Below are 144,179 nucleotides of genomic sequence, written 5' to 3'. Positions count from 1 at the left end.
GAAATGATAGACAAAACAAAGCACACAAATATAACAATTCTTGGTGTCCCAGAAGAAGAAGAGAGGCATAAAGGGCTCAGAAGAGTACTTGAGGATATGATGAAGGAAAACTTCAAAACCCTTATAAAGGACATAAATACACAAGTCAAAGAAACCCAATGAAGTCCAAACAGAATAAATCAGAATAGGCCTTCCCCAAACACATACTAATCAGTCTGTCAAACATTGAAAAGAAACAGAAAATCCTGAAAGCAGCACGAGATAAACTATCTACTACATAAAAGGGAAACCAAATAAGACTGAGGTCACACTACTCGACTAGCGCCATGAAGGAGGAAAGGCTGTGGCCTGGTTTACTCAAGATCCTGAAAGAGAAAGACTTCACTCCAAGAATTCTGTATACACCCAAATTGTCCTTCAAAATTGAAGGGGAGATTAAAGTTTTCACAGACAAAGAAGTTCTGAAAGAATTTGTCATCAAGAAACCAGCCCTACAAGAAATACTGAAGGGAGTTCTGCCAGCTGAAATGAAAAAACAGGAGAGTCAGGTCTGGAGGATGTTCAGAATTAAAAAGTACAACTAAGGGTAATTTAAAGAATACAGAGAGAAAGAGGGAAAAGAATATATAGAGCTGACAAATAAAATTAAAAAGATAAGATGGTGGATTCAAGAAATGCCTTTTCAGTGATCACGCTGAATTTAAAGGAATAAACATACCAATTAAAAGATACAGTATGGCAGAGTTGATTAAGAAATACAATCCAGCTATATATCGCTTACAAGAGATTCATCTTAGATACAAGGATACAAATAGATTGAAAGCAAAAGAATGGGAAAAGATTTTCCAGGTAAGTTGAAATCAAAAGAAAGAAGTAGCTATACAAGTATCAGGCAAAATAGACTTTAAATATAGAGACACCATAAGAGACAAAGAAGGACACTATACACTAATTAAACTGTCAATTCATCAAAAAGAAGCAACAGTCATAAATGATTATGCTCCCAGTCAAGGAGCCCCAAAGTACATGAGACAGACATTGGCAAAACTGAAGGGAACAATAGATGTTTTAACAATAATATTAGGAGAATTCAATACACGACTCTCCTCTAGAGATAGAACAAACAGAAGATCAACATGGAAATAGAGAATTTAAATAACTTGATAAGTGAATTAGATATAAAAGATATATATAGGCCATTTAACACCAAAATACAAGGATATACATTCTTTTCTAGTGCTCATGGAATTTTCTCCATGATAGATTATATGCTGGGGCATAAAACATGTCTTTATAAATTTAAAAACTTTGAAATTATTCAAAACACCTTCTCTGATAACAGTGTAATGAAACTGAATCTCAATAACCTCCAAAGAATGAGAACATTCACAAATATATGGAGATTAAATAACACACCTTAAACAACCAGTGGGTCAAAGAAGAAATTGCTAGAGAAATCAGTAGCTATCTGGAGATGAATGAAAATGAGAAAAAACTTAGAACTTATAGGATGCAGCAAAGGCTGTGCTGAGAGGGAAATTTATTGACCAAAATGTTATATTAAAGAAACAGAAGGAGCAAAACTTGAGGACTTAACACAAAACCTGGAGGAACTTGGGAGAAAACAGCACACAAAACCCAAAGCAAATAGAAGAAGAGAAATAACAAAGATTAAAGCAGAGAGAAATAAATGGAAGAACAAAAGAACAATAAAAAGAACCAATGTTCTAGTTTGCTAGCTGCCAGAATGCAATATACCAGAAATGGAATGGCTTTTAAAAGGGGGAATTTAATAAGTTGCTAATGTACAGTTCTAAGGCCAAGAAAATGTCCCAATTACAATAAGTCTATAGAAATGTCCAATTTAAGGCTCCAGGGAAAGATACTTTGGTTCAAGAGGGCTGATGAAGTTCAGGGTGTCTTTCTCAAGTGAGAAGGCACATGGTGAACATGGTCAGGGTTCCTCTCTCAGCTAGATGGGCACATGGTGAATACAGCATCATCCGCTAGCTTTCTCTCCTGGCTTCCGGTTTCATGAAGCTCCCCGGGAGGCATCTTTCTTCTTCATCTCCAAAGGTCATTGACTGGTGGACTCTCTGCTTCATAGTGTTGCAGCATTCTCTGCCCTTTCCAAATCTCTCTCTCCAAAACGTTTCCTCTTTTATAGGACTCCAGTAAACCAATCAAGACCCACTCAAATGGGTGGAGACATGTCATCCCTTAATCCAGTTTAACAACTATTCTTGACTAAACCACATCAACCAGGGAGATGATCTCATTACAGTTTCAAATATACCATATTGAATAGAGATTATTCTACCTTTATGAAATGGGATTTATACTAAAACATGGCTTTTCTTAGGGGGCACAATTCCTTTCAAACAAGCACAACCAATAAAACCAAAAGTTGGTTGTTTGAGAATATCAGTAAAATTGATGGGCCACTAGCAAGATGGACAAAGAAAAAATAGAGAGGATGCAAATAAGAAAAATAAGAAATGAGAGGGGGTGTGCTACCACAGACCCTGGAGAAATAAAATAAATCATAAGAGGATACTATGAACAACTATATATCAACAAACTAGACAACTTAGACAAAATGGACAAATTCCTGGAAAAATATAAACAAGCTTCACTGACTCAGGATGAAATAGAAGATCTTAACAAACCAAACACAGGAAACAGATTCAATCAGTCATCAAAAATCTTCCTAGAAAGAAAAGCCCATGGCCTGATGGTGTCACAGGGGTATTTTATCAAACAGTCCAAAAAGAACTAGCACTAATCCTGCTAAAACTTTTCCAAAAAATTGAGGACAAAGGTACTTTACCTAACTCATTTTATTAAGCTAATATCATTTTAATATCAAAATCAGGAAAAAAGGCTATAAGAAAGGAAGACTACAGTCCAATCTCCCTAATGAATATAAATGGAAAAATTCTCAACAAAATATTAGCAAACCAAATCCAACCACACAGTAAAGCAATTATACACCATGACCAAGTGGGATTTATACCAGGAATGCAAGGATGGTTCAACACAAGATAATCAATTAATGTACTACAGCACATTAACAAAAGAAAGGGAAAAAAACATGTTCATCTCAATCGGTGCTGAAAAGGCATTTGTGCTGGTTCAAAAGGATGCATGTACCCTACAAAAGCCATGTTTTAATCAAAATTCCATTTCATAAAGGTAGAATAATCCCTACTCAATATCGTATGCTTGAAACTGTAATCAGATCATCTCCCTGGAGATGTGATTTAATCAAGAGTGGTTGTTAAGCTGTATTAGGTGATGAAATATCTCCACCCATTTGGGTGGGACTTGATAAGTTTCTGGAGTCCTATAAAAGAGGAAACATTTTGGAGAATGAAAGAGTTTCAAAGATAGCAGAGAAGAATGACATAGCCATGAGAAGCAGAGAGTCCATCAGCCAGCACACTGGAGATGAAGAAGGAAAATGCCTCCTGGGGAGCTTCATGAAACAGAAAGCCAGGAGAAGAAGCTAGTAGATGATGGCATGTTTGCCATATGCCCTTCCAGATGAGAGAGGAACCCTGACCATGTTCTCCATGTGCCTTTCCACTTGAGAGAGAAATCTTGGACTTAATCGGCCTTCTTGATCCAAGGTATCTTTTCCTGGATGCGTTATATTGGACATTTCTATAGATTTGTTTTAATTGGGATATTTTCTTGTTTTTTAAATTGTAAACTAGCAACTTATTAAATTCCCCTTTTTAAAAGCCATTCTGTTTCTGGTATATTGCATTCTGGCAGCGAGCAAACTAGAACAGCATTCAACAAAATTCAGCTTCCATTTCTGAAAAAACACTCCAAAAGATAGGAATCAAGGGTAACTACCTCAATCTGATAGAGGGAACATAAGGAAAACTGATATCCAGCATCGCAGTCAATGAACAGAGATGGAAAGCTATCCCACTAAAATCAAGAATAAGACAAAGATTCCCATTGTCACCACTATCATTCAACATTGTGCTAGAAGTTCTAACTAGAGATCAGGCAGAACAAAGAACTAAAAGGTATCCAAACTGGAATGGAAGAAGTAAAATTTTCATTATTTTCAGGTGATATGATACTATACTTGGAAGATCCTGAGAAACCTACAACGAAGTTACTTGAGCTAATTAACAGATTCAGCAAAGTGGTGAGATATAAAATTAATGTGCAAAAATCAGTAACATTTGTATACGCAAACAATGACCTCTCTGAGGAGTCAGTTAAGGGGGAAAAATCTATTCAAAATAACAACTAAAATAATCAAGTAACTAAGAATGAACTTAACTAGGGATGTAAAGAACTTGTAAACTGAAAACTATGTAACATTGCTAAAAGAAACAAAAGAGACCTAAATAGGTGGAAAAACAGTTCCTGTGCATGGACAGAAAGGCTAAACATAGTTGAGATGTCAAATCTCCCCAAATTGATCTACAAATTCAACACAAAACCAATAAAAAAAAAACCTACTTTGAAGATTTGGAAAAGCTAACTACCAAATTCATCTGCAATGGAAAGAAACCCCGAATAGCTAAAAGCATCCTAAAAAAGGAGAATGTAGTGCCAGGATTAACTGTTCTTGCCTTTAAAATCTATTATAAAGCCACAGTGGTCAAAACAGCATGGTACTGGCACAAAGACAAGTCATTGACCAAGGAAATTGAATCAAAACTGCAGAAGTACACCATCAAATCTATGCTCAACTGATTTTTCACAGGGCTCCCAAATCCTCTAAACTGGGACAAAATATTCCTCTCCATAATTGGGATGGAAGAACTGGATATCAATAGCCAAAAGAATGAAAAAGGACCCCTATCTTACACCCTACACAAAAATTAACTCACTGTGGATTAAACACCTAAATATAAGAACTAGCACTATACAGCTTGTAGAAGAAAATGTAGAGAAACATATTTAAGGCCTGGTAATAGGAGGTAGCTTCCTAAACTTTTCACCCAAAGCATAAACAACAAAAGAAAACATAGATAAATGGGAACCCTTCAGCTCAAATACTTCTGCACCTCAAAAGACTTTGTCAAAAATGGTAAAGAGGCAGCCAACTCAATGGCAGGAAATATTTGGAAATCACATATTAGACAAAGGTTTGATTTCCTGTATATACAGAGAAATCATACAACTCAACAACAAGAGCAAACAACCCAACTATATAATGGGCTAAAGATATGAATAGGCATTTTTCTAAAGAGCAAATACAGATGGCTCAAAAGCATATGAGGTGATGCTCATTTTCATTGGCTATAAGGGAAATGCATCAAGACCACAATGAGATAAGAACAGCTGCTATTAAGCAAACATAAACTACAAGCGTTGGAGAGGACGTGGAGAAACTGGAACACTTATGAATGCTGGTGGGAATGTATCATTGCATAGCCATTATGGAAGACTGTTTGGCAGTTCCTTGGGAAACTAAATATTGAGCTTCCCTATGACCCAGCAGTAGCACTACTTGGTATATAACCAGAAAGAGATGACGCAAATGGACATTTGCACACCACTGTTCATAGCAGCATTATTCACAATCACCAGAAGATGGAAACAAACCAAATGCCCATCAACAGAGGGGAGGATCAACAAAATGTGGTATGTGTATATATATACATACATATATATATATATATATGTATATATATATATATATATGCATTGGAATATTATGCAGCAATAAGACAAAATGACATAATGAAGTACATGATGAGATGGATGGATCTTGAGGACATGATACTGAGTGAAAATAACCAGACACGAAAGAATAGATACTGCATGATTCTACTTTTATGACCAGCATAAAGGTATAATCAGAGCCTTGTAATATGGAATATAGGGGACTTAGAGATACATAGAAGCTAAAGTTGTGTGAACCATTAGCTAATGAGGTTGAACTCCAATGTAAGGGAATAGACAGGAGTGAAGGTGGTACTCTAGTGGGGCTATACATAATATTACCATATTCAAGATTAACAAGATTAAAAGGGTTTGCATAGACCTATATATCCCACTGATTCACACTAGAAATATGAATTTGTTCTTGCAAGAATTACTTCAAAGTTATGATTCTTGAACAAAGACTGATTAAGTCCAGGGTACAGAGGGAAAACTGCTATTGCATGCTATGACCTATGTTCAAATGAGAATCATCAGCATTACCATAGCAACAGTGGAAGTAAATAATGGGGAGAGGGACAAGAGTAAAGAGGAGGTTTAGATTTCCTATTCTGTGAGGGTGTGTTTACTGGTTTTCTCCCTCTTGAGAACAATGAAATTATCTAAAGTTGAGAATGTTGTTTGGATATGGACTTTGGACCCTATGCATGATACCTGATAAATGCAGGGGGCTGAAGGATGCACTGACTGAGAAGTACATTTGCAAATGATGGTGTATACTTATGAACAAAGGTTGTGCTGCTACAAAAAGGAACAATGTCATGTGGCATGTAATCATTTGAATGATATCTGGGACATGTGATGCTCTAGTTTACCAGCTGCTGGAATGCCACACACAAGAGATGGATTGGCTTTTAATGAAAGGGGATTTATTTCATTAGTTCTTCATAGGAAAGGCAGCTCGCTTTCAACTGAGGTTCTTTCTTATGTGTGAAGGCACAGGGTGATCTCTGCTGGCTTTCTCTCCAGGCTTCTGGGTTCCAACAACTTTCCCCAGGGTGATTCCTTTCTGCATCTCCAGAGACCTAGGTTGAGCTGCAAATCCTGAGATGAGTATGCTGAGTTGCTTGGGCTGTGCTATGTTGATTCAGGTTCCCAATATAGGTCCCTTGTATGTGGATACAGAGTGAACAGAGTGCAATGACTGCAGAGAGGTAGTTTGTTTGTATGTCTATTTCATCTAACCTGGCACTCATGCAGGTCAGAGAAGCAGTTCAGAGAAGTGGCACAGAACTGTGAAAACTGCAACCACATGAGGCAAATGATTATGGTTGAGATATATAATATGGGAGCCAGTACCCAGGAGGAGAAGCTGGATACGTGGGTTTTTTGGAAGGGTAAGGAGAAGAATTAAGTCAACGAAGGGCATTCGTACATGTAGGAGTTAAAAGGTAGTTGTTTAACCTAAAGCTTGCAGACACAAGTCTGTGAGGAAATGCAGACTTGAGCTTTCAGGATCTGGAGCTTCAAGAGAAGTTGAGATATGCAAATAAAGCACAATGAGGTATGGAAGAGACTTGCTTAAGGGAAATTAACATCCTAGCCTTAGAAGTATTTACTTCTTGGAACTTGTTTTTGAATTGTTTTGCTTTTGCATGCAAACGACCTTTATCACCTTTCTTGCTAGTATATAATTTTGTACTTGGCTGGAAATAAACTTGTTTGAAGACTGATGTCTCCAGATACCCTGATCCCTTTCTTTCTCTCGTTTTAATTTAACATTCCTTAGGGTCATAGCTGCAGCCAGCACACACCTATGTGGGAATTGAAAGAAACTGCTAAATACCTGCGCAGAATATGGATACCCAAAGAAGACCTTAAGCAAAAGGATGTAGGATGAGTACTGTATTCGTTTGTTAAATGCACTTGAAATAAAATACACCAGAAACAAGAACGAGTTTACAGCCCTAAGCCTATGAAAATGCACAGAATAAGGCAGCCAGGGAAAGACACCTTAATTCAAGAAAGGTTGATGGGTCTGGAACACCACTATCAGCTGGGAAGGCACATGGCTGGCATCAGCTGATCCCTTGCTCCTGAGCGCCATTGCTTTCAGCCTTCCTTTTTGTGGGGGATCCTCACTTTGCTTCTCCAATGCTGGCTTTGATCTTTTGGATTCCTTTGGCTCTCTTCAGATCATGGCTTGCTTTGATGTTTAATGGGAAGCCACACACCAAAATCTACTGGGCTCCAAGCATCTCCAAGCATTTGTGTCTCTGTTCTTCAAGTGTTTGGCACCTGTGTCAGCTCTGAACTGAGCTTTCCAAAATGTTTTCTCTTTAAAAGGACTCCAGTAAATTAAACAAGACCCACCTGAAGTGGGTGAAGTCACATCTCCATCTAATAAAAAAGTCACAGTTTTGATGGTGGATCCAATGTTATCTAAGTTAGTATTTAATACTCAGAATTTAAGAGCTTTGCTATCTGAACATGTAGATTTTTCCTTGTTCCTTAATTTTAAATTGGCTTATGAAACTTTTGCACAAGCACAGGCTTTCAAAGATTATATGCATACTTTATTTAAATATGCCTATGGTTAAGCTAAATAAGATAACAATTGTTGGTTGTTATTGAAAATAAATAAATAAAATAAAAGCCATTCCCCAAAAAGTCACACCAACAATTGGGCATGTCACATCTCCAAGGAGATAATTTAATCAAAAGTGATTAATTATAATATTGAATCTGGATTAAAAGAAATGGCTGCCCCCACAAGATAGAATCAGGACTAAAACATGGCTTTTCTGGGGTACATAATAGCTTCAAGTACTATCTAGCACAAGTACTATCTAGGTTAAAAATTGTAGGAGAAGCTAAAGAAACAGCCAATTTACATCACAGCCTTCAGCAATCAAAAGATAAAATAAAATACATGAAACTCTGGATTAGAAAGAAAAACTGATTTACATAGATAATGCATCAAAATCTTCAAATATCCAGGCTGCCAAAAATTTGCAATACATGTATAGAAGCAGGGAGTGATGGCCTAACTATAGGGATAAAATAAAGTCAGAGAAACTTCACTGAGGAAGAACCAACATGGAAATTCCTAATCAAAGTCACTAAATCAACTCTCCTAATTTCATTGAGCTAAAAGGAAAACATGCACAATTAAAGGAACAAGGAAAAACAACAAATAAAAAACAGGATAATTTCAGTAAAGAGATGGACATTTTTAAGAAAGTGAACTGAAATTCTAGAGATACAATACCTGAAAACAAAATGTCACCAGAGGAGTTCAACAAGCTATTGAAAGGCAGTACAAACAGATCAGTGAATCAAGAAAGGAAAATTGTACTTGTTCCAGCCTTGTAGCAACAAAAAACAAGAATGAAAAAGTGAACAAAGCCTATGAGACCTGCGGGACATCATGAAGCATACCAACATATGCCATATGAGAGAGGAGAAAGGGTCAGAAAGAATATTTAAAGAGATAAAGACTGAAAAAAATCACAGATTTTCACCTTACTCAGTATTTTATTGGGCTATCCATATATATTTTAGAAATAGAATTTCAATATTTGCAGAATAACATGGAGATCTTGCATGGTATTGCATTGAATGTAAGTATCAAGTTGGGATAAATTGAGATCTTAATAATATTGTTTTCCAATAGATGTTAATGGAATATCTCTACATTCTATTTAGATCTTCTTTGATTTATTTCATTTGTGGCTTTTAGTTTTCCACAAGTAGATCTTGTACATGTTTTAAGTAGTAATGTAATAGTGTCATGTTTTCAATTTCAAGCTTCATTTATTTCACTTCTGTATATAGAAAAGTACTTGATGTCTATATACCCCTTATATCTGACAACATGGCTAGAGTTGCTAATCATTTCCATGAGGTTTATTTCTGTGACTTCTGTGCAATTTTCCACATAGACAATCATATCATCAGCAAGAAAAGGCAGTTTTATTTTCTCTTACCAATCCATTTATCTTTTATTGTATGCAGATTTTTAAACTTTATTGTCTTATTGTACTATACAGAAATTCAAGTCTTTAAGCATGATGATTATTAAAAATGGTAAGGGGGTTATTGTGGTCTTTTTCCTGAACTTAAGGCAAATCCATTTCATTCATCAACATTAAGATGTTAGTTGTGATTTTTTTATGAGTGGATGCTCTTTCCCAGCTGAGTGGTCCTTCTCCATTATAAATTTGCATGTCAGATTTTGAAAACATCTTTTTGTGAATCTATTGATATGATAATATGATTTTTCTTCTTAACCTGTTCATGTGACTTATAACATTAACTGATTTTCAAATAATGGACCAGTTATACATATCTAGAATTATTCCCATTTGTTCATGGTATATTTTTCATTTGCCAAAATTTGGTCAATTATTTTTGCAGCTATGTTCATAAGAGATATTGCTTTGTTTCCTTCCTTCTTTGTTAGTTTTGGTATTAGTGTAATCCTGTTCTCATAGAACTCTTTGGAATTGTATTTTTGTTGTTCCTCTTGTTTTTGTTGTTGCTTGTTTTTGCTTTTGCTTTTATTTTTAGGAAGAGATTAACAGAATATTGGTATAATTTCTTCTTTAAATTTTGGTAGCTTTCACCAGTGAAACCATCTGTGCCTAATGCTTTCTGCATAGGAAAATTACAAAATGTAGATTCAATTTTTTAAATAGATGCAGATTTATTCCAGTTATGAATTTCTCTTTGTGTAATTTTCTCAGTGTTCTGGTTTGCTAGATGCTGGAATGCAACACACGAGAGATGGACTGGCATTCAATAAAAGGGGATTTATTTAGTTAAAAATGTGCAGTTCTTCAGAGGATGGGCAGCTTTCAACTGAGTTTCTTTCTTACATGGGAAGGTACATGACCATCTCTGCTGGTCTTCTCACCAGGCCTTCTCTCCAGGCCTCTGGGTTCCAACAACTTTCCCCAGGGTGATTCCTTTCTGCATCTCCAAAGGCCTGGGCTGAGTTTAGTGAGTGGTGAGATGTGCTGAGCTGCTTGGGCTATGCCATGTTGAGCTTCTCATTTAAGTTTCCAGCCAATTAAATCAAACATCATTCATTGCAGCAGGTATGCCACCTAGCTGACTGCATATGTAATCAGCAACAGATGAGGTTCACATGCAATTGGCTCATGTCCACAGCAATAGAACTAGGCATCTTCACCTGGTCAAGTTGACACCTGAACCTAACTGCTATACTCAGATTATGTCTTGCTATGATTTTTTCATTTCATCTATATTATCAAATTTTGGAGTATTAAGTTGGTCATACCATTCCTTTATTATTATTCTAATGTCCATGGGATAGGGCCCCCTTTTCATTTCTGATATTAGTAATTTCTGACATCTCAGTTTTTTCTTAGCATGGATGAGTTTTGTCAATTTGATCAAACTTTGTAAATAGTCAGGCTTTGGTTTGATTATATTTCTTTGTTAAATTCCATTCTTCAAATTCATTGATTTCTGCTGTGATTATTATAAGTTATTGTTTCTACTTACTAAATTTGGATTAAATTTTTTTCTATTTTTAGTTCCTAAACTTAGATTATTGATTTTGAAACTTTCTTCTTTTCTGATATACATATTCATTGGTATACATTTCCCTCAAAATACTGTTTTTGTTGTACCGTACAAATTTTGGAATATATTTTCATTTAGTTCAAAACACTTTGTTGCTTTGCTTGAAACATTCTCTTTAACTCATGTGTTCTTTGGAAATTTACTGTTTAATCTACAGACATCTGGGATTTTCCAGCTGCCTTTCTCTTGTTGATTTCCAGTTTAATTCTATTGTGATCTAAGAGCATATTCTGTGTGATTTCTATTCTCTCAAATGGGTAAGATCTGTATTATGACCCAGGATGTGATCTATCTTTGTGAATGTTTCATCGGAGCTTGAGAATAATGTGAATATCAATCAGATCATTTCAGATTTTCTGCCATCTACCAATTACTGATACAAGTGGATAAAGTCCACAATGAAAATTGTGAATATTCCTATTTTACCTTGCAGTTCTATAAATCTTGTCCACTTATTTTGATGCTCAGTTATTAGGCACACTAGGCACCAAAACCCAACCCTCAAGTCCAGAGTGTTTGACTCTCATCCAGCTGACTTCAGTGGGCTGGGAGAGAGGAAAGGCCTCCCTTTGGGAAAATGGTGGAGGAAGAAACAGCCTTGTTCAAGTGTTAACCAGTCATAATAACCCTCTGCGTTCCACACCCTAGAATTTTCCATACAGGAGACCAGGCTGTTTGCATCTCAACTGCCTTCAAAAATGGAGAAACTGCAGTGAGTAGCTGAGCTCCACCAGGTACCCATATACCACCCCAGTTGCCAGGAACATAGGTTGTGCTTGGTTTAGTCCTGGTGGGGTGTAGTGGTCTGGGAGATATATAGAGGCCTTCTCCTCTGGAAGAAAGAGAGGCAGGGAACACTCCTCCACGGGGCTGTGGGGAATAAGTCACTGAAGAACACCATCTGTTGGGAAAGTGCAGTCTGAGAAACTGCTTTCCTGACCCTTTCTCTAGGGCCTTTTAAAAGAGGTCTGCACTTCCTGCACAGGACCATGGTCCTGGTTTGGTTATGAAATACAGCCAGAGAAAATGTTCATCATGAAATCAATGAACAACAAAATGTTAGGCAAGAGAAGAAACCAACTGTCAAGATAATCTTATCAAGATAATCAGATGCCCAGAAACCAATAAAGATACAAGGCAAATTAGGAAACAAAAAGATATGTCCAAGTCAAATGATCAAATGAAAAATCAGAAGAAATAATTTGGAACAACTAATCAAATATGTCCACCAAAATCTCTTAAATAATTTCTATAATATATTAAAGAGATAAAGCATATTATGAAGGCATGAGGAGAGCATAAAGAAAAATTTGAAAGAATACATTAAAAATGGCAGATCTTATGGAAATGAAAGATACTTTAGAGAAAAGTAACATTATACCAGAAACACACATCACTAGATTTGAAAAGGCAGAAGAAAGGGTCAGTGAAATAGAGGACAAAGCAACTGAATTCAAATATTCAAAAGAAAACATGGAGGAAAAAATGAGTTGGGTCGCAGGGAAAAGACTGACAAAACAGAGCATACAAATATATGCATCATAGGTGTCCCAGAGGGGGAAAAGATAGGTAAAGGGGCTAGAAAGATTATTGAGAACTTAATGGCTAAATATTCCCCATTCTTACAAAAGACAAAAATAGGGAAATCAAAGAAGCCCAACTATTTCACTATGCTAAAGTTGCTAGAATGCAATATACCAGAAATGGATTGACTCTTACCAAGGCGATGTATTATGTTACAATTCCAAATTAAGTGTCCTGGCCAGGTTCATATGTCAACTTGGCCAGGTGGTGCTACCAGCTTGTCTGGTTGGGCAAGTGCTGGCCTGTCTGTAGCTATGAGGACATTTCATACAAGTAAATCATGATCATGCTGGCTGCATTCACAGGTGAATCCTTTTGTAATCAGCCATGGAGAGTGTCTTCTGCAAAGAGTGATGTTTAATCTAATCAATGAAGGCTTTTAAGGAGGATTCAGAAGAGCCAGTTTCGGGTTTCTGTCTTCCTGCTTTGGCCAGTGAACTTCTCCTGTGGAGTTCATCTAGACCCTCCATCGGAATCATCAGCTTCACAGACTCTCCCATCAATTTTGGACTTTATGTTCCCTTGGTTATGTGAGACACTTTCATGAATTTTATATTTACAGATATTTCCTGTTAATTCTGTTTCTCTAAAGAACCCTAACTAGTACAGCTTGGTACCAGGGGTGGTTCTTAAGAAACAGAATCTTAAAAATGGGTTTTTATGATTGGTTTTCTACTCTGACTGGACTCAAAGGCACTAAGAACTCTGATTCCCATAATCATAATGATATTGCCAATCCATGGAGTGAGTTGGGAAAAGAGATAGTCAAAATATCACCATTCAATTCTTCTAATGCTTCTCTTGTATGAAGCCCAGCTCTGGGGATAGTGTTTTTGACACCTTTAGGGAGCTTTGTGGAAATAGGAGGTGTAGAGATGTTGGCTGGTTGTTTTTAGATACACTGTATACATTAATGAGTGAAAGGGATGGGCTTAAGGCTTCAGATGATAAGCTTACATGCCGTCTGACAGAAGTAAACATTTCTATGAGCCTATTGGGACTTTACTCTAGTTATTGGTCTTTTTTTTAAGATCTTATTTCCTGTAGCTGTAGACCTGAGTCTCCAAAAATCAGACTCAGAGTCTTATTGTTAGGGTAGCAACTTTACAACATAAACTGAAATCTCAATCTTGCATGGTGTCTGCTGTTAAAATGAGGGCATTGACTGGAAAGGAATGGGACCCTGAGAAATGGGCTAGTGACATATGGATTGATAATGATGCAGGTGGAAAGTTTGGAAATCTAGGTCATGCTTAGTGTTCTCTAGATAACCCTGTAATAGTCTGCCCTGAGGACATAGCTACCCCATCTCCAGCCTGCTCTGAGAAGTAGGCCACCCAACCTCCACCTGAAGGGACTAGCCCTAGAGTGGTTGATCTTGTTTCACAAGATGAAACTGCAAATGAATGCCCTGAAGCAAATAGCTGGGAAGAAACTTCTAATTCCTCTCAACACACCCCCACTACTCCTCATTTCTTCCAGACCTATAACTAGACTAAAGTCCCAACAGGCCCCTAAATGTGACTCCCAACAGGCCCCATGAGGAGTTACATTATACTCCAAAAGAACCATGTGAATCTTCTAATTTATACAGACAGAAATCAGGGGAATATGTGTGCCAATGGATTTTAAAGGTGTGGGATAATGGTGGGTGGAATGTAAAGCTGAATTTATTGATATGGGCCTTTTAAACAGAGATTCGCATTCAATGTAATAGCTCATAGATAATACAAACCTATGTTATAGCTCTATAGGTATCAATTTTGATACCTATAAAAAAGTTATGAACAGCTTGTTTGGATGGTTGGCTGAAACATGGATCAAATGGTGGCCAACATTATCTGAGGTTGAAATACCGGAACTGCCCTGGAATGATGCAGATGAGGGGATCCAGAGGCTTAGAGATATTGGAATGTTAGAGTGGATGTATCATGCAAAGCCTACTCTTACACCTCAGGAATGTCCAGAGGATGTATGTTTTACCATAACTGTGAGAAATTTTTTAGACTAGCACCATCATCCTTGAAGAGCTCTATACTTGCACTTCCCTGTAGGTCAAATATTACTTTGGGAACTGCTGTCACTGAGCTGAAATCCTTAAACACAATGGGAATGATGGGATCCTAAGTTGACAGAGGCCAGGTGGCAGCACTTAATTGCCAAAGACAAGGTGAATGTGCTATCATAACAGACACCAGACTCAAAGCAGGAGTCAAAATAATCTGACACACAGGGACTTGTAACATTGGCTAGTAAATCATGGCATGCCTAGAAATACAATAGATGGGCAGTCTACTAGGTTCTTGCATCAGCTATATAAACAAAAGAGTTTTAGGTCAAGTAAACAGAAGTCTAACTGGAATTACAAAAACGAAGAGTCACAGTCCCTTAATCAATTTCCAGATGAGACATTTTACAGATCCAGGGTCCATTGAATGAGATGGAGGCCAAGTTCCTTTGGGGAAGGATCCTGTTATGCTGCCACAAATTTATACTGTTAATGCTCCTTCAAGCCTTCTCCAAGGTGACTGATGGCTTCTTACCATGGTAACTGCATTGGGGAAAAGAAAATGATCAGATATTTGGGGGATTGTTAGACACTGATTCAGAAGTGACATTAATTCTAGGGGACCCAAAACAGCACTCTGGTTCCCCAGTCAGAGTGAGTGCTTATGAAGGTCAGGTGGCCAATGGAGTTTTAGCTCAGCTTCATCTCAGAGTGGGTCCATTGGGCCTCTGGACTCATTCTGTAGTTTTTTCCCAGTTCCAGAATGAATAATAGGAATAGACATACTGAGCAACTGGCAGAATACCCACATTGGCTCTCTAACTCATGATGTGAGGGCTATTATGGTGGGAAAGGCCAAGTGGAAGCCACTAGAACTGCCCCACCTAACAAAATAGTAAATCAGAAGCAATGCCAGATTGCCAGAGGGATTGCAGAGATTGCTGCCACTCTTAAGAACTTGAAGGATGCAGGGGTGGTGATTCCCACCATATACCCACTCAACTCTCCTATTGGGCTTGTGCAGAAAGCAGATGAGTCTTGGAGGATGACAGTGGATTATCATAAACTCAACCAGTAACTCCAATTGCAGTTGCTATTCCAGATATGGCATCATTGCTTAAGCAAATCAATACCCCTGGTATCTGGTATGCAGCTATTGATCTGGCAAATGATTTTTTCTCAATAGCTGTTAGTAAGGACCACCAGAAACAGTTTGCTTTCAGCTGGCAAGGTCAACAATATACTTTCAGTATCCTACCTGAGGGGTATATAAATTCTCCAGCCCTATGTCATAATCTCGTCCACAGGAAACTTGATCATTTCTCCCTCCCACAAGACATCACACTGATCCATTATATTGATGATATCATGTTGATTGGACCTAATGAGCAAGAAGTAGCAATTACTCTAGACTTACTGGTAAGAGGATGTCAGAGGATGGGAGAAAATCCAACAAAAATATAGGAACCCTCTACCTCAGTGAAATTTTTAGGTGTCCAGTACTTGTGGGGCATGTCAAGGTATCCCTTCCAAGGTGAAGAATAATTTGCTCCTATGACCAAAAAGAAGCACAATGCCTAGGTGGTCTCTTTGGATTCTGGCAACAACATATTCCTCATTTGGGTGTGCTAATGTGGACCATTTATCAGGTGACCAAAAAGCTGATAATTTTGAGTGGGGTCTTGAACAAGAGGAGTCTCTGAGACAGGTCCAAGCTGCTATCCAAGCTGATCTGCCACTTGGGCCATATGATCCAGCAGATCCAATGGTTCTGGAAGTGTCAGTGGCAAACAGAGATGCTGTCTGGAGCCTTTGGCAGGCTCCTATAGGAGAATCACAATGCATATCCTTAAGATTTTGGAGTAAAGCCATATCTTCTGCTACAGATAACTACTTTCCTTTAGAGAAACAGCTTTTGGCCTTGTACTGGGCCTTAGTAGAGACTGAATGCTTAACCACGGATGTTCTAGTTTGCTAGCTGCTGGAATGCAACACACCACAGATGGATTGGCTTTTAATAAAAGGGGATTTATTTTGTTAGTTCCTCAGAGTAAAGTCAGCTAACTTTCCACTGAGGTTCTTTCTTACATGGAAAGCACAGGATGGTCTGCTGGTCTTCTCTCCAGGCCCCTGGGCTCCAACAACTTTTCCCGGGGTGACTTCTTTCTGCATCTCCAAAGACCTGGGCTGAGCTGTGAGTGCTGAGGTGAGGAATGCCGAGCTGCTTAGACTGTGCTATGTTGAGCTCTCTCATTTAAGCACCAGCCAATTAAGTCAAATGTCACTCATTGCAGCAGACACTCCTCTTAGCCAACTGCAGATGTAATTAGCAACAGATGAGGTTCACGAACCATTGGCTTATGTCCACAGCAACAAAACTAGGTATGCTCACCTGGCCAAGTTGACAACTGAATCTAACTAACACAATGGGTAACCATTACCATGAGACCTGAATTGCCTATCATGAGCTGGGTATTGTCTGACCCACCAAGGCATACAATGGGGTGTGCACAGCAGCACTCTATCATAAAATGGAAATGGTATATATGAGATAGGACCAGAGCAGGTCCTGAAGGCACAAGTAAGTTATATGAAAAAATGGCTGAAGTGCCCATGGTCTCCACTCCTGCCACATTATCTTCTCTTTCCCAGACCAGAGCTATGTTCTTTGGGGGAGTTCCTTACAGTGAATTGACTGAGGAAGAGAAAACTCGGGCCTGGTTTACAGATAATTCAGCATGATGTGCAGATACCAACTGAAAGTGGACAGCTACAACATGACATCCCGTTTCTGGGATGTCCTTGAAGGACAGTGGTGAAAAGAAATCCTTCCAGTGGGCAGAACCTTGAGCAGCGCATCTGGTTGTTTATTTTGTTTGGAAGGAGAACTGGCCAGAGGTGCATCTCTATCCTGACTACTAGCTGTTACTAATGGTTTGGCTGGATTGTCACGGATTTGAAGAAACCATAATTGGAAAATTGGTGACAAAGAGATCTGAGAAAGAGGTATATGGATAGACCTTCCTGAGTGGGCTAAAAACATGAAGATATTTGTGTCCCATGTGAATGCACAGCAGAGGAAGTTTATAATAATCAAGTGGATAAGAGGACCTGCTGTGGATACAGTTCAGCCTCTTTCCCCAGCAACTCCTGTCATTGCCCAAGCTCATGCCCAAGGTCATGGTGGTAGGGATGGAGGTTATGCCTGGGCTCAACAACATGAACATCCACTCACCAATGCTAACCTGGCTATAGCCACAGTTGAGTGCCCAATATGCCAGCAGCAGAGACCCACACTCAGCCTCGATATGGCACCATTCCCTGAGGTGACCAGCCAGCTACATGATGGCATGTTGATTATATTGATTACATTGGACCACTCTCTTCATGGAAGAGGCAGTGATTTGTTCTATCTAGGATAGATACATACTCTGGATATGGGTTTGCTTTCCCTGCACGCAGTGCTTTTGCCAAAATACCATCATGGACTTACAGAATGCCTTCTCCATTGTCATAGTATTTCACATAGCATTGCTTCTGATCAAGGAACACACCTCATGGCAAATGAAGTGTTGGAATGGGCATATGCTCATGGAATTCTCTGGTCTTATCATGATCCCCATCATCCAGAAGCAGCTAGATTGAGAGAATGGTGGAATGGCCTTTGGAAAATGCAATTACAGTGCCAAATAAGTGGCAATATCTTGAAGGGCTGGTATAATTTTCTCCAGTAAGCTGTATGTGCTCTGAATCAGCATTCACTGTATGGTGCTGTTTCTCCCATAACCAGGATCCATGGGTCCAGGAACCAAAGGAAAGAAATGGAGTGGCACCAGTCACTAGTGATCCATTAGGAAAATTTTTGTTTCCTGTCCCTGAGACCTTGAACTCTGTGATCTACAGCTTCTAGTTCCAAAAGGGGGAGTGTTTCCACCAAGAGAAATAAGAATAATTCCATTGAACTGGAAGTTAAGACTGCCACCAGGTCACTTTGGGCTACTCATGCCCCTGGATCAACATGCCAAGAAGGGGATTTCATTACTGGCTGGAGTGATTGATCCTCACTATCAGGGGGAAATAGGACTGCAAATACACAATGGAGGTAAAGAAGAGTTTTCTTGGAATATAAGAGATCCTCTAGGGCATCTTTTAGTACTACCATGTCCTGTAATTAAAATCAATGGAAAACTGCAACAACCCAATCCAGGCAGGACTACCACTGGCTCTGAAACTTCAGGAATGAAGGTTTGGGTCATTCCACCAAGCAAAGAAACATGCCAGCTGAAGGTAAAGGGAACATGGAATGGGTAGTAGAAGAAGGTAGTGAGAACTATGAACTATGACCATGTGATCAGTTACAGAAACAGGGACCGTAAGGCTGTTCTGTTCATGTTATAGTATTTAAGTTGTAAGGTATCAAGTTTAAGAATGAATATTACCCAAGGACTTGCACCCTATTCTGGGGAGATTTAATGTGTTTCCAGTTGTATGCAGGACAGTTAAGTATTGTTAGATGAGGAAAAAATATGTCTTTTATTGTTTTCTATTTAGAATTAATCATGATTTAAAGTGATGCATATAGCTGCCAAGTTGACAAGGGGTGGACATGTGGTCATTAGATACAGGTGTCAACTTGGCAGGTGAAGGTACCCAGCTCTATTGCTGTGGGCATGAGCCAATGGCATGTGAAGCTCATCTTTTCCTGATTACATCAGCGGTTGGCTAGGAGGTGTGCCTGCTGCAATGAATGATGTTTGATTTAATTGGCTGGAAGCTTAAATGAGAGAGCTTAATACAGCACAGCCTAAGCAGCTCAGCGTACCTCATCTCAGCACTCACAACTCAGCCCAGGCCTTTGGAGATGCAGAAAGGAATCATCCCAGGGAAAGTTTTGGAACCCAGAGGCCAGGAGAGAAGGCCAGCAGAGTCATTGCAAGGAAGTTCGTGAGTCTAGAGACTGGACAAAAGTCCTATAATTTATAGGACTATAATGCTAATTCAACAAAGCTGTAGGAAGACCTTAGCTTTAACCATTGACTTATGTCCATGCTGAATACACAGAAGAATCCTAACACAGAGACTATCTGCAAAGACTGAGAGAGGAGATTTCTGTTAATTTTTTGTTGTTTGTAGTTTCTGTCATGCAGCTCCTGACAGAAAACTTCTGTCATAATATTACCTGATTGAAGCTAAGGGTACAGAAAAGCCTGTGACCAAGCACATCAAGAAAAAATCAGCATATGTAAAAATATTTTGGGAAAATCTCTAAACAAAGAGATGATCAAAATTTTCTACAATTAGAAAAATATAGAAAGAGTAGAACTTGAGGAAGAGAAAGAAACTCACTCCAGTAGATAATGCAGTAAAATGTTCAAATGTCCAGATTTCAACAAAGAAATTAGAAGACATATAATTAAACAGGGAAAATGTCTAGTCAGAGGAACCAAATAAAGTGTCAGAATAAACCCATGAGGAAGCACTGACATTGGAATTGCAACTCAAAGATATTATTAGTTGTACTAATCATGTGCAATGCAAAGTGGTAACATATTTGAAGTTGTTAAGGGAAAATCCCTGCCAATGGAGAATTCTATATACTGCAAAACTGCCTCTCAAAAATGAGGAAGAAATCAAGGCATCCCCAGATAAATAAAACCTGTGGCAGTTCACTAACCCTGGATCTGCTTCACAAGAAATACAAAAGAGAGTCCTGCAACAGGAAAGGGAAGGGCACTAGACAGTAATTTGAAGCATGAAAAATAAATGTCCACAAAAAAGTGACTACATGAATAAATATAAATGCCAGTACTATTCTACAATTGGTTTGTAATGACAGTTTGAAATTTTCTTACATGATTTCAAATACAAATGCACATATATATGTAGTTATAGTTCTATGTTTGGGGCATTCAATGTATGAAGATGCAATCTGTGATATGTACAACATCTAAGGAAAATTCGGGGAGGGTGGGCATTGAAGCATCATCTGTATATGCTATTGAAGTTACATTAATCCAATTGATCCTTATAGATTTATAATGTTAAATGTCCATGGACCATATTGGGGATTTAAAGCTCCTTGGACCACAATAAAATTTTTTTTAAAAGATTTACATACAAGGAAATGAGGAAGAATTCAAAATGGTTCACTATAAAAAATAACATATAGGGAAAAATTACCGGTAATGGAAAAAAAAATGGGGTACAGAAAAGATAAGACATACAAAAAGAGAAAAAACAAACAGCAAAATAGTAAAAGAAAACCCTATCTCATCAGCAATGTAAAGAAATAAATTCTCAATCAAGTGGCAATTGTGGGCTGAATTCTGGAAATGAATCAAAGCTATACAAGTAACAGTGAATGCGAAATAAAGAAAAAGGTCAATCTAAAATCAATAGGGAAGTTTCAAGGCACTTTTACTTTCCACATTCTTACCCTGGCCCCTAGACCAGACATGGCTCTTGGATGGGGATTCAGGTTCCCAATGCAGGTCCCTTCCATGTGGATATGGAGTGAACAGAGTGCAATGACTGCAGAGATGTAGTTTGTTTGTATGCCTATTTCAATCCATCCCTGAAAGACTTTCATCTATTTCATCTAACCTGGCACTCATGCAGGTCAGAGAAATAGTGCAGAGAAGTGGCACAGAACTGTGAAAACTGAAACCACACGGGGCAAATGATTATGGTTGAGATATACAATATGGCAGCTGGCACCCAGGAGGAGAAGCTGGATACATAGATTTTCTGGATGGGGAAGGGGAAGAATTAAGTCAACCAAAGGCATTCACACATATGCAGGAATTGGAAAAAACTGCTAAAGACCTGCACAGAATATGGATACCCAAAGAAGACCTTAAGCAAGAGTATGTAGGATGAGTACTGTATTAGTTTGTTAAATGCTGTTGGAATGCAATATACCAGAAACACGAACAAGTTTACAGCTCTAAGAATATGAAAATGCACAGACTAAGGTAGCCAGGGAAAGATACACTAATTCAAGAAAGGTTGATGGGTCTGGAACACTACTGTCAGCTGGGAAGCACATGGCTGGCATCAGCTGGTCCCTTGCTCCTGAGCACAATTGCATTCAGGCTACTTTTTCTTGGAGGATCCTTACTTTGCTTCTCAAAGGCTGGATTTCATCTTTTGGATTCCTTTGGCTCTCTTCAGGTCCTGGCTTGCTTTGACATCTCATGGGAAGACACACACCAAAGTCTACTAGGCTCCAAGCATCTCCAAGCATCTGTGCCTCTGTTGTTCAAGTGTTTGGCACCTGTGTCAGCTCTGAACTTAGCTCACTCCAAAATGTTTCCTCTTTTAAAGGACTCCAGTAAATTAATTAAGACCCACCTGGAGTGGGTCAAGTCACATCTCCATCTAATAAAAAAGCCACACTTTTGACAGCTGACCCAATGTTATCTAAGTTAGTGTTTAATACACAGAATTTAAGAGCTTTGCTATCTGAATATGCAGATTTTCCCTTGTTCCTTAATTTTAAATTGGTTTATGAAACTTACTACATAAACACAGGCTTTCAAACATTATATGCATACTTGATTTAAATATGCCTACGGTTAAGCTAAATAAGATAACCATTGTTGGTGGTTATTGAAAATAAATAAATAAAAATAAAAGCCATTGCCAAAAGAAGTCACAGCCACAATTGGGCATGTCACATCTCCATGGAGATAATTTAATCAACAGTGATTAATTACAATATTGAATCTGGATTAAAAAAAATGGCTGCCCCCACAAGATAGAATCAGGACAAAATTATGGCTTTTCTGGGATACATAATAGCTTCAAGTGCTATCTAGTGCAAGTACTATCTAGGTTAAAAATTGTAGGAGAAGCTAAGCAAAGATCCAATTTACATCACAGCCTTCAGCAATCAAAAGATACAATAAAATACACAAATCCTGGATTAGAGAGAAAAACTGATTTACATAGATAATGCATCAAAATCTTCAAATATCCAGGCTGCCAAAAATTTGCCATGCATGCATAGAAGCAGGGAGTGATGGCCTAACTATAGGGATAAAATAAGTCAGACAAATTATCACTGAGGAAGAACCAACATTGAATTTCCTAATCAAAGTCACTGAATCAACTCTCCTAATTTCATTTAACTAAAAAGAAAACATGCACAATTAAAGGAACAAGGAAAAGCAACAAATAAAAAACAGGATAATTTCAGTAAAGAGATGGACATTTTTAAGAAAGTGAACTGAAGTTCTAGAGATACAACACCTAAAAACAAAACGTCACTAAAGGAGTTCAACAGGCTATTTAAAAGGCAGTAAAAACATATCAGTGAATCAAGAAAGGAAAATTGTACTAACTCCAGTTTTGTAGCAAGAAAAAACATGAAGGAAAAAGGGAACAAAGCCTATGACACCCGTGCGACATCATGAAACATACGAACATATGCCGTATGAGAGAGGAGAAAGAGAAAGGGTCAGAAAGGATATTTAAAGAAATAAAGACTGAAAAAAATTACAGATTTTCATGTTACTCAGTATTTTATTGGGCTCTCCACATATATTTTAGAAATAGATTTTCAATATTTGCAGAATAACGTGGAGATCTTGCATGGTATTGCATAGAACCTAGGTATCAAGTTGGGATAAATTGAGATCTTAATAATATTGTTTTCCAAGAGATGTTAATGGAATACCTCTACATTCTATTTACATCTTTGATTTATTTCATTTGTGGCTTTTAGTTTTCCACATGTAGATCTTGTACATGTTTTGAGTAGCAATGTAATAGTGTCATATTTTCAATTTCAAACTCCATTGATTTCACTTCTGTATATAGAAAAGTACTTGATGTCTATATACCGCTTGTAGCTGACAACATGGCTATGGTTGTTAATTATTTCCATGAGGTATTTTCTGTGAGTTCTGTGCAATTTTCCACATAGACAATCATATCATCAGCAAGCAAAGGCAGTTTTATTTTTTCTTCCCAGTCCATTTATCTTTTATTGTATGCAGATTTTTAAATTTTATTGTCTTACTGCATTATACAGAATTTCAAGTCTTTAAGTATGATGATTATTAAAAATGGTAAGGGGGTTATTGTGGTCTTCTTTCTGAACTAAGGCAAATCCATTATAAATTTGCATGTCAGATTTTGAAAGTTGCTTTTTGTATATCTATTGATATGATAATATAATTTTTCTTCTTAACCTGTTAATGTGACTGACAACATTAACTGATTTTCAAATAATCAACCAGTTATACATATCTAGAATTATTCACATTTCTTCATGGGATATTTTTCATTTGCCAAAATTTGGGTGATAATTTTTGCAACTATGTTCATAAGAGATATTGCTTTGCTTCCTTCCTTCTTTGTTAGTTTTGGTATCGGTGTAATGCAGTTCTCATAGAACAGTTTGGAATTGTTTTTTATTGTTGTTCTTCTTCTTGTTTTTGTTTTTGTGGGGTTTTTTTGTTTTTTGCTTTTATTTTCAGGAAGAGATTACCAGAAAATTGGTATAATTTCTTCTTAAATTTTGGTAGCTTTCACCAGTGAAACCATCTGTGCCTAATGCTTTCTGCTTAAGAAAATTACAAAGTGTAAATTCAATCTTTTTAATAGAAACAGGTTTGTTACAGCTATGAATTTCTCCTTGTGTAATTTTCTCAGTGTTCTAGTTTGCTAGCCGCTGGAATGCAACACACCAGAGATGGATTGGCATTCAATAAAAGGGGATTTATTTAGTTAAAAACATGCAGTTCTTCAGAGGAAATGCAGCTAACTTTCAACTGAGTTACTTTCTTACATGGAAAGGTACAGGGCCATCTCTGCTGGTCTTCTCTCCAGGTCTCTGAGTTCCAACAAGTTGTCCTGGGGTGATTACTTTCTGCATCTCCAAAGGCCTGGGCTGAGCTGTGAGTGCTGAGATGAAGTATGCTGAGCTGCTTGGCCTATACCACATTGAGCTCTCTCATTTAAGCTTCCAGCCAATTAAATCAAACATCATTCATTGCAGCAGGCATGCCTCCTAGCTTACTGCAGATATAATCAACAACAGATGAGGTTCATATGCCATTGGCTCATGTCCACAGCAATGGAACTAGGCATCTTCACCTGGCCACTTGACACCCTGAACCTAACTACTTTACTCAGATTATGCCTTTCTATGAATTTTTTTATTTCACCTACATTATCAATTTTGGGGTGTCAAGTTGATCATACCATTCCTTTATCATCATTCTAATGTCCCTGGGATCAATGGATAGGGTCCCTTTTCCATTTCTGATATTAGTAACTTCTGACATCTCAGTTTTTTCTTAGCTTGGATAGAATTTTGTCAATTTGATCAAACTTTGTAAATAGTCAGGCTTTGATTTGATTATATTTCTCTATTAAATTCCATTTTTCAAATTCATTGATTTCTGCTGTGATTCTTATAATTTATTGTTTCTACTTACTTAATTTGGATAATTGGTTTTCTAGTTTTAGTTCCCAAGCTTAGATTACTGATTTTGAAATTTTCTTCTTTTCTGATATCCACATTCATTGGTATACATTTCCTTCAAAATACTGTTTTTGCTGTACTGTACAAATTTGGGAATTTATTTTCATTTAGTTCAAAATAGTTTGTTACTTTGCTTGAAACATTCTCTTTAACTCATGTGTTCCTTGGAAATTTGTTGTTTAATCTATAAACGTCTGGGATTTTCCAGCTGCCTTTCTCTTGTTGATTTCCAGTTCAATTCTATTGTGATCAAAGAGCATATTCTTTGTGATTTCTATTCCCTCAAATGGGTAAGATCTGTATTATGACCCAGGATGTGATCTATCTTGGTGAATGTTCCATCAGAGCTTGAGAATAATGTGAATGTCAATCAGATCATTACAAATTTTCTGCCATCTACCAATTACTGATATAAGTTAATAAAGTCTCCAGTGAAAACTGTGGGTATTCCTATTTTTCCTTGCAGTACTATAAGATTTTCCCCACTAATTGTGATGCTTTGTTATTAGCGAGACTTGGCACCAAAAACCAAACCCCAAGTGCAGAGTGTTTGGCTCACATCCAGCTGGCTGCAGTGGGCTGGAAGAGAGGAAGTTCCTCCCTTTGGGAAAATGGTGGAGGCAGAAACAGCCTTATTCAACTGTTAACTGGCCAGAGTGAACCTCTGGGTCCCACAGCCTAGAATTTTTCCATACATGAGCCCAGGCTGTTTCCAGCTCAACTATTTTCAAAAATGGAGGAACTGCAGTGAGTTACTGGGCTCCACCGTAGCCCCAGTTACTCATAAACCACCCCAGATGCCAAGAGCCTAGGCTGAGCCTGGTTTTTGCCTGGTAGGGTGTAGTGGTCTGGGAAATATATAGAGGCCTTCTCCTCAGGAAAAGAGGGAGGCAGGGAACACTCCTCCACAGGGCTGTGGAGAATAGATCACCATAGAACACCATCTGTGGGGAAAGCTGGGAAAGTGCTGCCTGAGAAAGTGCTTTCCTGACCCTTTCTCTAAGGCCTTCTGGAAGAGGTCTAAACTGCCTGCACAGACCATGGTCCTTGTTTGGCGTGAAATACAGCCAGAGGAAATGCTCATGATGAAGCCAATGAACAGCAAAATGTTGGACAAGGGAAGGAAACCAACCATCCAGATAATCTTATCAAGGCAATCATATACCCAAAAACCAACAAAAGATACAAGGCACATTAAGAAACAAGACGATATGGCCAAGTCAAATGATCAAATTAAAAAGCCAGAAGAAATAGAGAATTTGGAACAACTAATCAAACATGTCCACACAAATCTCTTAAATAATTTCTATAATATATTGAAGAGATAAAGGATAATAAGAAGGCGTGAGGAGAGCATAAAGAAAAATTTGAAAGAATATATTAAAATGGCCGATCTTATGGAAGTGAAAGATACTTTAGAGAAAATTAACATTATACTAGAAACACACATCATTAGATTTCAAAAGGCAGAAGAAAGGATCAGTGAAATAGAGGACAAAGCAACTGAATTCAAATAGTCAAAAAGACAAGTGGAGAAAAAAAGAAAAAAATGAGCTGGGTCACAGGGAAAAGATTGACAAAACACAGCATGCAAATATATACATCATTGGTGTCCCAGAGGGAGAAGAGATAGGTAAAGGGGCTAGGAAGATTATTGAGAATTTAATGGCTAAATATTTCCCACTCTTACAAAAGATGAAAATAGGTAAACCAAAGAAACCCAACTATTTCAATATGCTAAAGTTGTTGCTAGAATGCAATATACCAGAAATGGATTGGTTCTTACCAAGGCAATTTATTATGCTACAAGTTGAAATTAAATGTCATGGTCAGGTTCGTATGTCGACTTAGCCAGGTGGTGGTACCTGTTTGTTTGGTTGTGCAAGTGCTGGCCTGTCTGTTGCTATGAGGACATTTCATAGAATTAAATCATGATCATGTTGGCTGCATCCACAACTGATTCATTTGTAATCAGCCAAGCAGAGTGTCTTCTGAAATGAGTGATGTTTAATCTAATCATTGGAAGGCTTCTAAGGACGATTAAGAAGAGGCAATTTCTGTCTTCTTGCTTTGGTCAGCAAACCTTTCCTTTGGAGTTCATCCAGACCCTCCATCAGTGTCATCAGCTTCACAGACTGCCCTATGGATTTTGGACTCTATGTTCCCATGGTTATATGAGATACTTTCATAAATTTTATATCTACAGATATTTCCTATTAATTCTTTTTCTCTAGAGAACCCTAACTAATACAGCTTGGTACCAGGAGTGGTTCTTAAGAAACAGAATCTTAAAAATGGGTTTTTATGATTAGTTTTCTACTCTGACTGGACTCAAAAGCACTAAGGACTCTGATTTCCATAATTAGAATGATATTGCCAATCCATGGAGTGAGTTGGGAAAGGGGATAGTCAAAATATCAACATTCACCTCTTCTAATGCTTCTCTTGTATGAAGCCTGGTTCTGGGGGATAATGTTTTTGACACCTTTAGGGAGTTTTGTGGAAATAGGAGGTGTAGAGATGTTGGTGGGTTGTCGTTAGATACACTGTATACATTAATGAGTGAAAGAGATGGGCTTAAGTCTTCAGGTGAGAAGCTTACATGCTGTCTGACAGAACTAAACATTTCCATCAGCCTGTTGGGACTTTAGTCTAGTTATTGGTCTTATTTTAAGATCTTATTTCCTGTAGCTGTAGACTTGAGTCTCCAAAAATCAGACTCAGAATCTTATTGTTAGAGTAGCAACTTTACAACATAAACTGAAATCTCAATCTTGCATGGTGTCTTCTGTTAAGGTGAGGGCATTGATTGGAAAGGAATGGGAACCTGAAAAATGGGCTGGTGACACATGGACTAATAATGACATAGGTGGAAATGTGGGAACTCTAGGTCATGCTTAGCTTTCTCTAGATAACCCTGTAATCGTCTGCCCTGAAGACGTAGCTGCCCCACCTCCAGCCTGCCCTGAGGAGTTGGCCATCCAACATCCATCTAAAGGGATTAGCCCTAGAGTGGTTGATCTTGTTTCACCAGATGAAACTGCAAATGAATGCCCTGAAGAAAATGGCTTGGAAGAAACTTCTAATTCCTTTCATGACCCACCCCCACCACCCCTCATTTCTTCCAGACCTATAACTAGACTAAAGTCCCAACAGGTCCCAAAAGGTGAATCCCAAGAGACCCCATGAGGAGGTACATTATACCAAAAAAGAGCTATGTGAGTTTTCCAATTTACATAGACAGAAATCAGGGGAATATGTGTGGCAATGGATTTTAAAGGTGTGGGATAATGGTGGGAGGACTACAAAGCTGATCAGGCTGAATTTATTGATATGGGCCCATTAAGCAGAGATTCTTCATTCAATGTTATAGCTCATAGGTAGTATATACCTATGTTATAGCTCTATAGGTATCAATGCTGATACCTAGAAAACATATCAACGTTTTTTTTTTTTTGGATGGTTGGCTGAAACATGGATCAAAATGTGACTGACATTACCTGAAGTTGAAATGCCAGAACTGCCCTGACATAATGTAGATGAGGGGATCCAGAGGCTTAGAGATATTGGAATGTTAGAGTGGATTGATCATATAAAGCCTCCTCTTACACCTCAAGAATGTCCAAAGGATGCACCTTTTACCAGAACTGTGAGAAATTTGTGAGACTAATGCCATCATCCCTGAAGAGCACTATAGTTGCATTTCCCTGTAGGTCAAATATTACTGTTGGAATTGATGTCACTGAGCTGGAATCCTTAAACACAATGAGGGCAATGGGATATAAGTTCGCAGAAGCCAGGTAGCAGCACTTAATCACCTACAGACCCATTCTGTAGTTATTTTCCCAGTTCTAAAATGCATAATTGGAATAGACATACTGAACAATTGGCAGAATCCCCACATTGGTTCTCTAACTCATGGTGTGAGGGCTATCATGGTGGGAAAGGCCAAGTGGAAGCCACTAGGACTGCCCCAAAGTAGCAAAATAGTAAATCAGAAGCAATACCAGATTCTGGGAGGGATTGCAGAGATTACTGCCACTCTTAGGACTTGAAGGATGCAGGTGTGGTGATTCCCACCACACACCCAATCAACTCTCCTATTTGGCCTGAGCAGAAAACAGATGGATCTTGGAGGATGACAGTGGATTATCATAAGCTGTGAAGACAGATGATGGAAACAAGGGGACAAAAATAACATTATAATAGGAAATGTGAGCGTAGTCCTGTAAGATTCCCAAAAATCATCTGAAAACTATCCTTTCCACAAACTTCAGCAAAATTATGAAATTTAAAATGTTTTCTTATTTAACTTATGCTTCAAACTACTTGCAATAATCTTGTATTACTTAAATTAATTTGTAATAGAATATATGTGTCAGTCAGTGTAAAATATCTGAACTTGATTGAACTATTAAAATATGGTGCCATAAACCATGTGGAATATATTCTTATCATAGGATAGAATGAAGATGTAGTGCAGAAATTATGCATCTCTCTCAGCTTATACTATAATTATGTATTCAAAGTTCCTCTTTGATATCTCAAAGTCACCTCAATATATCCCAAACCAGACCTCTGATACTGCTCTCAACCCAAATAATGTCTCTGAAAATGAGTCACCAAAAACTTACAAGTTACCCTTGGCACTGCCCATTAGACCACGAGTTTCTCAAATCATAAGAGATTCACAGGCACGTGACCATCCAGCTGACAGAGCTGTTCCTGACACATCAGCATTCCTTGAATTAAGGTATCTTCCCTTGGCAACCTTCATTTGGACATTTTTATAGGTTTAGAACTGTAAAATTGTAACTTATTAAAGTCCCTTATTTAAAAGCTATTCAATACTGGTAGATCACCTTCTGGCAGCTTGTAAGCTAACACATGCTGGTACCACGCTAAGTAGTTCTTCTGATCGAGACTGGATAAAATACTAGGACTGGAATTGCAGCTGAAGGCAACCCTCAGACCTGGTGCCCCAGCCAGGGAGACTGGAGACTCAGTCTTCACAAGATCCCCTCAGGCATCTGCAATCAGAATGACCAATTAACACAGATGCATGGATTATGCCAACAAACTCAAAAACAGCTGATTCACACATTGTTTCCTTGTGATTATATATGCCTCAGAGACCCATTACATTCAATATTGTCTGGAAGTTACAGCCACTTCTGTGTGTATCTAAAATAGTTTTTCCTAATTCTCAAAGATTTAAACCTTTCTTGATTGAGGTTCTTTTACACCTTCCACCAGAGTTCCAGGGCAGCAACATCAGAAAGAGGTAAGGATGTGCCATTATCCATCTTCTTTGCCCTGCCAGTCACTTCTTTTCCAGTCACCAAGGCACAGGGCCCAGCTGGAAATCTACGCGCAGCTGGACAGTGCCAGAGGGGGCTGTGCAAAGTAATAAGTGATTATAGAAGCAAATTCCATAGTGGATTCTGGAAGGATAGAATGCTAAACTCCAAAAATATTATTACAGAAAATGTGGGTTTTTGACTATGAAGCATGCAATAATTTACTTCAAAATTGTAATTTGTAATAATTTATTTTAAAATAAATATGTATTCAAAATGTATAGTATTTTTCTTGTTACACAAGTCACAATCAACAATACAGGACAATCTAAATAAGAACCTCATATCAAATGTGCCTTGGGCTTCAGATCTATGCAAGGGCCATGGCAGTAAGAGCCCATAGCCCACACAGGTGGAAAATTCTGAACACACATCCATTTCTTCTGATACTTCAGATTTTGAAACTATCAGAGCTTATTTAGAGTCTAAATATTTAGACTTAATGATTTAGAGTTAAGACAATTTCCACACGTAGTCTTTCTACAAATGCTTCATCATGAACATATTTCTGTTACTAGCAACTGTACTAGCAGCACTAAAACATTAATACACCCTCTTGGTATATTAAGTAATTAAGCCTCTTTGGCTTTCTTAGAAAATCCAAAGCAAAAGGTACCATCTTCTCTCATTGTGAAAACCTAAGAAAGGAATGAGAACATATAACATTTTTAACCAACCCTTTGTTTTTTTTCCTCCTTCCCTTTTCTGTACAAGAACATCCCCCAGCCAGCACCTTGCATCAGTCTTGATGATCTGAGCCTCATGAATGGAGCCTTTTCTGGGTTTTGGAGAACATCAATCAGAAGAAAAGCTGTGAGATGGTTTCACCAGCCCAGAGCCTCTGGGTTCTGCTCTACTGTGTTCCAGATACAAACATATTTACCAGCTTAGAAATATGGCTTTTCCTCCAAAGTCAACTTTCTGTTCAGATAGATCCATGGTTTTAAAATGAAATATGAAATTAATTCTAAAGCTGCATATGCCTATCCACCTATCACAGTTAAAAATTATTACAGCATTGTTTTTCTTTCTGTCCCTGAGTGGCACAGCATTTCTGCCTGTCCCTTCTCATTTCCTCAACAACACTGATGTTGGACAAATCATACCTTCTCAGTGCATGTTCTGTGGCCATCTGTGATTGATCAGTTGCAATAATGTCCCAAATATTTCATGCCTCCATGGATCCATGTTCTTTTCTTTTTTTTTTTTTTTGTATGCTGTATGGCCATGTGAATATCCCATTATTAAAGTATCATTTGTTGGATTTTTTTGGTTTTCTGTTTTTTGTTCATTTGCTTGCTTGCTTGCTTGTTTGATTTTTGGGGAAGTTCATGGACCTGGAATCAAAACTGGCCTCCCACATGGCAGGCAAGTATTCTACCACTGAACCAACATTGCACCTCCTAGATCCATGTTTTTTGAAATGTAACTCTGCAGCCTCTCCCATAAATAAGTTGTGCAATTTCCATTCTCTTTTAATACATTCTGGTCCTGTGAATTACATTGGTCAAGAGTATAGAATTTAGGTATCAATTAACCTTCACCTTTTAAGTTTCTACATTTTCTCTTGTAAACCTGCCAAGAGGCATCAGAATCAGCTAGAATTATTCTGACAGATAGTGAGAGACATGTGGCCAAGCCTACCCAAAGTCAAGATGATGGCCAAAAACAGCATTATGAAACACAAGAAATATGTTTGTGCTTTTCTAGACCCAGGTCCAACAGTGCCTGGTAGCGAACTGGACATACAGGGCAAACCCAACCAAGATGAGTCAACCTTGTCTTATATTGACAGAACTAACCAATCAGTAAGACAATTTTTGAAAATGCTTCTCATTTTAAGCACTGAGATTTGGGGTGGTTTCTGACATGGAAATAGCTGATACATCATCCTCATTGAAATAACTGCCCATTCTTACTACAGCAAAACATTACTTTCCACCTTCATTTTTATTCACAGCAAAATGTTATAGGAAACATTGTACTTACATGTGAATTTATTTTATTTTTCAACAACTAGAATAAAAGCAGTGGCCTTTGCATCTGACACAGATTAACAATTAATAAATATGTTTAAAGCCTTGGATTCTTTAATATCAATTTTAACAAGGAATGGTTGTGTAGGTGTCTTTGGATTACACTGCTCTGGCTTTCTCAGATAGTTACTGAAACTGAATGTCCTAAGCCTGTGTGTGTCAGAAAAGTGTGCAGAAATAATACTATCTCGCTTGAACTTTTTCTGATTATACAGCTGAAATAAGTGTTTTAATTAAATATTTTCCAAGATATTCCACTTATATCAGATGTAAAAGCCATGATTTTAGTCAATCATAAATCATGGGAAAAGAGTGACAGAGTTAAAGAAGAACAGAATTGCCATTGAAGGAATGAGTACAACTCAAAGAGAAGCAAAGAAGGAAATGGGCAATGAAAGGAGGTTCAGTATAATTTCTTCATTAACAAGGACAAAGAAGTCTTGAGGGAAAGACAAAGCCCAGTGAAGGAAAACATAAGGCAGGAGCAATAACTGCTAGGCAGAAAGTTTCAATATGAAGAGGCGGGAAAAGGGGGAGCAGTTGCTGCTGCAGGACTCAGTGCCCCACAGCTGGGAGAGGAGGTTTGTGTTCGAGGCTGAAGCACTGTGGGAGGATTGTTGTCATGTTGCAGACAGTAATAAGTGGCCACATATTCAGCCTGGGCTCCACTGATTCTGAGAGAGTAATCTGTCCCAGACCCACTGCCACTGAATCGCTCAGGGACCCCAGATGCCCGGTTGGATGCATAGTAGATGAGCAGTTTGGGAGCCTGTCCTGGTTTCTGCTGGTACCAGTTTAAGTAGTTGCTAACGCTCTGGCTGGCCTTGCAGCTCATGGTGATGGTCTCCCCTGGAGTCACAGCCACAGAGGCTGGAGACTGGGTCATCATGATGTCCCCACTGGCACCTGCAGGCAGAAAAGAACAATATCAAACAATAAATCACAAGTGTATAAAATATATATACAAATGTAGGTTTCCTAATATATCATACATAATCAGATCTGTTTGAGATGGAATAGTCTGTACACTCTGCATATGAAAACCATGTCTCCAGCTTTATAAAGACATTGCTCTTCTGAATTTCTCACCTGAAACCCAGAGCCCCAAGAGAATGAGGAGTTTGGACTGTGACAGCATCTTGCTCACCATCTGGTGCACTCAGGCCCCATCTCCAGGGAATCCCCATTAATAGAGTCTGAGCAGCAGCCCAGTCCCCAGGAGTCTATGCAAATCAGCACAGGGTATAAACAGAAATGTGCTGTGCAGTGAGTTGTGATGACAGATAATGGAAGGAAGGAGACATAATACCATTACCACAGGAAATGTGATTGTAGTCCTGCAAAAGTCCCCAATATCAACTGAACAGTATAATTTTCTTAAACCTTTTACTTATCTTGGAGAGACAAATATTAACAAAGGACATTTCTGCAGCCTCTCTGACATTTCCCCCCTGTAGCAAAGCTGTTAACACAGGACACGTGGGGCAAGGTGCATCCATGTCCATTTTGTAGGTTATCCCTCACCATGAACAGAGTCAGAGGAAGAGAGTAAAAATTGAGATAGTTTAACAATTTTATACATAACATAATCCCCCTGCGTCTTGATTTCCAGTTTTCCTGCAAAGCAACAATGCTTCCACCCTCAACAAATTTCCCTTAATGTGGATCATCCTAACTCATGTGTTGTTCCAATTCTAACAAATAATACATTTATTTTTCCATAGTTTGTCTCCTCATGAGTCCATTACCTTAGGTGAGGTTGTCATTTCCAGGCATTCAGGAATGGGGTGGCACAGAAACAACCACCATGAAGATATTCCTACTCAGTCAAAGGTCCACCATGTTCTTGGTCCACCACATATATGGATTTTGAAGATGCCAGAACTTGCTTCATGTTTCCCCTCATCCCCCAGGTTTTTTTTCCCACTTTTACATGAAGTTAATATACATATATTCTTAATTTAAATTTCTACTTTGGAATCAACAGTTCTCTGTGTCAGTACAATAGAATCTCCTTCCTATGCCTCTATATGTTAAAAAACTTGAGATAGTCATGGATGACTTGATAAAGAAACTGGTTGTGTCATGCAAATGACTAAGTCAGAAGGATCCACATAAAATGTGGTGTATGGAAATATTCTCTTTGACAAGTGGGTAGTAGACCTCATGCATGAGTGAAGTAGGGAGTTGCCTTGCAAAACTCAGAGAAGAACACTTGCAAAAATACACAGGATGAGGTCTTGGATTTTTAAGAAGAACAAATAAAATTGCTGAAAGCAGACAAGGGCCTGATCCTAGGGGAACATTAAAGTCTGGATGAGAGCTGAGGGTTTAGATTAAGTGCAGTGAGAACCATTTTATTTTTGCAGATACTTTCTAGGTTATTTTATGTGCATTAACACTGTGAGGAAGTGGGAAGTCTGCAATCTTTATCCTTTCTGTGCCAGCTGGGAAGCTACTGCTTCTATGTTCTCTCTAAAATCATATAATGATATTTTAAATTTGAATTTTCCCAAACTCCCCACTCCCAAAAATATAATTGGATCAAAACAATATTTGATAAAAGATAAAAAGAGCATTGCAGTAAGTAGAATTCTAAAACGGCCATCAGGTTTCCAAGGTGCTGGCTTGTACAAACCAAATCAGTTGATCAAACACTAATTTAGATTCTGTTATGAAGTGATTTTGCATATTTAATGAAATCTGTTGATTTTTATTGCATATGAAATGAAATCTGTTGACATTAGAAGGGGAGATTATTTAAATGGTTCTGACCATTTCAAAGGAGAACTTTAAATTTTGCTGTGCTGGTCAGAGGCTAAGAACTCAGTAAGTTTCTTAGATAATTAGGAGAATTAGCATTTGACATGGCAGAAAATATTTGATGTTGGCTATGGATGTTGAATGACCATGTCGCAAGGAATGAGGGCAGCTTCTAGGAGATGAGAGGGACAGCACTGGGAGCTAATAAACTGCTAACTGGTTATTAATTGATAAAAACTAGTATTTGTTTATCAATAAATCTCATATTAAAAGAAGATTCCTGAACCCAGAAATGAGAAACTATCATACCATCTACATCATTACTTCATTGCTGAGTGATGTTGACTCCTCTCTCCTGCAGGACAATGAGTGTGTTTTATGCCTCTTTTACCCACAAATGATTTCCTATCATTAGACCACATCCACAGGACCAGGGATGAATACTCTGCTATGAAAACACAAGGAAGAACAGAATTAGCTTTAAAGATGGTCAAAATCTATCGCTTCTTTGAGCATATGGTCATGTTCTCAGACAACAGAGAGAAATCTTGGAAGAAATCTGTAGTAGAGGGGAGTGATCTGGGGACATTATTAGAAGACCTGAACCACTCTGATGCCTGTACATTTGCTTACACTACCCATACACTTATCTCACATGTGTTCCTTTTGAAGATATAATATCAGGTTATGTGTGTTATAAGAGTTGATTCACACACAGCCAGCTATGCTATGCTATGCTAGGCTAGGCTATGCTATTCATTTCAAATAAGAGCATTGCATTAACAGTGACCATGATATTCTTCTGCAAAAGTCACCCAACATTCTTGTAACAAATTCATGGAAAACTTATACAACAAGTGGTGCTAGAACAAGAAAACATATTAGAAAAAAAAATGGTTAAACCTGAATAAAGACTGAACTCCAGTTAATATTATCTTGCAAATATAAATAGCTCAATTTTGCAAATGAACACTGATTATGTAAGATGTTAGCATCAAGAAGAAGTTGGTGGCCTCCCAGAAGATGGCAGTCTGGATTGAAGTGAGTTTATTCCTGCTGCATGAAACAAGATAGAAGATAGGGAGAAAATGGCAGAGACTGCCGATACCAGGGTGCTAGGAGTTCACATTGGACCTTGAGTGTGGTAGTCAGACATTCTGCCAATGGTGTGCCCATTCACCCCAACCTACTTAATAAGAGACCCTTATGCTAAATTGTATCCTCTACATGAGATCTGGACCTTGGTTTGGTGGAGAATAACCAACAAATAAAATGCAAAAGACACACTCAGAAAAAAACTAAGAAAATATAAAACTTTAGAAGAGTAAAGAAAACCAATTTACATAATAGCCATAAGAAGATAATCAAATGCCCTGAACACAACAGAAAATCACAAAACACATAAAGATCCAAGAAGAGATGGCTCAAACAAAAGACCAAATCAAAATTCCAGAGGGGAAACAGGATATGGAACAAGAAATGAAAGATATTTATAAAGAAATCAAGAAGACACTACAAGACCTTAAAGAGGAATTTAGGAAGTTAAATAGAAAAATGGCAGATCTCACAGAAATGAAAGATACAGTAGACCAAATAAAAAATATACTGGAGACGGATGATAGCAGAATCTAAACACTAAAAGGACTCCTGAAAGCTCATTTTAAAAAAAGGAAGGGAGTTCTAGAGGAGAGCACACAATTGAGGAATATGAGGAAAGGTAATTTAAAGGAAAAGAGTGAGAGAAGGGAAATAATATATGGATCTAACAAATGAAAGCTAAAGGACAGGATGATTGAATCAAGAACTGTTTTTTCAGTACTTAATTTGAATGTTATGGGCCAAACTCACCAATTGATAGATACAGACTGGAGTAGTCAGTTCCAAGATGGTAACTTAGAAAGGTGTGGAATGTAGGTCATCCTCCAGAGCAGCTAGTAAACAGCCAGAAACAGTAAAGAACAACTGTTGGGGCCAGGTTAGTGACAGGACACACCAATTTGGAAAAGCTGGAACAGCTGTGATACCGCACAGAGCTATAAGTCCTCCAAGACATGGAGGCCAGCCCATCACCCCCACAGGCTCGTCCACAGAGGGGAAAAGAAAGAGACTTTACTAGCAGCAGGGGCTTAGCTCAACCAAGCTCCAACTGTGGAATTAATTAACAAATTCTGACTACTGAAAATAGACCCCCAGCTCATATAAGCCTCGAATAAGAGCTAAAGTTATTAGGAGTTTTTGTCCCAATATGGGCGGGGGGGGGTGTCAGAAATAAAAGCCTTTTTGTATCAGGCAGCACAAAATATGTGAAAAGAGTTAGACACTAAAAAAAGAGGAGGGAAGACATAGAACCTGGAGTCACAGAACAATGCACCAACTTAAGCTCTCCATTAACAAACCCAAGGAATGGGGGTCCTTCTCTGAAAAGGATTTTTTGCTTTGTTTCTACTACTTACAACTCATTCAATAGAACAGCAAGACTTCTCAGGCTCCAACTGCAAGGGCAGAATTAAGCTTGTCTGAGAGACAAAGAGTCTGGTCAGGTGCAAAGAGTTAATTCCCTGGAGTCTGTGCCTTCCCCAGGAGAGGGGTGGAGACCAACTCAGGTGGAATTCCTCCCTCAAGGAATTCAGACCCCAGGGATTGGAAAACAGAAGCAATCAAAGCCAGCCTAAAACCACTCCTCTCTCTCAACCATGCCCCAGAAGGAAGAGTTTTCTGAAATTAAAGGCACTGTATCACTTTATACTGGTGGGAAACTGCAGGCAGACAAACACCATACAGTGGGCAGGGTAGGAAAAACACAGAATCTTGAGGCTTCATAGGAAAATCTGTCAAACTACTGGGTCTTGCCCTCAGGGAAAATGGTGCAAGTGACTCTTTTCTCATAGAGGAGGCCAGTATGGTCTGGGAAAATCTGAACGGGCTCTATCATATCTAAATGGACCCTACTAAAAAAGGTGCCATATAGGCAGGACAAGAAACAGAAAAACAAGAATTGAAAAATTCTGATCCATTAAACAAAACTTATGCTAGAGGTCTAGTATAAGCTGAATTGAATCCAAAGACATATAGAGAACAAAGTCATTCAGCAAGAAAATCCTAGGTAAAAAAAAATTGAATAAAATCTCCTAATTAAGGAAATCAAATGCTTAGATAGAAACAAAAAATAGCGAGTTATACTAGGAAAATTGAAGATATGTCACAGTCGAAGGCACAAACCAACAATTCAAATGAGATACAGGAGTTAAAACAACTATTTTAGGATGTTTGAACAGACATGGAAAATTTCATAAAAAATCAAATCAACGAAGTGAGGAATGATATAAAGAATGCAATGGAGAAAGAAAAAAAGGAAATCAAAAATCTGTAAAACAAATCACAGAACTTATGAGAATGAAAGACACAGTAGAAGAGATGAAAATATAAAAGAAGAGAAACCTTCAACATTAGATTTGAAGAGGCAGAAGAAAAGATTACTGACCTGGAGGACTGGGATTCTGGAATTCAACATACAAAAGAAAATATGGGGAAAAGAATGGGAATTGAATGAAGACATGAAGCACACAAATATATGTGTTGTGTATGTCCCAGAAGGAGAAGAGAAGGAAAAAAGGTTAATGGAGGAAATTATCACTGAAAATTTCCCATCTCTTATGAAAGACTTAAAATATAGATCTAAGAAATGCAGTGTACCCCAAACAGAATATATCCAAATAGACATACTCCAAGACACTTACTAATCAAACCATCAGATATCAAAGAGAAAGAGAGAATTTTGAAAGCAGGAAGAGGAAAGCAATCCATCACATACAAGGGAAGCCCAATAAGACTATGTATAGATTTCTCAGTAGAAACCATGGGGATAAGAAGACAATGGTATGATATATTTAAGACCCTAAAAGAGAAAAACTGCCAACCAAAAATTCTATACCCAACAAAATTGTCCTTCTAAAATGAGGGGGAAATTAAAACATTTTCAGACCAAAAAAAAAAAAAATCACCAAGAGAATATGTGACCAAGAGACTGGCTCTCCAAGCAATAAAAAAGGGAGCACTAGAGGCAGACTGTAAAAGACAGGGGAGAGAGGTGTGAAGAGAGTGTGGAAATGAAGAATATCAGTGAAGGTAAAGAGAGAAAAGAATTAGATATCGCATACAAAATCCAAAAGGGAAAATAGTAGAAGAAAGTAGTGCCTTTACAGTAATAACACTAAATATTAATGGATTATACTCCACCATCAAAAGATATAGCCTGGCAGAATGGATTAAAAAATAGGACCCATCTATATGTTGTCTACAGGAGACTCATATCAAAATGTATGGGATGCAGCAAAGGCAGTGCTAAGAAGAAAATTTATTGTCTTAAATGCCTATATCAAAAAAAGAAGAGGGCAGGCAATGGTGGCACAGTGGCAGAGTTCTAGTCTGCCATGCTGGAGACCAGGGATCAATTCCTGGTGCCTGCCAATGCCAAAAAAAGAAAAAGGAGGAGGAGGAGGAGAGGAGAAGGAGAAAAGAAGAAAGAATACAAATAAAGGAATTAACTGCTTACTTGGAAGAACTAGAAAAAGAACAGCAAACTAACTCCAAAGCAAACAAAAGAAATAATGACGATTAGAGCAGAAATAAATAAAATTGAAAACAGTTGAGAAAATCAACAAAACCAGAAGTTGCTTCTTTGTGAAAATCAATAAAATTGATGGGCCCTTACCAAGACTGGCAAAAATAAAAAGAGAGAAGATATGAATAAAATCAGAAATGGAAGAGGGGATATAATCACTGACACTGCAGAAATAAGGAGGCAATGAAAGAATACTTTAAGCAACTTTATGCTAATAAAATAGACAACATAGATGAAATGGACAAATTCTTGAAAGGCATGAACAACCAGCATTCACTTGTGAAGAAATAGACGACTTCAACAAACAAAGACAAGTAAAGAAATTGAATCAGTCATCATGAAGCTCCCAGAAAAGAAGAGTCTATGACCAGATGCTGTCACATGTGAATTCTACCAAACAATCAAAAAGCATTAGAGCCAATCCTGCTCAAACTCTTCAAAAAAATTTGAAGAGGAGGAAGGCTACCTAACTCATTCTATGAATCCAACATCACATCCATACCAAAGCCAGAGGAAGATAACACAAGAAAAGAAAATTACAGACCAAGGTCTTTAATGAATATAAATACAAAATCCTCAACAAAATTCTTGCAACTCCAATCCAGCAGCACATTAAAAGAATTACACACCATGACCAAATGGAGTTTATTCCAGGTATGCAAACATGGGTCAACATAAGAAAAACAATTACTGTAATACACCATATCAACAAATCAAAGCAGAGAAACCACATGATCATCTCAATTGATGCAGAAAAGACATTTGACAAAATTCAACAGCCTTTCTTGATGAAAACACTTCAAAGGATAGGAATAAAAGGGAACACCTTCAACGTGATAAAGGGAATATATGAAAAACCTACAGCTAACATCATCTTTAATGGGGAAAGACTGAAAGCTTTCCCTGTAAGATCAGGAAGAAAACAAGGATGTCCATGACACCATTGCTATTCAACATTGTGTAGGAAGTTCTAACCAGAGCAATTAGACAAGAAAAAGAAATAAAAGGCATCAAAATTGGAAGGGAAGAAGTAAAACTCGCACTGTTTGCAGATGATATGATAATATACATCAAAAAGCCCCCAAAAATCCACAATGTAACTACTAGGGCTAATAAATGAGTACAGCAAAGTGGCAGGGTAGAAGATCAGAGCACAAAAATCTGTACTTTTTTTCTATGCTAGTAATGAGCAATCTGAGGAGGAAATCAAGAAAAAACTTCCACTTATAATTACAATCAAAGGAGTAAAATATTTAAGTATACCTCTAACTAAGGGATACAAAAGACCTACACAAAGAAAATTACCAAAAAATTGCAAAAATAAATCACAGAATTTCCAGGAAGATGGCCAAATACAGTAGCTTGGGATCAGCCCTGCTCCATGGAAAAGTTAGAGAAGGGCAGGAGGGCAACTGAGGTGGTGATTCAGGAGTATGGCTGATTTGGGACAGCCTATGCACCAATAGAGTGACCCTAGTGGCAGATGCTGAAGAATTGAGAGGCAGAAAGCTGGAACATGGCAAGGAGGTGTGGAGCCCATGGGAGTGCATGGAAGAGAGCTGGGGACTAGGAAGTAAGCCAGGCCATGTTCCTTGGGAGCACTACCCTCACCAGTGCAGCCCTGTGATGAATGACCCACCCAACACCCCACACATGTGTACCCCATTACCCACTGTCATTCCTCATGCTCCAGGCCCCTCGACCCCACCACTCCCAGTGCACACAACTGCCCCCCAACCCACCAAGTGCAGACCAATCTACTGCTCCTATACCCCTCCCAAGCATTACCACGCCTTCTGTGCTCCCTGCAAGCTGTTCTCAGCGAATAAAGTCTGCAGGCACTGTGCTGGTTTGAAGGGATGTACGTCCCCTAGAAAAGCCACGTTTTAATCTAAATCCCATTTCATAAAGGCAGAATAATCCCTATTCAATACTGTGTGTTTGAAAGTGTAATCAGATCATCTCCCTGGATGATGTGATTTAGTCAAGAGTGGTTGTTAAACTGGATTAGGTGATGACATGTCTCCACCCATTTGGGTGGGTCTTGATTGGTTTATTGGAGTCCTATAAAAGCGGAAACATTTTGGAGAATGGGAGATTTGGAGAGAGCAGAGAAAACTGCACCACCATGAAGCAGAGTTCACCAGCCACTTACCCTTGGAGATGAAGAAGAAAAATGATTCCTGGGGAGTCATGAAACAGGAAGCCAGAGAAGAAGCTAGCAGATGAGGAACTATGACTGTGTTCACCATGTGCCCTTCCACTTGAGAGAGAAACCCTGAACTTCATCCACCTTCTTGAACCAAGGTATCTTTCCGTGGATGGATGACTTTGTTGGATGTTTCTATAGATTTGTTTTAATTGGGACATTTTCTTTGCCTTAGAACTGTACACTAGCAACTTATTAATTTCCACTTTTTAAAAGCCATTCCATTTCTGGTTTATTGCACTCAGCAGCAAGTAAACTAGAACAGGCACTAACCTAAATAACCAGGCTACCTCCGTCTCCCTGCCCATACTGTCACACAGCCTCACCCAGCCACCCTTGAGTTCCACTAATCAGTTTACAGCACCCCTAGACACATGCATGTGCATGAGCAATCATGTTATTCAGCTCTGGGACCTCAATTTACAGCAGTTCTAGAACTGCACTTGCACACAGCCCTCAACCACCATTCCCAGCTATCAGAAAGTGCTGACATATGTGGCAGGGTCACATATGCCCCCAATCCATAAAGGCATAACACCAACCTGCTGCCACAGCTCTATATATGTACACAAAGGGCCCCATGCTTCCACAGTGCACACCAGGGTTATGCCCCGCAAATAAGTGCACCTGTACAGCTACATACTCCCCAGCCACTGGGCGCCCATGTTCCTGATCGCCAACATAACATCCCCAACCTGTGTCCATACCTGTTATCAAACAAATCTCCACACTGAATGACCTGCCCTGTACCCTACTCCCTGCTGTACATCCATCCTGCAAACACATGGTCTTGGACTATTGAGAGAAATAAACTCACAAAATTAATCAATCAAGATATTTACATGCCACGAAAACAGTAGAAGATCACTAAACATATCACAATGCAGACAAATATAGTCTGTCTGGTGATGAAATTAAAACACCAAGGAGGCACAGATATTAGAACAATTAATCAAAGATGTTCATACAACTCTATTTAATGAAATAAGTGGGATGGCAAATGACATAAAGGAAATCTAGAAGACTGTAGAAGAGCATAAAGAAGAATTTAAAAGAATAAATTAAAAAATAGCAGATATCACAGAGATTAAAAACTCTGTTGACCAAATAAAGAACATACTAGAGGTAAACAACACCAGATTTGAAGAGACAGAAGAAAGAATAACTGATATAGAGGACAGGATAACTGGATTCAAAGACTCAAAACAGCAAATGGCCAAAGAGATGGAAAAATTTTAATGGAATCTCAGGGAAATGATAGACAGAACAAAACACACAAATATAATAATTCTTGGTGTACCAGAAGAAGAAGAGAGGAGTAAAGGGCTAAGAAGAGTATTTGAGGATATAATGAGGGAAAACTTCCAAACCCTTATAAAGGACATAAATATACAAGTCAAAGAAGCCCAGTGAAGTCCAAACAGAATAAATCCAAATAGGCCTTCCTCAAGACACATACTAATCAGTCTGTCAAATGTTGAAAAGAAACAGAAAATCCTGAAAGCAGCAAGTGAAAAACAATCTGCTACATACAAGGGAAACCATTTTAGACTGAGGTCACACTACTCGACTAGCACCATGAAGGAGAAAAGGCTGTGGTATGGTTTATTTAAGATCTTGAAAGAGAAAGACATCCCTCCAAGAATTCTGTACAAAGCCAAATTGTCCTTCAAAATTGAAGGGGAGATTAAGGTTTTCACAGACAAAGAAGTTCTGAAAGAATTTGTCAACACGAAACCAGCCCCACAAGAAATACTAAAGGGAGTTCTGCCAGCTGAAATAAAGAGACAGGAAAGTCATGTCTGGAGGAGGGCTCAGCATTAAAAAGTACAACTAAGGGTAATTTACAGAATACAGAGAGAAAGAAGGAAAAGAATATATAGAGCTGACAAATAAAATTGAAAAGATAAGATCGTGGATTCAAAAATGCCTTTTCAGTGATCACGTTGAATTTAAGGGAATAAATTCACCAATTAAAGGATACAGAATGGCAGAGTTGGTTAAGAAATATAATCCAGCTATATATTGCTTACAAGAGACTCATCTTAGACACAAAGAAACAAATAGATTGAAAGTGAAAGAATGGAAAAAGATTTTCCATGTAAGTTGTAATCAAAAGAAAGCATGAGTAGCCATACTAATATCAGGCAAAATAGACTTAAATATAAAGACATCATAAGAGACAAAGAAGGATACTATACACTAATCAAAGTGTCAATTCACCAAGAGGATACAACCATCATAAATGATTATGCTCCCAATCAAGGAGCCCCAAAGTGCATGAGACAGACATTGGCAAAACTGAAGCGAACAATAGATATTCCTACAATAATACTAGGAAACTTCAATACACCATTCTCTTATATAGATAGAACAACCAGATAGAATATAAAAAAGGAAATAGAGAAGTTAAATAACTTGATAAGTGAATTAGACATAACAGATATATATAGGTCATTGAACACCAAAACACAGGGATATACGTTCTTTTCTGGTGCTCATTGATTTTCTCCATGATAGATCATATGCTGGGGCATAAAACACGTCATTATAAATTTAAAAACATTGAAATTTATTCGAAGCACTTCCTCTGATCACAATGCGATGAAGCTGAATCTCAGTAACTTCCAAAGAATGAGAACATTTACAAATATATGGAGATTAAATTGCACACCTTAAACAACCAGTGGGTCAAAGAACAAATTGCTAGAGAAATCAGTAGCTATCTGAAGATGAATGAAAATGAGAATAAACTTATCAGAACTTATAGGATGCAGCAAAGGCTGTGCTGAGAGGGAAATTTATTGCCCAAAATGCTATATTAAAGAACAAGAAGGAGCAAAAATTGAAGACTTAACACAAAACCTGGAGGAACTTGAGAAAAAAACAGCAAACTAAACCAAAAGCAAATAGAAAAAGAGAAATAAGAAAGAATAAGCAGAGATAAATGAATGGAAGAAGAAAAGAACAATAGAAAGAATCAATAACACCGAAAGTTGGTTCTTTGAGAATATCAATAAAATTGATGGGTCACTAACAAGATGGACAAAGAAAAAATAGAGAGGGTGCAAATAAACAAAATCAGAAATGAGAGGGGGTGCATTATCACAGACTCTGGAAAAATAAAAGAAATCATAAGAGGATACATGAACAACTATATGGCAAAAACCTAGACAACTTAGATGAAATGGAAAAATTCCTGGAAAACTACAAATAAGCTTCACTGACTCAGGATGAAATAGAAGATCTCAATAAACCAATCACAAGGAAACAGATTCAATCAGTCATCAAAAATCTTCCTAGAAAGAAAAGCCCATGGCCTGATGTTGTCACAGGGGTATTTTATCAAACATTCCAAAAAGAACTAGCACCAGTCCTGCTAAAACTTTTCCAAAGCATTGAGGATAATGGAACTTTACCTAGTTCCTTTTTTTAAGATAATATCATTTTAATATCAAAATCAGGTAAAGAGGCTATACAAAAGGAAAACTATAGTCCAATCTCTCTAATGAGCATAAATGCAAAAATTCTCAATAAAATATTAGCAAATCAAATCCAACCACACAATAAAGGAATTATACACCACGACCAGGTGGGATTTATACCAGGAATGCAAGGATGGTTCAATACAAGATAATCATTCAATATAATACAGCACTTTAACAAATAGAAAGGGAAAAATCACATGATCATCTTGATTAGTGCTGAAAAGGCATTTGTGCTGGTTTGAAAGGATGCATGTACCCTAGAAAAGCCATGTTTTAATCAAAATCCCATTTCATAAAGGTAGAATAATCCCTAGTCAATACTGTATGTTTGTAATTGTAGTCAGATCATTGCCCTGGAGACGTAATTTAATCAGGAGTGGTTGTTAAGGTGGATTAGGTTACGACATATCTCCACCCATTTGGGTGGGTCTTGGTAAGTTTCCAGAGTCCTATAAAAGAGGAAAGATTTTGGAGAATGAAGGAGATTCGGAGAGAGCAGAAAAAAATGACATAGTCACGAGAAGCAGAGAGTCCATAAGCCAGTGCATTGGAGATGAAGAAGAAAAATCCCTCCTGGGGAGCTTCATGAAACAGGAAGCCTGGAAAAGAAGCTAGCAGATGACACCATATTTGTCATGTGCTTTTCCAGATGAGAGAGGAACCCTGACCGTGTTCTCCATGTGCCTTTACACTTGAGAGAGAAATCCTGAACTTCATCAGACTTCTTAAACCAAGGTATCTTTTCCTGGATGCCTTAGATTAGACATTTCTATACACCTGCTTTAATTGGGAAACTTTCTTGACCTTAGAACTGTAAACTAGTAATTTATTAAATTCCCCTTTATGAAAGCCATTCTGTTTCCAGTATATTGCATTCTGGCAGCTAGAAAACTAGAACAGCATTCAACAAAATTCAGTTTCCTTTTCTGATAAAAGCACTCCAAAAGATAGGAATCAAAGGTAACTACCTCAATCTGATAAAGGGAACATATGGAAAACTGATATCCAGCATCATCCTTAATGAACAGAGAGGGAAAACTTTCCCACTAAGATCAGGAATAAGTCAAAGATTCCTACTGTCACCACTCTTATTCAACACTGTGTTAGAATTTCTAGCTAGAGAAGTCAGGCAGAACAAATAACTAAAAGGCATCCAAATTGGAAAGGAAAAAGTAAAATTTTCATTATTTGCAGGTGATATGATACCATACTTGGGAGATCCTGAGAAATCTACAGCAAAGTTACTTGAGCTAATCAACAAATCCAGCAAAGTGGTGAGATATAGAATTAATGTGCAAAAATCAGTAACATTTCCATACACAACAACGATCTAGCTGAGGAGTCAGTTAAGGGAAAAATTCCATTCAAAATAGCAACTGAAATAATCAAGAAGTCAGGAATGAATTTAACTAGGGATGTAAAGGACTTGTACACATAAAACTACATAACATTGCAAAAAGAAATCAAAGGCAACCTAAATAAGTGGAAAAACATTCTCTGCTCATAGATAAGAAGGCTAAACATAGTTAAGATGTCAATTCTCCCAAAATTGATCTACAGATTAAACACAGTACCAATCAAAAAAACAACCTACTGTGAAGATTTGGAAAAGCTAACTACCAAATTCATCTGGAAGGGAAAGAAACCCCAAATAGTTAAAAGCATCATAAAAAATGAGAATTTAGTGGGAGGATTAACCGTTCTTGCCTTTAAAACCTGTTATAAAGCCACAGTGGTCAAAATAGCATGGTACTGGCACAAAGACAAAGCATTGACCATGGAAATTGAATCAAAACTGCAGAAGTAGACCATCAAACCAATGGTAAACTTATTTTTCACAAGGCTCCATAACCTCTAAACTTGGACAAAATATTCTTTTCAATAATTGGGAATGGAAGAACTGGATATCAATAGCCAAAAGACTGAAAGAAGACCCCTATCTTACATACTGCACAAAAATTAATTCACTGTGGATTAAACACCTAAATATAAGAACTAGCACCATACACTTTGTAGAAAAAAATGTAGAGAAACATCTTTAAGGCCTGGTAATAGGAAGTAGCTTCCTAAACTTTACACCCAAAGTATAAGCAACAAAAGAAAACATAGATAAATGGGAACTTCTCAAGTTCAAATACTTCTGCACCTCAAAAGACTTTGCCAAAAAAGGTGAAGAGGCAGCCAACTCAATGGCAAGAAATATTTGGAAATCATATATTAGACAAAGGTTTGATTTCCTGTATATACAGAGAAATCATACAACTCAACAACAAAAGAGAAAACAACCCAACTATATAATAGGCTAAAGATATGAATAGGCATTTTTCTAAAGAGCAAATACAGATGGCTCAAAAGCGTATGAGGAGATGCTCATTTTCACTGGCTACAAGGGAAATGCAGATCAAGACTACAATGAGACATCACCTCACACCTATAAGTATGGTTGCTATTAAACAAACAGGAAACTACAAATGTTGGAGAGGATGTGGAAAGAGGAGGTTTCGATTTACTATTCTGTGAGGGTGTGTTTATTAGTTTTCTCCCTCTTGGGAACAATAAAATTATCTACAGTTGAGAATATTGTTTGGCTACGGACTTTGGACCCTATGCATGATACCTGATAAATGATACCTGATACCTGATAAATGCAGGTGGTGGAAGGATGCACTGACTGAGAAGTACCTTTGCAAATGATGGTGTATACTTACGAATGAAGGGTGTGCTGCTACAAAAAAGGAACAAAATCATGTGGCATGCAATGATTTGAATGATATGTGGGACATTTGGTATTCTAGTTTGCTAGCTGCTGGAATGCCACATGCAAGAGATGGATTGGCTTTTAATCAAAGAGATTTATTTCATTAGTTCTTCACAGGAAAGGCAGCTAACTTTCAACTGAGGTTCTTTCTTATGTGGGAAGGCACAGGGTGATCTCTGTTGGCCTTCTCTCAGGCCTCTGGGTTCCAACAACTTTCCCCAGGGCAATTCCTTTCTGCATCTCCAGAGGCCTGGGCTGACCTGCGAATGCTGAGATGAGGTATGCCGAGCTGCTTGGGCAGTGCTATGTTGACCTCTCTCATTTAAACACCAGCCAATTAAATCAAACATTATTCATTGCAGCAGGCATGCCTCTTAGCTGACTGCAGATGTAATCAGCAACAGATGAGGGTCACATGCCATCAGCTCATGTTGACAGCAATAGAACTAGGCACCTTCACCTGGCCAAGTTGACACCTGAGTCTAACTACCACACCCTCTTTTTGCACCTCCAAGTTCACAAATACTCCTTTTATAGAATAAAGTCATTTCTCTCATCCAGCATTTGTCTTAGCATGACCATTTCCTTGGGAGTCAAAATCTCTTCACCACCAAGTAAAGGGACTGTTCACATTCATGTCATTTCAAGGAAGTTCATGAGTCTAGAGACTGGACAAAAGTCCTATAACGTTAGTTCAACAAAGCTGTAGGAAGACCTTAGCTTTAACTATTGGTTTATGTCCATGCTGAATGCAAAGTGGACTATACACAAGAGAACCCTAACACAGGGACAATCTGTAAGACTGAGAGAGGAGTTTTCTGTTCATTTTTTGTTGTTTGTAGTTTCTGTCATACAGCTCCTGAGAGAAAACTTCTGTCATAGCATTACCTGGTTGAAGTTAAAGGTACAGAGGAACCTGTGATCAAGCATGTCAAAAAAATCAGCATTTGTAAAAATATTTTAGTTAAATCTCTAAACAAAGATTTGATCAAAATTTTCTCCAATTAAAAAATATAGAAAGAATAGAACTTGAGGAAGGGAAAGAAACTCACTCCAAAAAATAATTCAGTAAAATGTTCAAATGTCCAATACCACTCAAAGATATTAATTGTACTAATTCTGTGCAATGGCAGTGTGATAACATATTTGATGTTGTTAAGGGAAAATACCTGCCAATGGAGAATTCTATATACTGCAAAACTGCCTCTCAAAAATGAGGAAGAAATCAAGGCATCCCCAGATGAATAAAACCTGTGGTAGTTCACTAACCCTGGATCTACTTTATAAGAAATACAAAAGAGAGTCCTGCAACAGGAAAGGGAAGGACACCAGACAGGAATTTGAAGCCACATGAAAAATAAATGTCCACAATAAAAGTGACTACATGAATAAATATAAATGCCAGTACTATTTTATAATTGGTTTGTAATGACAGTTTGGAATTTTCTTACATGATTTCAAATACAAATACATATATATATATAGTCATAATTCTATGTTTGGGGTATTCAATGTATGAAGATGTAATCTGCAATATGTCCAACCTCTAAGGGTACTTTGGGGGGACATTGAAGCATCATCTGTATATGTTATAGAAGTTACATTAATCCAATTGATCCTTATAGATTTATAATGTTAAATGTCCATGGACCATATTGGACATTTAAAGCTCCATGGACCACAAACAAATTTTTTAAAAAAAGATTTACATACAAGGAAATGAGCAAGGATTCAAAATGGTTCACTATAAAAAATAACATATAAGCAAAAATAACCAGTAATGGAAAAAATGAGGTACAGAAAGGGTATGAGGTACAAAAAAAAACACAAAGAGCAAAATAGTAAAAGAAAACCCTATCTCATCAGCAATGTAAAGGAATAAACTCTCCATCAAGTGGCAGATGTTGGCTGAATATGTGAAAAAGCATGATCCAACTAAATTCGAAGGTGAGATTAGGCTAAAATGAAATCATTAAAAGAAAAACATTATGTGCAAAAAGTAGCAAAAGGAGTTTCTGGGCCAAGATGACAGCTTAACCATGTGCACATTTTAGTTCGTCCTCCAGAACTACTAAATAACCAGAAAAATTACAGAACAGCACCTGGGACCACATCAGTGACCGGACACACAGCGTACCCCATTCTGGACCACCTAGACCAGCTGTGAGCCCCCCCAGAACCGTGAGTTCCCCAAGCCATAGTGGCTGGCACCCCTCCCCCACAAGCCACTTCCCAGAGGGGCAAGGAAAGAGATGTTACCAGCAGCAGGGGCTGAGCCCAACCAAACACCAATTGTGGAATTAATTAACAAATTCTGACCACTAAAAATAGGCCCCCAGCTCAGGTGAACCTGGTCACAGCAGCGGTTTCTCATTTTTGCCCTGGTGCCTTCCCCAGGGGAGGGGTGAAGCTCAACTCAGGTGGAATCCCTCTCACAAGGAATTCAGACACCAGGGCTTGGTAATTTGAAACCATTAAAACCAGCCTACAACCTCTCCTCAGTTTCCACCACACCCCAAGCCAAAGTTAAAAGTACCACATCATCTTATGCTGGTGGGACCTGCAGGCAGACAAGCAACACATACTGGGCAGGATAAGAAAAACAGGGTCCTGAGACTTCACAGGAAAGTCGTTCAACCTGCTGAGTCTCACCCTAGGGGAAAACCGATGCAGGTGACTCTTTCTTCCTGATAGGAGGCCAGTTTGGTCTGAGAAAATCCGGCTGTGGTCTACAATACCTAAGTACACCTTCCTAACTGTGGGGGGGAGGGAAAGGAACCATACAAGCAGGGCAAGAAACAGGAAAAAAAGAACTGAAAAATTCTCATCTGTTAAACAAACCTTAAGTTAGAGGTCCAGATAAAGCTGAATTGAATGTCAATGAACATTGAGTCAAAGAACAGATAGACAAATTCATCCAACAAGAAAACCCTAGGTAAAAGAAGTGCAAGCAATCTCCAGAATAAACTAATTAAGGTAATTAAATGCCTAGATACAGCAAAAAATAATGAATCACACTAGGAAAATTGAAGATATGGCCCAGTCAAAGAAACAAACCAAAAATTCAAATGTGATACAGGAGCTGAAACATTTAATTCAGAATATACGAACAGAATGGAAAACCTTATCAAAAACCAAATCAACTAATTGAGGGAGGATATAAAGAAGGCATGGAATGAACAAAAAGAAGAAATTGAAAATCTGAAAAAACAAATCACAGAACTTATGGGAATGAAAGGAATGGTAGAAGAGATGAAAAAAACAATGGAAACTTACAATGGTAGATTTTGAGAGGCAGAACATAGGATTTCTGGACTGGAAGATGAAACATCTGAAATCCAGCAAGAAAAAGAAAATATAGGGAAAAAATGGAAAAATATTAGCAAGGACTAAGGGAACTGAAAGACAATATGAGGTGCATGAATATACGTGTTGTGGGTGTCCCAGAAGGAAAAGAGAAGGGAAAAGGAGGAGAAAAACTAATGGAGGAAATTATCACTGAAAATTTCTTAACTCTTATGAAAGACTTAAAATTACAGATCCAAGAAGTGCAGCATACCCCAAAGAGAATTGATCTAAATAGACGTACTCCAAGACACTTACTAATCACAATGTCAGAGGTCAAAGAGAAAGAGAGAATCTTGAAAGCAGCAAGAGAAAAGCAATCCATCACGTACAAGGGGAGCCTGATAAGACTACGCATAGATTTCTCAGCAGAAACCATGGAGGTAAGAAGACAGTGGGATGATATATTTAAATTATTCAAAGAGAAAAACTGCCAACCAAGAATTCTATATCCAGCAAAATTGTCCTTCAAAAATGAGGGAGAAATTAAAACATCCTCAGACAAAAAATCACTGAGAGAATTTGTGACCATGAGACCAGCTCTGGATGAAATACTAAAGGGAGCACTAGACACAGAAGCAAAGACAGAAGAGAGAGGTGTGGAGAAGAGTGTAGAAAGGAAGACTATGAGTAAAGGTAAAAAGAAGGAAAACTAGATATGACAGATAAAATCCAAGAGGCAAAATGGTAGAAGAAAGTACCACCCATGCAGTATTAACACTAAATGTTAATGGATTAAACTCCTCAATCAAAAGACATAGACTGGCAAAATGGATTAAAAAACAAGACCCATCTATATGCTGTCTCTTCTCAAAGGACATGAGAGCAAGGACACAAATGGACATTTGCACACCAAAGTTTATAGCAGCATTATTTACAATTACCAAGAGATGGAAACAGCCAAAATATCCATCAAAGGACAGGTGGCTAAACAAACTGTGGCATATACATATGATGGAATATTATGTAGCCATAAGACAGAATAAAGTTATGAAATCTGTAAGAACATGGATGGACCTTAAGGACATTATGCTGAGTAAGATTTGCCAAAACAAAAGGACAAATACTGTATGGTATCACTGATATGAACTGACATTAGTGAATAAACTGGGAATATTTCATTGGTAACAGAGACCATCAGGACATAGAATTAGGGTAAGATATTGGGCAACTAGATCTGAAGGGATACAGATTGTGCAACAGGACTGAATATAAAAATTCAGAAATGGACAGCACAACATTACCTAACTGTAATACAATTATGTTAAAACACTGAATGAAGCTGAATGTGAGAATGATAGAGGGAGGAGGGCTGGGGGCATAAATGAAATCATAAAGAAAGATAGATGATAAAGATTAAGATGGCATAATCTAGGAATGCCTACAGTGTATAATGATGATGACTAAATGTACAAATTTTAAAATGTTTTTGCATGAGGAAGAACAAAGGAATGTCATTATTGCAGGGTGCTGAAAATAGATGGTAATTAATATTTTAAAATTTCAACTTATGTGTGAGACTAAATCAAAAAATGTCTATTTGGTACAAAATTTATATTTTGACTAGTGCATCTCCTAATATAATTTATATAGACAGTTGGTTGAACAACATAAGTACATGGAAACTTAAGTAGGACATTAGATTTTATTGGTTTGCCCAGAGTGATGTCCCAATGAATCCCAGAGTGATTTGATCAGTGAGTGGAAAAGCATTTGCAAAGTCCCCTTTGGGGAATGGTGAGAATGGCAGAAAATTCAACCTCCCCAAGTTGAATTATTGATATTCTCACAAGCAGTGTGGACAACCAAAGCTATAAGATGAGCCCCCAGTCTTGGGATTTGTTCACATGAAATTTAACCCCACAAAGGATCGGTCAAGCCTACTTAAAATTAGGCCTAAGAGTCACCCCCAAGAGAACCTCTTTTGTTGCTCAGATGTGGCCTCTGTCTCCAGTCAATAGAAGCAAACTCACCACTCTCCACCGTCTATGTGGAACATGACTCCCAAGGGTGTGGACCTTCCTGGCAACATGGGACAGAAAACCTAGAATGAGCTGAGACTCAGCATCAAGGGATTGAGAAAAACTCCTGAATGAGCTGAGACCCAGCATCAAGGAATTAAGAAAAACTTCTCGACCAAAAGGGGGAAGAGTGAAATGAGACCAAGTGTCAATGGCTGTGAGACTCCAAACAGAGTCGAGAGGTTATCCTGGAGGTTATTCTTATGCACTAAGTAGATATCTCCTTGTTATCCAAGATGTAATGGAGAGGCTGGAGGGAACTGCCTGAAAATGTAAAGCTGTGTTCCAGTAGCCATGTTTCTTGATGATCATTGTATAATGATATACCTTTCACAATGTGATTGTGTGATTATGAAAACCTTGTGTCTGAAGCTCCTTTTATCTACCTTGCCAACAGATGAGTAAAACATATGGAATAAAAATAAATAATAGGGGGAACAAATGTTAAAATAAATTCAGTTTGAAATGCTAGTGACCAATGAAAGGGAGGGGTAAGGGGTATGGTATGTAAAATTCTTTTTTTCTTTTTCTGTTTTTGTTTTATTTTTCTGTTGTCTATTTTATTTATTTTTCTGAATTGATGCAAATGTTCTAAGAAATGACCATAATGATGAATATGCAACTATGTGAGGATATTGTGAATGACTGATTATATATGTAGAATGAGCATATATGAAGGATGTTTGCATTTCTTGTAATTTTTTTATAAATAAAAAATTATTTTTAAAAAAGTAGCAAAAAGAGATGAAGGTGTCTATACTCCAGACTGTTGTAAGAGACAAAAAAGTGAAGTGAAATGAGCAAGTTGGTGGACTAAGAAGCTACCAATCTACAACCCATCACACACACACACACACACATGATAAAGCAAGCAGAAACAGTAACACCTAACATTTTCAGAATTCTGGAAATGAGTCAAAGCTATACAAGTACTAGTGAATGCCAAATAAAGAAAATGGTCTATCTAAAATCAATACAAAAGTTGCAAGGCACTTTTACTTTCCACGGTCTTACCCCCTCCCCTGGACCAGACATGGCTCTTGTGGGGGGTTCAGGTTCCCAATGTAGGTCCCTTGTGTGTGGATATGGAATGAACAGAGTGCAATGACTGCAGAGATGTAGTTTGTTTGTATGCCTATTTCAATCCATTAGGTGTATCCCTGAAAGACCTTCATCTATTTTATCTAACCTGGCACTCATGCAGGTCAGAGAAACAGTGCAGAGAAGTGGCACAGAACTGTGAAAACTGCAACCACATGGGACAAATGATTATGGTTGAGATATACAATATGGCAGCTGGCACTCAGGAGGAGAAGCTGGATACATAGATTTTTTTGGATGGGTAAGGGGAAGAATTAAGTCAATCAAGGGCATTCGTACATATGCACGAATTGAAAGAAACTGCTAAAGACCTGCACCCAATGTGGATACCTAAAGAAGACCTTAAGCAAGAATATGTAGGATGAGTACTGTATTAGTTTGTTAAATGCTGTTGGAATACAATATACCAGAAACAGGAACAAGTTTACAGCTCTAAGCTTATGAAAATGCACAGACTAAGGCAGCCAGGGAAAGACACCTTAATTCATGAAAGGTTGATGGGTCTGGCAAACCAGTGTCAGCTGGGAAGACACATGGCTGGTATCAGCTGGTCCCTTCTTTCTGAGTGCCATTGCTTTCAGCCTCCATTTTTTTGTGGGGGATCCTTGCTTTGCTTCTCCAAGGCTGGCTTTCATCTTTTGGATTCCTTTGGCTTCTTCAGATCCTGGCTTGCTTTGATGTCTCATGGGAAGCCACACACCAAAGTCTACTGGGCTCCAAGCATCTCCAAGCATTTGTGTCTCTGTTCTTCAAGTGTTTGGCACCTGTGTCAGCTCTGAACTGAGCTCTCTCCAAAATGTTTCCTCTTTTAAAGGACTCCAGTAAATTAATCAAGACCCACCTGGAGTGGGTGAAGTCACATCTCCAATAATAAAAAAGCCACAATTTTGATGTTGGAGCCAATGTTATCTAAGTTAGTATTTAATACTCGGAATTTAAGAGCCTTGCTATCTGAATGTGTAGATTTTTCCTTGTTCCTTAATTTTAAATTGGCTTATGAAACTTACTGCACAAACACTAGCTTTCAAAGACTATATGCATACTTTATTTAAATATGCCTATGATTAAGCTAAATAAGATAACCATTGTTGGAGGTTATTGAAAATAAATAAATAAAAGTAAAAGCTATTCCCAAATAAAAAGTCACATCTACAATTGGGCATGTCACATCTCCATGGAAATAATTTAATCAAAAGTGATTAATTACAATATTGAATCTGGATTAAAAGAAATGGCTGCCCCCACAAGATAGAATCAGGACTAAAACATGGCTTTTCTGGGGTTCATGATAGCTTCAAGTACTATCTAACACAAGTACTATCTAGGTTAAAAATTGTAGGAGAAGCTAAACAAAGAGCCAATTTACATCATAGCCTTCAGCAATCAAAAGATAAAATAAAATGCACAAAAACCTGGATTAGAGAGAAAAACTGATTTACATACATAATGCATCAAAATCTTCAAATATCCAGGCTGCCAAAAATTTGCAATGCATGCATAGCAACAGGGAGTGATGGCCTGACTATTAGGGATAAAATAAAGTCAGAGAAACTATCACTGAGGAAGTGCCAACATTGAAATTCCTAATCAAAGTCACTAAACCAATTCTCCTAATTTCATTGATCTAAAAGGAAAACATGCACAATTAAAGGAACAAGGAAAAACAACAAATAAAAAAAAGGATAATTTCAGTAAAGAGATGGGCATTTTTAGGAAAGTGAACTGAAATTCTAGAGATATAATACCTGAAAACAAAATGTCACTAGAGGAGTTCAATAAGCTATTGAAAAGGCAGTAAAAACAGATCAGTGAATTAAGAAAGGAAAATTGTACTTATTCCAGCCTTGTAGCAAGAAAAAACAGGAATGAAAAAGTGAACAAAGCCTATGAGACCTGTGGGACATCCTGAAACATACCAACATATGCCATATGAGAGAGGAGAAAGAGAAAGGGTCAGAAAGAATATTTAAAGAAATAAAGACTGAAAAAAAAATCACAGATTTCACCTTACTCAGTATTTTATTGGGCTATCCAAGTATAGTTGAGAAATGGATCTTCAATATTTGCTGAATGGAATTGCATTGAACCTAGGTATCAAGCTGAGATAAATTGATATCTCAATAATATTGTTTTCCAATAGATGGTAATGGAATATCTCTACATTCTATTTAGATTTTCATTGATTTATTTCATTTGTGCCTTTTAGTTTTCCACATGTAGATCTTGTACATGTTTTAAGTAGCAATGTAATAGTATCATGTTTTCAATTTCATGCTCCATTTATTTCACTTCTGTATATAGAAAAATACTTGATGTCTATATACCCCTTGTATCTGACTATGTAGCTAGAGTTGCTAATTATTTCCATGAGTTTTTTTCTGTGAATTCTGTGCAATTTTTCACATAGACAATCATATCATCAGCAAGAAAATGCAGTTTTATTTCTTGCTTCCCAAACCATTTATCTTTTTCTGCATGAAGATTTTTTAAGTTTATTGTCTTATTGCATTATACAGAATTTCAAGTCTTCAAGTATGATGATTAGTAAAAATGGTAGTAGGTTATTGTGGTCTTCTTCCTGAACTTAAGGCAAATTAATTTCATTCATCAACATTAATACGTTAGTTGTGATTTTTTATGAGTGGATGCTCTTTTCCAGCTGAGTAGTCCTTCTCCATTATAAATTTGAATATCAGATTTTAAAAACTGTTTTTGGTGTATCTATTGATATGATAATATGATTTTTCTTCTTAATCTGTTGATGTAACTGATAACATTAACTGATTTTCAAATAATTTACCAGTTAGACATATCTAGAATTATGCACATTTCTTCATGGTATATTTTTCATTTGCCAAAATTTGGTTGAAAACTTTGCAGCTATGTTCATAACAGATATTACTTTGTTTCCTTCCTACTTTGTGAGTTTTGGTATTAGTGTAATGCTGTTCTCATAGACATCTTAGGAATTGGTTTTTTGTGGTTCTTCTTTTCATTGTTTTTGTGCTTGTTTTTTTTTTTTTTGCTTTTATTTTCAGGAAGAAATTAACAGAATATTGGTATAATTTCCTCCTTAAATTTTAGTGGCTTTCACCAGTGAAACCATCTGTGCCTAATGCTTTCTGCTTAGGAAAATTACAAAGTGTAGATTCAATCTTTTTAATAGAAACAGGTTTGTTACAGCTATGAATTTCTCCTTGTGCAATTTTCTGTGTTCTAGTTTGCTAGATGCTGGAATGCAACACACCAGAGATGGACTGGCATTCAATAAAAGGGGATTTATTCAGTTAAAAATGGTCAGTTTTTCAGAGGAAAGGCAGTTAACTTTCAACTGAGTTTCTTTCTCACACAGGGAGGTACATGGCCATCTCTGCTGGCCTTCTCTCCAGGCCTCTGGGTTCCCACAAGTTGTCCTGGGGTGATTCCTTTCTGCATCTCCAAAGGCCTGGGCTGAGCTGTGAGTGCTGAGATGAGGTATGCTGAGCTGCTTGGGCTATGCCACATTGAGCTCTCTCAGTTAAGCTTCCAGCCAATTAAATCAAACATCATTCATTGCAGCAGGCATGCCTCCTAGCTGACTGCGGATGTAATCAGCAACAGATGAGGTTCACATGCCATTGGATCATGTCCACAGCAATAGAACTAGGCATCTTCACCTGGCAACTTGACACCCTGAACCTAACTACTATACTCAGATTATGCCTTTCTATGAATTTTTTTATTTCACCTACATTACCAAATTTTGGAGTACTAAGTTGGTCACACCATTCCTTTATTATCATTCTAATGTCCCTGGGATCAATGGACAGGGTCCTTTTTCCATTTCTGATATTAGTAATTTCTGACATCTCACTTTTTCTTAGCATGGATAGACTTTTGTCAATTTGATCAAAGTTTGTAAATAGTCAGGCTTTGATTTGATTATATGTCTCTATTAAATTCCATTCTTCAAATTCATTGATTTCTGCTGTGATCCTTATAATTTATTGTTTCTACTTACTTAATTTGGGTTAAATTGTTTTTCTGTTTTTAGTTCTTAAACTTAGATTACTGATTTTGAAATTTTCTTCTTTTCTGACATACATACTCATTGGTATACATTTCCCTCAAAATACTGTTTTTGCTGTACTGTACAAATTTTGGAATTTATTTTCATTTAGTTCAAAATAGTTTGTTACTTTGCTTGAAACATCCTCTTTAACGCATGTGTTCTTTGGAAATTTGTGGTTGAATCTACAGATATCTGGGATTTTCTAGCTGTCTTTCTCTTGTTGATTTCCAGCTTAATTCTACTGTTATCAAAGAGCATATTCTGTGTGATTCCTGCTCTCTCAAATGGATAAGACCTGCATTATGGCCCAGGATGTGATATATCTTGGTGAATGTTCCATTGGAGCTTAAGAATAATGTGAATATCAGTCAGATCATTATAGATTTCCTGCCATCTACCAATTACTGATACAAGTTGATAAAATCTCCAGTGAAAATTGTGGATATTCCTATTTTTCCTTGCAGTTCTATTAGATTTGGACCACTATACTGATGCTTTGTTGTTACGCACTCTAGGCACCAAATACCAGGCGCCAAGTCCAGTGTGTTTGGCTGTCATCCAGCTGGCTGCAGTGGGCTGGGAGAGAGGAAAGCCCTCCCTTTGGGAAAATGGTGGAGGCAGAAGCAACCTTATTCAAGTGTTAACCAGCCAGAGTGACCCTCTGGGTCCCACAGCCTAGAATTTTCTATACAGGAGCCCAGGCTGTTTGCAGCTCAACAATTTTCAAAAATGGAGAAACTGCAGTGAGTAACTGGACTCCACTGTAGCCCCAGGTACCCATATAACATCCCAGATGCCAGGAGCCTAGACTGTGCCTGGTTTAGGCCTGGTGGGGTACAGTGCTCTGGGAAATATGTAGAGGCCTGCTCCTCATGAAGGGAGGGAGGCAGGGAACACCGCTACACAGGGCTATGAGGAATAGGTCACCATAGAACACCATCTGTTGGGAAAGCTGGAAAAATGCAGCCTGAGAAGCTGCTTTCCTGACCCTTTCTCTAGGGCCTTTTGGAAGAGACCTACCCTTTTTGCACAAGACCATTGTCCTGATTTGGTTGGGAAACACAGCCAGAGGAAATGTTCATCATGAAACCAATGAACAACAAAATGTTAGACAAGAGAAAGAAACCAACTGTCAAGATAATATTATCAAGATAATCAGATGCCCAGAAACCAATAAAAGATACAAGGCACATTAGGAAATAAGAAGATATGGCCAAGCCAAATGATCAAATTAAAAAGTCAGAAGAAATAATGAATTGGAACAACTAATCAAATATGTCCACACAGATCTCTTAAATAATTTCTATAATATATACAAGAGATAAAGGATATTAAGAAGGCATGAGGAGAGCATAAAGAAGAATTTGAAAGAATACATTAAAAATGGCAGATCTTATGGAAATGAAAGATACTTTAGAGAGAATTAGCATTATACTAGAAGACACACATAACTAGATTTGAAAAGGCAGAAGAAAAGATGAGTGAAATAGAAGAAAAACAACTGAATCCAAATATTCAAAAGAACAAGTGGAGAAAAAAAGAAAAAAAATGAGCTGGGTCTCAGGGAAAAGATTGACAAAACAGATCATGCAAATATTTGCATCATAGGTGTCCCAGAGGGAGAAGAAATAGGTAAAGGGACTAGGAAAATTATTGAGAACATAATGGCTAAGTATTTCCCACTCTTACAAAAGATGAAAATAAGTAAACCAAAGAAACCCAACTATTTCAGTATGCTAAAGTTGTTGCTAGAATGTGATATAGCAGAAATGGATTGGCTCTTACCAAGGCAATTTATTATGTTACAAGTCCAAATTAAGTGTCATGGTCAGGTTCATATGTCAACTTGGCCAGGTGGTGGTACCTCTTTGTTGGGTTGGGCAAGTGGTGGCCTGTCTGTTGCTATGAGGACATTCCATAGAATTAAATCATGATCATGCTGGCTGCATCCACACCTGATTCATTTGTAATCAGCCAAGGGAAGTGTCCTCTGCAATGAGTGATGTTTAATGTAATCAATGGAAGGCTTTTAAGGAGAATTCAGAAGAGGCAGTTTCTGTCATCCTGCTTTGGCCAGCAAACCTTTCCTTTGGAGTGCATCCAGAACCTCCATCAGTGTCATCAGCTTCACAGACTGCCCTATGGATTTTGGACTCTATGTTCCCATGGTTATGTGAAATACTTTTATAAATTTTATATTTACAGATATTTCCTATTAATTCTGTTTCTCTAGAGAACCCTAACTAATACAGCTTGGTACCAGGAGTGGTTCTTAAGAGACAGAATCATAAAATGGGTTTTTATGGTTGGTTTTCTACTCTGACTGGACTCAAAGGCACTAAGGACTCTGATTCCCATAATTAGAATGATATTGCCAATCCATGGCATGAGTTGGGAAAAGAGATAATCAAAATATCACCATTCAACTAATCTAATGTTTCTCTTGTATGAAACCTGGCTCTGGGGGATAATGTTTTTGACACCTTTAAGGAGTTTTTTGGAAATAGGAGGGGTAAAGATGTTGGCTGGTTGTTGATAGATACACTGTATACATTAATGAGTGAAAGGGATGGGCTTAAGGCTTCAAATGAGAAGCTTGCATGCTGTCTGACGGTAGTAAACATTTCTATGAGACTGTTGGAACTTTAATCTAGTTATTGGTCTTATTTTAAGATCTTATTTTCTGTAGCTGTAGACTTGAGTCTGCAAAAATCAAACTCAGAATCTTATTGTTAGAGTAGCAACTTTACAACATAAACTGAAATCTCAGTCTTGCATGGTGCCTGCTGTTAAAGTGAGGGCATTGATTGGAAAGGAATGGGAACGTGAAAAATGGGCTGGTGACATATGGACTGATAATGACATAAGTGGAAAGGTTGGAAAGCTAGGTCATGCTTAGTGTTCTCTAGTTAACCCTGTAATAGTCTGCCCTGAGGACATAGCTGCCCCATCTCCAGCCTGCCCTGAGGTGTTGGCCATCCAACCTCCACCAAAAGGGATCAACCCTAGAGTAGTTGATCTTGTTTCACCAGATGAAACTGCAAATGAATTCCCTGAAGCAAATGGCTTGGAAGAAACTTCTAATTCCTTTCTGACCCACCCCCACCACCCCTCATTTCTTCCAGACCTATAACTAGACTAAAATCCCAACAGGCCCCTAAAGGTGACTCCCAACAGGCCCCATGAGGAGGAACATTGTCCCAAAAAAGAACTATGTGAGTTTTCCAATTTACATAGACAGAAATCAGGGGAATATGTGTGGCAACGAATTTTAAAGGTGTGGGATAACGGTGCAAGGAGTATAAAGCTGATCAGGCTGAATTTATTGATATGGGCCCATTAAGCAGAGATTCTGCATTCAATGTTATAGCTCATAGGTAGTATATACCCATGTTATAGCTCTATACATATCAATGCTGATACCTAGAAAAGATATCAAAAGTTTGTTTGTATGGTTGGCTGAAACATGGATCAAAATGTGGCTGACATTACCTGAAGTTGAAAGGCCAGAACTGTCCTGATATAATGTAGATGAGGGGATCCAAAGGCTTAGAGATATTGGAATGTAAGAGTGGGCTGATCATACAAAGTCTGCTCTTACACCTCAAGAATGACCAAAGGATGCACCTTTTACCAGAACTGTGAGAAGTTTGTGAGACTAATGCCATCATCCCTGAAGAGCACTATAGTTGCATTTCCCTGTAGGTCAAATATTACAGTTGGAACTGCTGTCACTGAGCTGAAATCCTTAAACACAATGGGGATTATGGGATCCTAAGTTAGCAAAAGCTGGTAGCAGCACTTAATCACCTATAGACCCATTCTGTAGTTATTTCTCCAGTTCCAAAATACATATGTGGAATAGACGTACTGAGCAACTAGCAGAATCCCTACATTGGCTCTCTAACTCATGGTGTGAGAGCTATTGGTAGGAAAGGCCAAGTGGAAGCCACTAGAACTGCCCCAAACTAGCAAAATAGTAAAACAGAAGCAATACCAGATTCCTGAAGGGATTGCAGAGATTACTGCCACTCTTAAGGACTTGAAGGATGCAGGGGTGGTGATTATTCCCACTGCACATCCACTCAACTCTCCTGTTTTGCCTGTGCAGAAAACAGATGGGTCTTGGAGAATGACAGTGGATTATCATAAGCTGTGAAGACAGATAATAGAAAGAAGGAGACAAAAATAACATTACCATAGGAAATGTGAGTGTAGTCCTGCAAAACTACCAGAAAGCATCTGAAAACTATACTTTTCCACAAACTTTAGCAAAATTATGAAATTTAAAATATTTTCTTATTTAACTGATGCTTCAAAATACTTGCAATCATCTTGTATTACTTAAATTAAAATTGTAATACAATATATGTGTCAGTCAGTGTAAAGTATCTGAACTTAATTGAACTATTAAAATATGGTGCCGTGAACTATGTAGAATATATTCATATCATAGGATAGAATGAAGATGTAGGGCACAAATTATGCATCTATCTCAGTTCATACTGAATTCAAAATATGTATTCAAAGTTCCTCTTTGACATCTCAAAGTCACCTCAATATGCCCACAATCAGACCTCTGATACTCCTCTCAACCCAAATAATGTCTCTGAAAATGAGTCACCAGATACTTACAAGTTACCCTTGGCACTGCCCATTAGGTCCATGAGTTCCTCAAATCATAAGAGATTCACAGCCTAAGGGGCAACCACCCCACCTAGTGGTAATAGGTAAAATAGCTCCAGCTCCCAAAGTCTCAGAACAGGATCTTTATTTATTCATACCAAAAATAAAAAAATAATTACAGAATTAATCAATAATGATATGAACCTTTGTAGGACCAGGACATTAGGTTATTAATAAAGGAAACAAAACCCCTGACCTCTTAACCTTTCATTTATCTGGGAGAGACAGGCAACAAACAAAGGACATTTCACAGCCTCTCCTACCATGCATCTCTGAGATTTCCTGCCTGCAGCAAAGCTGTTTATACAGGACAAGTGGACAAGGTGCATCCAGGTCCATTCCATGGGACATCCCTCGTCATGAACAGAATTAGAGGAAGAGATAAAAAATTGAGAGAGTTTAACAATTTTAACAATTTCCACTTTTACTGCAAAGCAATCACCCTTTTGCCCCCAAGAAGTTTCCCTTAATGTGGAGCATCCTTCAGCATGCATTGTTCCAGCTCTAATTAACAATACAGTTATTTTTCCATAGATTGTCTCCTTCTAGGCCCATTATGTTGGTAGGGGTGCCATTCCCAGCCATTCTGGGATAGGGTGGCACAGACCGAAACCACCAGGAAGACATTCCTACTCAGTCAAAGGTCTCCCGTGTTCTTAGTCCACCACATGCATTGGTTTTGAAGATGCCAGTACTTTCTGTATGTTTGTCCTCAGCCCCCATGGTTTATTTTTCTTGCTTTTCCATGAAGTTAAAATACATATATTCTTTTTTAATTAACTTTTTATGGTATTGTAAAACTTATACAAATAAATTGAAAAGCAATAATTTTCAAAGCACTCTTCAACAAGTACTTACAAGACAGATCCCAGAGCTTATCATGAGCTTTAATACAATCCTCTCAGATTACTCCTACTAGCTGCTCAGGAATATAGGAAGCTAGATGGCTTAAATATTTTTTTATCATCACATCCAACTTTTTTCCCTTCTGTTTTGTGAAGAAAGAAACATTCATACAAAAAACAATAAATTTCAAAGCAGAGCACCACAAGTAGTTGTAGAGCATATATCAGAGGTTGATATGAGTTACAATTTCACAATTTTAGGTTTTCACTTCTAGCTGCTCTAAGACACTGGAGACTAAAAGAGATATCAATTCAATGATTCAGCTATTATATATGTTTGTTCAATCCAATCTTCACTGTAAAACTCCACCATCACCTTTGATATCTTCATACCTTTCTTTAGGGGTATTTGGGCTATGGTCATTCTAAATTTTTCATGCTGGAAAGATCATCACTAATATGGGGTTGGGAGATGGAACTATCTGATGTTCTGGAGAGGCTGGGCCCTCCAAGTCTCAGGACTTATCTGGACCAGGGACCCATCTGGAGGTTGTCTAAAATATAGACACTGTCCTTCTTACTCCTGTGTTTTCTGGAAAGTTATTCTAGTGCATGGAAAAATTGCGAATTTTATCTATTAGGTGTTCTTTAAGATTGGCTGGAGTGGTCCTGGGTGGTGTTTGGCAGCTTATGATAGGTATCAAGGTCTATATATATTATATATATATAATCTCAAAATCCAGAAGTAATATCAGCACTATGGACACAATATGGATGCTTTAAAAGCTTACAGTCTTGGCCCATGTTTTTCTCATAAGCATTTTCTAAAGGTGACCATACCATTGTTCTTTAGTTTCTGGTTTATTTTGCCTCACCAAATGCCCACGTGTTCATTCACATCGTTGAATGTCTCATGACTTTGTTCCTTTTTGAGCAGCACAGCCTTCATTGATAAGTATACACCATCGTTCACCAATCTACTTCTCAGTCAGTGCATCCTTAAACTGCATTCATCAGGCATCATGCATAGGGCCCAAAGTCCACAGTCCATCAACATTCTCAATTATAGATAATTTCATTGTTCCCACAAGAAACAAAACTAATAAACACACCCTCGTCAAATAAGAAATCCAAACCTCCTCTTAACTCTTGGCCCTCCCTCCATTATTTACCTCTGCTGTTGCTGTGGTAGTGCTGATGGTTTCCTTTTGAACTTCACAGCATGCAATAGCTTATTCCCCTGCACCCTGGATTTAAACACTTTTATACTAGAATCAAATCTTTGAAGTAATTCTTGCAAGAACTAATTCATATTTCTAGTGTGAATCAGTGGGACATGTAGGTTGATACAACCTGTTTCAACCTTGTTCATCTTCAATATGTTAATATTAATTATAGACCCACTAGAGAATAACCAGCACTCCTATCTATTCCCTTACATTGTAGTTCAACCTCATTAGCTAACAGTTCACCCTTCTCTATCTTCTACATACTTCTAAGTCCCCTGTGTTCTGTATTGTAAACTTCTTGTTATACCTTTTTGCTGGTCATAAATGTGGAATCATGCATATCTATTTTATTGTGTCAGGCTAATTTCACTTAGCATTATGTACTCAAAATTCATGCATCTTTTCATGTGCTTCAACACGTCACTTTGTCTTACTGCTGCATGATGCTTGCTGACAATGAAATTTTCCAAACGCATCCAAAGACCAAAGATGTAATTTGAGTTTATTGTTATTTAGTAAATAATAGAGTAAGATAATATACTATACAGAATTCTACAATGGTATTAAAACTGCTGTGCTGATGATACATACATACAAACCTCTTTCAGCTCTTCAATCCAGCAGTTTTTTGTATTCTGTGTGAGTGGGTTGTTCAGATAAAAGGAATTCAGTTATCTAGGGAGATTATCAGAGAGAGCCTGAGCTTATCAATATGTGCTTTTTCTGAGTGGAGAAGTCAGAGAGTGTGATGCCTGAAAGATTCAAAATATGAGAGGCATCCAACGTGTGGGAAATTCTCTGAAGCTGAATCTAGAATGAAGGGGGCAATGACAAGGACTAAGTGCAGCTTCTTAGAACTGAGCTAGCAAAGAAAGAGGGACCTCAAATTTACAATTGCAGTGAACAGATTATGCAGTGACAACTATGTGGGATTGGAAGTTGGCACCAAATTCTGGAAAGAACATAGACCAACAGACACCTTAATTTTTGCCTTGCAAATCCCAAGAGAAGAACTGAGCACCTGCGGTAGGACTTAGGATCTACAGAACTCTGAGCTAACATGTTGCTAGCAGGTAATTTATTATGAAGCAATAGAAAGTAGATACAGATAAAAATGAACCACACATTAAAAGATGGCTCCTAAATCCAGATAGAAGAAATGATCTTTGCACTAAATTTATGGTGAAGATGAGATGCTTAACATTTGACTCCTGATGCGAGATGATGTGATTTCTGAGCTCTTTCTCCCACAACAATTTCCTAAATGTGTCCATGGTCACGTGGTCATGGGGATAAAATTATTTTCCCCAAAAAGTTTTGCTTTATCAAATTTGTTTTGTCAACATCACAAAAACATTGAGGACTTTAACTTAATTAACAATAGTCAAATGTAATATCAGCTATTTCACTACAAGCAGAATGAATCTCCAAATGTTTTTAAGATGTTAAGATTGCATGAGGAAAAAGTAAATAATAATAGAAATAAATTGATTTTCTTTTTGAAACACGAGGTTACTGATGTAAAAAGGCATAATTTAATTATATTCAAAATTATTCTTCTACTAATAGAGGAAGCCATAAAAGCTATCATTTTTTTTCCACTCAGGAATACAGAGAATCAAAATGAGCAAAGTTATTTTATAAGAACTTTATTTATCAAAATGAAAGCTCATAATTCATAGTGACACATAAATTCACCTTCAGCAGCTACACCTGTTAAATTGTTTGGGGGACCAGTGCTCTTAAAATCAATACTTATATCTGAATTGAATGCTTATGTTGTTTAACAGATTCATGCATTATTGCTTTCATAAGCGCAATATCATAGCATACAGGAAGTAGTCAACTTTTTTGATGTCACACATTTATTATTTTATGCTGGCTGAGAAAATAATCAGTATTTAGTTGTTTGTGAATGACATACTTTCAATTTTGATTATATTATTGCTGCCAAAAATGATTTTTTGGGAAAGAGGAAACTATTACAAACTATAAAATAAAGAGTCACTGATTTGTACCATGCACAAGATGAGAAAACCACCTTAGCAAGAGTCTTTTCACTATTCCCTTATTCTTCTGTGGAAACACTGCTCTATCTCTATTACCCTCAAATATTGACCACAAACTAATCTGTAATCTCCAACATTTTCCCTAACCCAGTGTTTTGGACTTAACTGTATGCTACAAAAAGATATGCTGAAGTCCTAAAGCCAAATCCCCTGAATGTGATCAGGTGTGGAAATAAGATTCCTGAAGATGTTGGATAAGGTAAAGTCAAAAAAGGGCTGTTGTGGGCTCTTATCTAATATGATTGGTAACCTCCTAAGAAGAGGAAAATTACTCAGATGGACAGACAAAAGAAAGAACCATGTGACAAGGAAGTCGGAAAATATCATAGATTGCTGGGAAACAAATGGAGGAAATGAAGACAGAGCCATGGCAAAATATTCTCCCCTACAAGTTTAAGGGGAAATGTGGCCATGCTTATGTATTAGTCATGGTTCTCTAGAACAGAACCAATAAGAGATACCACTAAATATGAGATTTATAAAAGTGTCTCCCAACTATATGGATGTTAGAGTCCAAAATCTACAGGCAGGCTGTCAGCTGGCAGCTCCAATGACAGTCCTCAAAGAATTCCCCCAGGAAAGGATGGCTGGTTGGAGTGGAAAAGAAGTTTCTCTCCTCTGAATTCTCCTTAAAACTTTTGGGTGATTAAAGTAATCATTGCTCATTGCAGAGGACATTCCCCTCAGCCAACTGCAGACATGGATGCAACCAACTTGCTCATGATTTAAATCCATATAATATCCTCACAGAGACAGATAGGCCAGACCTTGCTTAACCAGACCACTGGGCATCATCACCTGGCCAAGCTGACATATGAGATCACTGTAGTAAGATAACAAACCTCCTCTATTATTTGCAAAGCTGTACAGTGGGACTCTTGAGCCTTTTTCCAAGAATTAGTTTTCAAATACATAACTGGAAATTTCCAATATTAAGAGATTTATAAAAGTGTCTCCCAACTATATAGATGTTAGAGTTCAAAATCTACAGGCAGGCTGGGAGCTGGCAGCTCCAATGACAGTCCTCAAAGACTGCAGCCACTGAGTGCTCCTGGCCACTTCATGCACTGAGGAGTGCACAGCACAGAGAAAAGCACAACTGGGCAGGGTTCCAAGAAGCTGCAAGGACAGACACACCAACCAGGAAGATCCTGCTGCCCCATGATGAAAAGGGGAATGGCCAGGAGTGAAAGGAAGATTATCACAGATCTCTCTCAGACTGAGCTGCAGTTTTTAAAAATTGATCTCCTAACCACACTTGTATATCCTAACCACACTTGGATATCCTAACCAAACTTAGATCTTATAAACTAGTTGTATTGGAGGCTGAAAGTAAAACATTTATAAATAAAGCATCTTTACATCTACCATGGCTTCTTTAAATGCAGCTATTAGTGACACTTTAACAGAAAAACTTATAAAGCTGAGTAAATTCACAACTGGACAGTGCTCTTAGTAAATTAATATAAACAGCACATTTTAGAATGGCTTGAAGGAGAAAGTTATCCTAGATAGAAATGAATTCATTCACAAAGTGTAAATGACTCAAAGACACATCATCTTCAAGGATTGCAACTATTCCCAAACTTAGCTGCATATCAGAATCAGGTGGGAAACTTGTTGAAACTTTGACTCTTTAGTGACAATACAGTCAAACAGTTCCAAGTTCTCAAAATTGGGATTTGTTAATCTGCATTTTAACAAAACCTAAGAATTTTATTACTGTAGCCTGTCTCACCAGTCAGTGAATGGGCATTTAGAAACCCACCATATAACACATAAGCAATTCCCAGCAACATTGAGGAAAACAATAAAACTTATTTCACCTGGTTTATATGAGGATTAAAGAAGGTATTTGAAACATATCATAGGTATTGATCAGTATCATGATTATCCAAATATTAAATTATTGACAACCCAGCTAATGACAGAAACATGACTGTTCAATGTAGAAATTAAAAATCCATGGCTGAATTCACTGTGTGTGGGGGAGACAAGGGTGAATGGAAAACCACTATGGTCCCAAGTATTTAAGCAACATATGGGAACAACAATGTTCGGGAGTAAACAGAGGACTCTGAAGTTGGAGAATATCCTTACATTTTGATAAAATTTAAAGATGTAATTGACTGAGAATAAAGAGGCACTTGTATAGCATGGAAATGATGGCAGTGCCCAAGTGTGGTCCAGGTGCAAGGAATTGCTCAAAGCAGTTTGAATGTATTGGCTTATTGTGTCCTGTGACATTCTTGTAAGTAGATACAATCATTTCAGCCATTGTACATATGTGAAAACTAGTCATAGAGTAGGAAAATAACTAACTAAATGCCCAGAGCTAGCAGGGGTCAGAATAGTAGAAAATAAACTTCATCCTTTAGGATTCAAGTGCATGACATACTCATTTAATGTTGTTTGGGTTTTTAAGAGATGCCAGAATGTCATATAACAGAAATGGGTTGATTTTTATTTCAGGTTTTATTACATTACAAATTTACAGTTCCAAGGCCATGAAAATGTCCAAATTAAGGCATCAAAAGGAAGAAATCCTCAGTAGCCTAAGGAAAGGATGCTGGCATCCAGGGTTCCTCTGCCATGTGAGACCACATATGGCAATGTCCGTTTGTCCTTCTCTACTGGTCCTGGTTTCAATGGTTGTCTCCAAAATGGGTATTTTTTACTCTGTTCTCCTGCTTTACTTGCTTTTCAATTTGTAAGCTGCAAGAATGAGATATGCCAGAACAGAATGGCTTTTACAAAGGGGAATTTATTCCTAAGTTGCAAGTTTATAAGTTCTAAAGCTGTGAAATGTCCACATTAAAGCAAGGATATAGAAGTGTGCAATCTAAGGTATCCACATAAAAAGATATCTTGGTTGAAGAAGGCCAATGATGTCCAGAGTTTCTCTCTGAACTGGAAAGGCATGTGGCAGACATGGTGACATCTGCAAGCTTTCTCTCCAAGCTTCTTGTTTCATGAAGCTCCTCCAGGGGCATTTTCCTTATACATCTCCAAAGATCTCTGGCTGTGTGAGCTCTAAAGCTTTTTCCAAAATAGTTCCCTCTTAAAGGGCTCCAGTAAACAACCCACCTAGAATGGGTAGAGACACATCCCCTTGGAAACAATCAATGATCTCCCATCCAACAATACTGAATAAGGATTAAAGGATATGACTTTTTGCATCCACAACAGATTCAATCTGGCACCCCTACCTTTTAACCTCTCATGAAGGGCCCCAATGAAGGAAAAAGACCCACCTTGAATGAACTGGGTCACATTTCAAATGAAATATCTTAACCAAAATGTCCAACCCACAATAGATAATCAATCCCCATGGGATTGTTTAAAAGAATATGGCCTTTTCTGGGGGACAAAACAGCTCTAAAACACCACTTAGGTTTAGAGAATTAAAGAGAGGTCTTAAGAAGGAGTATGAATGAGAGAAATGACTTTCCATATTTTTGATTTTGCTTTCTTTTGTTTTTAGTAAAAAAAAGGCAGAATTGAACAAAGGAACTGAGCAAAGGAACAACAAAGAACTGTAGTCAGAAGGCAATGAGCAGAAATTCCTGGCTGGAAAGAGGGTCCAATAGGGAGGTCTAGAGGCAGTCCAGGGTGAGTGGTGGAGATTTTGAACCTGAAATGGCCAGGATTATATCTTTAAAACCCTAAGATGTAGAGGAAAATGGCAGCGGACAGTGGAAGAGAAGGAGATTGTAAATACTTAAAATAGGAAAGTTTAATATTGATTCACCAGAGTATAAATCTTACTGGGCCTCTAACAAGTCAGGGTTGCCTGGACTTTGCTTGCTTCAGTCATTGTATTCATCTGCAGTGGAAGTAGTGACAACTGCCCTGACAACATAAGGAACACAAAAGTTTTGGGGAGTCAGTATAATAACTCCTAAAGATGTTGTCAACCTAATTCTTGAGCCTGCAATCTATTACCATATATGGCAAAAAGGACACTGAAAATATCATGAAGTACACAGATGCTGAGTTGGGAGATCAGCCTGGATTATCTGGGTGCCCCTGTGAAATCATATGAACCTTTAAAAGGAAAGAATCTCTCAGGACTGTGGTTGGAGAAGCATGCTACAACAGAAGCAGGGTCAGAAGATGAAGTGTTGATTACTTTGATGACCAATGAAGGGGCACACTAACTAGGAAATTGGGAGGTCTCTACTAGCTGGAAAGAGCAAGAAACAGATTCTCCCCTGAGGCTACCACAAGGAGACACTGCCATACCATGGTTTTAGCTGAATGAGATCCATTTTACTCAATGATTTTAGAACTGTAAATGAGATATTTCTAATGTTTGTGGGAATTGTTGCAGAAGCAATAGGAAATTAAAACAGAGATTTTCACTGCATTATCCCACTGTGCCCATCACAAAAAGGGATTAAAGTGACTGGACCCCCTAAATGTTCCCTGGACCATGAAAACCATCTTGAAAAAAGTCAGAAGGCAACCTCCTAGGAAGGGAGGTAGGTATGTCTAGAGCTGTGTGAACAGGAAGCAGATGCTTTATAAGAAACTCACTGACAAGCAGCACAGAGGAGGAGGTTGTATTCAACAGGGAATCACAAGGGGAGAAAAGTCATAATACTTCTAACAGAAGTAATCTGCCCATCTTCAGTGTGGAGCCCATAATGCTGAGATGAAAGTCTGTTGTATACAGCTGAAAAGGACCTGTCAGGGATGCCAGATGCCTTGTAGATTTCAAAGTGATGAGCAGTTAGGGGACTGTCCTGGCTTCTGCTGTGTGTGAGTTTGAAAGTATTATGAACCTCAGAAAAGACATATTATAATCCTGATCCAGTCTTGTGGTAGAAGCCATTTCTATTCATCCTGATTCAATATTGTAGGTTGAAATTTTCTGATTAGGTTCTCTCCATGGAGTTGTGGCATGTCCAATTGTGGGTGCAAACTTTTGATTAGATGGAGACATGTCTCCACCCATTTTAGATGGATCTTGATTGTTTTACTGGATTCCTTTAAAGGCAGAAACATTTTGGAGGGAGTCAGAAATGACCAAAAACTCAGAGCCAATAAAGCCCAGAGCTGAAATGGACTCTGACACTTGGAAACTAGAGCTACAGACATTAGGAGATATTTGTAGCCTAGAATATATCACCATGAGATGTTAAGGGAGCCAGAACCTGGAGAGAGCTGAGGGATGCCAAGAGATGAAAGCCAGCTCTGGAGAATCAAAGCAAGGAGTCCCCAAAGGAATAGAGGCTGAAATCAATAGAGCCCAGGACAAAAGGACCAGCAGATGCCACATGACCATTCAGCTGACAGAGCTGTTCCTGACCCATCAGCATTCCTTGAATTAAGATATCTTTCTTTGGTGACCTTTGTTTACACATTTTTATAGGTTTAGAACTGTAAAATTGTAACTTATTGAAGTCGTTATTTAAAAGTCATTCAATACTGGTATATCACATTCTGGCAGCTTGCAAACTAACACATGCTGGTACCAGGCTAAATAGTTCTTCTGACTGAGACTGGATAAAGTACTAGGACTGGAATTGCAGCTGAAGGCAACCCTCAGGCCTGGAGCCACAGCCAGGGAGACTAAGATTCGGTCTTCACAAGTTACCTTTAGGGACCTGCAATCAGAATGAACAATTAACACAGATGCATGGATTATGCTAACAAACTGAAAAACAGCTTGCTCACACATTGTTTCCTTGTGATTATATATGCCTCAGAGACTGATTACATTCAATATTGTCTGGAAGTTACAGCTGTTTCAGTGAGCATCTAAAGTAGTTTTTCCTAATGCTTGAAGATTTAAACATTATTTGATTGAGGTTCTTTTGCAACTTCCACCAGAGTCCCAGAACAGCAATGTCAGAAAGAGGTAGGGATGTGCCATTACCAGTCTCCTCTGCCCTGCCAGTCACAGCTCTTTTCCCATCACCAAGGCACAGAGCCCAGCTGGGAATCTATGCACAGCTGAGCAGTGCCAGAGGAGGCTATGCAAAGTAATCAGTGATTATAGAAGCAAATTCCATAGTGGATTCTGGAAGAATAGAATGCTTAATCCCAAAAATATCATCACAGAAATTGTGACTTTTTGACCATGAAGCATGCAATAATTTACTTCAAAATTGTAATTTGCAATAATTTTTTAACAATAAATATATATTCAAATGTATAGCTTTTTCTTATTACACACGGCACAATCAACAATACAAGACAATCTAAATAAGAACCTCATATTAAATGTGCCTTGGGCTCCAGATCTATGCAAGGGCCATGGCTGTAAGAGCCCAGGGCCCACACAGGTGGGAAATTCTGAAGACACGTCCATTTCTCCTGATACTTTAGATTTTGAAACTATCAGAGTTTATTTAGAGTCTAAATATTTAGACTTCATGATTTAAAATTCAGACAATTTTCACATGGGGTCTTTCTATAAATACTTCATCATGAATATATTTCTGTTACTCGCAACTGTACCAGCAGCACTGAAATATTAATATATCTTCTTGGTTTTCTTAGAAAATCCAAAGCAAAAGTACCGTCTTCTCTCATTGTGAAAACCTAAGAAAGGAATAAGAACTTATAATATTTTTAAACAATGCTGTGGTTTCTTCCTCCTTCCCTTTTCTGTATAAGAATATCCCCCAGTCAGGACTTTGCATCAGTATTGATGATCTGAGCCTCATGAATGTAGCCTTTTCTGTGGTTTGGAAAACATCAGTCAGAAGAGAAGCTGTGAGATCCTTTCACTAGCCCAGAGCCTCTGGGTTCTGCTCTACTGTGTTCCAGATAAAAACATATTTACCAGTTAGAAATATGTTTTTTCTCCAAAGTCAACATTCTGTTCAGATAGATCCATGGTTTTAAAATGAAATATGAAATTATTTCTAAAGCAGGACATGACTATCCACTTTCACAGTTACGCATTATTACAGCATCATTTTTATTTCTGTCCCCAAGAGGCACCACATCTCTCCATTTTTCCCCTCTCATTTCCTCAACAACACTGATGTTGGACAAATCATACCTTCTTAGTGCACTCCCTGTGGCCCTCTATGGTTGATTAATTGCAATAATGTCCCAGATATTTCATGCCTCCCTGGATCCATGTTCTTTTTTTTTTTTTTTTTTGGTATGCTTTATGGTCATGTGAATATCCTATTATTGCAGTATCATTTGTTGGAATTTTCAGTTTTTTGTTGGTTTGTTTCTTCATTTGCTTGCTTGCTTGTTTGTTTTTTGGGGAAGTTTATAGGCATGGAATCAAAACTAGTTCTCCACATGGCAGGCAACAATTGTACCACTGAACCATTTTGCACTCCCTGGATCCATGTTTTTTTTAATGTAACTCTGCAGTCTCTCCCAAAAATAAGTTGTGCAACTTGCATTCTCCTTTAATACAGTCTGGTCCTGTGAATTATATTGGTTAAGAGAATAGAATCTAGGCTTCAATTAACCTTCACCTTTTAAGCATCTACATTTTCTCTTGTAAACCTGCCAAGAGGCATCAGAATCAGCTAGAATTATTTTGACAGATAATGAGAAACATGTGACCAAGCCAAACCAAAGTCAAGCTGATGGCCAAAAACAGACATATGAAAGACAAGAAACATGTCTGTGCTTTCTAGGCTGGGGAGGTCCAACAGTGTGGACCTCCAGGGCAAACCCAATCAAGATGAGTCAACCTTGTCAATATTGACAGAACCATCCAATCAACAAGACAGTTTTGAAAATGCTTCTCATTTTAAATACTGAGATTTGGGGTGGTTTCTGATGTGGAAATAGCTGATAGCTAATCCTTTTTTAAATAGCTGCCCATTCTTACTACAGCAAAACATTTCTTCTCATCTTCATTTTTTTCATAGTAAAATGATACAGGAAACATTATACTTGTGTGTGAATTTATTTTCTTTTTCAACATCTAGAATAAAAGGAGTGGTCTTTGAATCTGATGCAGATTTACAATCAATGAATATTTGTGAAGCCTTGGATTCTTTAATATCAATTTTAACAAGGAACTGTTGTGTAGGTGTCTTTGGTTTACACTGCTCTGGTTTTCTCGATAGTTACTGAAACTGAATGTCCTAAACCTGTGTGTGTCAGAAAGGTGTGCAGAAATAATACTATGTCACTTGAAGTTTTTTTGTTTATACAGCTGAAATAAGTGTTTTAATTAAATATTTTTGAAGATATTCCACTTATAGCAGATGTAAAAGCCATGATTTTAGTCACTCACAGATCATGGGAAAAGAGTGACAGAGTTAAAGAACTACAAAGTTTCCTTTGAAGGAATGAGTATAACTGACAGAGAAACAGTGAAGGAAATAGGCAATGAAAGGAGATAGAGTATAATTACCTCAGTAACAAGGACAAAGAAGGCTTGAGGGGAAGACAAACTCCACTGAAGGAAAATGTAAGGCAGGAAGAATAACGTCTAGGCAGAAAGCTTCAATATGAAGAGGGGGGAGGAGGGTGAGCAGTTGCTGCTGCAGGACTCAGTGCCCCACAGCTGGGAGAGGAGGTTTGTGTTCGAGGCTGAAGCACTGTGGGAGGAGTGTCATATGTGTGCAGACAGTAATAAGTGGCCACATCTTCAGCCTGGATTCCGCTGATTCTGAGAGAGAAATCTGTCCCAGACCCACTGCCACTGAATCGGTTGGGGACTCCAGATGCCCGGTTGGATGCATAGTAGATGAGCAGTTTGGGAGCCTGCCCGGGTTTCTGCTGGTACCAGTTTAAGTAGCTGCTAATACCCTGGCTGGCCTTGCAGCTCATGGTGATGGTCTCTCCTGGAGTTGCAGCCACAGAGGCTGGAGACTGAGTCATCACAATGTCCCCAGAGGCACCTGCAGGCAGAGAAGAACAAGATCAAACAGCAAACCACAACTGCATAAAATATATATCCAAATGTAGGTTTTTCAAATATCATATATAATCAGATCTGTTTGAGATGGAATAGTCTGTACATCCTGCATGTGAAAACCATTTCTCCAACTTTATAAAGAAATTTATCTTCTGGAGCTCTCACCTGAGACCCAGAGCCCCAGGAGGATGAGGAGTTGGGACTGTGGCAGCATCTTGCTCACCATCTGGTGCACTCAGGCCCCATCTCCAGGGAATCCCCATTAATAGAGTCTGAGCAGCAGCCCAGTTACCAGGGGTCTATGCAAATCAACACAGGGTATAAACAGAAACGTGCTGTGCAGTGAGCTGTGAAGACAGATAATGGAAGGAAGGGGACAAAATAACATTACCACAGGAAACATGATTGTAGTCCTGCAAAAGTCCCCAAAATCAACTGAACAGTATAATATTCTTAAACCTTTTATTTATCTTGGAAAGACAGATATTTAACAAAGGACATGTCTGCAGCCTCTCTGACATTTCCCCCCTGCAGCAAAACTGTTAATACAGGACAAGAGGGGCAATGTGCATCTAGGCCCATTTTGTAGGTCATCCCTCAACATGAACATAGTCAGAGGAAGAGAGTAAAAATTGAGATAGTTTAAAAATTTTATATATAACATAATCTCTCCTGTGTCTTGATTTCCAGTCTTCCTGCCATGCATCAACCTTCCACCCTCAACAAATTTGTCTTAATGTAGATCATCCTAAGTCATGTATTGCTCCAATTCTAACTAATAATACATTTATTTTTCCATAGTATGTCTCCTCATGTGCCCATTACCTTAGGTGGAGGTGTCATTTCTAGGTACAGGAATGGGATGGCATAAACCCAAACCACGAGGAAGACATTCCTACTCAGTCCAAGGTCTTCTGTGTTCTTGGCCCATCACATATATTGGTTTTTTAGATGTCAGTACTTGCTTCATGTATGCCCTCATCCTGCATGTTTTTTTTTCCTTTTGAAGATATAACATCAGGCTAAGTGTGTTATAAGAGTTGATTCACACACAGCCAGCTATGCTATGCTATGCTATGTAATTCATTTCAAATAACAGCATTGCATTAAGAGTGACCATGAGCAGAAAGGAAAGAGACTTTACTAGCAGCAGGGGCATAGCCTCAAATAAGAAATAAAGTTATTAGGAGTTTTTGCCCCAGCACAAAGGGGGTTGGCTGTCAGAAATAAAAGGCTTCTTGGATCAGGCAGTACAAAATACTTGGAAAGAGTTAGACCCTAAAAAGGAGAAGGGAGGACATAGAACCTGGAGACATAGAACAATCTGCCGACTTTAAGCTCTCCATTAACAAACCCAAGGAATGGGGGTCCTAACTGAAAAGGATTTTTTTTACTTTGTTTCTACTACTTACAACTCATTCATTAGAACCGCAAGGCTTTCAGGCTCCAACTGCAAGGGCAGAATTAAGCTTGTCAGAGAGACAAAGAGGCTGGTCAAGTGCAAAGAGTCAATTCCCTGGAGACTGTGCCTTCCCCAGGAGAGGGGCAGAGCCCAACTCAAGTGAAATTTCTCCATCAAGGAATTCAGACCCCAGGAATTGGAAAACAGAAGCAATCAAAGCCAGCCTACAACCATTCCTCTCTCTCAACCATGCCCCAGCAGGGAGAGTCTTCTGAAATTAAAGGCACTGCATCACTTTAAACTGGTGGGAAACTGCAGGCAGACAAACACCACATAGTGGGCATGATAGGAAAAACACAGAGTCTTGAGTCTTCATAGGAAAGTATGTCAAACTGCTGGGTCTTGCCCTCAGGGAAAATGATGCAGATGACTCTTTTCTCATGAGAGGAGGCCAGTATGGTCTGGGAAAATCTGACCAGGCTCTTTCATATCTAGACAGAGTCTCCTTAAAAAGGCTCCATATAAGCAGAAGAAGAAACAGAAAAACAAGAATTGAAAAATTCTGATCCATTTAAGAAAACTTATGCTACAGGTCTAGAATAAGCTGAACTGAATCCAAAGAACATATATAGAATAAAGCCATCCAGCAAGAAAATAGTAGGTAAAAAAAAATGAAAACAATCTCCAGAATAAACTAATAAAGGAAATCAAATGCCTAGATAGAAGCAAAAAATAGTGAGTCATACTAGGAAAATTGAAGATATGTACCAGTCAAAGGCACAAACCAACAACTCAAATGAAATACAGGAGTTAAAACAACTATTTTAGGATCTTTGAACAGACATGGAAAATTTAATCAAAAATGAATCAATGAGCTGAGGGATGATATAAAAAAAGGCAATGGAAAAAAAAGAAGAAATTAAAAATCTGAAAAAACAAATCATAGAACTTATGAGAATGAAAGACACAGTAGAAAAGATGAAAAAATAAAACAATGGAAACCTACAACATTAGATTTGTAGAGGCAGAAAAAAGGATTACTAACTCAAGGATTGGGCATCTGGAATTCAACATGCAAAAGAAAATATAGGGGAAAAAATGGAAATTCAATGATGACATGAAGCAGACAAATGTATGTGTTGTGGATGTCCCAGAAGGAGAAGAGAAAGGAAAAGGAGGAAAAAGTGTAATGGAGGAAGTTATCATTGAAAATTTCCCATCTCTTATGAAAGACTTAAAATTACAGATCTAAGAAGTGCAGTGTACCCCAAACAAAATATGTACAAATAGACATACTCCAAGACCCTTACTAATCAAACTATCAGATATCAAAGGGATAGGGAGAATTTTGAAAGCAAGAAGAGGAAGGCAATCCATCACATACAAGGGAAGCCCAATAAGACTATGTATAGATTTCTCAGTAGAGACCATGGGGGTAAGAAGACAATGGTATGATATATTTAAGACCCTAAAAGTGAAAAACTGCCAACCAAAAATCCTATACCCAAAAAAAGTCCTTCAAAAAATGAGGGAAAATAAAAACATTTTAAGACAAAAATAAAATCCCTGAGAGAATATGTGACCAAGAGACTGGCTGTGCAAGCAATAAAAAGGGGAGCACTGGAGGCAAATTGTAAAAGACAGGGAGAGAGATGTGGAGAGAGTGTGGAAATTAAGAATATCAGTGAAGATAAAAGAAAAGAATTAGATAAGACATACAAAACCCAAAGGCTAAATGGTAAAAGAAAGTAGTGCCTTTACAGTGATAACACTAAATATTAATGGATTATACTACCCAATCAAAAGATATAGCCTGGCAGAATGGATTTAAAAACAGGGCCCATATATATGCTGACTACACGAGACTAATATCAAAATGTATGGGATGCAGGAAAGGTAGAGCTAAGAAGAAAATGTATTGTCTTAAGTGCCTATAAATAAAAGAGGAAGGTAGGCAATGGTGGCACAGTGGCAGAGTTCTAGTCTGCCATGCCAGGGATGCATGATCAATACCTGATGCCTGCCAATGCCAAAAAAGAAGGAGAAGGAGGAGGAGAAGGAGGAGGAGAAGGAGAAGAAGAAGAAGAAGAAGAAGAAGAAGAAGAAGAAGAAGAAGAAGAAGAAGAAGAAGAAGAAGAAGAAGAAGAAGAAGAAGAAGAAAAAGAGAAGAAGAATAATAAGAGGAGGAGGAGGAGGAGGAGGAAGAAGAAGGAAGAGGAGGAAGAGGAGGAGAGGAAGAAGAGGAAGAAGAAAGAACAAAAATCAAGGAATTAACTCCTTACATGGAAGAACTAGAAAAAGAATAGCAAACTAACCACAAAGCAAGCAATAGGAAAGAAATAATGAAGATTAGAGCAGAAGTAAATCAATTGAAAACAGCTGAGGAAATCAACAAAACCAGAAGTTGCTTTTTTGTGAAAATCAATAAAATTGATGGGCTCTTACCAAGGTTGACAAGAAGAAAAAGAGAGGATACAAATAAATAAAATCAGAAATGGAAGAGGGGATATAACCACTGACACTGCAGAAATAAAGGAGGCAATGAAAGGATACTTCATAGCAACTCTATGCTAATAAACTAGACAACATAGAGGAAATGGACAACTTTCTGGAAAGACATGAACAATCAATAATGACTTGCGAATAAATAGATAGACGTAAACAAACCAATCACAGGTAAAGAAATTGAATCAGTTATCAAGAAGCTCCAGAAAAGAAAAGTCTCGCACAGATGACTTCACATGTGAATTCTACCAAACAGTTAGGAAAGAATTAGGACCAATCTTGCTCAAACTCTTCAAAAAATTAGAAGAGGTGGAAAGGCTACCTTACTCATTCTATGAATCCAATATCACCCCCATACCAAAGCCAGAGGAAGATACTACAAGAAAAGAAAATTACAGACCAAGCTCTCTATGAATATAAATACAAAAATCCTCAACAAAATTCTTGCAACTCGAATCCAGCAGCACATTAAAAGAATTACACACCATGACCAAATGGGGTTTATTCCAGGTATGCAAGGATGGGTCAACATAAGAAAAACAATTACTGTAATACACCATATCAACAAATCAAAGTAGAGAAACCACATGATCATCTCAATTGATGCAGAAAAGACATTTGACACAATTCAACTGCCTTTCTTGGTGAAAACACTTCAAAGGATAGGAATAAAAGGGTACACCTTCAATATGATAAAGGGAATATATGAAAAACCCACAGCTAACATCATCCTTAATGGGGAAAGACTGAAAGCTCTCCCTGTAAGATCAGGAAGAAAACAAGGATGTCCACTGTCACCATTGTTATTCAACATTGTGTAGGAAGTTCTAGACAAAGCAATTAGACAAGAGAAAGAAATAAAATTCATCAAAATTGGAAAGGAAGAAGTAAAACTCACACTGTTTGCAGATGATATGATACTACACATCAAATCGCCCCCCCATAACTACTAGAGCAAACAAATGAGTACAGCAAAGTGGCAAGATAGAAGATCAAAGCCCAAAAATCTGTACTTTTTCTATATGCTAGCAAAAAGAAAACTAAGAAAAACTTCCATTTATAATTACTACTAAAAGAATAAAATATTTAGGAATAAATCTAACTAAGGGATACAAAAGACCTACACAAAGAAAATTAGCAAAAAGTTGCAAAAATAAATCACAGGACTTCCAGGAAGATGACCACATAGAGTAGCTTGAGATCAACCCTGCTCCATGGTAAGGTTAGAGAAGGGACAGAAGGGTGACTGAGGTGGTGAACCAGGACCGTGGCTGACTTGGGAGAGCCTATGAACCACATAGGGTGGCCCTAATTGCAGAAGCTGAAGAAATGAGAAGCAGAAACCTGGAGCATGGCAAGGAGGTGTGGCGCCTATGGGAGTGCACAGACCAGAGCTGGGGACTAGGAAGTAAGCCAGGCCACGTTCCTTAGGAGCAGTACTCTCACCAGTGCAGCCCTATGACTAATGACCCACCCAACACCCCACACATAAGAACCCCGTTACCCAGTGTCATTCCCCATGTTTCAGCACCCCCAGTCCACCCCCCAGTGCGTGTAACTGTCCCACACACCCACCCCAAATGCAGACCAATCCACCTCTCTTATACCCCTCTTGAGCATTACCTCCCCCCTCTGTGTTCCCTGCAAGTTGTTCTCAGTGCATAAAGGCTGCAGGACCTGTGCTGGCTTAAAAGGATGTATGTCCCCTAGAAAAGCCATGTTTTAATCTAAATCCCATTTCATAAAGGCAGAATAATCCCTACTCAATACTGTATGTTTGAAACTGTAATCAGATCATCTCCCTGGATGACGTGATTTAGTCAAGAGTGGTTGTTAAGCTGCATTAGGTGATGACATGTCTCCACCCATTTGGGTGGGTCTTTATTGGTTTATTGGAGTCCTATAAAAAAGGAAACATTTTGGAGAATGGGAGATTTGGAGAGAGCAGGGAATACTACAGCATAAAGAAGCAGAGTCCATCAGCCAGCGACCCTCGGAGATGAAGAAGAAAAAATGTCTCCTGAGGAGCTTCATGAAACAGGAAGCCATGAGAAGAAGCTAGCAGATGAACAATTCTGACTGTGTTCACCATGTGCCCTTCCACTTGAGGGAGAAACCCTGAACTTCATCCACCTTCTTGAACCAAGGTATCTTTCCCTGGATGAATGCCTTTGTTGGACATTTTTATAGACTTGTTTTAATTGGGAAATTTTCTTGGCCTTAGAACTGTAAACAAGCAACTTATTAAATTCCCCTTTTTAAAAGTCATTTCATTTCTGGTATATTGCATTCCAGCAGATAGCGAACTAGAATAGGCACTAACCTCAATACTCAGGCTACCTCTGTCTCCCTACCCTTACTGTCAAACAGCCTCACACAGCCAACCTTCAGTTCAGTGGATCAGTTTACAGCACTCCTAGACCCACACATGTTCACAGGCTCCCAACCATGTCATTCAGCTCTGGGAACCTCAATTTACAGCAGTTCTAGAACTGCACTTGCACACAACCCTCAACCACACTTACCAGCTATGAGAAAGTGCTGGCCTATGCAGCAGCATCACATATGCCCCCAATCCATGAAGGCATAATACCAACCTGCTGCCACAGCTCTATGTATGGGCACAAAGGCCCCCATACTTCCACCAGTGCATACCAGGGTTATTCCCAGCAAACTAGTGCACCTGTTCAGCTACATACTCCCCAGCCACTGGGTGCCCACGTTCACAAGCATCAATATAACATACCTACTGGCGTCTATACCGGTTGTGAAACAAATCTCCACACCAAATGCCCCACCCTGTACCCTACTCCCTGATGTACATCCATCCTGCAAACCCAAGGCCTTAGACTACTGAAAGAAATCAACTCGCAAAATTAATCATCAAGATATTTACATGCCACAAAAACAGTAGAAGATCACTAAACATATCACAATGCAGACAGATATAGCCTGTCTAGTGACCAATTAAAACACCAGAGGAGACACAGATATTAGAACAATCAATGATGTTCATACAACTCTATTTAATGAAATAAGTGGGATGGCAAATGACATAAAGGAGCTGTAGAAGACTGCAGAAGAGCATAAAGAGGAATTTGAAAGAGTAAATTAAAAAAGAGCAGATATCACAGAAATTAATGACTCTGTTGACCAAATAAAGAACATGGTAGAGGCAAACAAGATTTGAAGAGACAGAAGAAAGAATAAGTGATATAGAGGACAGGATAACTGACTTCGAAGACTCAAAACAGCAAATGGCAAAAAAGATGGAAAAAGTTGAATTGGATCCCAGGGAAATGATAGACAAAACAAAGCACACAAATATAACAATTCTTGGTGTCCCAGAAGAAGAAGAGAGGCATAAAGGGCTCAGAAGAGTACTTGAAGTTTTCCCTCATATGATGAGGGAAAACTTCAAAACCCTTATAAAGGACATAAATATACAAGTCAAAGAAACCCAATGAAGTCCAAACAGAATAAATCAGAATAGGCCTTCCCCAAACACATACTAATCAGTCTGTCAAACATTGAAAAGAAACAGAAAATCCTGAAAGCAGCATGAGATAAACAATCCACCACATACAAGGGAAACCAAATAAGACTGAGGTCACACTACTTGACTAGCGCCACAAAGGAGAAAAGGCTGTGCTCTGGTTTATTCAAAATCCTGAAAGAGAAAGACTTCACTCCAAGAATTCTGTATACACCCAAATTGTCCTTCAAAATTGAAGGGGAGATTTTAAGTTTTCATAGACAAAGACGTTCTGAAAGAATTTATAAACAAGAAACCAGCCATACAAGAAATACTGAAGGGAGTTCTGCCAGCTGAAATGAAAAAACAGGAGAGTCAGGTCTGGAGGATGGTTCAGAATTAAAAAGCACAACTAAGGGTAATTTAAAGAATGCAGAGAGAAAGAGGGAAAGGAATACATAGAACTGACAAATAAAATTAAAAAGATAAGATGGTGGATTCAAGAAATGCGTTTTCAGTGATCACGTTGAATTTAAAGGAATAAGCATACCAATTAAAAGATACAGAATGGCAAAGTTGATTAAGAAATACAATCCAGCTATATATCGCTTACAAGAGATTCATCTTAGATACAAGGATACAAATAGATTGAAAGCAAAAGAATGGAAAAAGATTTTCCATGTAAGTTGTAATCAAAAGAAAGAAGGAGTAGCTATACAAGTATCAGACAAAATAGACTTTAAACATAAAGACACCATAAGAGACAAAGAAGGACACTATACACTAATTAAACTGTCAATTCACCAAGAAGATGCAACAGTCATAAATGATTATGCTCCCAGTCAAGGAGCCCCAAAATGCATGAGACAGACATTGGCAAAACTGGAGGGAAAAATAGATGTTTCAACAACAATATTAGGAGATTTCAATACACCACTCTCCTCTAGAGATAGAACAAACAGATAGAAGAACAACAAGGAAATAGAGAAGTTAAATAACTTGATAAGTGAATTAGGCATAAAAGACATATATAGGCCATTGAACACCAAAATGCAAAGATACACATTCTTTTCTAGTGCTCATGGAATTTTCTCCATGATAGATCATATGCTGGGGCATAAAACAGGTATTTATAAATTTATAAACATTGAAATTATTCAAAGCGCTTTCTCTGATCACAGTGTGATGAAGCTAAATCTCAATAACCTCCAAAGAATGAGAACATTCACAAATATATGGAGATTACATAACACACCTTAAACAACCAGTGGGTCAAAGAACAAATTGCTAGAGAAATCAGTAGCTATCTGGAGAAGAATGAAAATGAGAATAAACTTAGAATTTATAGGATGCAGCAAAGGCTGTGCTGAGAGGGAAATTTATTGCCCAAAATACTACATTAAAGAACAAGAAGGAGCAAAAATCGAGGACATAACACCAAACCTGGAGGAACTTGGTAAGGAACAGCAAATGAAACCCGAAGCATATAGAAGAGAAATAACAGAGATTAAAGCAGAGATAAATAAATGAAAGAACAAAAGAACAATAGAAAGAACCAATAAAACCAAAAGTTGGTTGTTTGAGAATATCAAAATTGATGGCCCACTAGCAAGATGGAAAAAGAAAAAAAAGAGATGTGCAAATAAGCAAAATAAGAAATGAGAGTGGGTGTGTTACCACAGACCCTGGAGAAATAAAAGAAATCATAAGAAGATACTATGAACAACTATATGTCAACAAACTAGACAACTTATACAAAATGGACAAATTCCTGGAAAAACACAAACAAGCTTCACTGACTCAGGATGAAATAAAAGATCTTAACAAACCAACCACAAGGAAACAGATTCAATCAGTCATCAAAAATCTTCCTAGAAAGAAAGGCCCATGGCCTGATGGTGTCACAGTGGCATTTTATCAAACATTCCAAAAAGAACTAGCACTAATCCTGCTAAAACTTTTCCAAAAAATTGAGGACAGAGGAACTTTACCTAACTCATTTTATTAAGCTAATATCATTTTAATATCAAAATCAGGAAAAGAGGTTGTAAGAAAGGAAAACTACAGTCCAATCTCCCTAATGAACATAAACACAAAAATTCTCAATAAAATATTAGCAAATCAAACCCAACCACACAGTAAAGCAATTATACACCATGAGAAGATGGGATTTATACCAGGCATGCAAGGATGGTTCAACACAAGATATTCAATTAATTTACTACAGCACATTAACAAAACAGAAGGAAAAATCACATGTTCATCTCAGTCGGTGCTGAAAAGGCATTTGTGCTGGTTCGAAAGGATGCATGTACCCTACAAAAGCCATGTTTTAATCAAAATCCCATTTCATAAAGGTAGAAAAATTCCTATGCAATACTGTATGCTTGAAACTGTTATCAGATCATCTCCCTGGAGATGTGATTTAATCAAGAGTGGTTGTTAAGCTGTATTGGGTGATGAAATATCTCCACCCATTTGGGTGGGACTTGATAAGTTTCTGGAGTCCTATAAAAGAGGAAACATTTTGGGGAATGAAAGAGATTCAAAGATAGCAGAGAAGAATGACATAGCCATGAGAAGGGGAGAGTCCATCAGCCAGCACTTTGGAGATGAAGAAGGAAAATGCCACCTGGGGAGCTTCATAAAACAGGAAGCCAGGAGAAGAAGCTAGCAGATGACGGCATGTTTGCCATGTGCCCTTCCAGATGAGAGAGGAACTCTGACCATGTTCTCCATGTGCCTTTCCACTTGAGAGAGAAATCTTGGACTTAATCGGCCTGCTTGAACCAAGATATCTTTCCCTGGATGCCTTATATTGGACATTCCTATAGACTTATTTTAATTGGGACATTTTCTTAGTCTTAAAATTGTAAACTAGCAACTTATTAAATTCCCCTTTTTAAAAGCCATTCTGTTTCTGGTATATTGCATTCTGGCAGCGAGCAAACTAGAACAGGGTTCAACAAAATTCAGCTTCCTTTTCTGAAAAAACACTCCAAAAGATAGGAATCAAAGGATAACTACCTCAATCTGATAAAGGGAACATATGGAAAACTGATATCCAGCATCGCAGTCAATGAACAGAGATGGAAAGCTATCCCACTAAAATCAAGAATAAGACAGATTCCCACTGTCACCACTATTATTCAACATTGTGCTAGATGTTTAACTAGAGAAATCAGGCAGAACAAAGAACTAAAAGGTATCCAAATTGGAATGGAAGAAGTAAAATTTTCATTATTTGCAGGTGATATGATACTATACTTGGAAGATCCTGAGAAATCTACAGCAAAGTTACTTGAGCTAATTAACAGATTCAGCAAAGTGGTGAGATATAAAATTAATGTGGAAAAATCAGTAACATTTCCACACACAAGGACTTATTTGAAGAGTCAGTTAAGGGAAAAAATCCATTCAAAATAACAACTAAAATAATCAAGTAACTAAGATTGAACTTAACTAGGGACATAAAGGACATGCACACTGAAAACTATGTAACATTGCTAAAAGAAATCAAAGGAGACCTAAATAGGTGGAAAAACAATTCCTGAGCATGGATAGAAAGGCTAAACATAGTTGAGATGTCAATTCTCCCCAAACCGACCTACAAATTCAACACAGAACCAATAAAAAAAAACCAACCTACTTTGAAGATTTGGAAAAGCTAACTACCAAATTCATCTGGAAGGGAAAGAAACCCAAAATAGCTAAAAGCATCATAAAAAAGGAGAATGTAGTGGGAGGATTAACAGTTCTTGACTTTAAAGCCTATTATAAAGCCACAGTGGTCAAAACAGCATGGTACTGGCACAAAGACAAACCATTGACCATGGAAATTGAATCAAAACTGCAGAAGTAGACCATCAAATCGATGGTCAACTGATTTTCCACAAGGCCCCCAAATTCTCTAAACTGGGACAAAATATTCCTCTCCATAATTGGGAATGGAAGAACTGGATATCAATAGCCAAAAGAATGAAAGAGGACCCATATCTTACACCCTACACAAAAATTAACTCACTGTGGATTAAACACCTAAATATAAGAATTAGCACCATAAGCTTATAGAAGAAAATGTAGAGAAACATCTTTAAGACCCGGTAATAGGAGGTTGCTTCGTAAACTTTACACCCAAAGCATAAGCAAAAAAAGAAAACACGGATAAATGGGAACTCTTCAAGTTCAAATGCTTCTGCCCCTCAAAGACTTTGTCAAAAAAGGTAAAGAGGCAGCCAACTCAATGGGAGGAAATATTTGGAAATCACATATTAGACAAAGGTTTGATTTCCTGTATATACAGAGAAATCATACTACTCAACACCAAAGGGGAAAACAACCCAACTATATAATGGGCTAAATATATGAATAGGCATTTTTCTAAAGGGCAAATACAGATGGCTCAAAAACATATGAGATGCTCATTTTCATTGGCTATAAGGGAAATGCATCAAGACTACAAAGAGATAAGAACGGCTGCAATTAAACAAGCATAAACTACAAATGTTGGAGAGGATGTGGAGAAACTGGAACACTTATGAGCTGCTGGTGGGAATGTATAATTGGAAAGCCATTATGGAAGACTGTTTGGTAGTCCCTTGGGAAATTAAATATTGAACTCCCCTATGACCCAGCAATAGCACTACTTGGTATATAACCAGAAGAGATGAAAGAAATGATGCAAATAAACATTTGCACACCACTGTTCATAGCTACATTATTCACAATCACCAGAAGATGGAAACAAACCAAATGCCCATCAACAGAGGGAAGAATCAACAAAATGTGGTATGTGTGTGTGTGTGTGTGTGTGTGTGTGTGTGTGTGTATACATACATTGGAATATTATGCAGCAGTAAGACAAAATGACATCTTGAAGCACATGATGAGATGGAAGAGTCTTGAGGACATGATACTGAGTGAAAATAACCAGACACAAAAGAATAGATACTGCATGATTCCACTTTTATGACCAGCATAAAGGTATATCAGAGGCTTGTAATATGGAATATAGGGGACTTAGAGGTACATAGAAGCTAAAGTTGTGTGAACCATTAGCTAATGAGGTTGAACTCCAATGTAAGGGAATAGACAGGAGTGAAGATGGCACTCTAGTGGAGCTATAGGTAATATTACCATATTGAAGATCAACAAGATTACAAGGGTTTGCATAGACCTAATGTCCCACTGATTCACCCTAGAAATATGAATTAGTTCTTGTGAGAATTACTTCAAAGTTTTGATTCTTGAACAAAGAGTGATTAAGTCCAGGTTACAGAGGGAAAACTGCTATTGCATGCTATGACCTATGTTCAAAAGAAAATCATCAGCATTACCACAGCAACAGTGGAGGTAAATAATGGGGGGAGGGACAAGAGTTAAAGAGGAGGTTTAGATTTCCTATTCTGTGAGGGTGTGTTTATTGGTTTTCTCCCTCTTGGGAACAATGAAATTATCTAAAGTTGAGAATGTTGTTTGGCTATGGACTTTGGACCCTATACATGATACCTGATAAATGCAGGGGGCTGAAGGATGCACTGACTGAGAAGTACATTTGCAAATGATGGTGTATACTTATGAACAAAGGTTGTGCTGCTACTAAAAGGAACAATGTCATGTGACATGCAATCATTTGAATGACATGTGGGACATGTGGTGCTCTAGTTTACCAGATGCTGGAATGCCATGCACAAGAGATGGATTGGTTTTTAATGAAAGGGGATTTATTTTATTAGATCTTCAGAGGAAAGGAAGCTTACTTTCAACTGAGGTTCTTTCTTTTGTGGGAAGGCACAGGGTGATCTCTGCTGGCCTTCTCTGAGGCCTCTGGGTTCCAACAACTATCCCCAGGGCGAGTCCTTTGACATCTCTAGAGGCCTAGACTGAGCTGCAAATCCTGAGATGAGTATGCTGAGCTGCTTGGGCTGTGCTATGTTGACCTCTCTCATTTAAGCACCAGGCAATTGAATCAAACATCATTCATTGCAGCAGGCATGCCTCCTGGCTGACTGCAGATGTAATCAGCAACAGATGAGATTCACATGCCATCAGCTCATGTCCACAGCAATAAAATTAGGCATCCTCAACTGCCCAAGTTGACACCTGAACCTAACTACCACACTCTTTTTGCACCTCCAGGTTCACAAATACTTCTTTAATAGAATAAAGTCATTCCTCTCATCCAGCATTTGTCTTAGCATGGTCATTTCTTTGGGAGTCAAAATCTCTTCAGCACCAAATAAAGGGACTTTTCACATTCACATCATTGCAAGGAAGTTCCTGAGTCTAGAGACTGGAAGAAATTCCTATAATTTATAGGACTAGAATGTTAGTTCAACAGTGCTGTAGGAAGACCTTAGCTTTAACCATTGGCTTATGTCCATGCTGAATGCAAAGTGGGCTATGCACAGGAGAACCTTAACACAGAGACAATCTGCAAAGACTGAGAGAGGAGTTTCCTGTTCATTTTTGTTGTTTGTCATGCAGCTCCTGACAGAAAACTTATGTCATAATATTACCTGATTGAAGCTAAAGGTACAGAGAAACCTGCGATAAAGCATGTCAAAGAAATCAGCATTTATAAAAATATTTTGGGGAAATCTCTAAACAAAGAGATGATCAAAATTTTCTACAATTAAAAAAATATAGAAAAAGTAGAACTTGAGGAAGGGAAAGAACCTCACTCCAATAGATAGAGCATTAAAATGCACAAATGTCCAGATTTCAAAAAAGAAATTAGAACACATATAATGAAACAGGGAAAATGACTTGTCAAAGGCTCCAAATAAAGTGTCAGAATAAACCCATGAGGAAGCACTCACATTGGAATTACAACTCAAAGATATTATTAGTTGTACTAATCATGTGCAATGCAAAGTGGTAACATATTTGAAGTTGTTAAGGGAAAATAGCTGCTAATGGGGAATTCTATATACTGCAAAACTGCCTCTCAAAAATGAGGAAGAAATCAAGGCATCCCCAGATAAATAAAACCTGTGGTAATTCACTAACCCTGGATCTGCTTTTCAAGAAATACAAAGCAGAGTCCTGCAACAGGAAAGGGAAGGGTACCAGACAGTAATTTGAAGCCACATGAAAAATAAATGTCTCCAATAAAAGTGACTACATGAATAAATATAAATGCCAGTACTATTCCAAAATTGGTTTGTAATGACAGTTTGAAATTTTCCTACATGATTTCATATATATATATATATAGTCATAAATCTATGTTTGGAGCATTCAATGTATGAAGATGTAATCTGCGATATATCCAATTTCTAAGGGAATTTTGGGGGGCATTGAAGCATCATCTTTATATGTTATTGAAGTTGCATTGAAGCATCGTCTTTATATGTTATTGAAGTTACATTGAACCAACTGATCCTTATAGATTTATAATGTTAAATGTCCATGGACCATATTGGACATTTAAAGCAACATGGACCACAAACAAATTAAAACAAAGGATTTACATACATGGAAATAAGGAGGTATTCAAAATTGTTCACTATTAAAAAAACATATAAGCAAAAATAACCAGTAATGGAAAAAAGTGAGGTACAGAAAAGGTATGATGTGCAAAAAAATAAAAAGCAAAGAGCAAAATAGTAAAAGAAAACCTTATCTCATCAGCAATGTAAAAAAATAACTCTTCATCAAGTGGCAGATGTTGGCTGAATATATGAAAAAGCATGATCCAAATACAGAATATTAAAAAGAAATTCAACTTAAATTTAAAGGTAAGAATAGGCTAAAATGAAATCATAAAAAGAAAAAAAACATCATCTGCAAATAGTAGCAAAAGGAGATAAAGGTGTCTATACTACCAGACTGCTGTAAGAGACAAAAAAAGTGAAGTGACATGAGCAAGTTGGTGGCCTAAGAAGCTACCAACCTGCAACCCACCACACACACATGCAAACATGATAAAACAAGCAGAAACAGTAACACCCAACATTTTCAGAATTCTGGAAATGAGCCATAGCTGTACAAGTACCAGTGAATGCTAAATAAAGAAAAAGGACTATATAAAATCAAAAGGAAAGTTGCAAGGCACTTTTACGTTCCATGGCCTTACCCTGACTCCTGGACAGGGCATGGCTCTTGGATGGGGATTCAGGTTCCCAATATAGGTCCCTTGTATGTGGATATGGAGTGAACAGAGTGCAATGACTGCAGAGAGGTAGTTTGTTTGTATTCTATTTCAATCCATCAGGTGTATCCCTGAAAGACTTAAATCTATTTCATCTAACCTGGAACTCATGCAGATCATAGAAGCAGTGCAGAGAACTGGCACAGAACTGTGAAAAATGCAACCACATGAGGCAAATGATTATGGTTGAGATATACAACATGGCAACTGGCACACAGGAGGAGAAGTTGGATACATGGGCTTTTTGGATGGGTAAGGGGAAGAATTAAGTCAACCAAGGGCATTCGTACATGTAGGAGTTAAAAGGTAGTTGTTTAACCTAAAGCTTGCAGACACAAGTCTGTGAGGAAATGCGGACTTGAGCTTTCAGGATCTGGAGCTTCAATAGAAGCTGAGATGTGCAGATAAAGCACAATGAGGTGTGGAAGAGACTTGCTTAAGAGAAATTAACATCCTAGCCTTAGAAGTATTTATTTCTTGGAACTTGTTTTTGCATTGTTTAGCTTTTGCATGCAAACAACCTTAATCACCTTTCTTGCTAGTATATAATTTTGTACTTGGCTGGAAATAAACTTGTCTGAAGACTGATGTCCCCGGATCCCCTGATTCTTTTCTCTGTCTCATTTTACTTTAACATTCCTTAGGGTCATAGGTGCGGCCAACACATACATATGCAGGAATTGAAAGAAACTGCTAAAGACCTGTGCAGAATATGAATACCCAAAGAAGACCTTAAGCAAGAGAATGTAGGGTGAGTACTGTATTAGTTTGTTAAATGCAGTTGGAATGCAATATACCAGAAACAGGAACAAGTTTACAGCTCTAAACCTATGAAAATGCACAGACTAAGGCAGCCAGGGAAAGATACCTTAATTCAAGAAAGGTTGATGGGTCTGGAACACGACTGTCAGCTGGGAAGGCACATGGCTGGCATCAGCTGATCCCTTGCTCTTGAGTGCCATTGTTTTCAGCTTCCCTTCTTGTGGGGGATCCTTGCTTTGCTTCTCCAAGGCTGGCTTTGATCTTTTGGATTCCTTTGGCTCTCTTCAGATCGTGGCTAGCTTTGACATCTCATGGGAAGCCACACACCAAAGTCTACTGGGCTCCAAGCATCTCCAAGCATTTGTGGCTCTGTTCTTCAAGTGTTTGGCACATGTGTCAGCTCTCTGTAAAATGTTTCCTCTTTTAAAGGACTCCAGTAAATAAATCAAGACCCACCTGGAGTGGGTGAAGTCACATCTTCATCTAATAAAAAATCTACAGTTTTGATGGCATATCCAATGTTATCTAAGTGTTTAATACTCAGAATTTAAGAGCTTTGTTATCTGAATATGTAGTTTTTCCTTGTTGCCTTATTTTCAAATTGGTTTATGAAACCTACTGCACAAACACAGGCTTTCAAAGATTATATGCATACTTTATTTAAATATGCCTATGGTTAAGCTAAATAAGATAACCATTGTTGGTGGTTATTAAAGATAAATAAATAAAATAAAAGCCATTCCCAAAAAATGTCACACCCACAATTGGACATGTCACATCTCCAAAGAGATAATTTAATCAAAAGTGATTAATTACAATATTGAATCTAGATTAAAAGAAATGGCTGCCCCCACAAGATAGAATCAGGACTAAAACATGGTTTTGCTGGGGTACATAATAGCTTCAAGTACTATCTAGCACAAATACTATATTGTAAGAGAAGCTAAACAAAGAACCAATTTGCATCACAGCCTTCAGCAATGAAAAGATAAAATAAAATGCACAAAACCCTGGATTAGAGAGAAAAATTCATTTACATAGATAATGCATCAAAATCTTCAAATATGGAGAGGGGTCAAGATGGCGGCTTAGCAATGTGCATGTTTTAGTTCATCCTCCAGAACAACTACTAAATAACCAGAAACAATACAGAACAGCTCCCGGAGCCACGATAGTGACCGAACACACAGCATACCCCAGTCTGGACCAGCTGGACTGGCTGTGAGTCTCCAGAAACATGAGTTCCCCAAGCCATGGTGGCTAGCGCCCGGCGCCCCTCCCCCACAGGTGGCTTCCTGGAGGGAAAGGAAAGGCACTCTGAGAGTAGCGGGGACTGAGTCCAACCAAACACCAATTGTGGCATTAATAAACAAATTCTGAATACTAAAAATAGGCCCCCAGCTCAGGCAAACATGGTCAAGGTGGAGGTCACTCATTGGGCTAACTGAAAAAGAGGAAAGGGGATGAAACGGAGGTTTTTTTGGCTGTTTCTACAGAGGCTTGGCTGCCTCTGGATTCAGCAGTGGGAGTACTTGGGCTGCAACCGCCCCAGACATAGGCAGAAACAGACTGCTTTCAGGGTTGTCTCCCACCTGTGTCCTCCCCAGGGGAGGGGTGAAGCCCAACTGAGGTGGAATCCCTCTCTCAAGGGATTCAGACCCCAGGGCTTGGCAATTTGAAGCCATTAAAACCAGCCTACAACCTCTACTCTGTCTCCACCATGCCCCCAGCAGGGAGAGCCTTCCAAAGTTAAAGGAGCCACAACCCCTTTTGCTGGTGGGACCTGCAGGTAGACAAGTGCCACATACTGGGCAGGATAAGAAAAACAGAGCCAAAAGACTTCACAGGAAAGTCTTTCAACCTGCTGGGTCTCACCCTCAGGGAAAACTGATGCAGGTGACTCCTTCCCCCTGAAAGGAGGCCAGTTTAGTCTGGGAAAACCTGGCTGAAGTCTGTAATACCTATGTAGACCCCCCCAAGGGTGGGGAGGGAAAAGGCACCTTACAAGCAGGACAAGAAACAAGAAAACAAGAACTGAAAAATTACCCTCTGTTAAACAAAACTTACGCTAGAGGCCCAGAAAAAGCTGAACTGACGGTCAAAGAACAGATAGACAACAAACTCATATAGTGAGAAAACCCAAGGAAAGATAAGTGAAAGCAATCTCCACAATAAACTAATTAAGGTAATTAAATGTCTAGATGCCAGCAAAAAATAACTAATCACACAGGAAAATTGAAGCTATGGCCCAGTCAAAGAAACAAACCAATAGTTCAAATGAGATACAGGAGCTGAAACAATTAATTCCAAATATACGAACAGAAATGGAAAACTTCATCAAAAAAGAAATCAATGAATTGAGGGGGGACATGAAGAAGGTAAGGAATGAACAAAAAGAAGAAATGGAAAGTCTGAAAAAACAAATCACAGAACTTATGGGAATGAAAGATACAGTAGAAGAGATGAAAAAAACAATGGAAACCTACAATGGTAGATTTCAAGAGACAGAGGTAAGGATTAGTGAACTGGAGGATGAAACATCTGAAATTCAAAAAGAAACAGAAACTATAGGGAAAAGAATGGGAAAATATGAGCAGGAACTCAGGGAATTGAATGATAATATGAAGTGCACAAATATATGTGTTGTGGGTGTCCCGGAAGGAGAAGAGAAAGGAAAAGGAGGAAAAAACTAATGGAAGAAATTATCACTGAAAATTTCCCAACTCTTATGAAAAACCTAAAATTACAGATCCAAGAAGTGCAGTGCACCCCAAAGAGAATAGATTCACATAGATGTTCTCCAAGACACTTACTAGTCAGAATGTCAGAGGTCAAAGAGAAGGAGAGGATCTTGAAATCAGCAAGAGAAAAGCAATCCATCACATACAAGGGAAATCCAATAAGACTGTGTAAACTTCTCTGCAGAAACCATGGAGGCAAGAAGACAGTGGGATGATATATTTAAATTACTAAAAGAGAAAAACTGCCAACCAAGATTTCTATATCCAGCAAAATTGTCCTTCAAAAATGAGGGAGAAATTAAAACATTTTTAGACAACAAGTCACGGAGAGAATTTGTGACCAAGAAACCAGCACTGCAAGAAATACTAAAGGGAGCACTAGAGACAGATATGAAAAGACAGAAAAGAGAGGTGTGGAGGAGAGTGTAGAAGGAAGGAAAATTAGATAAGAAATATAAAATACAAAAGGCAAAATGATAGAGGAAAGTACTACACAAACAGTAATAACACTAAATGTTAAAGGATTGAATTCCACAATCAAAAGACATAGACTGGCAGAATGGATTAAAAAACAGGATCCTTCTATATGCTGTCTACAGGAAACACATCTTAGACCCAAAGATAAACATAGGTTGAAAGTGAAAGATTGGGAAAAGATATTTCATGCAAATAACAACCAGAAAAGAGCAGGAGTGGCTATAATAATATCAAACAAATTAGATTTCAAATGTAAAACAGTTAAGAGACAAAGAAGGATACTATTTGCTAATAAAAGGAACAATTCAACAAGAAGACATCACAATCATAAATATTTATTCACTGAACCAGAATGCAACAAAATACGTGAGGCAAACACTACAAACACTGAAAAGGGAAATAGAAACATCTACCATAATAGTTGGAGATTTCAATTCCCCATTCTCATCAATGGACAGAGCATCTAGACAGAGGATCAATAAAGAAACAGAGAATTTGAATATTACAATAAACGAGTTAGACTTAACAAACATTTATAGGACATTACACCCCACAACAGCAGGATACAGCTTTTTCTCAAGTGCTCATGGATCATTCTCAAAGATAGACCATATGCTGGGTCACAAAGCAAGTCTCAAAAAATTTAAAAAGATTGAAATCATACATAACACTTTCTCAGATCATAAAGGAATGAAGTTGGAAATCAATAATACGCAGAGTGCCAGAAAATTCACAAATACGTGGAGCCTCAACACACACTCTTAAACAACCAGTGGGTCACGGAAGAAATTACAAGAGAAATCAGTAAATATCTCGAGGTGAATTAAAATGAAAACACAACATATCAAAATTTATGGAATGCAGTAAAGGCAGTGCTAAGAGGGAAATTTATTGCCCTAAATGCCTATATCAAAAAAGAAGAAAGGGCAAAAATTCGGGAATAAACTGTCCACTTGGAAGAACTGGAGAAAGAACAGCAAACTAACCCCAAAGTAAGCAAAAGAAAAGAAATAACAAAAATTAGAGCAGAAATAAATGAAATTGAGAACATGAAAACAATAAAGAAAATCAATAAGACCAGAAGTTGGTTCTATGAGAAAATCAATAAGATTGATGGGCTCTTAGCAAGATTGACAAAAAGAAAAAGAGAGAGGATGCAAATAAATAAGACCAGAAATGGAAGAGGAGACATAACCACTGACCTCACAGAAATAAAGGAGGTAACAACAGGATACTATGAATAACTTTATGCTAATAAATACAACAATGTAGATGAAATGGACAACTTCCTAGAAAGCCATGAACAACCAACTTTGACTCAAGAAGAAATAGATGACCTCAACAAACCAATCACAAGTAAAGAAATTGAATCAGTCATTCAAAAGCTTCCCAAAAAGAAAAGTCCAGGACCAGACGGCTTCACATGTGAATTCTACCAAACATTCCAGAAAGAATTAGTACCAACCCTGCTCAAACTCTTCAAAAAAATTGAAGTGGAGGGAAAGCTACCTAATTCATTCTATGAAGCCAGCATCACCCTCATACCAAAACCAGGCAAAGATATTACAAAAAAAGAAAACTACAGACCAATCTCTCTAATGAACATAGATGCAAAAATCCTCAACAAAATTCTAGCAAATCGAATCCACCAACACATTAAAAGAATTATACATCATGACCAAGTAGGACTCACCCCAGGTATGCAAGAATGGTTCAACATAAGAAAATCAATTAATGTAATACATCATATCAACAAATCAAAGCAGAAAAATCACACAATCATCTCAACTATTGCAGAAAAGGCATTCGACAAGATTCAACATCCTTTCCTGTTGAAAACACTTCAAAGGATAGGAATACAAGGGAACATCCTGAAAGTGATAGAGGGAATATATGAAAAACCCACAGCTAATATCATCCTCAATGGGGAAAAACTGAAAACTTTCTCCCTAAGATCAGGAACAAGTCAAGGATGTCCACTATCACCACTGTTTTTCAACATCGTGTTGGAAGTTCTAGCCAGAGCAATTAGACAAGAAAAAGAAATACAAGGCATCAAAATTGGAAAGGAAGAAGTAAAACTATCACTGTTTGCAGATGATATGATACTATATGTCGAAAACACTGAAAAATCCACGGCAAAACTACTAGAGCTAATAAACGAGTACAGCAAAGTGGCAGGCTACAAGCTCAACATTCAAAAATCTGTAGTGTTTCTAAACACCAGTAATGAACAATCTGAGAGGGAAATCAAGAAACGAATTTCATTTACAATTGCAACTAAAAGAATAAAATACCTAGGAATAAATTTAACTAAAGAGACAAAAGACTTATACAAAGAAAACTACAAGAAACTGTTAAAAGAAATCACAGAAGACCTAAATAGATGGAAGGGCATACCATGTTCATGGATTGGAAGACTAAATATAGTTAGGATGTTAATTCTACCTAAATTGATTTACAGATTCAACGCAATACCAATCAAAATCCCAACAATTTACTTTTCAGAAATAGAAAAACCAATAAGCAAATTTATCTGGAAGGGCAGGGTGCCCCGAATTGCTAAAAGTATCTTGAGGAAAAGAAAACGAAGCTGGAGGTCTCACGCTACCTGACTTTAAGGCATATTATGAAGCCACAGTGGTCAAAACAGCATGGTACTGGCATAAAAATAGATGTATTGACCAATGGAATTGAATAGAGTGCTCAGATATAGACCCTCTCATCTATGGACATTTGATCTTTGATAAGGCAGTCAAGCCAAGTCACCTGGGACAGAACAGTCTCTTCAATTAATGGTGCCTAGAGAACTGGATATCCATATGCAAAAGAATGAAAGAGGACCCGTATCTCACACCCTATACAAAAGTTAACTCAAAATGGATCAAAGATCTAAACATTAGGTCTAAGACCATAAAACAGTTAGAGGAAAATGTAGGGAGATATCTTATGAATCTTATAATTGGAGGCAGTTTTATTGACCTTACACCTAAAGCAAGAGCATTGAAGGAAGAAAGAAAGAAATGGGAGCTCCTCAAAATTAAACACTTTTTTGCATCAAAGAACTTCATCAAGAAAGTAGAAAGACAGCCTACACAATGGGAGACAATATTTGGAAATGACATTTCAGATAAAGGTCTAGTATCCAGAATTTATAAAGACATTGTTCAACTCAACAACAAAAAGACAGCCAATCCAATTACAAAATGGGAAAAAGACTTGAACAGACACTTCTCAGAAGAGGAAATGCAAATGGCCAAAAGGCACATGAAAAGATGCTCAATGTCCCTGACCATTAGAGAAATGCAAATCAAAACCACAATGAGATATCATCTCACACCCACCAGATTGGCCATTATCAACAAAACAGAAAATGACAAGTGCTGGAGAGGATGTGGAGAAAGAGGCACACTTATTCACTGTTGGTGGGAATGTCAAATGGTGCAACCACTGTGGAAGGCAGTTTGGTGGTTCCTCAAAAAGCTGAATATAGAATTGCCATATGACCCAGCAATACCACTGCTAGGTATCTACTCAGATAACTTAAGGGCAAAGACACAAATGGACATTTGCACACTAATTATTATAGAAGCATTATTTACAATTGCAAGGAGACGGATACAGCCAAAATGTCCATCAACAGACGAGGAGCTAAACAAACTGTGGTATACACATACGATGGAATATTATGCAGCTCTAAGACAGAATAAACTTATGAAGTATGTAACAACAGTGGATGGACCTAGAGAATATTATGCTGAGTGAGACTAGCCATAAACTAAAGGACAAATACTGTATGGTCTCACTGATATGAACTGACATTAGTGAATAAACTTGGAATTTGTCGTTGGTAACAGAGACTGTCAGGAGATAGAAATAGGGTAAGATAGTGGGTAATTGGAGCTGGAGGGATACAGACTGTGCAACAGGACTGGATACAAAAACTCAGAAATGGACAGCACAATACTACCTAACTGTAAAGTAATTATGTTAAAACACTGAATGAAGCTGCATGTGAGAGTGATAGAGGGAGGAGGGCTGGGGACCTAAATGAAATCAGAAAGAAAGATAGATGTTAAAGATCGAGATGGTATAATCTAGGAATGCCTAGAGTATATAATAATAGTGAAATGTACAATGTACAAACTTTTTTTTTTATTAACGGAAAGAAAAAAAAAAAGAAATTAACACAACATTTAGAAATCATACCATTCTACATATGCACTCAGTAATTCTTAACATCATCACATAGATGCTTGATCATTGTTTCTTAGTACATTTGCATCAGTTTAGAGGAACTAGCAACACAACAGAAAAAGATATAAAATGTTAATATAAAGAAAAGAAATAAAAGTAGTAGTAATAGTAAAAAACAACAACAACAAACAAACCAACAAGCAAACAAAAAACAAAAAAAACCCTATAGCTCAGATGCAGCTTCATTCAGTATTCCAACATGATTACTTTACAATTAGGTATTATTGTGCTGTCCATTTTTGAGTTTTTGTATCTAGTCCTGTTGCACAGTCTGTATCCCTTCAGCTTCAATTACCCATTGTCTTACCCTGTTTCTAACTCCTGCTGAACTCTGTTACCAATGACATATTTCAAGTTTATTCTCGAATGTCCGTTCACATCAGTGGGACCATACAGTATTTGTCCTTTAGTTTTTGGCTGGATTCACTCAGCATAATATTCTCTAGGTCCATCCATGTTATTACATGGTTCATAAGTTTATCTTGTCTTAAAGCTGCATAATATTCCATCGTATGTATATACCACAGTTTGTTTAGCCACTCTTCTGTTGATGGAGATTTTGGCTGTTTCCATCTCTTTGCAATTGTAAATAACGCTGCTATAAACATTGGTGTGCAAATGTCCGTTTGTGTCTTTGCCCTTAAGTCCTTTGAGTAGATACCTAGCAATGGTATTGCTGGGTCGTATGGCAATTCTATATTCAGCTTTTTGAGGAACCGCCAAACTGCTTTCCACAGTGATTGCACCCTTTGACATTCCCACCAACAGTGGATAAGTGTGCCTCTTTCTCCGCATCCTCTCCAGCAATTGTCATTTTCTGTTTTGTTGATAATGGCCATTCTGGTGGGTGTGAGATGATATCTCATTGTGGTTTTGATTTGCATTTCTCTAATGGCCAGGGACATTGAGCATCTCTTCATGTGCCTCTTGGCCATCCGTATTTCTTCTTCTGGTAGGTGTCTGTTTAAGTCTTTTTCCCATTTTGTAATTGGGTTGGCTGTCTTTTTGTTGTTGAGTTGAATAATCTCTTTATAAATTCTGGATACTAGACCTTTATCTGATATGTCGTTTCCAAATATTGTCTCCCATTGTGTAGGCTGTCTTTCTACTTTCTTGATGAAGTTCTCTGATGCACAAAAGTGTTTAATTTTGAGAAGCTCCCATTTATTTATTTCCTTCTTCAGTGTTCTTGCTTTAGGTTTAAGGTCCATAAAACCACCTCCAGTTGTAAGATCCATAAGATATCTCCCAACATTTTCCTATATCTGTTTTATGGTCTTAGACCTAATGTTTAGATCTTTGATCCATTTTGAGTTAACTTTTGTATAGGGTGTGAGAGATGGGTCTTTTTTCATTCTTTTGCATATGGATATCCAGTTCTCTAGGCACCATTTATTGAAGAGACTGCTCTGTCCCAGGTGAGTTGGCTTGACTGCCTTATCAAAGATCAAATGTCCATAGATGAGAGGGTCTATATCTGAGCACTCTATTCAATTCCATTGGTCGATATATCTATCTTTATGCCAATACCATGCTGTTTTGACCACTGTGGCTTCATAATATGCCTTAAAGTCAGGCAGCGTGAGACCTCCAGCTTCGTTTTTTTTCCTCAAGATGTTTTTAGCAATTCGGGGCACCCTGCCCTTCCAGATAAATTTGCTTATTGGTTTTTCTATTTCTGAAAAATAAGTTGTTGGGATTTTGATTGGTATTGCATTGAATCTGTAAATCAATTTAGGTAGGATTGATATCTTAACTATATTTAGTCTTCCAATACATGAACACGGTATGCCCTTCCATCTATTTAGGTCTTCTGTGATTTCTTTTAACAGTTTTTTGTAGTTTTCTTTATATAGGTTTTTTGTCTCTTTGGTTAAATTTATTCCTAGGTATTTTATTCTTTTAGTTGCGATTGTAAATGGGATTCGTTTCTTGATTTCCGCCTCAGCTTGTTCATTACTAGTGTATAGAAAAGCTACAGATTTTTGAATGTTGATCTTGTAGCCTGCTACTTTGCTGTACTCATTTATTAGCTCTAGTAATTTTGTTGTGGATTTTTCTGGGTTTTCTACATATAGTATCATATCGTCTGCAAACAGTGATAGTTTTACTTCTTCCTTTCCAATTTTGATGCCTTGTATTTCTTTTTCTTGCCTAATTGCTCTGGCTAGAACTTCCAAGACAATGTTGAATAATAGTGGTGATAGTGGACATCCTTGTCTTGTTCCTGATCTTAGGGGGAAAGTTTTCAATTTTTCCCCATTGATATTATTAATAATAATATCATTATTAGCTGTGGGTTTTTCATATATTCCCTCTATCATTTTAAGGAAGTTCCCTTGTATTCCTATCTTTTGAAGTGTTTTCAGCAGGAAAGGATGTTGAATCTTGTCAAATGCCTTCTCTGCATCAATTGAGATGATCATGTGATTCTTCTGCTTTGATTTGTTGATATGGTGTATTACATTAATTGATTTTCTTATGTTGAACCATCCTTGCATACCTGGGATGAATCCTACTTGGTCATGATGTATAATTCTTTTAATGTGTTGTTGGATACGATTTGCTAGAATTTTATTGAGGATTTTTGCATCTGTATTCATTAGAGAGATTGGTCTGTAGTTTTCTTTTTTTGTAATATCTTTGCCTGGTTTTGGTATGAGGGTGATGTTGGCTTCATAGAATGAATTAGGTAGTTTTCCCTCCACTTCGATTATGTTGAAGAGTTTGAGGAGAGTAGGTACTAATTCTTTCTGGAATGTTTGATAGAATTCACATGTGAAGCCGTCTGGTCCTGGACTTTTCTTTTTAGGGAGCTTTTGAATAACTAATTCAATCTCTTTACTTGTGATTGGCTTGTTGAGGTCGTCTATTTCTTCTTGAGTCAAAGTTGGTTGTTCATGTCTTTCCAGGAACCTGTCCATTTCTTCTAAATTGTTGTATTTATTAGCGTAAAGTTGTTCATAGTATCCTGTTATTACCTCCTTTATTTCTGTGAGGTCAGTAGTTATGTCTCCTCTTTCATTTCTAATCTTATTTATTTGCATCCTCTCTCTTCTTCTTTTTGTCAATCTTGCTAAGGGCCCATAAATCTTGTTGATTTTCTCATAGAACCAACTTCTGGTCTTATTGATTTTCTCTATTGTTTTCATGTTTTCAATTTCATTTATTTCTGCTCTAATCTTTGTTATTTCTTTCCTTTTGCTTGCTTTGGGATTAGTATGCTGTTCTTTCTCATGTTCTTCCAAGTGGACAGTTAATTCCTGCATTTTTGCCTTTTCTTCTTTTCTGATAAAGGCATTTAGGGCAATAAATTTCCCTCTTAGCACTGCCTTTGCTGCGTCCCATAAGTTTTGATATGTTGTGTCTTCATTTTCATTTGCCTCTAGGTATTTACTAATTTCTCTTGCAATTTCTTCTTTGACCCACTTGTTGTTTAAGAGTGTGTTGTTGAGCCTCCATGTATTTATAAATTTTCTGGCCCTCCGCCTATTATTGATTTCCAACTTCATTCCTTTATGATCCGAGAAAGTGTTGTGTATGATTTCAATATTTTTAAATTTGTTAAGACTTGCTTTGTGACCCAGCATATGGTCTATCTTTGAGAATGATCCATGAGCACTTGAAAAAAAGGTGTATCCTGCTGTTGTGGGTTGTAATGTCCTATAAATGTCTGTTAAGTCAAGTTCATTTATAGTAATATTCAGGTTCTCTATTTCTTTATTGATCCTCTGTCTAGATGTTCTGTCCATTGATGAGAGTGGTGAATTGAAGTCTCCAACTATTATGGTATATGTGTCTATTTCCCTCTTCAGTGTTTGCAGTGTATTCCTCACGTATTTTGGGGCATTCTGGTTCGGTGCGTAAATATTTATGATTGTTATGTCTTCTTGTTTAATTGTTCCTTTTAATAGTATATAGTGTCCTTCTTTGTCTCTTTTAACTGTTTTACATTTGAAGTCTAATTTGTTGGATATTAGTATAGCCACTCCTGCTCTTTTCTGGTTGTTGTTTGCATGAAATATCTTTTCCCAACCTTTCACTTTCAACCTATATTTATCTTTGGGTCTAAGATGTGTTTCCTGTAGACAGCATGTAGAAGGATCCTGTTTTTTAATCCATTCTGCCAGTCTATGTCTTTTAATTGGGGAATTCAGTCCATTGACATTTAGAGTTATTACTGTTTGGATAATATTTTCCTCTACCATTTTGCCTTTTGTATTATATATATCATATCTGACTTTCCTTCTTTCTACACTTTTCTCCATGTCTCTCTCTTCTGTCTTTTTGTATCTGACTCTAGTGCTTCCTTTAGTATTTCTTGCAGAGCTGGTCTCTTGGTCACAAATTCTCTTAGTGACTTTTTGTCTGAGAATGTTTTAATTTCTCCCTCATTTTTGAAGGACAATTTTGCTGGATATAGGAGTCTTGGCTGGCAGTTTTTCTCTTTTAGTAACTTAAATATATCATCCCACTGTCTTCTAGCTTCCATGGTTTCTGCTGAGAAATCTACACATAGTCTTATTGGGTTTCCCTTGTATGTGATGGATTGTTTTTCTCTTGCTGCCTTCAAGATCCTCTCTTTCTCTTTGACCTCTGACATTCTAACTAGTAAGTGTCTTGGGGAACGCCTATTTGTGTCTAATCTCTTTGGGGTGCACTGCACTTCTTGGATCTGTAATTTTAGGTCTTTCATAAGAGTTGGGAAATTTTCAGTGATAATTTCTTCCATTAGTTTTTCTCCTCCTTTTCCCTTCTCTTCTCCTTCTGGGATACCCACTACACATATATTTGTACGGTTCACATTGTCCTTGAGTTCCCTGATACCTTGTTCAAATTTTTCCATTCTTTTCTGGATAGTTTCTGTTTCTTTTTGGAATTCAGATGTTTCATCCTCCAAATCACTAATTCTATCTTCTGTTTCTTTAAATCTGTCATTGTAGGTATCCATTGTTTTTTCCATCTTTTCTACTTTATCTTTCACTTCCATAAGTTCTGTGATTTGTTTTTTCAGTTTTTCTATTTCTTCTTTATGTTCAGCCCATGTCTTCTTCATGTCCTCCCTCAATTTATCGATTTCGTTTTTGAAGAGGTTTTCCATTTCTGTTCGTATATTCAGCATTAGTTGTTTCAGCTCCTGTATCTCATTTGAACTATTGGTTTCTTCATTTGACTGGGCCATATGTTCAATTTTCTGAGCGTGATCCGTTATCTTCTGCTGGCGTCTGGGCATTTAGTCAGATTTCCCCGGGTGTTCGACCCCACAGGTTGAAAGATTTTTCTGCGCAATCTCTGGGTTCTGTTCTTCCTATCCTGCCCAGTAGGTGGCGCTCATGGCACACGCCTGTCTGTGGGTTCCACCAGCGAAAGTTGCTGTGGGTCCCTCAACTCTGGAAAACTCTCGCCGTAGGGGAGGTTCGGCAACCGAAGCGTCTTGGAAGAGTGCCAGCCAGCCCGGGGTTCCAAATGCGGGGAGGGTCGCCGGCTGTCACAGCACAGGAGAGCGTCCAGCCAAATTAGCCAGTCGGCCCGGGGCACCAAGCGTGGCGGGAGGGCGCCAGCTGTCGCAGCCCGGGAGAGTACACTGTTCCCAGCCGACGGGGGAGTCACGTGTTTGGAAGGGATCCCCCGGTCACTGTTCTCCGCAGTCTGGGGATTTCCGACCCAACTATCTCAGTTGTTCCGGGGGGCCTCGTGTGGTGGGGGCACCAGCCGCCACGGCCTAAGGGGACCGCCTGTCCAATTCTACCAGCTGGCCCAGGAAGGTGGAAGGGAGGGACTCCGGTCTCTTCCCGTCCCACCCAGGAAAGCCCGTGCCCCTTGGTGATCTCACCGGAGCTGGTTCTCCCAGATAGTCAGCCGTTCCAGGATGGGGTACGCTGTCCCTTTGATCTCCCTCGTGGTTCCAGGAGCTGCTCTGTATTCTCTCCACTCCCCCAGTAGCTGTTCTGGAGGAGGAAAGGTGAGGGCGGCAAGGCTGTCGAGGCTGGTGGCGGAGGAGCACGGTGAAGGCGGGGGAAGAGGGCACCGTGGTGGTTGGAGAGCAGCCAGAGCGGGAGGGGGAGGAGAGGGGAGGAGGAGGGCGGGCGGCTCGGCTGCTGCGGGGCGTGGGCGCCGCGCGGCGGGCCGGCGGAGAAAGAGAGGGGAGGAGGAGGGCGGGCGGCTCGGCTGCTGCGGGGCGTGGGCGCCGTGCGGCGGGCCGGCGGAGAAAGAGAGGGGAGGAGGAGGGCGGGTGGCTCGGCTGCTGCGGGGCATGGGCGCCACGCGGCGGGCTGGCGGAGAAAGAGAGGGGAGGAGGAGGGCGGGCGGCTCGGCTGCTGCGGGGCGTGGGCGCCGTGCGGCGGGCCGGCAGAGCCAATGTACAAACTTTAAAAATACTTTTGTATGAGGAAGAACAAAGGAATGCCATTATTGCAGGGTGCTGAAAATAGATGATAATACTTTAAAATGTCACCTTATGTGTGAGACTAAAGCAAAAAATATTTATTTGTTACAAAATTTATATTTTGACTAGAGCATTTCATAATATAACTCATGTAGATAGTTTGATTGAATGTCATAAGAACTTGGAATCTCAGGTAGGACATGAGATTTTGTTGGTTTGTCCAGAGTGATGCCCCGATTAATCCCAGAGTGATTTGATCAGTGACTGGAAAAGTATTTGCAAGCCCCCTTCAGGGAATGGTGAGAACGGGGGAAAACTCAACTTCCCCAAGTTGAATTCTTGATATTCTCACAAGCAGTGTGGACAACCAAAGCTATAGGTTGAGCCCCCAGTCTTGGGGTTTGTTCACATGAAACTTAACCCCACAAAGGATAGGGCAAGTCTACTTAAAATTTAGGCCTAAGAGTCACCCCCAAGAGAACCTCTTTTGTTGCTCAGATGTGGCCTCTCTCTCCAGCCAACACAACAACAGTCTCACCACCCTATTCTTCTCCTCATGGGACATGACTCCCAGGGGTGTGGACCTTCCTGGCAATGTGGGACAGAGATCCTGTAATGAGCTGAGACTCAGCATTAAGGGACTAAGAAAAAACCCTAGAATGAGCTGAGAATTAACATCAGGGGATTGAGAGAACATTCTCGACCAAAAGGGGGAAGAGTGAAATGAGACTAAGTGTCAATGGTTGAGAGAGTCCAAACAGAGTTGAGAGGTTATCCTGGAGGTTATTCTTATGCATTAAGTAGATATCACCTTGTTGTGCAAGATGTAGTGAAGAGACTGTAGGGAACTGCCTGAAAATGTAGAGCTGTGTTCCAGTAGCCATGTTTCTTGATGGTGATTGAACAATGATATAGCTTTCACAATGAGACTCTGTGAATGTGAAAACCTTGTGTCTGATGCTCCTTTTAGCTACTATATCAACAAAAGAGTAGAACATATGGAATAAAAATAAATAATAGGGGGAACAAATATTAAAATAAATTTAGTTTGAAATGCTAGTGGTAAATGGAAGTGAGGGGTAAGGGGTATGGTATGTATAATCTTTTTTTCTCTATTATCATTTTATTTCTTTTTCTGTTGTCTTTTTATTTCTTTTTCTAAATCGATGCAAATGTTCTAAGAAATGATGAATATGCAACTATGTGATGATATTAAGAATTACTGATTGTATATGTAGAATGGAATGATATCTTAATATTTTGTTTGTTAATTTTTTTAATTAATAAAAAAAAGTTTAAAAAATCTTCAAATATCCAGGCTGCCAAAAATTTGCAATACATGCATAGAAGCAGGGAGTGATGGCCTAACTATAGGGATAAAATAAAGTCAGAGAAACTATCACTGAGGAAGAATCAACATGGAAATTCCTAATCAAAGTCACTAAATCAACTCTCCTAATTTCATTGGGCTAAAAGGAAAACATGCACAATTAAAGGAACAAGGAAAAACAACAAATAAAAGACAGGATAATTTCAGTAAAGAGATGGACATTTTAAAGAAAGTGAACTGAAATTCTAGAGATACAATACCTGAAAACAAAATGTCACTAGAGGAGTTCAACAAGCTATTGAAAAGGCAGTAAAAACAGATCAGTGAATCAAGAGAGGAAAATTGTACTTATTCCAGCCTTGTAGCAAGAAAGAACAAGAATTAAAAAGTGAAGAAAGCCTATGAGACCTGCGGGACATCATGAAGCATACCAACATATGCCGCATGAGAGAGCAGGAAGGGTCAGAAAGAATATTTAAAGAAATAAAAACTGAAAAAAAAATCACAGATTTTCATCTTATTCAGTATTTTATTGGGCTATCCAAATATATTTTAGGAATAGATTTTCAATATTTGACAAATAAGATGGAGATCTTGCATGGTATTGCATTGAACCTAGGTATCAAGTTGGGATAAATTGAGATCTTAACGCTATTGTTTTCCAAGAGATGTTAATGGAATAACTCTACATTCTATTTAGATCTTCTTTGATTTATTTCATTTGTGGCTTTTAGTTTTCCACAAGTAGATCTTGTACATGTTTTAAGTAGTAATGTAATAGTGTCATGTTTTCAATTTCAAACTCCATTCATTACACTTCTGTATATAGAAAAGTACTTGATGTCTATATACCCCTTATATCTGACAACAAGGCTAGAGTTGCTAATTATTTCCATGAGGCTTTTTCTGTGAGTTCTGTGCAATTTTCCGCATAGACAATCACATCATCAGCAAGCAAAGGCAGTTTTATTTCTTTCTTCCAAATCCATTTATCTTTTATTGTATGCGATTTTTTAATTTTATTGTCTTATTGCATTATACAGAATTTCATGTCTTAAAGTATGATGACTATTAAAATGGTAAGGGTGTTATCATGTTCTTCTTCCTGAACTTAAGGCAAATCCATTTCTTTCATCAAGATTAAGATGTTAGTTGTGATTATTTATGAATGGATGCTGTTTTCCAGCTGAGTAGTCCTTCTCCATTATAAGTTTGCATTTCAGATTTTGAAAACTGCTTTTTGTGTATCTATTGATAGGATAATATGATTTTTCTTCTGAACCTGTTGATGTGACTGATAACATTAACTGATTTTCAAATAACGGATCAGTTATACATATCCAGAATTATTCACATTTCTTCACGGTGCATTTTTCATTTGCCAAAATTTGATCGATAAGTTTTGTAGTTATGTTCATAATAGATATTGCTTTGTTTCCTTCCTTCTTTGTTAGTATTGGTATTAGTGTAATGCTGTTCTCATAGAACTCTTAGGAATTGGTTTTTTGTTGTTCTTCTTGTTTTTGTTTTTGTGCTTGTTTTTGTTTTTTGCTTTTATTTTCAAGAAGAGATTAACAGAATGTTGGTATAATTTCTTCTTTAAATTTTGGTAGCTTTCACCAGTGAAACCATCTGTGCCTAATGCCTTCTGATTAGGAAAATTACAAAGTATAGATTCAATTTTTTTAATAGATACAGGTTTATTTCAGCTATGAATTTCTCCTTGTGTAATTTTCTCAGGCTTCTAGTTTGCTAGCTGCTGGAATGCAACATACCAGAAATGGATTGGCATTCAATAAAAGGGGATTTATTTAGTTAAAATGTGCAGTTCTTCAGAGGAAAGGAAGCTAACTTTCAACTGAGTTTCATTCTTACACAGGAAGGTACATGGCCATCTCTGCTGGTCTTCTCTCCAGGACTCTGGGTTCCAACAACTTTCCCTGGGGTAATTCCTTTCTGCATCTCCAGAGGCCTGGTGTGACCTTAGTGAATGCTGAGATATGCTGAGCTGCTTGGGCTATGCCTTGTTGAGCTCTCTCATTTAAGCTTCCAGCCAATTAAATCAAACATCATTCATTGCAGCAGGCATGCATCCTAACTGACTGCAGATGTAAACAGCAACAGATGAGGTTCACATGCCATTGGTTCATGTGCACAGCAATAGAACTAGGCATCTTCACTTGGCCAAGTTGACACCTGAACCTAACTACTATACTCAGATTATGTCTTTCTATGAATTTTTTTCATTTCATCTATATTATCAAATTTTGGGGTATTAAGTTGGTCATACCACTCCTTTATTATTGTTCTGATGTCCATGGGATCAATGGATAGGGCCCCTTTTCCATTTCTGATATTAATAATTTCTGATTTCTCAGTTTTTTCTTAGCATGGATAGAGTTTTGTCAATTTGATCAAACTTCGTAAATAGTCAGGCTTTGGTTTGATTATATTTCTTATTAAATTCCATTCATCAAATTCATTGATTTCTGATGTGATTCTTATAACTTATTGTTTCTACTTACTTAATTTGGATTAAATTTTTTTCTATTTTTAGTTCCTAAACTTAGATTACTGATCTTGAAACTTTCTTCATTTCTGATATACATATTCATTGGTATACATTTCCCTCAAAATACTGTTTTTACTGTACTGTACAAATTTAGGAATATATTTTCATTTAGTTCAAAATAGTTTGTTGCTTTGTTTGAAACATCCTCTTTAACTCATGTGTTAATTGGATATTTTTGTTTAATCTAAAACATCTAGGGTTTTCCAGCTGCCTTTCTCTTGTTGATTTCCAGTTTAATTCTACCGTGATCAAAGAGCATATTCTGTGTGATTTCTAAACTCTCAAATGGGAAAGATCTGTATTATGACCCAGGATGTGATCTATCTTGGTGAATGTTCCATTGGAGCTTGAGAATAATGTGAATGTTAATCAGATCACTACAGATTTTCTGCCATCTACTGATTACTGATGCAAGGGGATAAAGTTCACAAAGAAAATTGTGGACATTCCTGTTTTACCTTGCAGTTCTATAAATCTTGCCCACTTATTTTGATGCTTAGTTATTAGGCTCACTAGGCACCAAAAACCAACCCCCAAGTCCAGAGTGTTTGGCTCTCATCCAGCTGGCTGCAGTGGGCTGGAAGAGAGGAAAGCCCTCCCTTTGGGAAAATGGTGGAGGCAAAAACAGCCTTATTCAAGTGTTAACTGGCCAGAATAACCTTCTTGGTCCCACAGCCTAGAATTTTCCATACAGGAGCCCAGGCTGTTTGCAGCTCAATTATCTTCAAAAATGGAGTAATTGCAGTAGTAACTTGGATCCACTGTACACCCAGGTACCCATGTACCACCCCAGTTTCCAGGAACATAGGCTGTCAGCTTGGTTTATGCCTGGGGGGGTATAGTGGTCTGGGAGATATATAGAGGCTTTCTCCTCTGGAAGAGAGAGAGGCAGGGAACACTCCTCCACAGGGCTGTGGGGAATAGGTCACCATAGAACACCATCTGTTGGGAAAGTGCAGCCTGAGAAGCTGCTTTTCTGATCCTTTCTCTAGGTCCTTTTGGAAGAGGTCTACACTTCCTGCACAGGACCATGATCCTGGTTTTGTTGTGAAATACAGCCAGAGGAAATGTTCATCATGAAACCAATGAAGAAAAAAGTGTTAGACAAGAGAAGAAACCAACTGTCAAGATAATCTTATCAAGATAATCAGATGCCCAGAAACCAATAAAAGATACAAGGCAAATTAGGAAACAAAAAGATATGTCCAAGTCAAATGATCAAATTAGAAATCAGAAGAAATAAAGAATTTGAAACAACTAATCAAATATGTACATACAAATCACTTAAATAATTTCTATAATATATTGAAGAGATAAAGGATATTATGAAGGCATGAGGACAGCATAAAGAAGAATTTGAAAGAATACATTAAAAATGGCAGATCTTATGGAAATGAAAGATACTTTAGAGAAAAGTAACATTATACTAGAAACACACATCACTCGATTTGAAAAGGCACAAGAAAGTATCAGTGAAATAGAGGACAAAGCAACTGAATTCAAACAGTCAAAAAAAAAGTGGAGAAAAAAAGAAAAAAAAAGAGTTGGGTGTCAGGAAAAAGATTGACAAAACAGTGCATGCAAATATATGCATCATCAGTGTCCCAGAGGGAAAAGAGATAGGTAAAGGGGCAAGAAAGATTATTGAGAACCTAATGGCTAAATATTTCCCATTCTTACAAAAGACAAAAATAGGTAAACCAAAGAAGCCCAACCATTTCAGTATGCTAAAGTTGCTAGAATGCAATATACCAGAAATGGATTTACTCTTACCAAGGGGATTCATTATGTTAAAACTCCAAATTAAGTGCCATGATCAGGTTCATACATCAACTTGGCTAGGTGGTGCTACCTCTTTGTCTGGTTTGGCAAGTGCTGGCCTGTCTGTTGCTATGAGGACATTTCATAGAATTTAATCATGATCATGCTGGCTGCATTCACAGGTGAATCCCTTTGTAATCAGCCATGGGGAGTGTCTTCTGCAATGAGTGATGTCTAATCTAATCATTGGAAGGCTGTTAAGGAGGATTTAGAAGAGGCAGCTTCGGGTTTCTGTCTTCTGCTTTGGCAGCGAACGTCTCCTGTGGAGATCATCCAGACCCTCCATCGGAGTCATCAGCTTCACAGACTGACCCATAGATTTGTTCTCTATGTTCCCTTGGTTATGTGAAACTCTTTCATAAATTTTATATTTACAGATATTTCCTATTAATTCTGTTTCTCTAGAGAACCCTAACTAATACAGCTTGGTACCAGGAATGGTTCTTAAGAAACAGAATCTTAAAATGGGTTTTTATGATTGGTTTTCTACTCTGACTGGACTCAAAGGCATGAAGAACTCTGATTCCCATAATCATAATGATATTGCCAATCCATGGAGTGAGTTGGGAAAAGAGGTAGTCAAAATATCACCATTCAATTCTTCTAATGCTTCTCCTGTATAAAGCCCAGCTCTGGGGATAGTGTTTTTGACACCTTTAGGGAGTTTTGTGGAAATAGGAGGTGTAGAGATGTTGGCTGGTTGTTTTTAGATACACTGTATACATTAATGAGTGAAAGAGATGGGCTTAAGGCTTCAGATGAGAAGCTTACATGCCGTCTGATAGAAGTAAATGTTTCTATGATCCTATTGGGACTTTACTTTAGTTATTGGTTTTTTTTTAAGATCTTATTTCCTGTAGCTGTAGACTTGAGTCTCCAAAAATCAGACTCAGAATCTTATTGTTAGAGTAGCAACTTTACAACATAAACTGAAATCTCAATCTTGCATGGTGGTTGTTTTTAAAATGAGGGCATTGATTGGAAAGGAATGGGACTCTGAAAAATGGGCTAGCAACATATGGATTGATAATGACGTAGGTGGAAAGGTTGGAAACCTAGGTCATGCTTAGTTTTCTCTACATAACCCTATAATAGTCTTCCCTGAGGACATAGCTACCCCATCTCCAGCCTGCTCTGAGGAGTAGGCCACCCAACCTCCACCTGAAGGGGTTAGCACTAGAGTGGTTGATCTTGCTTCACCAGATGAAACTGCAAATGAATACCCTGAAGCAAATAGCTGGGAAGAAACTTCTAATTCTTTTCAACACACCCCCACTACCCCTCATTTCTTCCAGACCTATAACTAGACTAAAGTCCCAACTGTCCCCTAAAGGTGAGTCCCAACAGGCCCCATGAGGAGGTACATTATACTTCAAAAGAACTATATGAGTTTTCCAATTTATATAGACAGAAATCAGGGGAATATGGGTGGCAGTGGATTTTAAAGGTGTGGGATAATGGTGGGAGGAAGGTAAAGCTGAATTTATTGATATGGACCCTTTAAGCAGAGATTCATATTCAATGTTATAGCTAATAGATAATACAAACCTATGTTATAGCTCTATGGGTATCAATGTTGATACCTATTTAAAAAAGGTATCAACAGTTTGTTTGGATGGTTGGCTGAAACATGGATCAAAAGGTGGCCAACATTACCTGAGGTTAAAATACCCAAACTACCCTGGTATGATGCAGATGAGGGGATCCAGAGGCTTAGAGATATTGGAATGTTAGAGTGGATTGATCATGCAAAGCCTGCTCTTACACCTCAGGAATGTCCAGAGGATGTACATTTTACCATAACTGTGAGAAATGTGTAAGACTAATGCCATCATCCCTGAAGAGCTCTATAATTGTACTTCCCTGTAGGTCAGATATTACTGTGGGAACTGCTGTCACTGAGCTGAGATCCTTAAGCACAATGGGAATGATGGAATCCTAAGTTGGCAGAGGCCAGGGGGCAGCACTTAATTGCCAAAGACATGGTGGATGTGGCTAACATAACAGACACCAGACTCAAAGCCGTAGTCAAAATAATCTGACACATAGAGACTTTTGGCATTGGCTAGTAAATCATGGGGTGCCTAGAAATACAATAGATGGGCAGTCTACCAAATTCTTGTTTCAGCTGTATAAACAAAGAGTTCTAGGTCAAGTGAACAGAAGTCTAACTGGAATTACAAAAACGAAGAGTCACAGTCCCTTAATCAATTTCCAGACTTGAGACAGTTTACAGATCAAAAGTTCCTTGATCATCCGGGGAGGCTGGGTCCCTTTGGGGAAGGATCCTGTTATGCTGCCACAAATTTATACTGTTAATATTCCTCCAAGCCTTGCCCAAGGTGACTGATTGCTTTTTAACAGGGTAACTGCATTGGGGAAAAGGAAATGATCAGATATTTTGGGGATTGTTAGACACTGGTTGAGAAGTGACATTAATTCTAGGGGACCCAAAACATCACTCTGATTCACCAGAGTGGGTGCTTATGAAGGTCAGGTGACTGATGGAGTTTTAGCTCAGCTTCATCTCACAGTGGGTCCATTGTGTCCCTGGACTCATTCTGTAGTTATTTCCCTGTTCCAGAATGCATAATAGGAATAGACATACTGAGCAACTGGCAGAATCCCCACATTGGCTCTCTAGCTTGTGGTGTGAGGGCTATTATGGTGGGAAAGGCCAGTGGAAGCCACTAGAACTGCCCCACCTAACAAAATAGTAAATCAGAAGCAATACCAGATTCCTGGAGGGATTGCAGAGATTGCTGCCACCCTTAAGGACTTGAAGGATGCAGGGGTGGTGATTCCCACCACATACCCACTCAACTCTCCTATTGGGCCTGTGCAGAAAGCAGATGGGTCTTGGAGGATGCGAGTGGATTATCATAAACTCAACCAGGTGGTAACTCCAATTGCAGTTGCTATTCTGTATGTGGTATCATTGCTTAGGCAAATCAATACATCCCCTGGTATCTGGCATGCAGCTATTGACCTGGGAAATGATTTTTTCTCAATAGCTGTTAGTAAAGACCACCAGAAACAGTTTGCTTTCAGCTGGCAAGGTCAGCAATATACTTTCACTGTCCTACCTGAGGGGTATATACACTTTCCAGCCCTATGTGATAATGTCGTCCACAGGGAACTTGATCGTTTCTCCCTCCTACAAGACATCACACTGATCCATTATATTGATGATATCATGTTGACTGGACATAATGAGCAAGAAGTAGCAACTACTCTAACTTACTGGTAAGACATTTGCATGTAAGAGGATGGGAGAAAATCCAACAAAAATACAGGACCTTCCACCTCAGAGAACTTTTTAGGCGTCCGGTGGTTGTGGGGCATGTCGAGGTATCCCTTCTAAGGTGAAGAATAAGTCGCTCCTATGACCAAAAATGAACCACAATGCCTAATTGGTCTCTTTGGATTCTGGCAACAGCATATTCCTCATTTGGGTGTACTACTGTGAAACATTTATCAGGTGACCAAAAAAACTGCTAATTTTGAGTGGGGTCTTGAACATGAGGAGTCTCTGTAACAGGTCCAGGCTGCTGTGCAAGCTGATCTGCCACTTGGGCCATATGATCCAGCAGATCCAATGGTGGCTGGAAGTGTCAGTGTCAAATAGAGACGCTGTCTGGAGCCTTTGGCATGCTCCTATAGGAGAATCACAATGCATACCCTTAGGATTTTGGTGCAAAGCCTTAGCTTCTGCTACAGATAACTACTTTCCTTTAGAGAAACAGCTTTTGGCCTGCTACTGGGCCTTAGTAGAGACTGAATGCTTAACCATGGGCCACCAAGTTACCATGAGACCTGAGTTGCCTATCACGAGCTGGATATTGTCTGACCCACCAAGCAATAAAGTTGGGTGTGCACAGCCGCACTCCATCATAAAATGGAAATGGTATATATCAGATAGGGCCAGAGAAGGTCCTGAAGGCACAAGTAAGCTACATGAGGAAATGGCTCAAGTGCTCATGGTCTTCACTCCTGCCACATCATCTTCTCATTCCCAGACCATAGCTATGGCCTTTTGGGAGTTCCTTACAGTGAATTGACTGAGGAAGAGAATACTCGGGCCTGGTTTACAGATGGTTCAGCATGATATGCAGGTACCAACTGAAAGTGGAGAGCTGCAAAATGACATCCCCTTTCTGGGGTATCCTTGAAGGACAGTTGTGGGCAGAAACCCTCCCAGTGGGCAGAACCTCAAGCAGTGCATCTGGTTGTTCATTTTGTATGGAAGGAGAGCTGGCCAGAAGTGCATTTGTATCTTGACTATTAGCTGTTGCTAATGGTTTGACTGGATGGTCAGGGACTTGGAAAAACTATAATTGGAAAACTAGTGACAAAGAGATCTGAGAAAGAGGTATATGGATAGAGCTTCCTGAGTGGGCTAAAAACATGAAGATATTTGTGTCCCATGTGAATGCACAGCAGAGGAAGGTTTTAATAATCAAGTGGATAAGATGACCCACTCTTTGGATACAGGTCAGCCTCTTTCCCCAGCAACTTCTCTCATTGCCCAAGCTCATGCCCAAGGGCATGGTGGTAGGGATGGAGGTGATGCATGGGCTCAGCAACATGGACATCCACTCACCAATGCCAACCTGGCTACAGCCACTGCTGAGTGCCCAGTTTGCCAACAGCAGTGACCCACACTCAGCCCCGATATGGCACCATTCCCTGAGGTGACCAGCCAGCTACATGGTGGCACACAGATTACATTGATTACATTGGACCACTCCATTCATGGAAGAGGAGTGATTTGTTCTCACTAGAATAGATACATACTCTGGATATGGGTTTGCTTTCACTGCATGCAGCACTTCTGCCAAAACACCCATCTTTGGACTTACAGAATGCCTTCTCCATTGTCATGGTATTCCACATAGCATTGCTTCTGATCAAGGAACACACCTCATGGCAAATTAAGTGTGGGAATGGGCACATGCTTATGGAATTCTCTGGTCTTACCATGTTCCCCATCATCCAGAAGCAGCTGGATTGATAGAATGGTGGAATGGCCTTTTGAAAACTCAGTTATGGTGCCACCTAGGTGGCAATACATTGAAGGGCTGGGGTAATGTTCTCCAGAAAGCTGTGTGTTCTCTGAATCAGCATTCACTGTATGGTGCTGTTTCTCTCACAGCCAGGATCCATGAGTCCAGGAACCAAAGGATAGGAATGGAATGGCACCACTCACTATTACCCCTAGTTATCCACTAGGAAAATTTTTGTTTCCTGTCCCTGAGACCTTGAGCTCTGTTGATTTACAGGTTTTAGTTCCAAAAAGGGGAGTGCTTCCACCAGGAGAAACAAGAATAATTTGATTGAACTGGAAGTTAAGACTGCCACCTGGTCACTTTAGGCTAATCATGCCCCTGGATCAACAAGCCAAGAAGGGGATTATATCACTGGCTGGAGTGATTGATCCTGACTATCATGGGGAAATAGGACTGCAAGTACACAATGGAAGTAAAGAAGAGTTTTCCTGGAATATAGGAGATCCCCTAGGGCATCTTTTAGTACTGCCATGCCCTGTGATTAAAATCAATGGAAAACTGCAACAACCCAATCCAGGCAAGACTACCACTGGCTCTGAAACTTCAGGAATGAAGGTTTGGGTCATCCCACCAGGCAAAGAATCATGCCAGCTGAAGTGCTTGCTGAGGGTAAAGGGAACATGGAATGGGCAGTAGAAGAAGGTAGTGAGAAATATGAGCTATGACCATGTGATCAGTTACAGAAATGAGGACTGTAAGGCTGTTTTATTCATGTTATAATATTTAAGTTGTAAGGTATCAAGTTTAAGAAAGAATATTACCCCAGGACTTGTACCTTATTCTGGGGAGATTTAATGTGTTTCCAGTTGTATGCAGGACAGTTAAGTATTGTTAGGTGAGGAAAAAATGTGTCTTTCATTGTTTTCTATTTAGAATTAAGCATGGTTTAAGGTGATGCATATAGCTGCCATGTTGACAAGGGGTGGACATGTGGTTGTTAGTATCAGGCGTAAACTTGGCCAGGTGAAGATACTTAGTTCTACTGCTGTGGGTATGAGCCAATGGCATGTGAAGCTCATCTTTTCCTGATTACATCTGCAGTTGGCTAAGACGTGTGCCTGCTGCAGTGAATGATGTTTGATTTAATTGGCTAGAAGCTTAAATAAGAGAGCTTAATGTAGCACAGCCTAAGCAGCTCAGCATACCTCATCTCAGCACTTGCAACTCAGCCCAGGCCTTTGGAGATGCAGAAAGGAATCACCCCAGGGAAAGTTGTTGGAACACTGAGAGGCCAGGAGAGAAGGCCAGCAGAGGTTGCCCTGTGTCATCCCATGTAAGAAAGAACCTCAGTTGAAAGTTAGCTGCCTTTCTTCTGAAGAACCATATGTTTTTAACTAAATAAATCCCCTTTCATTAAAAGCCAATCCATCTCTGATGTGTTGCATTCTGGCAGATTTGGTAGACTAAAACCTTAAGGCATCCAGACAAATTTACCTTGACTCTGATGAGAGGCCAATGACATCAGGTTTTCACTATTATATGGAAAGTCACATGGTGACATATGTTGGCTCTTCTGTCTCTGAGATTCTGCATCCTTGCTTGCTCTTTGCTGGACATTTCTGTCTCTGAGCACTCTTCATTTTATCTCTGCCTTTTATCCTCTTACAAAGGACTCTAGTAAAGATAATTAAAACCTTCAATTTGGTGGGCCCTTTCTCCATGGGAGCAACCTAATCAAAAAAGTTCACACACACACACACACACACACACACACACACACACAATGGTTCTTCAATGACAAAAATAGATTAGAAAGGCATGGCTTTTCTGGGGTACATAACATATTCAAACCAGCACACCAACATACTCCAAATAGGCTAAATCCAAATAGACCCACTCCAGGATAAATATTAATAAGACTTTCAAATGCCAAACAGAAGGACAGAATCCTGAAAGCAGCAATACAAAAATGATTCACCACATAAGTCTAAGTGCTGACTTCTCATCAGACACCCTGGAGGCAAGAAGGCAATGGTTCATTATATTTAAGATAGTGAAAGAGAAAACTTACCAGCCACTTTCCAGCAAAGTTGGGCTTAAAAACTAGGGGAGAGCTTAAAATATTCAGATAAACCAAAGCTGGCAGAATTTATTAATAAGGATTTTCCCTTCAAGAAATACAAAAAGGAATTCTGCCAGCTGAAAATAAAAGACAGAAGGGTCTTGGTATAGAGGATAAAAACAATGATCATCAGTAAGGGTAAAAAAATGATGAACAAAGATAAAAATAATAGTCTGCCAAATAAAAACCAAAGGATAAAATTGCAGAAGTAAGGACAACTTTCAAATAATAACAGTGAATGTTATCGGATTAAACTCCCCAAGAAAAAGACACAGATTAGCAGAATGGGTAAAGAGTATGATACAATTGCAGGCTTTTTAAAAAAGACTCATTATAGATAAAAGATACAAATAGGTTGAAAGTTTTAGGATGGTAAATAATATTCCATGCAAGCAGTAATGAAACAAAAGTTGAGGAAGCTATGCTAATATCAGCAAAATAGACTATAAATACAAACATGTTATGAGACAAAGAAGAACACTATATATTAATAAAAGAAGCAATTCCTAAGAAGAAATAACAATCATAAATATGCACATACATAATCAATGTGCCCCAAGTTCACAAGACAAAGCCTGACAAAACTGAAAAAAAAAAAGTAATAGGCTTATCAACACATAACTATCTCCAATAGATAGTACGTCTAAAAAGAGAATCAAGGACTTAGAGAACCTAAATAATATGATAACTAAACTAGATCTAACAGACACATATAGAATATTGCTTTGAAAAGCAGCAGTATAAACATTCTTCTAAGTGCTCATGGAATGTCCTCCAGGATAGACCATACGCTGGGGCATGAACAGGCCTTAATAAATGTAAAAGGACTGAAATTATGCAAAGTGATTACTCTGATCATAATGAAATGAAGCAGGAAATCAATAACAATTGGAGAACTGGAAATTTCAGTAATACATGGAGGTTAAACAACATGCTCTTAAACAATAGCTCATCAAAGAAGAAATTGCAAGAGAAAACAATAATATCTCAAGATGAATGAAAATGAGAACAAAACACAACAAAACTTGTTGGATGCAGTGAAGGCAGTGCTAGATAGGGAAATTTATATCCCTAAACACCTACATTAGAAATAAGGAAAGAGCTAAAACCAAAGACTTAACTGCACATCTGGTGAAACCAGAGAAAAAACACCAAACTAATCACAAAGGAAGAAAAAATAAGCTTGGAGTGGAATTAAATGTAATACAAAAATCAAGAGTGAGAATCAATAATACTAAAAGCTGGTCCTAATCAATCAAATCCACAAACCTTAGCAAAAAAAAGAGATGCAAATAAACCAAATCAGAAATGAGAGGGGACTCATTACCACAGACCCCAAAGAAATAAAAATGGTCATAAGGTGATAGTATGTAAAACTGCATGTCTACAAATTAGAGGAAAAGTCAATTTCCTAGAAACACAGTAACAACGCATGCTGACTTGTAAAGTCAAAGAAGACCTCACCAAACCAAGCACAACTAAAGAGATTGAATCAGTCACCAAAAATCTTCCAACAGAGAAAACCTCATGACCAGATAACTTCACATCTGGGCCAAATTTACCAAATTTTGTTTTGGTAAAACAAATTTTGCCAACATTCCAAAAATTAATACCATTCTTGCTCAAACATCAAAAAACTAGAAGAGGAAACATCCCTAACTCTCTATGAAGCCAACATCATACCAACATAATACCAAAGCCTGCTAGAGTACTGCAAAAAAAAGCCACCAACAACAAAAAATTCACTTACTTTTCATCTGTTTGTGCCTTTATATTATAAAGTGAGTTTCTTAAAGACAATATTTGGTTCATCTTTGTTATCTCATCTATACTGAGAGTTTCTGTCTTTATTTGTGTATTTAATTTACATTTAAAGCTATTATTTTTATTTTTAACGTTTGTTATTTTGAAATATAACACTTTTAAAAAGCAATAAATTTCAAAGCATATTATAACAAGTAGTCCTAGAACAAATTTCAGAGTTTTATATACATTACAGATACACAATTTCAGGTTTTATCCTTCTAGCTGCTCCAAGACACTGGCGAATAAAAGGAAAAATCAATGATTCAGCAGTCATACTCAATTGTTAAGTTCTATCTTCTCTGTCATAATTCCTCCTTCTTCTCTGATCTTACTCCCAATCTTTAAGGGCATTTGGACTAGGCAAATTCTAACTTTTTCATTTTGGAAAGGGGTGTTGATAGTATGGGATAAGGGGAATGAACCTAAACGATGATCTTGGAGAGAGTGGCCTTCTAGGTTTCAGGACTTATCTGCCATAGGAACCCATCTGGAGATCATAGGATTCTAGAAAATAAACTTAGGGTGTGAAATTTTTGTATACTCTCAGAAAGAACCCTAGGTGTTCTTTAGGGTCTTGGGTGGTGTTTGGCAAACCATGGTAAATAGCAATATCTAGCTGAAGCTTGTGTAAGAGTAGTCTTGAAGCTTATGTAGGAGTAGCCTCCAGAATAGTGTCTCAACTCTGAACTCTCAGCCTCAGATTCCTATTTTGTTACATTTCTTTCCCCCTTTTGGTCAGGAAGGCATTGCTGATCCCATGGTGCAAAGGCCAGACTTATCCCTGGAGGTCATGAGCCACATTGCCAGGGTGACTTTCACCCCTATGTCATGTCCCATATGTGTGTGGAGGGGGGCAATGATTTTACTTGCAGAGTTGGGATTAAAGAGAGAGGCCACATCAGAGCAACAAAACAGGTTTATTAGATGTAACTTTTAGGCATAACTATAGGTAGGCTTAGCACCTCTGCTAGAGAAATAAGTTTCACAAGAGTTAACCTCAAGATCAAGGACTTGACCTATTTAACTTAGGAGTCCCTAATGTTTGATCCACCATCGGGGTTTCCCTGGTGGCAAAACTTAATAGTTTCATATTTTTCTCCCATTCCTCAGGGGACTTTGCCAATACTTTGTAATTATCTTCTCAATATACTCTGGGTTTTCTCTGGGCATATAGAATTACAAGCCCTCATCCCCTTCTGGGCTCCAGAATGTGCTTGGGTTGCTAAAATGAGCTATCCACACAGGTGGAGTTAGATTATGTGCTACAGAAAATTTAGGTTTTGGACAAAATAAACTTCTCTTCCTTTGGTCTTATACAGTAGGTGGAGTTCTAAAATATATACTATGTAATCCTTAGCCATATTTTCTGGTTTACCATGTTCCCAACCCAATAGAATTCATTCTTACCTCTAATTGAAGCCTGATCTCATTTTCCATTTCTTTAACACTTCTTTTATGTGGTAATGCTGACTTTCAGAACTACAGAACTCCAACTTTGAGTCTTAGGTGTCCCACAGGTACCTAAAATTCCAGGGAAATGCCAGGTTATACATATATAGCAAAGCATCTCAAAACATAAAAATAACGATTACTCTTTGGACTAAATGTGACTCATATTTAAGAGCCTACAATCTAGACCCCAAATTTCTTAAAGGTATTTTCTAAAAGAGAATAATTTTCTAAAATCAAATTATTCTTTTGATTCTGGCTTATTTTACCTCACAAAATGTCCCTGGTTCATTCACCTTATTGCATGGCACATGACTTGTTCCTTTCTGTAGCCACACAATATTCAATCATATCTATACACTACAGTTTGCCTTTCTACTTCACAGTCAATGTATCCCTCAGCCACCTCTGTTCATTGAGCTAATGTATAATGTCCAAAGTCAACAATCCATGCAGGTATCATATTACTCTCACTTCATTGTGCAATCATCATCACTCTCAATTTTAGATGATTTTCATTGCTCCCAAGAGAAAAATAATTGATAAACACACCCTAATACCCAAATAGAAAATCCAACTTCCCTTTAACAATTGTCCTCTCCCCCATATAATTATTTGCCCCTGGTATTGCTATGGTACTCTTGCTCTATTCCTGTTAAATATAGGCCATAGCATGCAATAGTAGTTTTCCCCCATACTCCACTATTATTTACTCTTTGCACAAGATTTGTACCTTTGAAATAGTTCATGCAAGATCTTGTTTATATTTGTAATGTCAGTTGGTGAGATATATGGCTCTAAACAACCACCTTCAATCATGTTCACCCTCAATATGGCAATATTACTTATAGACCCACTAATGAACTTCCTTCACATCTATACATTCCTTACACTTATGTTTAACTTCATTACCTATCTGTTCACCTGTCTCTAGCTTCTGTGTATCTCTAGGGCCCTTATAATCTATATTATAAGTCTCTGAGTTTCCCTTTATCAAGGTCATAATAGTAAAATCATACTATACCTACCCTTTTGCATCTGGCTTATTTCACTCAGCATTATGTCCTCAAGGTTCATTCATATTGCTTCAGGACCTCATTTCATCTTACTACTGCATAATATCTCGTCTTATGTATATAGCACATTTTGTTTACCCACTCATCTGTTGATGGATTCATGGATTGTTTCCATCTTTTGGCAATTGTAAATAATGCTTCTAAGAATATCAGTGTGAAAATGTCTGCTTCTGTCATTGCTTGCAGTTCTGAGTCTATACCAAGTAGTGGCATTGCCGGGTCATATGGCAACTTGATAATTAGTTTGGCTCTGCCAAACTGTCTTCCATAGCAACTCATTATACATTCCCACTAGCAATATATAAATGTTCCAATTTCTCCATATCCTCTTCAACATTTTTAGTTTCCTGATTGTTGAAGAGCAGCCATTCGTATAGGTGTGAGGTGGTATCTTATTTTAGTCTTGATCTGCATTTCCCTTATAGCTAATGAAAATGAGCATCTCTTCATGTGTTTTCAACCATCTGAATTTTCTTTTCAGAACAGTATCTATTCATATCTTTTTCCCATTTTATAATTGGGTTGTTTGTTCTTCTGTTGTTGAGCTGTATGATCTCTTTATGTATACTGAATATCAAATCTTTATCCAATATGTGATTTCCAAATATTTTCTCACATTGAGTTGGCTGCTTATTCATCTTTTTAATAAAGCTTTTGAAGCACAGGAGCATTTGATTTTTAGGAGTTTCCATTGATCTATTTTTTCTTTCATTGCTTATGCTTTGGATGTAAAGCTTAGGAAGCTACCTCCTATTACTAAATCTTAAAGATGCTTCCCTACATTTTATTATAGGAGTTTTTTGGTACTCCGAATTGACCCACTTTGTGTTAAGTTTTATATGGTGCAAATAAGGTTCTTCTTTCATTCTTTTGGTTACTGATATCCAGTTCTCCCATGCCTGTTTATTGAAAAGAGCATTCTGTCCCAATTCAGTTGATTTAGGGACCTTGTGGAAAACCAGTTGACCATAGATTTGGTGGTCTTTCTCTGAACCCTCTATTGAATTCCATTGGTCAATACTTCTATCTTTGTGCCAGTATCACACTGTTTTGTCCAATGTGGCTTTATAAAAAGCTTTACAATCATGAAGTGTTAATCATCCCATATTGTTCTTCTTTTTTAGGAGATTTTTAGCCATTTGGGGTTCCTTTTCCTTCCAAATGGATTTGATAACTAGTTTATCCAAGTCTTCAGAGTAGGTTGTTCTAATTTTGATTGGTGTTGTATTGAATCTGTAGACTAATTTGGGAAAAAATTGACAACTTGACTACATTTAACCTTCCTATCCATGAGTAGGTTATGTATTTCCACCTATTTAAATCTTCTTTGATTTAGTTTATCAATATTATATAACTTTCTAAGTTCTGTACATTCCTGATTAAGTTTATCCCTAGATAGTTGATTCTTTGTTTTTGTTTTTTGTTTTTTGGGTTTTTTTGTATGCTGTATGGCAGGGTCACATTTCGTTCTTTTTCCATGTGAGTATCCCATTACTGCAGCACCATTTGTTGGATCTTTTTGTTTGTTTTTGTTGGGTTTCTTTTGTTTGTTTGTTTTGAGGAGTGTATGGGCTAGGAATTGAACCCAGGTCTCCCATATAACAGGTGAGACTTCTACCATTGAACTACCCACGCACCCGTGATACTTGACTCTTCCAGTTGCTATTTTGAATTCGACTTTTCTTTAATTGTCTTCTCAGTTAGGCCTTTCTTTTTGTATAGAAGCGTTACTGGTTTTTCCACATTAATCTTGTATCCCACCACTTCACTGAATTTGTTTATTTGCTCAAGAAGTTTTCTCATAGATTTCTCAGGATTTTCCAAATATAATATCATGTTATCTTTAAATAATGAAAGTTTTACTTCTTCTTTTTCAATTTGGATGCCTTTTTTCTTTTTCCTGCCTAATTGCTCTAGCTAGAATTTCTAGTACAATGTTGAATAATAGCGGTGACAGAGGGAAAACTTGTCTTAAATCAGGGGATACTGCTCATAGGGGGAAGGCTTTCAGTCTCTCAATTTTGGGTATGATGCTAGCTATGAGCATTTCCTACATGTCCTTTATGATATTGAGTGAGCTTCCTTTGATTCCTACATTTTCAAGTGTTTTTTATCAGAAAAGGATGCTGAATTTTGTCAAATGCTTTCTCAGCATCAATCGAGATGATCATGTGATTTTCCCTTTTGATTTTGTAATGTGCTGTGTTACACTGATTGATTTTCTTGTGTTGAAAATGCTTACATCCCTTGTATGAGCCCACTTGATCATGGTGTATAATTCTTTTAATGTGTCATCACATTAGATTTGCTAATATTTTCTTGAGAATTTTTGCATTTATATTCTTTAGGGAGATTGGGCTGTAGCTTTCTTTCTTGCAGTGTCTTTACCCTATTTGCAGTCTAGACTGATGTTAGCGTCGTAAAATGATTTAGGTTGTAGTCATTTTTCCTTAATTTTTTGGAGATGTTTGAGCAGGAATGATGTTAGTTCTTTTGGGAATGTTTGATATAATTCCCCTGTGAAGCCATCTGGTCCTGGGCTTCCTTTTTTGTGGGAAGATTTTTGATAACTGATTGAATCTCTTTACTTGTGATTGGTTTGTTGAGATCTTCTATTTTGTCTTGAGTCAGTGTAGGTTGTTTGTGTGTTTCTAGGAATTTGTCCATTTCATATAAGTTTTCTTTTTTTATTGGTATAAAGTTGTTCATAGAATCCTCTTCTGGTATTTTTTTTACTTCTTCAGGGTCTGTGATAATGAGCCTCTTTTCATTTCTGATTTTGTTTATTTGCATCCTCTTTCTTTTACTGTTTGTCAGCCTAACTAAGGGACCATCAATTTTATTGATTTTTCTCAAAGAAACAGCTTTTGATTTTATTGATTCTTTCTATTGTTTTGTTCTCCAATTCATTTACTTTTCCTTTAATCTCTGTTATTTCTCTTCTTCTATTTGCTTTGGGTTTAGTTTGCTATTCTTTCTCTAGTTCCTCCAGGTTAAGGGTTCTCACTTCTTTTTTACTATAGGCATTTAGGCCAATAAATTTCCCTCTCCGCACTGCCTTTGCTGCATCCCATAAGTTATTATATTGTATTCTCATTTTCATTCATCTCTAGATATTTACTGATTTCTCGAGCAATGTTTTCCTTGACTGACTGATTGTTTTAAGAGTGCGTTATTTAATCTCCATCTATTCATGAAAGTTCTGGTTCTTTGGTGGTTATTGCTTCCCAGCTTCACTCCATTGTGATCAGAGAAGGTGCCTTGAATAATTTTAATCATTTTAAATTTAATAAGACCTGTTTTGTGCCTCAACATATGATCTATCCTGGATTATTTTCCATGACCACCAGAGAAGAACGTGTATCTTGGTGTTTTAGGGTGTAATGATCTATATATAACCCTTATGTCTAATTCATTTATGAAAGCATTTAAGTTTTCTATTTCCTTGTTGATCTTCTGTCTAGTTGTTCTCTCTATAGAGGAGAGTATTGTACTAAAGTCTCCCATTATTATTATTGAAACTTGTGCAATGCTGAGGACTCCAAGGCTCCGTATAGAAAGGGGAGCAGAAAACTCTGTGCATGTGCTAGATGGTGTTTTTGAGTAGGGAAAGCAAGCTTATTTGCTTCTGGGTTCCACAAGAGAGCTCCAGGCTGTAGAGTTGAGGGGGTTTATATTCCAAGGGGCAGGCAATTTCTTTGGTGTAGCCTGTAATCCCCAGTGGAGTTCCAACAGAACCTATTCATTCCATTCTCTATGTCTCAGTTCCTCAGCTTTTACATCCAAGACTTCCCCATAAAATGTAGAAGACCCACTCAGGTCACTTGCACCCTGGAACTGCTGTCCCAGTCATTTTTCTGTCATTTTGCTAGTTGTTTCTTGGAGCAGGGATGAACTCAGCCTATCCTATTCTGCTATCTTCCAAAAAGTCATCTGGATTGGCTTTTATAAAGGGATTTATCAAGTTACAATCTTGAGGCCATGAAAATGTCCAAATTAAGGCACCAACATAAGGATATTTTATTGGAGAAAGGCAGCTGATATCCAGGATAACTCTATCAGCTGAGAAGGCACATGGCTGACTTCTGAGGTCTTCCTCTGGTTCATTCCTTCCAGTTTCTGATCCAAGTGGCTTTCTCTCCAATCATCCATGGGTCCTGTTGTAGCTTCTCTGGGGTAAACTCTGGATTTCATCTCTTGGTTTCCCTTGCCTCTCTCCAAGTTCTGACTATTTCTGAGTCCTTACTTAGCATCAGGGTATTTCTGTCTGCATCTCTAAGTGCCTTGGGCCAAGAGTGTAGATCCATCCATGCATGTGGAAATATTGAGTGTGCCCCAAATGCAGAAGGCTGGCCTTCCTCTTAAATATTCAGGAAGAGTTTTTTATCACCTCAGGCCTCTAGCTCTAGAATGCTTGTAACCTGACTCTGTAATTTTAGCCTTATAAGACCCTGAGCAGAGAACCCGCCACAGTGTACCCAACCAAACTCCTATAGCATTGTGAGCTAATAAACTGCTAATGGCTACTAAATAATAGAAAATTTATGATATTCCCATTTAGCTCATGGCTGAGATTCTGATGGCCTCTTTCTTCTGAGGCAATGTGGTGCCTGCTCCTTTTCCCACACAGATATTTTCCAAATGTGTCCACATCACACTAGCTGGATTGAATACTGCAGTATAAAAATTTTAACTGAATTAGCTTTGAAGATGATCATCATCTGTCCCCTCTTTGCCTTCATGACCATTTCCTCTGTGGAAAGACAATATTCTGGCAGTGCCCCCAGCCAGAGACAGAAATGAGCTGGGGATATCCCAAGCAGACCTGAACCCATGCTGCTTAACCATCCAGAAAGTTTCAAATGCACTAATAGGAATGTTTCCTTCCACCCAAGGCATCAGGTAACTGTACTTTTGTCTTCATCTAGGCAAAACATCTTATTCCTCAATTTCTTTTAAAATGTATAATTCTAAGCTTAGGAATTTATGACATTGTTAAAGTGGAAATAATCTTTTAGTAACAGATACAATTCTGCTTGATGTCCCCTTATATATTTACTTGGCATGTTTCACACTACTTCATGCCCTTACCTGGGACCCTCAATACAAGTGTCCCTGTTGCAGACATTTCATCAGACTGAGTGAGTTATAAGAACCAATTCACTTGCAGGCAGCTTTACCATGCATCAGGGTTCTGAAATAATTTTCCATAGTCTGTGAGATTCCCTTTTGTCACTGTGCCTCCAAAGCCCAAATGAAGATGCTCAAATACATTTTTTGTATGAATGAGTGAATATGATGATTTAGATAATTATTAACATAGAGGCAAAAAACTCATCAGTAAATGAGTTTGGCAGACAAACTCATAAAATAGTGATTTTTATATTTTATGAATAAAATTTTGTGCTGTTTATTTACAATTGGAGCATTGCACTAGCAGTGACCACGACATTTGTCTGTAAAGGTCATGTAATTTTTCTGTAACAAATTCATGGGAAGCAATTCAACATGGTGTCTTGGATTGGATCCTGAAAAAAGAAGAGGACATTATAAAAAAAGTGTTAGCCTGAATGAAGTCTGGACTTTATTTAATATGATTGTACCAATGAAAATGTCTTCATTTGACATGATTATATAACATGTGAACTTAAGGGACAAGTGGTGGAGCATGTATGAGAACACTGTTCTATTTCTGCATCTTTTCAAATAATAAAAAATTATTCCAAAATTAAAACTTATTTTAAAAACACATGCAAGGATCCCTTAGTGCAGCTGAGTGAATATTGGATGGGACCAAGTGAGTCTGCCATAAATGACATAATGTAACATAACCCTTCTTAAAAGCAAGACCCCAGATGGAGTGACATTATAGCTCTTGTTTTAGACATTCAACATCTCCCCTTGCAAGTGAGACCTAACAGTGTTTGCAAAATATGTTTGTTTGACACCTGATTTTCCTCACCTCATTAGACCCTTTTGTCCAAGCATACATCACTTAGAGCAGCCCTCTCAAACCTGGGTAAGTGTCCCCCTGGGTGACACCAAGATTTTCTCAGAGCTTCATGTGCATAAAGAACTTTAATGCAATTCAATTCTAGACCTTTGTGCCTTACTCAATCTGTTTCCTAAAATGGATAAGATGAAGAACAGTCAAATTGTGCAGCTGACTCTCCTTTCCCACTTTCAAGTTCACAGCCATTATTTGCTGCTTTACTTCTTTTTAAATGCCACCACTCATCTCACTGTAGGAATTTTCTTGAGATCCAGAACCTCTGCAGTGTCAAATGAAGAGACTGCTCACTCTCCCACTAGGGTGGACATTAAGAAAGTGAATGACTCTATAGACTGGAAACAGTCCTCTGGTGCCCAATATTTCACATTGAACAGAAGCAAAAGAGGATCTGATTGAATTGTCAGGCCAAATATTCCAGAATGCCATTATGGAATTTTAAAATTAAGCCATTGCTGGAGTGATCATTGTTTGATTTCTCCATTTTCTGCCCAATTAACACTACTTGCTCTGGAAGCTTTTCTTAGATACTATAAATTTGATGAAGAAAATTCAAATCAGCATTGGGATTTAAATATTTTCTTTTGAAGCATGTAAGGTCATTCATGTAAAATAGACATTATGGTACTGTTTGCAAAATTATTATTTCACTAATGAAGCCAAGCAAAATCTAATGAAAAATCATGCTTCAGATGATATTATTTAGCACATATATATGGCAAATTGCTGCTGGACTCAGTGTTCTTCAAATAAATGTTTCCTTGCAAAATGGATGCGAGCATTCTTTCACAGATGGGTGATTACTAGTTTTCATGTGTTCAGCCCCACAACACATGGTAAATAGCAACAACAGTTTTATGTAAGTTACACATTTATCATCTTGTGCTTTTTGAGAAGCAAAAACTCAGCAAGTGATTTTTTTATGTTTAGCATTCACTTTTATTTGCTTATCTTATTGCTGCTTGAAAGGTTGTTAGTAAAAAGATAAAAACTGTTGCCAAAAACAATATAGTCACAACTTACACCATAAAACTTCTTCAACATGATAAAGGAAATATATGAAAAACCCATAGCTAACATTATCTTCAATAAGGAAAGCCTGAAAGCTTTCCCCTTAAGATCAGGAACAAGACAAGGATGTGCATTGCCACTATTCTTATTCAACATTGTGCTGGAAGTTCTAGCCAGAGCAATTAGACAAGAAAAAGAAATAAAAACATCCAAATTGGAAATGAAGAGGTAAAACTCTCACTGTTTGCAGATGATATGATACTATATGTCAAAAACCCTAGAAAGGGGGGTGGGCCATGGTAACTTAGTAGGCAGAGCTCTTGCCTGCCATGCTGGAGACCTGGGTTTGATTCCTAGTGCCTGTCCATGAAAAAAAAACTCTGTAAAATCCACAGCAAAGCTACTAGAGCTAATAGATGAGTACAGCAAAGTGTCAGAGTACAAGATCAACACCCAAAAGTCACTAGTGTTTATATTCAATAGTAACAATCAATTTGAAGAGGAAATCAAGAAAAAATTCCATTTACAATAGGAATTAAAATAATCAATATTTATGAATAAATTTAACTAAGGATACAAAATATCTATACACAGAAAACTACAAGGAATTGGTTAAAAAAAAAAAGAAAGGCCTAAATAAATGGATGGGCATACCATGTTCATGAACTGGAAGACTAACTATAGTTAAGATGTCAATTCTACCCAAACTGATTTATAGATTCAATGCAATACCAATTAAAATCCCAGAAACTTACTTTTCAGAAATATAAAAACCAATAACCAAATTATTTGGAAGGGGAGGATGCCCCAAATAGTTAAAAATCTCTTGATAAGGAAAAATGGAGTGGGGGGGTCTCCAACTACCTAACTTCAAAGCATACTATGAAGGTACAGTGGTCAAAACATAAAGGCATGTTTGGCATAAAGATAGATATACTAACCAATGGAATTGAATAGTGTGTTCAGAAATACACCCTCTCAACTATGGACAACTGATCTTTGATAAGGTGATCAAGTAAATCCACCTGGGACAGAGCAGCTTCTTCAATAAATGGTGCTTGGAGAACTGGATATCCATATGCAAAAGAATGAAAGAAGATCCATATCTCACACCTGATACAAAAAAATAATTCAAAATGGATTAAAGACCTAAACATCAGAGCTAAGACCATAAAACTTTTAGAAGAAAATGTAGGGAAATATCCTATAAAATTTGTAATAGGAGGTGGTGTCCTAGACCTTACACTCAAAGTACAAGCATTGAAAAAAGAAATAGATAAAAAGGAACACCTCAAAATTAAACATTTTTGAGCATCAAGAACTTTGCCAAGAAGGTAAAAAGGCAGCCTATGCAATGAAAGGCAATATCTGGAAACCACGTATCAGATTAGGGTTTAGTATCCAGAATATGTAAAAAAAATTTCTCAACTCAACAACAAAAAGACCAACAGCTCAATAAAAAAAAATGCACAGAAGACATCAAGAGACACTTCTCAGAAGATGGAGTACAAATAAATATCTAAAAGGCATAGGAAAAGATGCTCAACTTCCCTGGCTATTAAGGGAATGCAAATCAATACCAGAATGAGATATCATCTCACACCCATTAGAGCAGTCATATCAAGAAACAGAAAGGGCCAGCAATGGTGTCACAGTGGCAGAGTTCTTGCCTGCTGTGCTGGAGACCCAGGCTCAATTCCCAGTACCTGCCCATGTAAAAAGAAGAAAAACAGAAAACAATAAGTGCTGCTGAGGATGTGGAGAAAGACACACTTATCCACTGCTGATGGGAATGTAAAATGGTACAACTGCTCTGGAAGGCAGTTTGGTGGTTCTTCAGGATGCTAAGTATAGAATTGCCTTATGATCCAGCAATCCTAGTACTAGGTGTATTTTCAGAGGGCCTGAAGGCAAGGACACAAATGGACATTTGCACACCAATGTTTATAGCAGCATTACTTACAATTGCCAAGAGATGGCAACAGCCCAAATGTCCATCAACAGATGAGTGGCTAAACAAGCTATGGTATATACATATGATGGGATATTATGCAGCTGAATGACAGAATAAAGTCATGAAACACATAACAATGTGGATGAGCCTTAAGGGCATTTATGCTGACAGAAATGAGCCAGAAAAAAAAGGATGAATATTGTATGGTCTCACTAATGTTAACTAGCATTGAGTGAACTTTGAGAACTGATGTTGAGAACTTAAGTTATTAAGACATGAAAATAAGATAGTGTGCTGGTTTGAAAGGATGTGTGTACCCTAGAAAAGCCATGTTTTAATCCTAATCCTATTTTATAAATCCAGCCATTTCTCCTAATCTCTGTTCAGTATGGTATGTTTGAATCTGTAATTAGAACATCTCTCTGGAAATATAACTCAATCAAGAGTGGTTGTGAAGCTGGATTAGGTGGGCACATGTTGGGTGGGTCTTGATTAGTTTACTGGAATCCTATAAAAGAGGAAACATTTTGGAGAAAGCTAGAGATTCTGAGAGAGCAGAATGACATAGCCATAAGAAGCAGAGAACCCACCAGCCAGTGACCTTTGGAAATGAAGAAAGAAAATGCCTCCTGGGGAGCTTCATGAAAGGAAGCCAAGAGAGAATGCTAGCAGATGATGCCATGTTCACCACATGCCTTTCCAGATGAGAGAGAAACCCTGACCCTGTTCGCCATGTACCTTCTCACTTGAGAGAGAGACCCTGGACTTCAGCAGCCTTCTTGAACCAAGGTATATTTCCATGGATGCCTTTGATTGGACATTTCCATAGACTTGATTTAATTGGGGCATTATCTCAGCCTTAGAACTGTAAACCAGCAACTTATTAAATTCCCCTTTTTAAAAGCCATTCCATTTCTGGTATATTGCATTCTGGCAGCTAGCAAACTAGAACAGATGGAGATGGGGGAATTGACGCTGAAGGAATACAGATTGTGTAACAAGATTCATTGTAAAAACTCAGAAATGGATAGCACAAAACTACCTGATTGTAGCACAATAATATAAATACACTAAATAAAACTGAATGGAAATATGATTGAGGAAGAAGGGAAGGGGGCATGTATGAAGCCAAAAGGAAAGAGGGAGGATAAAGACAGAGACAGTATAATTTAGGAATCCCTAGAGTGGAGAATGATGGTGATTAAAAGTACAAATTAAAAACATGCTTTGCAAGAGGGAGAACAAATGAATGTCAGCATTGCAAGGCATTGAAAATGGATGGTATACAGGAAAAATTCCTGAAATAGCTTCCTAACTGTCTTCTTACACCTATTCTTGACTCTTTTCAAAAAAATTATCTCCACTAAAACCAGAATGATATTTTTACAAAGCAAATTTGGTGATGCTATCTGTCTGCTTAAAAACCTACCAAATCTTTCCATTGCATTAAGATACACACACACACACAAAAACGTAAAAGGTATTCCTTGACTAGCCTTGTACATACATATCCTACATCAAATTTTGCACTTTCTGACATTCTTTAATCAATACCTGTTGCCCTTTAAAACTTAAACTGTGAGAGACATGCCCATGTCTTTAAATGGTTATTACCATTATTATAAACCAAATAATCAGAAGTGTACCTGGAATATAGTAGACACACAATTGGTGTTTGTTTAATAAATGCAGAACGAAAAGAGAAGTCAATGAAGGAAAGCATCAAAAATAAATTCATTCACAAATATAACACTAAATATCAAATAACGAATAGTTGATTGCAAATATGTAAAATAGCCTAACTTTAATGGAAGTTTAACAACATTGACATAATCTAAATATTCTGGAGAAAGAAACTTTGATGGAACTCCAGTACTGTCAAATATGAAAACACCGTTTGGTTGTTGACAAAGACTGTTTCCATCTCTTATCAGGTTGCCAGCCTTACTCCTTCATGTACCTTTCCAATGCACTTCCTCCTTCTCACAGTGTTGAAACCAGGTAAGGAAGAGCAAAGAAGAACTTGAACTGCAGGGGAATAAAGCAGAAAAAAATGGCACATTGTGACCCTAACTATTCTAACTACCAATGATCTGAGGCCTTTCCCTTGTGCTTCCCAGACCCCTGAGAGACTCCTAACTAGGCAGTTTCTTATCTCCCTCCTCCTCCCCCTGCCCTTACAGTCTCCAGGCAGCCTTATTACCTCAAAGGAAAATATTCCCACCCAAGTGGTCCTAAAGGCAACCTCAGTAAATCCGTCATCCATCTCCATGGAACCAAACCATCTGATTTAGTTTGCAAGCTGCGAGAATGCAACATATAAGAAACAATGGGTTTTAAAAAGCGGAATTTATTAAGTTGCAGTTTACAGTTCTAAGGCCATGAAAAATGCCCGATATTAAAGCAAGACTATAGAATGTCCAATCTAAGGCATTCAGGGAAAGATACCTTGGCTCAAGAAGGCCGATGATGTTCAGGGTTTCTCTCTTAACTGGAAAGGTACATGGCAAACATGGTGACATCTGTTAGATTCCTCCCCAGGTTTCTTGTTTCATGAAGTGCTCCCAGGGGCATATTCCTTCTTCATCTCCAAAGGTCTCTGGCTGCATGGGCTCTTGGGGTTCTCATGACTGTGAAACATTTTCCAAAATGTTTCCTCTTTTAAATGATTCCACTAAATTAATCAAGACCCTCCTGGGATGGGTGGAGTCACATCTCCCTCTACTCAAATGTTAATACCCACAATTGTGTATGTCACATCTCTGTGGAGATGAACTAATCAAGTGCTGAAAAGGGATTAAAAGAAACAGCTGCCTCCACAAGATGGATCAGGACGAAAACATGGCTTTCCTAGAATGCATAATCCTTTCAAACTGGCACACCATCCTCAGTACAACCTCAATAAATCCCTCACTCATCCCAGTGACCAACCATTCAGGATCCAGTGCTTTTCCTCCTATCCACTCACCATCATCAACAAGTTCACTGTCCTTTGTTTACACAGAGCTGAGGTCTATTCCCTCCGCCTGCTATAGCAGCCCCTGAATAAAGTCATCCTTGCCGGTTCAACATTATTTGCTGCAATTTTTTCTTTGACATTGCATCCAAGGATCTGGATGCAAAGAACAGAAGCCAGTGGGGTCTCCTGGGAGCTGAAAATGAAATGGCAGGCTGACTACCCATAGTTATAGATTTGAGGAGTTTAGAGAACATGGTATAGAAAATGTACTGGAATCTAGATGGCATAGATGGTGTCCAACAAATCCCAGAAATAGGTTTAACATGATGCCACGGTCACCACAGATGAACAGTGGACAGTCCTGATGGCCCATTCACAGTGGACACCAGTCATGGGACATTGTATAGTGGAAGCCTCTACTGCTGCTCTCAAGGGAGAGAATTCCTTCTGCAAACATTTTAACTCTGAGATTTGAGATTAAGATAATTTCCACATGTATTCTTCTGATAAATGCTTCATCATGAACATATTTCTGTTCCTAGCAACTGTAACAGCGGTGCTGAAATATGAATAGATCCCCCTTGGTTTTGTTAGAAAATGCAAGAAAAAAAATAGCATCTTCACTCATACACAAAACCTAAGAAAGGAATGAGAACTTGCAATATTTTTAACCTAAATCTTTGGTTTCAATTTTCTTCTTCTTGTTTCTTTGCAGGAACATCCCCCAGTCACCACCCTGCATCAGCCTTGATGATTTGAGCCTCATGAATGGAGTTTTTACTGGGGTTTGGAGAACATCAGTCAGAAGAGAAGCTGCAAGATGGTGTCACCAGCCCAGAGGCTCTGGATCGTGCCCTACTGTATTCCAGATAAAAGCATATTTGCCAGCTTAGAGATATAACTTTTCTTTCAGAGGAATCTTTCTTATTTGGATATATCCAAAGCATTAAAATGAGATATGCAATTAATCCTAAGGCAGTACAGGCTTGTCCACCTATCACAGTTACAGATTATTGCAGCTTCATTTTTCCTTCTGTCCCTGAGTGGCACAGCCTCTCTATATTCCTTCTCATTTCCTCCAGAAACTGATGTTGGACAAATCATACCTTCCAGTGTACCCCCCATGGCTCTCTGTGGTTGATCAATTGCAAAAAGTGTCCTAAATATTTCATGCCTCCCGGGGTCCATGTAACTTTGCAGCCTCTCCTATTACATATTAGGGGCTACTTACCCTCCCCTTTAAAACAAGGTGGTCCCGTTAATTACATTGTTCAGGAAAATGCAGTCTAGGCTTCAATTAACCTCTTAAGGTTTTGCATTCTCTCTTGTAAACCTGCCAAGAGCCATCAGAATCACCTAGAATTATTCTGACAGTTGATGAGACATGTGGTCCAGTCAACCCAAAGCCAAGGTGATGACCAGCAACAGACATGTGAAAGACAAAAAACATATTTGTGTCTTTCCAAGCCTGGGAAACTCAACAGGGCCTGGCAGCTAAATGGACACACAAGGGCAAACCCAGCCAAGATGAGTCAACCTTGCCAATACCGACAGAACTAACCAATAGACAGGACAGCTGTGAAGATGCTTTTCATTTTAAGCATGAGATTTGGGATGGTTTATGACATGGCAATAACTGATACATCATCCTCTTCTAAATAGCTATGAACTTTTACTACAGCAAGTCATTTCCTCTCACCTTTCTTTTTCTTCATAGCAAAATGACATTGGAAACCTTTCACTAATATGTGAGTTTATTTTCTCTCTCAACAACTAGAACAAAAGGAATGATCTTTGCATCTGACATATAGTAAGCAATCCATAAATATTTTAAAGACTTGGATTCTTTAATATCAACTTTAACAAAGAATGATTATGTAGGTTTGTTTGGTTTCCACTGTCCCGGCTTTCTCAGATAGTTCCTGAAACTGAATGTCTTTAACCCGTGTGTTTTAGAAAGGCATGCAGAAATAATGCCAAGTCACTTGAAGCTTTTCTATTTATATAACTGAAATAAACTTATTAATTAAATACTTTCTAAAATATTCCAGTTATAGCAGAAGTAAAAGCCATGAATTTAGTCAATCAAGATTACAGGAAAAGCTGCCATACATTTCTATAATGACAGAACTGAAGAACTACAGAATTCTCTTGGAAGAACGGAGTATAACTGAAAGAAGAGTGAAGGAAAAGGGAAGTTAGAAAGGAGGCAGAGTAAAATTACTGCAGTTACAATGACAAGGAAGGCTTGAAAGAAAGACAGAGTCCATTGAAGGAAAAAGTAAGCCAGGAAGACTAACTACTAAATGGAACGTTTCCACTATGAAGAGGTGGGAGAAGGAGGAGCAGCTGCCGCTGCAGGACCCAGTGCCCCACAGCTGGGAGAAGATGTTTGTGTTTGAGGCTGAAGCACTGTAGGAGGATAGCTGTTGCCTTGCTCACAGTAATAATTTGCCACGTCTTCAGCCTGGAATCTGGTGATGCTGAGAATGAAATCTGTCCCAGACCCACCGCCATTGAATCGGTCAGGGACCCCAGATGCCTGGTGGGATGCACTATAAATGAGCACTTTAGGTGGCTGTCCTGGCTTCTGCTGGTACCAAGCTACATTTCTGCTAATACTCTGACTGGCCTTGCAGCTCATGGTGATGGTCTCTCCTAGAGACACAGCCACAGAGACGGGAGACTGGGTCATCATGATGTCCCCACTGGCACCTGCAGGTAGAAAAGAACAAGATCATACAATAAATCACAAGTATATAAAATATATATCCAAATATAGGTTTCTTCATGAATCATATATAATCAGGTCTGTTTGAGATGGAATAGTCTGTACACTCTGCACGTGAAAACAGTCTCTCCAGCTTTATAAAGACATTGCTCTTCTGAAGCTCTCACCTGAGACCCAGAGCCCCAGGAGGATGAGGAGTTGGGACTGTGACAGCATCTTGCTCACCATCTGGTGCTCTCAGGTCCCATCTCCAGGGAATCTCCATTAATAGAGTCTGAGCAGCAGCTGAGTCCCCAGGAGCCTATTCAAATCAGCACAGGGTATAAAGGGAAATATGCTGTGAAGTGAGCTGTGAAGACAGATAATGGAAGGAAGGAGACAAAATAATGTTAGCACAGGAAATGTGATTGTGAGCTTGCAAAAAAACTCAGAAATCAACTTAAGACTATAGTTTTCACAAAGTTTTGCAAAATTACTAAATTTAACATATTTTGTTAACTGTACTCACCCAAACCACCTCCAGTAACTTAAGAATGTAACATAATTTTGCAATAGAATATATGTGTCTGGGAGTGTTTAATTTCAGAACTTAATTGGACCTTTCTAAATATCGTGCCAACACCTATTTTGAATATATTCATATCATTGGATAGAATGACAACATATTACACTAATTATATGTACATATCAGACTCTTCTGAATTTTAAATATATATTTGAAGTTCCTCTTGGACATCTCAAAGGCACCTCAATATGTCAAAATCCAGACCCCTAATAGTTTCCTCAACACGATGTCCAAAAATGTGTCACCAGAGAGACTCACAAGTAACCCTTGGCTCTGCTCTCTGAGTTCACCAGTTTCTCAAATCAGTGAAACCATTCCCAGATCTGAAGTGTAACAGCCCCACCTGGTGGTAACATGTAAAATAGCTTCAGTGCCCAAAGTATCATAGATCAGTTTCTTCATTTATTCCTACCCCAAATCAACAATGTTTCTAGAATTATGCAAATAGCAATATCAGGAAAACTTCTAGGCCTAGGACATTAAGTGATGAAAAAATCAGACAGAACTCCTGACCTCTTAAAACTTTCATTTTGCTGGGAGGGATGGACAATAAATAATATGTCTGCGGCCCCTCCTATCTTGCTTCTTTGAAACTTCCTCCTGTAGCAAAGCCATCACTCAGGACAAGTTGGTCAGTTTGTGCTCAGGTCCATTTCATGGGACATCCCTCACCATAAACAGAGTCAGAGGAAGAGAAAAAAAGTGAGCTATTTTAACAATTATATAGAAACCACATTCTTCCTATGCCATGATTTCAATTTTTCCTGCATAGAAACCACCCTTATGTATCCCAGTTTCCCTTGATGTGAGTGTCTCAGGCATGTATTGTACCAATTCTAATTAATAATAAGTTTATTTTTCTGTGGTTTGTCTCCCTAATTGTTCATTTTCTTAGGTGAGGGTCCCCTTCCCAGGCACTCAGGAATGGTGTGAGGATCAGACTTGCATCTCCCAGGAAGACATTCTTGCTCAGTCAAATGTCTACCCTGTTGTTGATCCACCACAAATTTGAATTTATTTTCTTTTGCTCTTCTTCCCCTCCATGAATTTATACTTAATATCCATATATTAATAAGTTCAACAATAGTTTAAATTTCTGCTTCCTAATTGAAAGTTTTCCCACTTCAATAGATTACATTTCCCTTGTCATCCCTATAAATGTTCACAAATCCTAGGTAGTCACAGATGACATGAGGATGAATCAGGTATGTCATACAGAGGGAGGGTTAGAGGGGTCCACATAAAATGTGGGGTATGGAAATGCCCTCTGTGAGGAGGGGACAGTTGACCTCATGCATGAATAAAGGAGGTAGTTGGCTTGTAGAGCTCAGGGAATGGTACTTCAGGAAATGCACAGGACCTGGGATAAGATGAACTTCGATGTCCAAGAAGGACAAATGAAACAGGGTGAAAAGCAGACAGAGGCCTGATCCTGGGGAAACATTAAAGTTTGGATGAAAGCTTAGTGTTCAGATTAAGAGCAGTGAGAATCCATGGTATAATAGCTAGAATTTATACTTGTTTTCAGTAAATACTTTGTAGGTCATATTATGGGCATCAACACTGAGGAAGTGGAAACTGTGGAAGCCATCATTGTTTCTGGACCAGCTGGGAAGCTAGTTCTCCTGTCCTTTCCTCTAAAATCATATAAATTTAAAATGTAAAATTGTCCAAATCATCACAGTACCAAAGATGCAGTTGGGACCCAATAAATCTCTGGTAACCAATTTTAAAAGATCTAGTAGTAAGTAGAATTCTAAGAAGGTCCTTAAAATTCCTAACTGCTGATATATACCCACCTTCTCTCAGCTGTTCAAACACTAATTTAGGTTCTGCTGTAAAGGAATTGTGCATATGTAATGGAGTCTGTTGATTTTAAAAAGGGGAGATTATTCAAGTAACCTGAACTTTTCATAGGAGCCCTTTAAATCTTGAAGTTCTGGCAAAACTCAGCAAAACTCATAGATAACTATGGTTTGTCATGGCAGAAAATATCTGATGTTGGCTATGTAGGTCCAGGGGACCATGTGGCAAAGGAATGAGGGCAGCCTCTAGGAGATGAGAACTCACAGCCAACAAGGACATAGAATCTCAGTCCTACCACCCAAGGAACAGATTCTGCCAAACCTCATCAGCTTGGAAGAGAACCCTGAGCTCCTGAAAGATTGTAGCCCTCCTGACTCCTTGATTTTAGCCTTAGAAGAGCCTGAGCAAGAAAATCCTTCCCACTGTGCCAAGAATCCTGACCTATAGAACTCTGAGCTAATACACTGATAGTTTGTTATTAAATAATAGTAAATTACTACAAAATTATCAATGAAGGATGTGTTATAATGATTATCATAAATCCAGAGATAAAAAATTATCATCCTATTTATTTCTTGGCTGTATTATGTTGACACCGCTCTCTTCTGGAGCAATGTAATGTGCTTTTATGTCTCTTTTACCCACAGATGATTTCCTGACATGTGATCACATCTGCAAGATCAGGGCTGAATACTGTGCTATGAAAACACAAATAAAAACAGAATTTGCTTTGAAGATGATAAGGACCTTCATCTACTGCCATGTTCTCTGACAGTGGAAGGAATTCTGGTCAGGGCTGTCTGTAATAAGGGGAGTGACATGGGGACATCCCAAGAGACCTGAACCAAGCTTCAGTCTGCATAATTTCTCACCCTACCCCCATGCCTTTACCTGGCAACCCTCAAGACAGTAGTTCCTGTTGCAGACACATCATCGAGATGAGTGAGTTATAAGGGTCAATTCACATGCAGGCAGTTTTAACATGTATCAGAGTTCTGAAACTATTGCACATGATCTATGAAATTTTCATTCGACATTTTAGCTACAGCACCCCCAATGAAAATGCCTGACTTTTTTAGATAAATAAATGCATGTGTTGAGTTAGCAAATTGTTAATATAGAGGCAAAAACTAATCATTAACATTGAAATAATGAGATTAGTTTTCAAATTCATAGACTATTGATGCATAGAATTAAATGTTATGCTATTCATTTAAAATGGGAACATTGCATTAGCAGTCGCCATGACATTCTTCAGTAAAGGTCACCAAATTACATGGAAACCAAACAAACCATGCTGTCCTGGATAGCATCCTGGAGCAAAAAGGACATTATAACAAAATGGTTAAAACCAAGTAAATTATGGAGCACAGTTAATATTATTGTACAAATGTAAATCTCTTAGTGTATTAGTTTGCTAAAGCTGCTGGAATGCAATACGCAGAAAGGGAATAGCTTTTAAATAGGGAGCTTATTAAGTTGCAAATTTACAGTTCTAAGGCCACAGAAATTTCCAAACTAAGGCATCCAGAGAAAGATACCATAACTCCAAAGAAAGGGCCGATGATGTTCAGGGTTTCTCTCTCAGCAGGGAAGGTACATGCAGATATTTGCTAACTTTCTCTATCAGCTTCTTCAAACAGCTTCCCTGGGAGCATTTTCTTTCTGCATCTGCAAAGGTCTGTGTGCTGTGTGGGCTCTAAAGCTTTTTCCAAAATGGTTCCCCCTTAAAAGACACCAGTAAGTGACCCCATCTTAAATGGATGAAGACACAGCTCCATGAAAATCACCTAATCAAAAGGCCCCACTCTCAACTGGGTGAGTCACATCTCCATGGAAGCAACTTAATCAAAAGATCCCACCCAGCAATACTGAATTGGGGTTAAAGAACATGGCTTCTATGGGGTATACTAGAGTTTCAAACCAGCACACTTAGTTTGACAAATGAACCATGATTATGTAAGATGTTAACTTTATGGAGAACTAGGTAACCAGGCTGTGGGAACTCTCTGTGCTACTTCAACTTTTCTATAAATCTAAAATATTCCAAAATAAAAATTTATTTTAAAAAAATACGTAGAAAGATGCTGTAACATAGCTGACTGAACATTGGATGTTACCATGTGACATCTGCCGTAGACGCCAAGATGTCAGATAACCTGACCCAAAAGCCAGACCCCATCTAGAGTGACATGACAGCTCTTGTTCTAGACTTTCTGTAACTCACTTTGCAAATGAGAGCTGGACATGACTTGGAAAACGTGTTTCTTTGACACATGCTTTTCCTCATCTATTGGACCCTTTTGTTCAAATTCACCTCCTTTAGAGCAGAACTATTCAAAGCCAGGTATGTGTCCCACTGGGAGGACACAAAGCTTTTCTAGTGATTCATGGGTGCTCCAACCAAGTTTTTGAAGAGCTCAGGTCAGTGTAGCCCGAAGACCAGAGACCACGCTAGGCAGAGAGTCAGACATGGGTTTTATTAGAATTTATGAACAGGAGAAATTTTTTCCCAATGGCAGTCATTCAGGACACCAGTGTTCCACAAAGACAGAAATGCCAGAGACAGCTGATAGGGTTTAGGACAAACACACTCCATAGGGTATGAGAATAGAGTTTCAGCAGCATCTCATGACACAGGGGTCTGGAGGTTTGTTAGCAACACTGATCAGGGGAAAGGTGTTTTAATGCTTTATAAGAAAAGTGGTTTATGATACCATCTGTGCATTCTTTCCTCCCCAAGGAAGTCTGATGACCTTTAACTTCTGTCCTGGTCATGTATGCAGATAAATGCAGTAACTCACAATCAATATGGAGAAGGAACCCAGACCATGGGTCTCCACAATGGGCATGAAGGGCTTTAAGGGAATAAATTTCTAGAGCTTTGTGTTCTGCTCAAACTCTTTCGGAAATGGATAAGGCAAAGGACAGTCAAGTTGTGTTGCTGGCTGTCCTTTCCTTCCTCTAAGTTCATAATAAGTCTCTGTTGATTTAAATAAAAAAAAAAAAAGGTACCACTCATC

The 144,179-nt window shown here is 38.2% G+C and overlaps 1 pseudogene and 1 gene segment (V, D, J or C); both read right to left on the bottom strand.

The window, feature by feature from the left end:
* Positions 1-33,244: 33,244 nt before the first annotated feature.
* LOC143661175 (immunoglobulin kappa variable 3-11 pseudogene) lies at positions 33,245-139,013 on the bottom strand (annotated as a pseudogene). Its single transcript, XR_013164421.1, has 2 exons — positions 138,953-139,013; positions 33,245-33,642 (listed from the first exon to the last, which is right to left on the bottom strand). The product of XR_013164421.1 is annotated as an immunoglobulin kappa variable 3-11 pseudogene (transcript).
* On the bottom strand, positions 76,338-77,039 carry LOC143661710 (immunoglobulin kappa variable 1-39-like). The segment is given in 2 exon segments: positions 76,338-76,759; positions 76,942-77,039. Coding segments are annotated over 2 exon segments (459 nt in total).
* Positions 139,014-144,179: the final 5,166 nt, after the last annotated feature.

This window comes from Tamandua tetradactyla, chromosome 17, assembly GCF_023851605.1.
Source record: "Tamandua tetradactyla isolate mTamTet1 chromosome 17, mTamTet1.pri, whole genome shotgun sequence".
Classification (NCBI taxonomy): Eukaryota; Metazoa; Chordata; class Mammalia; order Pilosa; family Myrmecophagidae; genus Tamandua; species Tamandua tetradactyla.
The sequence above is the reverse complement of the archived record's forward strand: the minus strand, read 5'-3'. Positions and strand labels throughout refer to the sequence as shown.